This window comes from Melanotaenia boesemani, chromosome 9, assembly GCF_017639745.1.
Source record: "Melanotaenia boesemani isolate fMelBoe1 chromosome 9, fMelBoe1.pri, whole genome shotgun sequence".
Classification (NCBI taxonomy): Eukaryota; Metazoa; Chordata; class Actinopteri; order Atheriniformes; family Melanotaeniidae; genus Melanotaenia; species Melanotaenia boesemani.
This window is the reverse complement of record NC_055690.1, coordinates 9,416,945-9,561,123: the sequence shown is the minus strand read 5'-3', so window position 1 is coordinate 9,561,123 and position 144,179 is coordinate 9,416,945. Positions and strand designations below refer to the sequence as shown.

The 144,179-nt window shown below is 40.3% G+C and overlaps 3 protein-coding genes, 1 long non-coding RNA gene and 2 pseudogenes across 4 annotated transcripts; 1 reads left to right on the top strand and 5 right to left on the bottom strand.

Annotated features, from left to right (window-relative positions):
• Positions 1 to 630: 630 nt before the first annotated feature.
• Positions 631 to 22,906, bottom strand: hif1al (hypoxia inducible factor 1 subunit alpha, like). The gene is made up of 15 exons (XM_041994208.1): positions 22,775 to 22,906; positions 11,989 to 12,179; positions 11,562 to 11,728; positions 10,840 to 10,924; positions 10,435 to 10,550; positions 8,922 to 9,106; positions 8,721 to 8,827; positions 7,789 to 7,936; positions 7,417 to 7,688; positions 7,139 to 7,296; positions 6,959 to 7,051; positions 6,721 to 6,857; positions 6,220 to 6,331; positions 1,820 to 1,943; positions 631 to 1,496 (listed from the first exon to the last, which is right to left on the bottom strand). The coding sequence occupies exons 1-15, from the start codon at positions 22,807 to 22,809 to the stop codon at positions 1,429 to 1,431; spliced, it is 1,998 nt and encodes a 665-aa protein (XP_041850142.1). The 5' UTR covers positions 22,810 to 22,906; the 3' UTR covers positions 631 to 1,428.
• Positions 22,907 to 33,312: 10,406 nt separating this feature from the next.
• On the bottom strand, positions 33,313 to 42,666 carry zmp:0000000529 (WD repeat-containing protein 20). The gene is made up of 4 exons (XM_041994651.1): positions 41,838 to 42,666; positions 37,581 to 37,763; positions 35,634 to 37,043; positions 33,313 to 33,770 (listed from the first exon to the last, which is right to left on the bottom strand). The coding sequence occupies exons 1-4, from the start codon at positions 42,243 to 42,245 to the stop codon at positions 33,723 to 33,725; spliced, it is 2,049 nt and encodes a 682-aa protein (XP_041850585.1). The 5' UTR covers positions 42,246 to 42,666; the 3' UTR covers positions 33,313 to 33,722.
• Positions 42,667 to 42,752: 86 nt separating this feature from the next.
• Positions 42,753 to 89,909, bottom strand: LOC121645888 (mitogen-activated protein kinase kinase kinase kinase 5-like). The gene is made up of 32 exons (XM_041994650.1): positions 89,620 to 89,909; positions 75,276 to 75,333; positions 73,852 to 73,942; positions 73,714 to 73,778; positions 69,635 to 69,690; positions 69,506 to 69,553; positions 69,010 to 69,052; positions 68,658 to 68,730; positions 62,662 to 62,793; positions 61,036 to 61,098; positions 60,597 to 60,678; positions 60,001 to 60,117; positions 59,040 to 59,121; positions 56,010 to 56,062; positions 53,884 to 53,930; positions 53,750 to 53,794; positions 53,549 to 53,569; positions 53,420 to 53,465; positions 53,055 to 53,208; positions 52,716 to 52,813; positions 52,461 to 52,502; positions 52,309 to 52,387; positions 52,146 to 52,222; positions 51,840 to 51,900; positions 46,559 to 46,661; positions 46,391 to 46,449; positions 46,104 to 46,207; positions 44,689 to 44,866; positions 44,520 to 44,588; positions 44,255 to 44,347; positions 43,871 to 43,997; positions 42,753 to 43,504 (listed from the first exon to the last, which is right to left on the bottom strand). Exons 1-32 carry the CDS (start codon positions 89,725 to 89,727, stop codon positions 43,408 to 43,410), a joined length of 2,571 nt encoding a protein of 856 aa, XP_041850584.1. The 5' UTR covers positions 89,728 to 89,909; the 3' UTR covers positions 42,753 to 43,407.
• Positions 89,910 to 115,867: 25,958 nt separating this feature from the next.
• LOC121646394 lies at positions 115,868 to 117,503 on the top strand. The gene is made up of 3 exons (XR_006011626.1): positions 115,868 to 115,905; positions 116,798 to 116,800; positions 117,440 to 117,503. It is a non-coding gene; the product is annotated as an uncharacterized LOC121646394 (long non-coding RNA).
• A 2,617-nt stretch (positions 117,504 to 120,120) lies between these two features.
• LOC121646766 lies at positions 120,121 to 120,310 on the bottom strand (annotated as a pseudogene).
• A 5,613-nt stretch (positions 120,311 to 125,923) lies between these two features.
• Positions 125,924 to 126,030, bottom strand: LOC121646795 (annotated as a pseudogene).
• Positions 126,031 to 144,179: the final 18,149 nt, after the last annotated feature.

Sequence of the window (144,179 nt, the reverse complement as noted above, 5' to 3'; positions counted from 1 at the left end):
TAGTTCAGAGTACATAGAGAATAAACAGTGAAAATAAAATAACAGTATTCAACTTTTCTCCCTCTATAAAATCACCTGGAACATTCAGAATCTGTGTGAAGGTAACAGTCTAAACAAGACGGAGAAAAACCTCCCAGGAAGGTTTTCCACTGGATGAAGAGAAGGCACAGAGCTCTGACAGCGAGCACGTGTGACACAAACTGGCAATTTTGCTCAGAATTTTTATTTGTCTGCAAGTTTAAGAGTTGGTAGCTTTAGAGGGTTTCTATATAGAAAATAAAAACAATCATCCACATCGATATCACAATATTTCACACTGCAGCGGAAACACGAGTCTACTTTCAGTTCACTAATTTGAGGTATAATTCGTTACAAGTCATAAAATTCAAACTTAAAGAAAAAAGAAAAGCTAAAATACTAGTGTTTCATCACATTTCTAACAGGCATTTACATGCTCACACTATTTTGTTTAGCTAATAATGGCTTCAGGAAAACAAGTTAGTCAATTATATTTGTAATTATCCATCAAAAGATAAATCAATGGGCATCAAATCTGCATCTTTTGGTTTTTCATCCCACGGAGGAGATGTTTTAGTCGTGGTGATGTTTGAAAACCTTTTTTTTTTTTTCCTGAGTGATTGCTTCATATTAGCTTACAGGGAGAGTTGGGTAAACCCTGCTCACCTGGCACCTCAGAAAGATCGAAATGAAGATCTGCAGACAACTGGGGGATTTATAAAGAACAGCAATACGAGTGTTTTTTTTTTTTTTTTTTTGTTAATGAATTAAAAAAAAAAAAAGCACAAGTGTATAAAAAGTCATAAAAACATGCCACTGAAATCAACGATGCCACTGATATTCGCATTTATATATATATATATATATTTTCTTCGTTGTAGCTTTTGGTGTAATTTTGAAAGAGAAGACAAACGGCAGTGAGATTAATTCTGTAGAAGCAGGTAAAAACCGTAGAAAACTGTTCAGAAATTGCATAATTGTGGTTCCTTTGCAGGCTGACAAAAGATTTAAATGTGATACACTTTGAATTAGCTGCACTGAGAAAAGCGTTTCACATTCACCTCTGCTCAGAAGACTGATCTCTCCTGTTTGCATGGAGAAAATTAGCACCGCCTGCAGAGTTCACTGATGATTTCTCACATTGAATCACTAAGTGGAAATGAAGATAAACAGGTGAGCAGATTGCAGCGCCTCACCAGCTTGTTTCACAGTGATATTGATGCAACGGAGACGGGTCCAACCCTACAGCATGGCTGCACAGCGTGTGTGAGAAGGAAAATCTTTGTGCGTACATGTTTGTGGTTTAATGCAAGTGTGCACTAAAGTTGCTGTGATTGCAGACAGATCCGGCGTCAACCTCTGAGCTTTGGGGCGTGAAGGTCGCGCCAACCCTGGGCAGGGAGAGCTGCTTCAGGTCATAGGTGAGAGGGGTGGCGAGAGATCAGCTGGGCGAGGTAGGAATATGTCCCTCATCAGAGCTGTGCGAGACACAAAATTCACACAAAACAGGACAAAGGTTTAGAGCTGGAAATCTTTGCTGCTTACAGATGGGGTTTAAACATGAGACGTCTAAAAGAAACTGTTTGAGTCTGCTTGGGGGGGTGTAGGTGTCTGATGTAGCCACCAGAGGGCAGCACACCACCTGAGAGTGAGTGTTAAAGCTAGAAACTGTAGTCGAACTTAAACCTCTTGAGGTTTGACTACAGTTTCAAGCCTTTCATTTGTCATTCAGACTTTAAACCCAGTCTGATGTTAAAAAGCACGGAAGATGCACCCAGACTCATGCCTGTGGTAGTCTTACCTGCAGTATCACAGAGACCTTGAATGCCTCCAAGGACCGGGTCTTTGTCTGTGAGCAGCTGACTGTGCACCTCCAGTATCGGGTCCAGGATCAGATCAGATTGGTCCGTCTCCTCCAGGGAACCCTGAGCATGAAGTTAAGATAAAGGTCAGAGGAAGTGAAACTTCAACGTAAGGTCGGCACCCTGAACGTGTCTAAACATGTCAAATCTTAGTTTTAATATAATCTGAAAAATATCTAATCAGTCTTCCTTAACAGAGATAAATTCAGTTTTAAAAAGGAAAAATTGGATTAATGCACGAAGACTCATCTTTTCACTGATAAACTGATGTTTTGTGTTCCGTCTCCACACAGAGCTCAGTAAGCACACAGTAATCATCAGCCTGAAGTCGCTGAAGTGAAACTTTATAACTCATCTGTTTGACACAGAGATGTCGCTGACTCATAACAAGCAAACTGGTTCAGATTTCTACACTAAAGACTGTTTTCTCCTCCTCATAAAGCAGAAAGGTTTAACTTTTTTTGTTTTTCGTGTCTGTACGAATAGTTGTAGTGACACACAATTTAGTCATTATTGTGCAGACAACCAAAAATGTGATGTCTTCGTCCGAAATGCCAGATTTCAGGAATTAAATCAGCTCCCAGCAGATCTTCTTACTGATAGTTTGAGGATAAACACAGAATCAATAAATATAAAGTTCCTGATTCATTTTCTCTCTAGAAGGAGGGTGTGTGTCCACTTTTAAGGAACTCCCGGGGAGAGGTATTAGGTTTTCCAACCAAAGCGGTTCCAGACCTGGTTCAGTTCCAATTCCTAACCTGGAACAGGTTCTTTCTGGTCCAAAGTTCTAGTTTCAGCCCTGAAGAAACTGTGCTGGCTCAGAGCAAATAACTGCTTACATCTGGTAATGGAGACAACCTGACCAGCTAAAATATTGTGACCTCCATGTTTTTAAAAAACAAGAGCCAAGAAGCATCTAGTCTTAATTGAAGAAAAAAAAAAAAAAAAAAAAAAAAAACGATAAAGTGAGTGTATAAAATTACAGAAAACTTTTGCAGGATATCAAACGTGCGATGGAAGACACGTATTTAGAGACGTTTTCAGCTGGTTCTTTATTAAAACACAACAAACTAAGGACTTGGTCAAGCAGCACTGCAGCAGTTTGGGTTGAAAAGAGATGAGTTGGATTAGGAGCAAAAGAAGAACCCATTATATTTTGAAGTAGATTGTAAGAATAATTTGGCTTCTACTTCTACAACTACCTCCATGCCTTGTGGTCCTGCACACCTCTGCAGGTTCGTGCTTCAGGTATGTGTGGACATGTCAACATGGTTTAAATGTAATATTCCTACAATCCCCGCACTATGTCTACTAGGTGACTTGGGTGACATTAATATGGCAATTAACTCTGCACACATCATACGCACAGCATTATGCATTGCAAAGAAAACTATCCTTGTGAACTGGAAAAACAAAAATAATCTGTGTATTCAGCAGTTTAGGAATCTCTTAGTTGACCACATCAGTAGTGAGACAATGTCTGCCTCCTCAAAGAACTATTTGGCTGAATCTCATTCCTTCTGGTCCCCTGTGCTTAGTTCCATCACTTAGTGTAGGTGGAGGACTGTGACCTCGTTGCTATGGGGGTTTGAGAAATGGCCGAGAGTGACTGGTGGTTGCGGGTTCTTTGTGGTTCCCCGTGGTGCGGGACCGGGCTGCTCTGTGGTGGGGGTGGCTCTGGGTCTGGCCCCGTCGGGGGCTGTGGGGGCCAGCGGTTGGAGTCGCCTCGTGGCGGGGGGTGAGGCCACTGGTGGTGCCTGGGTTGGTGGGCGTCGGTCCTGGGCTGGGCGGCCGGGCTACTCCGGGCGGGGGTTCTGGGCTCTGGCGCCCGGGGGTGGTCCTCCTCCCTCCGGGGTGGTGGGCTCCGTATGTGCCTGGGGTCTGGGCCTGCCCAGATGTGCTGCCGTGGTGTAGGTTGGTGCCTGCCCTGGTGTCTGGTTGACACCCTGGGACCCAGTGTATGGCCCGGGGGCAGGGGGGGTGTAGGGGTTTGAAGGAGGGCTGAGTGGGATTCGGGGGATTATAGGGGGAGGTGCTGGGGTGTGAGACTGGGATGCTTGTATGTTGTGTGTGTGTGTGTGTGTCTATACTTTGGATGTTTGTGTGAATGGGGGGGTATGTTTGTGTGCGTGCGTATGCATGTGTTAGGATGAGTAGGGGTGTGTCTGGGGAGTGAGAGTGGGAGGGTTGGATGCTGTGTGAGTGTTTATATTTTTTGGGTGGGGCTGAGAGGGCATATATGAGTTAGGATGAGTGGGAGTGTGCAAGGAAATAGGTGTGTGCATGTGTTTCTGTGTGTGGTTGGGGCGGGGTTAAGTGCACTTGTGGGGGGGGGCCTGGGCGTGCCTGGGGGTGGTGGGCCATGGGTCTGCAGCTGTCCCCATCCTCTCATTCCCCGTTAGGGGTGTGGGAGGGTGGGTATTTTTTGGGGTGGGTGACGGCTCACTGGCTGCAGTCCCTGAATGGCCCGGTCGTGGGGGGCGGCCTCTCCTGGCCTGTCACGCCCTGGGGGGCCTCCTGGGGAGCAGGGGTGCCTAATGCCACTAAAGGCTCATCATCCAGAGGGAAGTTTGCTTCCCTCTGGACGTACATCCCCGGACCCCTCTTACTTCCCGCTCTCTCTGTCTCACACACACACACGTAGGGAGTTGGGAGGCGTGGAGCCATGCAGGGTGGAACGGAGGAGACCATTCAGTGGTCTCCTTGGATGCACCCCGTGGCTACTCGCATCTCAGTTTTAATTGCACCGAGACACCAAAACACAAGAAACACAACACACAAACAACACTTGGGGGGCATGGCACGCGGTGCATGGCGTGGCCCGGCTCCCGGCTCATTGCAGTCACTGCCCCTCAATTTTAATTGCACACAACACACACTACATAAACAGTCAGGAGCGGGTAGGGAGAGGGTATTGGGGACCTCTCACACCCCTGCTCCCCCTGTGTGTGGCTTGGGGCGGGCGGGGGGTGGTTGCCCTGGGGCCGGGTCCCGGGGTGGCTGCGCTGGTGGGCTGCTGGCTCTGTGGGGGTTGGGTCAAGGGGGGGTGCTTGGGGCTCGCTGTCCGCTGGTCCGCCTGGGGTGTCCCCCACGGGGCATGGTGGGTGGGTTGTGTATGGTGTGACTGTGAGGTGGTGAGTGATTGTGGGTGCGGCACGGGGGAGGGTGTGAGTGTGGGGTTATATGGGGTGCAGATTGAAGTAGGTGGGGAGTGGGGGGAGGGGGCCGATAGCACCCTGGTTCCCGGGGTGTGCGGATGGAACATCGGTGTGTGTGCTGGCCTACGCCGGGTGGCTGTCTGGGGGGGCCTGGTCCTCCTAGGCATGTTGCAGGCCCTCTGCCTTTGGGGGGTGGGGCGGCCGCCTCTGGGCTCCTGGGGCCCTGGGCCCTTCGCTTGGGCTGCCCTGGGTGGCCGGTCCCTGGCGGGGCTGCCGGCTGCTGATCTTGGCCCACTGGGGCCTGTGCCCCGGGACCATGGAGGGCACTTGCTGGGGCTCTCCTTTGCCGCCCTTCGGGTGGGGCTGGAGTCGTCTTTGTGGTGGGGTGGCTTGGGTTGGTGCTCCGGGTATGCTGCTGAGGGCCCGGCCCAGGCCCTGGTCTGCCTCTGGCCTCCGTGGAGGCGATGTTGCATTTGCATGATCTCACTCACCACTCTTCATCACTGATCACTCCTTGTTTTTCATGCTCTGCATGCTGACACAGTCACTGAGTTGTCTAGTGGGTTTTTAATACTAAGCGATAATTATTAAATTTTTTTTTTTTTTTTGTATTTTTCCTGTGAGTTAGTATCTGGTCGCTGTTATGTCTTTTTGATTTGGTTATTATTTAAAAACTCTTAATGACTGGCAGCCCTGTTTTTTTTTCTGTGTGTGTGTTTCTGCTTTTGTAAAAGTTGTAGGAAATTTTCTGGTGTGTTCATGTACAGGTGTAACAGTTTGTTGTCTGGTGATGGTGTGGATTGAAGGGTCGTTTCCTTCTGTCTGTGATCTTTTTGTCTCCTTTCTTCTTTCCCTTTTGCTCTTTTTGCTATTTTCCATCTTTTTCTGTCCCCGCCGGTCAGGTCCAGCAAGATTACATAGATTCCGTGATTCAAAGTAAATAAATAAATAAATGAATCAGATTATCAAGAGGAGCCTTACCCATAGGCCTCCCCTTGGCAGAGCAAATTTGTTCAGCACGATACAGCAACCAGATTATCATTTTGCTTGCTATGATGCTGGACAGGACAAGTTAAAAAAAAAAAAAAAAAAAAAAAAAGAATAATTTGGCTTCGGTGAAGCTTTCTGAGCATGTATTAATGTTTACCACTGACTTTATAAGTGCTGCTTTCTCCACTCACCAGCAGTTTGTGGCTCAGAAAAAAATCCTCTTCAATGGAGGAAGATTCTTGTTTCTGCCTCTTATCCTGAATAATCAGCTGAGGCAGCATCTCTTCGTCCGAATCATGAGTCCTAAACAAGAGAAACAATCTGTAAACCACTGTTTGTTCACACAGCATTTAATGAGGGAAACTGTAAAGTGTTTAACCACTGATGGAAGAAAACGCTTCTCTCTGGCGTCACATTCAGGACAAACATCAAACTTTGTTTCTACTTCAATCATCCAAAATGTTTACTAGAAAGTCTCAGCTACAGAAATGCTGTAGAAAAACCCTGAATTGTGGTATTAATATAGAAATGATGTCAAGTTTCTGTCACAGTTGCAGCTTTCACCTGTTAGTCCTGCTCACAAAACACAAAAATACTTGTTCTTCAAATGTTCGTATTTTAAGTCATGTGGGGCCAGTGTGAATCAGGGACTACCTCACACTGAGTGCTCAGAGGGAAGCGGACAGTCTCACCTTTTCCTGCTCGCGGAGCTTTCAGAGGACAGAGGGTTGTCAGCCTCCCTGGGCAGAGAGCTGAGGAAGGTCAGCTGGAAGTCATCGTCCATAGAGATGTAAGGCGCCAGCATGTCCAGGTCCATCCCCTCAATGTCCTGAATTTAAAAAAGAACAAAAAAAAACAAAACAAAATAATATAATGACTGGAGCACTTTTCATGAACAGGATGCAGTCAAACATGTTTTCTGCTTCTCACCTCCAGTGTTTGTTTTTTCATCTGAATTTCTGGACAAAATGCAAAGAACTTTTCCACCTCGCCAGTGTCCATCACCTCCTCATCGCAGGCAGTCTGAGACCAAACAAGAAACGGCCGTTAAATCAGACGTAAACGTAGCGATTCTTTCAGCTACTCTAAACATTTACGGTTTAAAGTTACCAGCAGAGGGGCTGGAGACGAGGCTGGAGATGAGGATGGGCTGAGGGTGTTAAAGATGGGGGAGAGGAGCTGTTTCAGCTGGGGGCTGCACAAATCCTGAGGATGCTCTGGCACCAAGTCTGGACTGGCAGGACTGGCAAAGGAGAGCTCAACAGGACCTGACAAAGACAGAACAAAAACCAGCTTATTTTAGTCAAAGACAGCACTTAAACTCAGTTTATGATAAACACCAGACATTTCACCCTGATCTGGGGAGGGAACAAACACCTCGTCCTTACCTTCAGTCTGCACCTTGATGGAGTCTCTGGCTTCAGGAGCCAATTGCAGAACCTCCTCCGGCTTCTCCTTCAGCTTCATGAAGAGCCGTGCAGACCTGCTACGATCCACAGCTTCGCTTTCACTAGAACCAATGACGCGCTCGCTGTCAGACTCACAGTTGTCAGAAATCCCAGAATCCTCAGTGATCCCTGGTGAGAGGGGCTCCATTTTGGGCAGGTGGAAACAGCGGGTCTGTTCAACAGAGAAAACCACATCCGGCTGCTCCACAGCACTGCAACAAGACAAAGCTGTTACTGGCAGCCGCTGCATCCTACTCAGCACAGCTCAGGCTCGTTTGAGATCTGAAGCAACCTTTCTGTTTCTTAAAGCACCTGAGAATGAAGTTGAGGCAGACGATGGCTTCGGGCTGCGATGTCTTGCTGCTGTAGAGGACAGTCGCTTGAGTCTCTGCCCAAACAAAGCCACCGCTGTTGGCCAGGAAGCGGTAGTGGCTGGTGTTCACCTGACCTTTGGACAGCACTGCACAGCATGGACAGACAGACAGGAAACACTTCAATTTGTTTTATATATGAGGCCAAAGACACGAAACATTTGTTTTAACACGTGTGGGTCACTAAAATATACTATCCTTTCCCAAAAAGCGTTACATTACAGTGATTTTTTTTTTTTTTACTTTTCTTGTTTAGATCTTTAGACCTAATCCCATGATGTCATTCAAACTATTTCAAGCCTTTAAATGCCAATTTGACAAGTCACTGTTTTTATTTAAAAAGGAAAAAAAAAAGAATAATGTAATAATGTTTTGGTGGCTGGGAATTTTATTTAAACATCAATCCTAAATGTAGTAAAAATTAGGAAACATTGATTTTGATCTTTAAAATAAATTAATTGTGTTTTTGTCATAAAAACAGTGACTTTGTGATCACATTGGCATTACTGAGTTAAAATAATTTAAAAAGGAATTGCAAATGTGGAAGTTTTGGTTGGGACGAGTTGGACAATCTGAGAAAAAAAAAAGAAGTTGGGGAAAAAAATGAATCTGTTTTTACAGCAGTTTTCTGAGACAACTTTAATATCCTTTAATGACCCAAAAAGTAGTAAATTTGTTTCTTGTGTTCTGTTAACATTTAAGAAAATGTTCTTTAAGAGAAACCCTCTTATAAAAAATCTTCCCATTTGGGCAAATTCAACCAAAATGGTGGCCAAAGATTGAGGGAAAAATTACCTAAAAGGAAAAAATGTCCCTAATACAAGAACATGAAGCAAAGCTGGAACATGTCTTTTTACGGCACAAACAACTTACACATGTTCATGCTCTTCTTGATGTGATCACAGTCGAGCGCGTGATAAAACTCATATGCTGAGCGTCCAATCAAATCCTCGGGTTTAAACCCAACCAGCTCTGTAACCCTGGAGACAGGAAGTACATCAGAATGATTAAAACTACAAAGACAGAATCAGATTTTTCTTCCTCTCTCCCAGGGAGGGAGCCTTCTGGTCTCACCTGCCCTCGCAGTGTGTGAAGCGCAGGTCCATGCTGTGGCGGGTGAGGAAGGTGCAGGTATCCAGAAGGAAGTCCACGCTGGATGGGTGAGGGATGGGCTCACACAGCAGCGTCATCACTCTGTCTGCAGCAGGCGACGCAGAGCCGCCGCCAAACGGACGGATGTGACCTGTGCAGTGAAGCACCTGCAGGAAGAGAGAGGAAAGCGACTGTAAATTCTCCATCATCCAGGTCATGATAATCCTAAGAGCTTACGCTGAAAGCAGGTGGTCTGCTGCCTTTTGATTCTTAGACAAGGCACCTCTCATCCAAGACACCTCAGTTTTAACTGGAGTTCAGGAAAAGAGCCGATGTTACTACCGAGTGTCTGAGAAACTTTACAATTTCCTTCAAACACAACACCCTGGTGAATGTTTCCCCGCATAATTAAAAACACCCAAAGACGACCTGAGTGGTGTTATATAAGCTGCTCTGAGTGACCTGGTTCTCAGACCGGCCTGAAGCAGCGAGAAGACTTGCTTTCTCACATGTCTCCAGACTATTGTATCTACTAGAGTGAAGACGGAGACACAGCAGTCTGAAGGAATTTTCTTAATCTTAAGAAATGTCTTCTGAGACAGAAATTGGAGGGTAATTTAGGTCAAAATGCAGCTTAAATAACTGCACAGCTCCTCGGGATGAGGAACACTTCAAATGTCAATATTCTGGATGGATGACAAATGGCTTGAGAGAAAAGTGAAAGAAACATTTATGTTTAACGGGAGCAAACGTATCTAAACAACCACAAATGCATGCCTCACATGTTCCCAAAGAGATTTCTACCTGTTTGCATTTTGATTTATGTGACCCGAACCTGACGGTCTGTTGATCAAACAATCCTCATGGGGCTTCAATAACCTAGTTTACGCACTAAGTGCAGCCCAGACATATTACAGATATTCCAGAGGGGTGGCATGTGAGAATGCGGAATTTGTTCTGGATTTCTTGATAAGAGTTTCCACCCGGTCTCCTTGTAAAAATCTCCAGAAACTCAAATGGAAACCGGAGAAAGTCCAAACAGAATAGCTGAGTATAGAAAATGTAGCTTAGTGTGAACGGCAGATCTGATGCTCTGCAGCTGGTGTGCATGTGGGTGTGTAAAGTGTGTAAAAGGACTGAGTGAAGTGTTTACATAGTGAAGTGTGAGGAGACGGTGGACTGAGATACTCTTACCTTCTCGTATCTCTTTCAGGCTGGACTTCAGTCACACGTGTGTGTGTGTGTGTGTGTGTGTGTGTGTGTGTGTGCAAGTCTATTTTTATGAGCACTAATTAAAGTTTTACTCCTTGAGACTTCTTGGCTGCTTGTCACTCACGAACAAATTTTCAGAAAGCTGTGTGATTTCAGACATGATTGCCATGAGGTGTTGCCACGGTAACAGTTGGAGAAAGGAGCTCTGAGACAGAAGAGCTGCACTGATTGATCCACCTGACTGTGGCATTAACATGAGTTTGTGTTGTGTGTATTAAGGCACCTTCCAGGTGGCAGACTTGATGTTGACGGTGCGCCCCCTGTTGGTCAGAGTGCTCTTCATTCGCAGGAAGAAGTTCCTCTCGCTCGGTGGCTCCACCTGAGATTTCTTACTCAGACCTGAAAATAAATTAAGTTTGTCAATTTCCGGTCTTTGCGTTTCATTTCTAAAAGCACAAAAACACTGGGTAGCACTGAGGCTGAGATTCCTGAGATGAAATATGATGCTTTGGTGTTTTTCTATTATTTGTTTTGCACTTTTCATCCTCTGTACATCAGAATCTGTAGAGCAGCTAATCTTGTTCCTTTGTAACTGTGGTAAAATATTTTCTCTGACTGTTTAGGCTCCAATGTGTTTGAAAGAAAGTCTAGAAGGCTGGATTTGTGTTGGGGTGTCTGCGAGTCTGACCTGGGCGTGGAGAAAGCAGGTCTCTGAGTTCCTCCTGATCACAGGGATGAACAAAGTCGTAAATACTCTGACCCAGCAGCTCCAGCTGTGGACAGAAAAACACTCCAGTCACAAATTACCACTTCAAAGGACACATTCCACCCACAAACATCATTTCTGTTACCAGTGTTTTGGTTTCCTCTGCAAATTTAGGTTATCAGATAATCTAAAACTAAATCCAGGTAGATCATTGTCAGAGGTGCTCTGACTGAAGAGTCTAATCACTGCTCGATTTAATCATTAAATCAGCCGTAAACACCACAGCAGGACAGCATGTAGCCTTCATGTGCTTACTGTAACCTCACTGTGTTTTCATGAGGAAATGGGAGTCAAACAGACCACAGAATAGATGTAAAGCACATATGTCAAACTGGTCCAGCAAAGGGCCGTGTGGCTGCAGGTTTTTGTTCCAACCAAGCAGCAGCACACCAGATTTGACTGATTCAATCAACTGATCTCAGTCTTCAGACAGCTGATTGGTCAAACTGTGTGCTCTTGGCTGGCTGGAACAAAAACCTGCAGCCACACGGCCCTTTGCTGGACCAGTTTGACATGCCTGGTGTAAAGGAAGGCTTCTCCGCCTCAATAAAGTTACAAAGACTTTGTCAGATCGTGGTGGCACAGAGGAAGAGGAGTTTCACCGAGAGCCAGCAGGAAGCTTAGGATGAAGAAATACGACGCACCTGCGTGATGCCGATGTGTTTGTTGACGTTTTCTGTCAGGTAGATCATGTCCCCCTCCTCAGTCATCACCATGATGAAGCCAGCCAGCGCCTGAGGATAGAAAGCGTCCATTGGATCTTCATCGTCCTCTTCGTCTTCCTCCTCTTTCTTCACTTCTTTTTCATCTCCTGTTGTGAATACATTAATAATTGAGAGATTATTACTGGCACAGAAGACGGGGTTTATACCTGTATTTTTCTTTCTAAAAGAGCCTGGATGAAAGGAATCCTTCCTTCTGTGAAAATACTATAATAAATAAAACCTCCAAAACATAAACTAAGAACAAAATTGCATAATTTTCACAAATTGGCAAAGCTCAATGTGCTAAGTTTTGGAAAAGCTACTTTTATCGGTGAGCTGCTGTCTCTGGTCACAACTTTCTTCTTACCAGGACGCAGGAGCTGCTGCATCCGCAGGAAGCTGAGGGTCACCCTCATGATGCCGGCTTTGTCCAGGTTGGTGCAGACTCTGCGTGGGAGCGGCAGAGTCCGAGCAAGCTCGTAGAATACCTCCGTCTCCTGACTGCGCCGGCATCTGGCCGCATCCCGAGAGCGCAGCTTTCTCTGCTCCGAACTGGTCCTGCAGGAGGAGGAAGAGGAGGAGGAAGATGGCATCAGCAACAGATGAAAACAAGACAGAGAGGAAGGGCATCATAAAGAAAGGATGGAGGAAGGTGAGAAGGAAACAAATTAAGCATTAAAGATAATTATGATATATAGACATGTTTTTCTTTCCTAACAACTGTATCTTAAATAGACTTAAATTTGCATCAAATGCAGCTTTTGAAATCAACCAATCAGACCAGGAAGTCACATCTACAACAACAAAATTAAACCAAACAAATGTCTCCGCCAGTATTTAATCTTTAGAGATCTGAATGGCACCAATAAACTGAGCAGTGTTGGCTTGAACAACACCAGCAGTGACCCAAGAGGACGTCTGGGAGTTTGTAAACTGTAATAAAACCAGGGAGCGCGTCCTTCAGTCTTCTAGGCTTTAAAAACACTTTATGAGGCGCAGGCATCAAGTCCTTAAAGGGAATGATAATGACCACAGACTTCAGCTCTGGAAACATTCCTGAACATTTTGCAAAGCTGAGGGCAAAAACAGGGAGAAATAACCCAAAGTGCAGAGAACAGAATGTTTCTTATTTCAGCTGCTGGGAAACTTCCAGATCATCCATCCCCTCCCCCAGTCCTTCCTCCTCTGTTCTGACCTGGATCAACACATGACAACTCAGCAGCAGGGGCTCGCATCTCTCATTCATAGACATTCAAAGTGTGAGTGGAAATGCAATCACATCAGATTAGACACACAGCTTGTGAAAGCTTCTGCTACCATCAGAACCAGTATACTCATAGACAGAGACCCAGCAATAACTTAAGTGTATCTGTGTCAGCAGACAGAACCTGAAGCCAGAAACCATTAAAGAATACACAAGAAAAATGTGAACAAAAGACAAGACAGCAGTTGGACAGAAGGCCAAATATAACCTTAAAGAGACTCAGCAGCTGACCGACAGTCCAACACAACACAGCAGTAAATATTTACTCACACAGGCATAAAGATGTTATGTAATGAAACATGAGAGTAACAATTCACGTGACCCCTGTGAAACATGAGCAAACTGGTACAGCAGCATGATGGGAATAATAATTCTGAATCACTGTTGATGCAACCAAATCAAACTTTTAAAATGCACGTTTGTGCACTACTCCAACCGAACACTATGAAACCCTACAGCATTTATTTACTCAACTACACTCTGGAAACCACATCAGAAATGGTCCCCGTGGAAAAGTGGGTGGCAAGAAGCCATTCTTAAGGAAGCGAAGCAGAGAGAAAAGGCTAAGGTATGCCTCATGACACAAGAACTGGACTGGACATCAGTGGGAACATGTCTGATGGAGGGATTGATCCTCCCCAGAGTTCGGACCTCCACGTTATTGAAGCAGTGTGGGATCATCTGGACAGAGAACGAAACAAAAGGAAGAAACTTTCTTTCTTGAAACATCCAAAGAAGACCTTTTGAAAGTCCTTGGAGAAGTCTGGAGAACTATTCCTGAAGACCACTTAAAGAAATGACAAGGAAACTTGTCTAAGGGGGATTAGACTGAGTTGACGAATAAAGTTTTTCAACTCAATCACTTCAAAGTTCCTTAAAATTGTTCAAACTATTTTTGTCTTGTATACTGTATCTCCACTTATATTCATACATTTTTTAACAAAATGCTGCAACTATTTGTTGTTTTCCTGGCAATACAGAAAGACATGAAGGATGGCGCAACACTTTCTATCTGTTGGTTTCCATTAAATCATTCAGTGTCGTTGCTTTATTGGAACCTTTAAGTCAACAATAAACTCACTTTACCTCCTCAAAGGACTTGGCAGTTATCGGACATTCATCTGCAGAATTTCAGCTGTTATAAATAACCAACGATGTGTTCTGCAGGAAACATTTGGAGCGCCGTTTTCCCTCCATCCTTGCAGCTTGTGTAAGCAGCGTTACCATGGAAACAGAGCAAAAGTTTGCCTGGGGGGTGGGTAGTTTAACAGAGTAAAATGCATTGCACTAATCTGACAGCCGCTTTTAGTCCGGTCTAACAAGATGAATCTGAAGAATAATATATATATATATATATATATATATATATATATATATATATATATATATATATATATATATATATATATATATATATATATATATATATATATATATATATATATATATATATATATACTACAAACACTAACAGCCAGGCCTGTAGGTGGTGCTCTAACACTGCCACAGAAAAAAAAAAAAAAAAAAGAAAATAAGAGCGTGTGCGCAGACTCTCATGCCATTTAAACAAACGTACAAAGAAAATGAATCAAGCTAAAAAGGAGACATTTGTGTGTATTTTTGCCAGATGTTAGTCTAAAAGCCAGATCGCGTTCAGTAGCTCCTGGAGCCTGAACGCAACCCTGTAACCCTCCATAGCTGCGGTGGTGTCATCTGATCAGTGAAAAACAAAAGGATGACATTTTCAGATTTATCCATTTTGGGATCCAGCTTCAAAAATGTACATTTTCAATGTCTCAAAACAGCGCTTTAATGTGGACCAAATGTCCAAATGATTAAAAAAAAAACAAAAAAACAAAAAAAAACTTTAGTGTATATATCTAAACCCGTCTCCATATGGACATGGCTCGGATATTTCAGGCTACATCCACATGGAGACAAAACCCAATTTTGATGCACAATTTAAAGAAATGCGTGCATCCACACAAAATCACTAAAAACGTTGCAGTAGTTGTAGTACATATGCCGGGCCTGTAAGTGGTATCACTGCAACAGAAATACAATAAAAACAGAGAAGAAGACATTGAGCATGTGCAGAAACTCATGTGGGCGACATTTGTGGGTGTGGGTTAAAGGAACGCGAGGCTATGGCGTCATCGGTTCAGGACAGATGCGAATGGATTGTAAACACGGAAACCAAACGGTGGCGTTTTCAGATTCATTTACTTTAAATTTGGTGTTATTTCACAGCCGTGAAGACAGATTAGAAAATAAACAGTAAGAACTGATTATAAAAACATCAAGCTGAGTTTATCTTTGATTAGTGGATCAAAAATATATTTTTCATTCAGATTCCTGCTTCTCTTTTTTTTTTATCCCCTTTCAGCTACATGAATTTCTTTTTTCTAAATGCTGGTGAAGGATTTGTGCAGCTTCAGTCCGCCCAAACATGCATCCCACACACCTACAAGTGCAGAAGAAAAACATCTTTTTGTTCAGGCAGTGGAAAAACACCAGTAGCTTTTCTAACTTGTGACATGGCGGAAAGCCTGCAGCCGGGCCACTCCTCCTCCTCCTCTTCCTCCTTCATACAGGCGCAAACACACAGATCTGTAACTGCATCACTGCTGAGCTTCCAAAGGGGGGGGAAGGGTCCTGCTGAACCTACTGAACTCCAGAGGCTCTTATAGCACACATGATGAGGAAAAACCACTCCCACCGCCATGAAAAAAATCCAAACAAACCCATGACCTGCTTTACATTGGATGTGTGGAACAAATCTGTCCATAAGACAATCATCTTAATACTGAAGAGGTTAAAGAAAAAAAGATTTTACACCAAATAACTAATTTATAAGCTGAGAAAATGGATGAATCTGGAAACCTTTCAGATCAGCATCACTTTGACCTTCATGACAACACCACTGACATGTTATCAATAATCTAATAATCCGGGATAAATTGTTGTTCTCAGGAGATTTTTTTCTGCATTTACATTTCTTAAAGTGGCAATTTAAATACATATTCTTTGTGATTTAGTCCTGGCAATGATTTCATGATAAAACCATCATCAGTGTCATCTTTACTCACGTGTGTGAAAAGAACTGGGCCGTGTGGTTTATTATCGACTGGCTGGTTCATCACTCATGATGGCATGGGGTTACAACTCATGTCCTCTGCGTGGACATGTCATATCTGCAGCATGCATGTTTATATGCATGTTCCAACATTTTATTATAATTAACATGCTTTTTAGCAGATTTGTACTATAATACCGTCTTAAAATAAGCTTAATTAACTAATTTCATAATGGTTTCAGTCTGGAATGAGACCGTAGTGGTGGTGGTATTTCCTGTTAGTGAGGAAACAAACCATCGTTCAGTAATCAGTCATCAATCCTAAAAGGAATCTCCATCACAGTGTTTTAGTTTCTGATGCTAAACTAAGTGACAGCAAGAAAGAAAGCAAGTTTGACTAATCCTGATCTCTGTTGTTTCTGCTGCTAACTGAGAAGGGGTCTCAAAATAGTGTGTAAAATCTACATTTAACCATGATAAAACAGATCTATATGGATTCATTAATGCACAACTAAAAGGCTTTACTACTTTATATAGTGATGCACCTTTTAAACCAGAGGATTATAACAGAAATATCCATTGTGTTAAACAGGAAAAAATCTACCACATCCACTCCTGACACCTGCTTTTACCTTTCCTTTCCCTTTGACAATAATTTCCCCACCCATTATGTATTTAATTGAACTCCAATAAACAATCTTTTGATCATTTGTTAGTTATTAACAATTATATTAGTTTCAAACTTTTTCCACCATAATTCAAATATTAAAACCCAATCAGGTGAAAATTTTAAAAACATTTACTATTTATTCTAGTTTAAAACAAACAAACAAACAAAAAAAAAAAACAAAACAAAAAACTATTCACTGTGAAAGAAAGTTCATGGAATCAGCTTTCCTGGGACGCCTCTGACACATGGCACGATGCGCCCGGTGTGAACCAAACCATCAACTAAAACAGCCACAAATAGCTCCAGGGGACGCGGCGCAGCCGAACGCGGCGCACATGCACCAGGTGGAAATTGGCCTTGAGGCAGTCGATGCCACATGAAGTTTAGAACCCCTACCGAGGGTCCCAAAAAAGTTAGGACATTTCAGGTCAGATATTCTGGTACCCTTCTTAGTTTTTACCTATAGAAATGCAAAAGAATGCACGGCGGCCTATACAGTACCAAGCCAGATCTGTTGGTGGAAACTAGGGATGTAATGATTACCGATGTTACGGTAAATCTCTGTGAATTTTTACAGGATAAGAATGACCGTTTATGTTTAAATTTATCTTATTATCGCAGTGGATTATTGGACTATACAAACAGCCTTGTCCGGGTTTGGCGATGCAGGCGCAGCAGGACTGCGTAGCTTGTAACGACGCTTTACTTGTAACGACACTTTAACACAGAATGAGAACATGGCGGAAAGTGGTAGCACACTGGACATTTTCCACCCAAGTAAAAAAATAAATCTGAAGTCTGGGCCTAATTTGGATATTTAAAAAGATGCAGAAGGACAGCTGCTCGAAGACAACTATCCGTTCATGCAAAAAGAAAGTTGCTGCAAAGGGCAGCAACACTACAAATCTCCTGAGCCATCTGCAGGACCACCATTCTCAGCTTTACAGCCAATGCAAGGTAAGCAAACGTCAGGTTTTCAGGTTTTACGAAGATTGTCATTCTATATGTAACTTTTCAATGACATATACCGTATATGTCCTCCTAAACACCAACTAGGTTTTGTTTTGAGTCTCCTAGTGGGAGCTAACATCACTGTCGGAGAAGCTGCTACCAAATAACGTTAGTCATGTTAGCAGCTATATTATTAAGTGTTTCACAACGAAACTTAACTGAGCGGAGCCGACGTAACATAATGTAAACATACAAGAACGCTGTGATTATGGTTATTTATAATGGCGAGATACAGTCGATACAGATGGCCAGTTATGTTTTCTGTAACATTAACTCAAGGAGGTTTCTTGAGGCTGTCACAATACAAAGTGCCATTACGGACTTTATTCTCCAAAACACAAATCCCCAAGTTATATAATGAGGGTCTAAGTGAAGGCACTGTTTTTGCTGCAACCTCTGGACCAGTGGAAGTGGAGCTGGTGTACCATACATCAGCTTCACTGTTCATTACGTTTAATATGTTTACATGTTTAGCAGATTGTAAAAATGCACCTGACAAATAAGCTTTATTCCTGTAATCTGTTTACACATTTGGTCAATTGAAAATTTATATTTCTGTTGCTGTGCCAAGCCCTTGCCCCATTTTAATGTGAAAGTTTCATTTTAATATAAGATTTTGTCTGTCAACATTTTAGTATAAGGAAGTTAGAAGATTTAGTGAAATTATTTCAATGTATTTCTATTTTTTTAGATTTTTCAGCACTTACAAAATATCAAGATAATATTGTTAACCGTGATAATTTGGTCACTATAATCGAGATATCAAATTTATCATATCGTTACATCCCTAGTGAAAACAGGACTTAATGTGAGTTTCACTAATTTATTAATGCCAAATAACGTGCTAATGTTTCATCCAGTTGGACTTTTATAAGAGCAAGAAGAAAAATGGAGGTTGTGTCTTTTATAGGAAGGAATGAGAAGGTGATTGGCTGACGGAAAACATCACTATCCAACCTGAATCTGAATATTTTCCCACCAAAAATGCTCCCATCATAACTCAACCCTGCAAGTGAGGACACCGCTCTCAGCTCGGCGCAGTCCGTAAGGGTGAGCTGGGATTTCCAGCTCCGAGTTAAATGGAGCGCACAATGAGGCGGTCACGGAGTTTGCATGTGGCCTTCACGTGCGCTGTTGTAGTCACATGAATCCGGGTGTGAGTTTTGTTTAAAGAGCATGAGGAGGAATGCAGCTGATAGTCGGAGCTGCAGGTCTCTGCTTTATTCGCTCGTCTTCATAAACTGTAACAACCTTCGCTGGTATGTGAACCTGACAACCTGCTGACCTACATGCATGTTTCAACATCACGTGAGCTCAGAGCCTGCTAGAGGTTAAATACCTGGGACTCCCTGCAGGCCCACTAGAGCCGAGGAAGTCTCAGAGGAAGGAAAATGTACCCCAGAGCCAAAATAAACCATCCGGTTTGCTGAAGACCAGCTATGATCTGGATGAGAGGAATGTACAAAGGCAGCACTCAGTAATTTGTATTCAAACATCAGCACATGCTGTTCCAGCCGAACACTTGGACACACCCACACCGAGAGCTCTCCAACAGGACAGCTTGTGTCCAGCTAATCCACCTGAAACCTCTTGGAATATCTCGGGTGGGATCAGTGAAGTTTGTGAAATGCACACAGTGGCACATAATCCCTCTGCAGCGTCTGAGCTCCCGTCTCTAGAAAGAAAAAGTTTTTGTGAGACTTTGTGCAAAAAGATTTGGGAATATCGAACATCACAAGTCACGTTTCTGTGCAAAAAAGAAACACTTTAAGCACAGAGGGATGTGTGATTTGGTCTCACTGCTTTTTAAATCAATTTCTTTTAAAGAAAACTAACATTTTAACTTAATCTGTTATACTCTTTTCATTACTGATAAAAGAAGAGATAAAAACGCAGTGGAAGTGCTTCAGCTCTGTGACATAGTTAAACTAAAGTACAGCATGTACTCAGACAGGAAATTCTGGCATGTATGCAGAAAAAAAAAAAAAAAAAAAAGGAAAAAAGTCTGTGTAAACAAACTCTGCAGCTTCTTACGCAACCTTAAAGTAATTACAGAGCATAACATCTGGCTAACAAACACAGGTATGGCCAACGTGCACACACACAGACCTGCATGATGACACACCCACACACAACTAAACTCAGACTTTAATTTGTCTCGTTTTGTGATGTCTAAAGATAAACTGACAGACGCTCTTTACATGACAGATTTGGAGGTCGATCAAACTTGCAGAGCAAACTCGAAACAACAGAAAAGCTCAGCTCAGTCAAACTCCTTCAGCGAGGGTGAGGAGTGTGTTTTTGCTCTCTGCCTTTCAAAGTGCAGGTCAGGGCCCCTCCCCAGAGGTCATGAGATGAATCCATGAGGTCAAGAGACGACTGAGAGGAAGAAACATGAGAAAAACATGTCAACAACATAGTTTCTTTCATTACACTCTGATGACTCCAGTGGATTTCTAGACATTTCTAGTCTTCTAAAAATAATCCAAAACAAGAATCTGAAAACAAACTTGTCGAAGTTTATCAGACTAACATGCAAAGACAGGGAAAAGAGTGCATGCAGACAGTTGATAGACTGGATTCCGTTTGTTAAAGGTTGTTGTTGTTCCACACAGAGCAAAAGGCTCCTGTGGTTGTTCCTGAAAGACCAGATCTCCTGCAGCACCATGTCAGGGATTACTTGAGTCAGGTGCTTTAGGACGACCTGCAGTAGAGTTTGCTGACCAAAGCACAAAGACTCAGACTGACCCCACGGCTGAGAGGACTTAGGCATCCACTAGCTTATGCAAATAATAAAATATTTACCCTGCAGACCTTTGCAGGAGTTGAAAGAATTAATCTGTTATCACTGACACTGCAACTACTTTTTATGCTAACAACTACTATTAAAATAAACCTGAAAGCAAATGCAGTTTTTTTTATTTGAATTTAGAAAATGTTAGCAGAGATGAAAGTACTTCCCGGAGACCAACTGTGGATGTCCACCGCAGCTGATGATTTCCACCTCTTTCCAGATAACACGACTTCTACTGAATTACAACCACAATCAATGCAGCCTCCACTGTTGCACTCTGATGTAATGACCCTGCAGTGTGTGTCTGATTCACATTCCCCCTTTTTTTTTTTTTTTTTTTTTTAAAAACAACTTTTTAAAAATATACTTCTCTAGTGAATCAAAATCTAGCTTGTGTAGATCTCTTTTGTGGGTTAAAGTGTCAAAATGGACTCCTTCCACTTCACCAGTGATCAAAATTTACTGGTCTTATTCTCTATACGTAGACATAAAACTTTCACCGAGGCCATGTGCGCCACGTTCCGGCTGCACCACGTTTCGTTCCGACCTTCGTGGTAGGAGCGTGTCAGATGTGGAGCGCCCGTGAGCCTAGCTGCATCTACGAGATCACAAAATCTTGTAATTCGCCCCTTCAGCATAAATGTCTCGGCCTCCATAAAAAAATAATAATAATAAAAAAATAACAGTGAGACACCCTGACTGATTAATGACATAATGTTTATCTTTACATGGTTCAGCGAGTGCAAATCTACACTGAGCTTTTATTTTGGTGGACAGTGACGGCTCCAGAAACACGCATGATAGATGTCACTGTGCGATCGAATAAGTCCGGAACACAAGTTTAAATGATGAGAAAGTTAAGTAATGCGTCTTTAATGCTCGAATCTGATTTCTTTGCAGAAATCCTATGTTTTGGTGCGGTTATTCTTATTATTTAAATGCATCCTCCATCACACTTCAGTTCGACTATCAGAATAGTCATTAGTTGCAGCCCTAGTTTTAATCACCTTAGAACAAGTAGTTTCAATCTAAAAACACTGCAGGCTGCTTCTGTTTTTTTCTAACCACAGTCATACATTCCTAGTTATTAAGTAACCCAGGAAGGACAAACCAAGCACCAGCTCTACAGTAGCCCCTTCGTTTTTCCCCACACATACACTGTAGTTTGTAACTTACACCACTAGAGGTCCCTCTATTCTGCACAGTGGACCTTTAATGAATGATTATCAAACCATGAGCAGCAACTTTATATTTACAGAACATGTTAAAAATCTGCAAAAGTGGTACAAAAAGCATTAAAAAGCTTAAAATCTGCATCAATGACCAAACTGCAAAAGTTTGTGAGAACAAACAGGAAGAGAAATTAAAGACTCAAACCAGAGTTCACTAACACTCACTCACTCACACACGCATTCTCTCTCACACACACGACAAGAAGTAGAAATCATCCAGCTGGGAGGAGTTTCAGAGAACACAATGTCCCCAGTCAAAGAACAAACTGTGGCCATTAAGGATATTACTCAATCAAACTGTTGATTTGTGTGTTCGTACTTTGCAAATAAATAAAATTGTGTGTGTGAGTGTGTGTGTGTCCACCGTGTGTCAACTGCAGGATAATACTCATGATGTAATCTGTGGAGTGGGTAAACTAAGAGGTGGAGGATTACCAAGGTCAGCTTCATAACTGAACACATAGCCTACAAACAAAAGTTCTCTCATTTAAGATACCAAAAGCAGGCAGGAAGTTATGTAATAGCCAATCATCCTGTGTAGCAACAAACCACCCCATCTTGAAGCTTTCACTACATCTCCTCAGAGCAAAGAGGAACTTATTGGCCCACTTCTGTGTCTCTTCTATAACTGTGTGTCATTTCTTGGAGAAAACACAAAAAGGCAGTGAACGCATCAGAAAGTCTGCATACATGCCTGCAGTATGAGATAAAATCACAATCTGAAATATGGGTCATCCTGGATTCATGCAGCAAACCCCCATTTAAGACTGAAAGATGGCGCCTCAGACAACAACACAGAGACTGATACCATATACCAGGAATTACACTTAATTACTGATAAAAACACGTCTTGTAGGATGTAAAATGCAATTAATATAAGGTTTTATGTAAAGGGCTGCTGCAGAAAAAAGGCAGGATAGGTAACAAAGCTCTGATAATGTGCTTTCAATTCAATCTTTACAATCTGTGTCAAACAGCCCAGCAGAGCCGCAGCAGCACGACGGTTCCTCGCGATCTGCTTCATGACTTCGCACCCACACTCGTGTCCTAAACGTTGTGCCATATTCGTCCTTTTTAAGTCACATATGTTTGGACAAGAATCTTACCGTTTGCCCCCCGCTGATTCATCGTCGTTCTCCATATTTAAACAGAACGCAAGCAGCGACGCTGACTTTTATTATTGTTGATCCTGACACAAAAATCCCGTTTAAATACACACCACGCCGCGGCACCAAGCTAGCAACTGTTAGCACAAACTACTTCCGGTAACTCTATCAAAAATAAAAATCAGACTGAGCCACAGTTTGTGCTGAACTGCATTTGGAGTTGTTAAACCAAAGCAGGTTCTGCATTCACTCTTCTTAAATTGGGGGGGATAGAATGTAAAATGCATGTTGTATTGTTGTATCCAAACAAAAACGGATCAAATCACATGTTCACAGTTGTGATTAGCAAAATCGTGATGATGCAAAACTTTATAAACACCCTGAAACCTCAAACTGGGTCCCCACAACCAGCAGCTATGGGTCAACATGGTCAGAAAAACAAAAGCCTTTTATTTATTTATTTTTGAGGGGTGGGGTGTTGGAGAAGTGAAACAATGTGAATTTCATGTTTGTTTTGTTTTTTTTGGTTAATTTTTAAGGTTTTTTTTTTTTTTACAGAAAATGATGAAAACAAAAAAGTATTTGGTCAAAATATTAAAGAATTTATTCTTCCATAACTCTGGAAATACTATTGTCTGCTGCAGTCATGCCTTCATTACAGAACCATCATAATTGTTTATTGTCAGTTTTACTTCTGTTTTATTTAATTTATCATCTTTATCTTACTATGGCTTCGTCTTTATTCTGCTTTATTGTAATTGTAGAGCACAAACAGATTTTTTTTCGCTTCTTCTGTATCAGTTTAAGGGGGTTTGTTTTAATGGTAACTTTACAACAAGTATTTATTTGTTGAATAGCCAGAAAATAAGCCCTCATTTGCATTATTAGTAACGATCTTCGTGGGAATGAACGACCCACGTGGTGAAGTGCCGTCAGATCGCAGAACACTTTTACTTTGAATGTTCTACCAGTTTCCGGTATTACTGTCTGTCTTCGACTTGATAATAACGTCCCATCCTAACTGACTCTGCGTAATGACGTCAAGGCCGCCATACATAGGTTTCCCTGTTTACGTCCTCAGCTGAATGCAGGTCAGTGGGTTCAGAGTGATGTATACGGTGCATCCCTGAATGCAAATGGACCAAATGGAAACCGAACCGGACTAAATTCGTGGAGGAAATTAAAGCTATTTCTGGAATAAAACAAAATACAACTAATCTGAGAAACATAAGGACCATACAGATGCATAAATATGATAAAACAACGCAATATTTTTATTATTTAAAAAACAAAAAGATTAAGACACGATTTATTTTTTATGGCTCTTTTCTTTATGTAATTTTATTTTAGACTTTATCTTATTTATGTTGGACAGATGTTGTTCTCCCTTGTCTTTGCTAATTATTTCTGTAGTAGCCTATGTAGAAGATTTTCGAGACGGAGAGGGGATAGTGATGATGAGGAGGGAAGGAGGGAGTGAGGGAGGAAGGGGCAACGAGTTCATGTCTTTCATCATGCAAGAGCATAATGCAGCTGACTGTGACCGACCGCAGTGCCCCTATACAGTAGCTACACAGATCTATAGACACACAAACCCAACACCATTTATCATTGCTTGGCATAAAAATAGCACAGGAAAGGCTTATCTTTAGCAGCTTAAACCGTATCAGCAAAAGGTGCAATGCCTCTACAAATCTTTGTTACGATTTACAATTTTCTTAAAAAACAAAAAAAGAGAGGGGACTTGCATTTGTCTTGTTTATTGCAGTGGTAGTTATGAAACGATAAGCATGCTACTTAAAAGAACAAATCCATGAATCAGGAAATCAAATTCCAAAACAACTGGGATGCTGTATAAAGCAAAAACAGAGAATGAAATAAAGACAGAAAGAAAATCTGTGTAAATTTCATAAACCAGCTGCGGAGGAATGCTGCACAAGTGGCTGAACAAAACATTCAGTTATCCTCTACACCAGTGGTCCCCAACCCTGGTCCTCAAGGCCCACTATCCTGCAGGTCTTCGATGTCTCCCTGTTGCAGCACACCTGATTCAAATGAATGGCTCATTAGCAGATTTGTGCAGAGCTTGTCACAGAACCATTTAATTTGAATCAGGTGTGTTGCAGCAGGGAGACATCTAAGATCTTCAGGATATTGGGCCTTGAGGACCAGGGTTGGGGACCTCTGCTCTACACAACACAGTGAAGAAACGAAGGGGTGTGTTCAATGAGAGGCTTTTCAGGTTTGCTATGACAAAAACAAGGCAGGAGGTCTTTCCTGGAATAGGAATATCCATAACATAAAGCTAAATCACCAAAATACCATTATTATTATTATTATTATTATTATTATTAATAATAATAATAATAATAATAATAATAATAATAATAATAATAATAATAAAATAAAAGATCTCCTTGAGATCATAAAATATTTTTAAATTTAATTTAATGCAATTTAATTTATTAGAAAGAGCAGAATCAGTTGTGGAAAATGAGATATTTTGCTACTGATCATAAAGCTAGATAGGACCAGCTATGAAGTTCAAGCTGCTCATTAGTCTTCTATGTTGTTTTCAAGTGTCTGAACTTAAAAGAGGCCAAAACCAGAACTCCTCTAATATGAAGAAGTGCTGTTGTAATAGATGCAGCATGTGGTTTAGCAATGTGTTGCTGAAATATGCAAAGGCTATCTACAAGAATAATTTGACTGAGAATAATTTTCCACTTTGCCTCAAACGATTTGAAATAAGCTTAGTCCCAAAGAAGACAGTGTTTCTGAATTATGTTTATACACGGGTTTTCCTTCGCATCATCAAGTTTTATCTGTATTTGTGGATGGCACAGTGAACTGTGTTTACACACAACGGTTTATAGAAGTGTTCCTCAGCAAATGCAATGATTTCTATGGCAGAATTATGCCTACGGATCAAGCATCACCAAAGATCTCCGACCTGTTCCTGGCACAAAGAGATTATTCCAGATTCTCTGAATATCTTTTATTATACAGATGATGAGATAGTAAAGTCTTTCCAATTTAGCATTTTATTCTGACTTTGTTTTCTAATCTGCATTTCTATTTTTTTTTTTTTTTTTTGCAGATTGCAGAACCTCTGCTCATCTTTACTTCTGAGACTCTGCCTCTCTAAGGTGCTCATGCTATACCCAATCATATTACTGACCTAATGTCAACTAACCCAAAGACTGCAACATGTTTCTTCTAGCTGCTCTTTTTTACCGCTTACTTTCCCAGTCTTTTGTTGCCCCCATTGTTTCTTAGATGCTTTATTTAATCATTTCTGCCTGATGGGCACTAAATCTTCTTTTGAAAATGACATATTTCCACTTATAATGTGGGATTAAAGAGTCATGCCTCCATCCGCTCATCCACAGGGAGAATCAAAACATTCTTAAAGTTTCCAGCTCACAGGCAAGACGCTAGAGAAGAAAAAACTAAAATCAGACAAATATGAAATGAAGCATCTGTTTAGTTTTTGCTTTTTCCTGTTGGATATGCTGCTTTTAAAAAATAGACATGCTGCCATGTTGTTTCTGGGTCAGTGGGGGTTAGCACTGTGTCCTGCCTAACACATCACCCAAGATGAGTTTTAAACTGGAATTTCTTCTTCCATAATATCTGGAAAATAACCGAGTTGGCCTTTGCTTTAGATAAAAGTTTTTCTTCTTGGCTGGTAACGGAAAGATTCCTTTACACTTTTTTAAACCTTTTAAACAAATTACTGTCTTGTCATCAAATAGAGGTTTTGGACATTGTGTTTTTATCAAGTATCTTAATTTGTTTTTTGTTTGTTTTTGATAAAAAGTGGAATCTGTGAAGATGTAAAAGGTTTTAATCTAATCTCTAGATTTTAATCCGGAGTCAGTAGAAACCAGTGAAATAGATTTCAGGTGTAGTTAAAAATAATAGATGCTCATTTCTGATATTAACTTATAATCTCAATAGAAAATGAAAAATTATTTGCACCTGTTACAGCTCCAGGCCTGAGCATGTTGTGTTTATACGGTGTGTAAATCAGGTGTGTGATTTAGCTGTGTGGTTCTCCGTTCAGGATTGGAGCTCCTTCCTCCAGCGTTGTGCAGGTTCGTGCTTCTCATGAACTGCACTACTGTTCAAAAGTTTGGGGTCACTTCCCTATTGAATCCCATGGCAAAGTGACCCCAAACTTTTGAACAGTAGTGTAGTTCAAAGGTCACTTCAGAAAATGTAAGCAGTTTCATACTTTTATGAAAACCTTGGCCTGTACGTGTTTTTCACTAATCATTTATTTGTGTTTAATTCACCATGGAGCCTTGGTTTCATTAAACCAAACGTGCAGGTCAAACCTTTCATTTCTAACAAGCTAAACTACCTACGAGCTTCACCTTGACTGATATCTGGCGTACGTTTCAGACAATGCTGGTAATCATGTTAAGCTTATCACAGTAAAACCTTCATTTCTTTGTCAATTTCAAGTTGAGATAATAGTTTAATGGCATTAAACAATAAGATTCACATTCAATACCCTCCCATTGACATCCATCGTTCCTGCTCAAGTTCAGATAAACAATCAGTTAAATTTCATGTTTTATTACAAACTGAATGCAGTGATCATTAATATACTGTCAGTTTGTGACACCGGAAGTCTGTGATTAAGCTGAATAAAAGCACTAATATGAAAAGTTTGTTATTAACTTCACCTCGTACTGTCCTGGTTAAACATGAAACTAGACGTCTTTTCTCTAAACTGAACCCATTAACTAAAAGCACCAAAACCATAGTTCAGAAAGAGGAACCACGTACTTTTCTACTGCCTGGAAAAGTTAAATCCACAAGTGTGTAAGAAGACGTCCTGAAGTTCTGGACTGTTTGTCACCAGAACTCGTCGTAAACATGCAGTCCAGGATAAAAATCTTCAAGCAGCCTTAATTTCTTTATCTTTACCTGCAAGCAGTCAGACTCTTTTAGCCTTTTAAAGTAGTCTTCAGCAATAGTTTCCAGACTTTCAGAAGTTTTTTTTTAAATATTTTATTTTTTAAGATTTTAACCATTTAAATACCTGCTTTTTTTTTTTTTTTTTTACTAATTTTAGTACAGTTCTTGTACCTGATCATATTTTATTGTTAAGCCACTTAACACTGACCATATAAGCATAAAAAGGCTCCTTGCTCACCAGATGAGCCCGTGTTGTCGATGTAACAGATGATTGTTAAACAACTGATTTTAAATGGGATCTTTGTTACCAGCTGCCTGTCAAACACATTAGTTCTTGTTTCTTTAGTTGCATATCTGAAAAATATCAAAGATAACCCAGTTTGACAGACAGAAAATAGGATTTCTGCAGCAATAAGATTAATCCCAAAGAGCTAGCAGCTAAAAACTTGGCATATCGCAGCATGTTGTGCTGTGCGTCCTGAAAAGGATTCAAGGAAACTGGACAAGTGGAGAAAAAAAGTAGGTCCACGGGAGACGAACAGGATCTGAAAGTTATGAAATAGGAACAAAGAACTGGCCTAAGAGATGCATCTGGACCCTCGGTTGATCCATCACTGTTGAGCGAAACCTCATCAGAAAAGATTTACATGCAGAGGTTGCTGCCAAGAAGCCTTTCTTAAAGGAAGGAAAACAGGGAGAAAAGGCCGATGTATGCCAAATGATCAAAGAAGTGGACTGAAAATCAGTGGCGACAGGTCTGATGGAGTGATGAGTTTACCTCAGGACCGCAACGTTACTGAAGTAGTTTGGGACCCTGCTTAAAGAAATGGCAATAAATCTTATTTAATAGGATTCAGATTGTGTAGAAGAATACAGCTGCTCATACTAAATATTTACTGCTCATTAGAGTCTCTGCACTTTCCTTATAGACTGTTTCAATTTACAGTTGCACCTTTCATTAAATCGCTCCTTTTAGTCCTTGTTTTGCTGGCAATATGTACAGAAATGATGGATGGCTCCAGACATGCACAGTACACCCCTGAATCCAGCTTAAAGTTAGACAGAATGAAGACTTTGAAGCATGACTGTGAGCTCCATCTCCATGCAACACATGACTGTAAAAGAGAGAGACTTCTGTTTATTACAAGTGTGCATTCAGTTGTGATCAGAGTGTGTGTTAAGATGCCCAAACCTTTGGATTAAACTGCACCGCCTGTCTGCAGGAGGAGGCTGAGATGGGTCATTATTACGTTTCTCCTCTGAGGAGAGAAGTTTCACCCTCACACTGTGTGACGAAGTGTTGATTTGGCCTTAAAACCCAAACTGGCTTCAGAGTCCATGAGCTCATTGGAGATGAGCTTAGTGTGCATGCTGTTGCTATGACAACAAAGATGAGCATACAAAGAACAATACATAGACAGCGGATCAGACACCTCCCGAGGTTCGACCGTGGCTCCTGTGGTCCTGGTAGCTGCTTTTCTATTTCTGGGATGTGTTGTCAGACAGGTAACACAACACCACGCAAACAAACTAAAAAAACTGAGGATAACAACACGCTGATGTGATAAAAGAAAGAAAAAAAGGCATCTGCAGCTGGTAGTTCAGATCTCTGAAGTTGATTATTGATCCTTTTTTTAAGTTTATTGATTCTTAATGACATCTGGACCTGATCTCACCTTAAATATGCATCATGTTTATGATCCGGCAGACAAGACTAGCAGCACAGAAGAAACCTGAATGTGTCAATTTCATAGCAAGCGTGAACCCAAGGTTGTAAAGGAGGCATCCGGCTGCTGATGGCATAACCCCAAATGACTCTTTCAGTCCCCACAGAACAATAAATAAATAATTAAAAAAAAAAAATAAAACACTGAAACTGAACAGCGACCATGGTTTAGACAGAAGTGAGATGATGTGAATATAAACATTCACTTTGACCTTCAGGACGGGATCTCTGTCTGACTTTCATAACATGAAGCTACATATAATCTGGCTCAACATAATCTGATAAATTGCACATTTGTTAGAAATTTGCAGCCTGGATGTGGTCTGGGAACCATGGAAAATCCACGGTTGTGCAGCTGCTCATTTATAATACTGGCAGCCTGAACACTTTAAAGCTATTTAGCTGCTTCCAGTACCAGCATGCTGGCAAACTGGCTCTGTTAGCCTGAAAAGTCAAGCAGAAAACAGAGAAAAATGTGCATTATTGCTAAACAAAAATAAATAAAATTACACTAGATACGTGTGAATAATATAATTAAAAACCAAATAAATGAAGAATATTTGTTTTAGCCTTTTAAAGTGGTGAAATAATGAAAATCAAATGTCTGGCAAGTCAGGAGGGGAGTTTAATTCGTCCATGTTTCAGTAAAACATTGCTGTACTCAGAAGGTGAAGATTTTAAAGACAGATGTAAAAGAAAATATAGCATTTTCCAGGTTGTAACATTTTAAGTTTTGGGGCATAACAAAACTTCATCTAGGACTTGGTTTTATAAATGAAGTAAATACAACCTTCAGTGGAGTCCCGTGTTTCCACAGGAAACAAGTTGCTGCTAATTAAATGGAAAAGAGTAAATGATCAGTGTTAAGGTGTGTGTGAACACAATGCCAAGGAGGAAAGACATCAGCAATGATTTTTAGACAATTAAATTTTACTGCCAATCAAACGCATAAGGAATTTTAAAACTATGTGGAGTCCATCATTCTCTAGTGAGAAAGATGATTAGCAAAAAGAAAACATTCCAGACAGCAGCCAATCATTCCAGGAGTGGACGTCCCAGCAAGTTCAGCCCAAGGTCAGATTGTACAAACCGCAAACAACTCAGAAGGCTACATCTCAGATTCTACGGGCCTCTGTTTGCATGATAATATTAAAGTTCATTAAAGTTAAACTGTGGCTTGTTTGGAAGGGCTGCAGGAAAAAGCCTCCTCTCTCTGAACAAACATGCAAAGCTGCATCTGATCAAACAATAAAACTACATGTTCTTTGGTCAGACAAGACTAAGGTGGAGATGTTTGCTCATAATGTACAGCAGCATGTTTGCAGAAAACTAAACACAGCATATTTAGTAACTGCCAAACATGGTGGAGGGCTGATGATCTGGGCGTGTTTTACAACCACAGGACCTGGACACAGTTTACAGTCCACTCAGTCACTCAGAGGACTATGAACTCCTCTGGATACCAAAGTATTCTAGAGTCAGATATGCAGCCATCTATTCGACGGCTAAAGCTTGGCTGAAGATGACTCATGCAACAGAACAGTGATCCCAAACACAGCAGCAGATCTACTACAGAATAACTGAAAAAGAAAAGAATCAAGATTTGACACGATCCAGTCAAAGTCCAGACCTCAACCTGACTGACATGCCTTCAGAGAGCCGTGCAGAAACAAATGCTGTAAACTGCAATGAAACTAAAGGTACAGTGTGTAAGATTACTGACATCTAGTGGTAAAGATGGGCATAGAAATGACTTCAAATACCAAGCACAGGTGTGAATGGATGGTTGCTATCAGTGGTCAAAATTCTTCCAGACTTAATCCTGTTTTCATCTGTGAGTGGATCCAGTTTCCTCAGGTGCAGCAATGACTGCACTCCAGGTAACTACTTCAACATCGGCTCAATCCCAAACCGCCCCTACAAACTGCCCCTAAAGTTAGACAACCATCTGTTTGCGTGTTCTCACAAAGGCGCTGCCATATTAAGTGTGTGGAGGAAGAGTGGACCATTCTGCCCTCAAATAGCAAGTCTTTGTGTTGTCATGGTGTGCTTTCCTGTTTCAGTGAAGAAGGCGTTCCATTCCTGCCATCTTATTTATGCCCTCCCTCTTCAATTAAAGTGCCCTCCACAGCTGCAAGTGTCACTTCATTGGGAGTGACACTTGGTAGTGAAGATGTTGTGTGTAGGGGTGATTTGGGATTGAATCATTGTGTACATGTGTATGGTCTTCTTCTTTAAGACCTTACATATCCCAAACGGTGCTCTAGCTCCTAGCAAACAAAGCCGGTACTACAGTTTTAAAGCTCGGCGGGTTCTTGCTTCACACACAGTTGTTTGTCCGTTCAGAGACACCGTAGTAAAACTGGTGGCACAAATATGGCAGCTGCTATGTATTTGGACCCAGAGCAAGTAGATATATGGGTAAATGGCTCATTCTAAAAGAATAAAAACGTAATTATTTTAGTAAAGGAATTATATACCAATAAAAACACAGTTTTTAGTTATATATTCAATTTTTCTGCCTTTGACCTTTGATTTTGTTACACGCTTTCAACAACGTACAGAAGATTAGACCAAAATTCCTCCAAGACCACCTTAGAGTCCGACAACGTCATACAGAAAATGATCACTTCCAGTTTTTGCTGCTAAAAGAGCTTCTGTTGAGTTGAATCTTGGGGCACGTTTTTACATGGGGCTTCAGGATTTTGGCCAGTTTTTGTTAAACTAGCAACAATAGTGTTGTTGTTCATCTCAGGTATTTGCCTGGTTTTAAAAACCTGGTAAGGAAGGATGATTTTCCACAAATTACCTCCTGAGGTGCCCAATTTTCAGCCCAAATGTATTGCTTCCTACAAATTTCTGGAGAAAAAGGTCAACAAATGGAATGATACCTGAACTTTAATCTGATTCTCAACATGAGCGTTTTCCACCATGTACCTCCGTTACATCCTCTGCAGGAGCAGTGCACCATGTAAAATGAGGGGGCTGTTTCTGAGGAGTTTGACTCAAACAACAAAACATCATCTGACTGTGGCAGCTAAGGTTGGACTGTGGATTTATTGTATGTGCAAATTCTTGCAAGAGGCAATTCAGGTGCAACAGGAATCCAAGACACAGAATATATGATGCTACACCATAATGGGATTGTGTTTGTGTGTGTGAGTGAGCCATTTCGCCTTCAGAATGTGTAAGAGTGTGTGTTCGTCCGTGTGCGTGTTCTTCATTAAGATGCTGTTTGTCCACGCAGGATGTTCAGGAGAGTCGCTCTAAAGGTTTCCGCCTCCTCTGACGGATTAAACCCTGACTGCTTTCAGGGACAAACTGGAGAAACTATCACACCAAATAAAACCACAGTGACATCTTCAAGTTCCCTAAAACAGCAGACATTCAATTAATAACTATCGTTGCTATGTACAATAGAAGTATCTTCATATATTAATATTCTTCATCTTTCCTGCTTTTTCTCTGCCTCACTGCAGCCGAGTCATTATCTCCTTGTATTTATAGAATATTTTCATCATTTACAGTATAAATTACTACACAGTGATAAAATAAATAACTTAAATACAATGGCCGTGGCTTTTGCAGTGTCTTTTTCATGAGGGAGGATTGGGAGGGTAGGGAGAGGTTTGCTCCTTCGTGGTTACCCACAGAGAGGAACCGGTGGGGCCGATGCAGTCTTTCTGCAGGGAGGGGCGAAGGATGAAGCACTGGGGGTTCATTTTGTTCCCATAGTAGCACGAGGTGGGAAACTGTTCCTGAAAACAAAAAACTGAAGCATTTCACGTTTCTGATTTGCAGACTGGAGGAAAAAAAGGCTGAAGGTTCAGCTAAAGGAAAAGATCAGTTTCTGGTGTTTGAGTTCATCTCTTCATGAACCTTCGTGGATCAAAATAGACTTTAAAAGAGGACGACTAACTACGAAACGGAATTAATTTTTAGAAAACAGACCTGGAAGATGTGTTGATGATTACCAATGGATGAACTAAGCAATTTGTGGCTTTTTCACCAATTTTACGAATCTCCTGAAGGAACTTCAGTGTTTTCAGGCTTCAGAAACAATTTCCCACCTTTCAGTCATGGCGAGCACAGATGTACTGGTGGTGGTAGTCGGAAGGGGGGGGGTTGTTTAATACTGAAGTGGCAGGCAGGGGATAGACTCTGGTTGTTGGCCCCAAACATAACATCTCCAAAAGTAGACGGCGGAGACGGCCTCGGACAGAGAAGGCGACGACGAATGAGAGAGGAGGTGAGAGAAGGGAAAGGATGAGTGCAAAGCTTCTCCTCCAGCTATACAACCGTGCCGCTCGGAGAGTTCCCGTTCTGAGCTGCCAAGTTCTGAAGAAGAGACAGAGAAAAGACAAACCGAATGTTACACATCAAGGACAACCACCGGCAGAAAATCTGCTTTTAAATGCAGGAAGATGAAACCATCTCCAGCTGTTGAGTCGTTTCTGGGGTGTGCTCAGAAATATCCACCAAACACAAACAGAAAAACACTGAATTTTAAAACTTCAACATTTCATTTGATTAATTGATGAAAGAAATTATAAGGTGCTAAATAAAAACACCCGTCTTCTCTTCATTTTGTTTGCTCTTTGAGAATGAACAGCACCTTTTTTTTCATTAATCAGCAGAACTTTGACTTTTGTTTTATTTTATTTAAAAGATTCAGTGAAAATGAAGTAGAAGAGCGTTAAAGCGGGAAGGGCTGACATGCAGCAAATGGACCGAGTCAGAATCAGACCCATGGTGGTTTTATACATTAATCTTAGCCCCTTCCCATCTTTTTCTGCTGTTCTTTAGCTTCATATTACAACCTCTACAGAACTTTTTTTGTCTGCTCAAAATAAAAAATAAAAAACACCTAAAATTTGGCTCTTGAATAAACAACTTTGTTTTTCAGGTGTAAAAAGAGCTTTAAAGGGAGAAAGCAGCATGTTCGCAGCTTCTAAAGTCTGAAGGATTTTGCTCTGAAGACATTTATTGGTTGATAAATCAGCTAACAGTTCATAAATCAACTAATAAATAAAATAAATAAACCAAAAGACTAATGCAATAAAAATAGAGGACATAGAGGTGCTTTGGGCATACTAAGGGGTGGTTGGAATCACATGTGTTGCTTTTTAATGACGCAGTTCTGTTTCACACAAATGGCCCCGTAGTCCAGTTTCATTCAGCTGAGGAAACTTGCAAAAATAAAACTGGTTTTACTTACAAGAGACGTCATAACAACAAGGCTGGACTATTGCAATGCACTGAATTTTTGGGTTAGCCAAGTCTTTCTGCTGCACCTGCAGATGTTCCAAAACACAGCTGCTCTGTCGCAAGTCATCTCACCTGTTCTGGCCTCTCTTCGTTGGCTTTATTTATATATTCTCTTTTAAAGTATAAATCCTTGAATAGATTAACACAACCCTATCTCTCTGATGCCAACCAGCAGCTTCTAGTTGTTCCAACAAATGAGGCTGGAGCTGGATGGGAATAAGACCTTTGCTGTGGCAACAGCAAAACTTTGGAATCAGCCTCTGCTTTTTTAAATCCCTTCCTAAGACTTGTTTTTCTTGGCTAGTAACACAATGGAGATTATGTTTTTATGTCTTTTAACCTCTAAACACATGACTTAAAAAAACCATAGATTCAAAATTAAATTATTTTTTCAAGTTTGGTCCTTTAACAAAATGTAAAAATAAATAAATAAAAAATGTTCGCATAAATTTTCCATTTATAACCGCAAGATGTCAGAATTGTAGTGTCCACCAATGTGTCCACCAGGAGGCAGAAGACAAGTATCAGATAGTACAACAAGGTTTAGAGCAAAGAGGTGTCCAGAGTCGGCCCTTGAGGGCCACGGTCCTGCAGGTTTTCAATGTCTCCCTGCTCCAACACACTTGATTCAAATAAAATAGATCCAACAGCCTATGAAGTTCTGCACAGTCACTCTAACTTTCATTTGAGTCAGGTGTGTTGGAGCAGGAAACATTGAAAACCTGCAGGTACTCGGGGACCGGAGCTGGATACCCCTGGTGTAGATCAAATTTTTGCTTGTGTTATACTGTATTTAACACCTTCTTACATTTTGTTATCATGCTTGATTTTGCTTTACAGAAATTTAAACACAACGTTGACCAAAGTGCTCTATAAATAAAATTGGATTTGGAATTCAGCAGAACAACAGTAAAGGGTGAGCTGAAGACCCACCGCTTTTCCCGGCCGTGCCCAGGTACAGATGAGACCTTCCTGACAGGCGGTGATGATGCAGTCGTCCATGAACACCAGGACTGTCAGCCTCTCGTGTGCAATCTTCTTGCAGACCAGCGGCTCCAGGAGCGGCACCTCATGCATGCGTGGGCACAGCGTGGTGCCCAGGACTTTGGCCCCGTCCAGCCGGTTGCACCTCGGCGCCACGTTGATTTTGTCGTTGCTTTTGCTGATGTTGCCCAGGCTGTGGTATCGCTTGTGCTCCTTCTCCACCCCTCCACTGCCGCCAGACTTGTCCGACTTGCGCTCCTGGAGGGACAGTGTGGCGAAACGGCCGATGCTGAATGGAGTGCTGTTTCCTCCACCACTGGTCCCTCCACCTCCTCCACCTCCCCCACCACCCTCAGAGGCACCCTGGCCCTTGGAGGTGTTTGCCACTGCAGGGTGGGGCAGAGAGTTGGAGCGGGATAGGGAGCGTGGGAGTGGTAAAGGGAGCGTGGGTGGGTTGGAGGTGCCGGTGTTGGTGTTAGGGGGATGGTGGTGTCCCTCTACCCCTCCGCTCCCTCCCCCACCTGAGGTACTGTTGACCCCCCCACTACTAGAGTTGGGCAGTGAAGGCCCAAAAGTGTTAGTAAAGGCGCGGGACAGCGGCAAGCGTGGGTACAACACATCATCCGTCAGGTCCCACAGACAAAACTGGGTGTCCTGCCCCACTGAGCCAAACCGGTAAGTGACTGATGGCGAGCCGCCACCCTTAGAGCTGTGGCGGGAAAGCCGCGACAGCGTGCTGCTTGTTCGAACCCGCCCAAAGTGCATAGAGTTATTTGGTGCCCCCTGGTGGAGGTCTTCCTCGCTGCCACTGAGCTCCATGGGCTCTTCATCTTCCAGAGAAGTTGTGAAGGGATCAAACGCCACCACGTTGACCCAAGACTTGTGGCCATGCCCCCTGGCTACCACACGGCTTTCAGAAAATGACCAGACAGTAACCAGATCATCCTCTCCTCCAGTGGCGAGATATTTCCCATCGGGACTCCACGACACACACAGCAGCCCACCGAAATAGCTCTTCATCACCCCCTGTAGCTCCATCGAGTCAAAGTGGAAGACGCGCAGGCAGCCGTCCTGGCCCACGCACGCCACATGCACGCCATCTGGGGAGAATGCAAATTCATTGAGGCCTCCCTCCCCTACAGCCCACCTCAGCAACGGGTTGCGTGGTGTCTTGGTTTTGCAGGCATAGACAGCAAAACCTTCGCCCTGCCGCAGCAGAGAGTACTGAGGGGCTGTGGTACCGCACGGGTGGTCCACGTTGTAGAGGTAAAGGTGGCCGCTGGCGTGGGAGGCCAGGAACAGGTTCTCTGACTTTGGAAGCCACTTTAGGCATGTCACCTTGGATTTGTCTATTAATCTCTAGAAAACAAGAAGGAAATGGACAAAAGACAGTTGGGAGGTAAAACAGATTATTTAATATTAAAATAACATGTTTTTAAAGAATTGCTCAGTAGAGTCGCCTCACTGCTGACAAAGTATGAGGCCAAAACATAGAAACAAAAGGCATTACGTACACGTAGAAATCAAGATAGAAACATTAGCTGCAGCACAGAGAGGGCTGAAGATAAGAACAGAAAAACAAAATCTTCACTATTTTATTTTACTTTTCGTTGTTGTTCAGCACCATGTTCAGCTGCGGCTGGTGTTAAAGCACTTTATCAATAAACTGATGATGATAATGCAGTCATCCACATACACCCTCAAACTTCTAAATTAACAGAAGTGAGTCCCGTTAAAGAGACAGAACTAGTTCAGGACACCGTAAAACAATGTGCAACCATTTTTAAAGCAGAATCACAGCAACATGAAGACAAATTCTACTGATTTTTAGCAGGTTGTGATCACAACATCACAAAGAGCTGCAGCCATTTTTACCCAAGCGAACAGGCATCATACCTCCTCATTGAAGAGCTTACTGGTTTCCTTCTTGATGGGGTCAAGATACTGGACCTGCCCAGCAGAGAAACCCACGATGAGCGCTACGCTCTCCGCAGTGGCTGAATACTGGTTGAAGTCGTGACATGTTGGCTGGGTCCCCTTATAGATCCTCTTGTCGATCGGCTTACTGAGGTCCACGGCCTGCAGAGAGAACCATCAGCACAAAGCCAGGTCTCAGACATCCAGAAGGAAAAAAACATGCCTCGGGGGAGAAAAGTGAAAGAATTCTGCCTGCAATGTATTTGGCATTTCTGGGCTCATTTGTTGAGCTGTTTCCAGCTAGAGTCAAATTCTATCAAACCATATGTCTCACAAAATAGCTTTGAAGAGCAAAGCAGCAGAAGGTTTCTTTGTAGAGCTGCTGCCTGCGTCGACATTCACGGATCACACAGGGAGAAATTCAACTAATTCACTCAGCTACAACTTGCAGTCTAAGCCTAGATGTCCCCGTATCTTACATTTTAAAAACTCCACTAAATCGCCGGTACTCCAGTTGCCATCGCTTATGTTGTCAACAATTACTTAGGAATGGTGGTATGAAACTCTGTGGGGTAAATTGTGATGGATAGGTTACCCTTTCAGTGATCTACAGAAATTTTCCAGAGATATATATACCATCCAGGAGGTTTACAATCCAGCCAAAAAATGTAGTGTTTAATCCACAATGATTCATGATAACACCATTATTTCTCACATTTTCATGATTAAAAAAAGGTTACCATTATTACCACGTTGCTAAGAAACCTCTATTTGACCTGGAATTTATGATGAAGCCATTTTGTGTGAAACTTTCTACAAATCAGAGAGCTTAAAGTCATCATGAGCAGCCAAAGATCAACAAGTGAGCAGAAACTTCTATGTGTGTCTGAAAAGAACAAAAAAAAAATATTGGTCCTTTATGGCTGAAATAAAGCTGTTTTGATGCACAGTGGCACCAAAAACAAGCTGAGTTGGAGTTGGTTTAATGAGGATAGAAGGTAAATAGTAGCATAAATAACTGTAATGAGGAAAAAGTTCATGTGTAAATAGTTTCTGTGTTTTTGTTTCAATGCCAATATTTTTCTCCTGAAAGCCAAGGCTTGAGAGAATGATATGCAGATGAGAACAGGCTTGTTCGCTGTTGATCTGTGTGTTATTTCTACAAAGTTCTGTTAGTAATAAATTCTGTTTTCTTCTTCTGGTCGGCCTTTATGGTGCTATATCTATCGATACATTCATTTTACATCATTTTAGCCTCATAATCTGACATCTGAGGCCGTCCTGGAAACATTGTGTCTGTATGTTAACTGTGCTACTGGGTCAAGCTTCTACATACATTTTTTCATTAAAAAATAGGCAGACTGAAAAAGCAAAAAGCAAAAAATGGACAAGAGTTTTAAGGGTTAAAAGTAACATTAGTTAGCATAATAACATTATATTAGCAAAACACTCAGAGTCAGAGAGATCTTTGTACTCATGGAGCAGGACTGAAAACCAGCACTGAATGGTGATGATGATCTTCAGGCCTTCAGGAAGGACTGCTTTAGAAAAACATGATTAAACATGATTTAACATTTTTGAGAACTATCATCAGTGAACTCAGTTCATATCTACATCCACAAATTAAGTTACTGCAGAAAAGAAGAAGAAGACCCAAACAGTATCTTCTCTGGATCTGAGCTCATTAAAGATTGACTGAGGTGAAGTCAAACAACTGTCCTGTCCCATCAGATCTTCCAGGTTAAAGATGGGAAAGAGACCTTCTGCGTGTATTACAACAGCCTAAATCCTTACAAATATTTCACTCTTATACCTTCGGCTGGTTGTCTTTGTTCTCAAAAACTGAGTTTTGTTTAAAAAAAAGATGATGCAACGCAGAGGAAAAGTACTCCAGGCCCAGTTCTTTTGTTTTCATGTTAATCCTGAAAGGAGTTGCAAATCATTGCATTTTGTTTTTTATTTACATTTTACACACCATTTTGTAAATGGGGTTATATTTAGATTCTTTGCTGTTCTGCTGGCTGTGAAAATCCTTGACTGGTCCAAAACCTCACAGGAGTCCAGTTACTGGCAGAGTTTAGAAAAATCCAGAGTCTTGACCAGCACTCACTTTGTTTTTATATCGACAGAAAAACAAGGACTAGCTGCAGTGAGTTACTGACACATGTAAATATGAATGCAAATGCAGTTTATGAGGCAAAAGTTTGAGTTTGGATAATTCTAGCGAGCTGGAAGTCAGAGCAGCTTTATTCTTCAACATGCCTGAACTTTCTTACACAACTTTCTTCAAGTAGTTTTCAGGAATAGTTCTCCAGACTTCTAGAAGGACTTTCCTAAGATCTTCTTTGGTTGTTTCTGCTATTTGTTCTGCTCTCTGTACAGATGATCCCACACTGCTTCAATAATGTGGATGTCCAGGCTCTGGGGAGGATTCATTCCTCCATCAGACCTGGTGCCACAGAGTTTTAGTCCAGTTTTTGTATCGTGTGGCATGCCTCAGCCTTTTTTCCTTCGTTTCCCTTTGTTAAGAATTGCTTCTTGACAGCCCCTCTTCCAAGTAGAACAATACTGATGAGGCTTTGGTCGACAGTAGATGGATCAACTGAAGGTGCAGATGCATCTCTCAGGTACTGATTCAAGTCTTATTTCTATTTCTTAAAGACATAATTTTCAGACCCTTTTCATCATCTGTAGATTTTTTTTTTTTTATCCTGACACATCTTCTTTCATCCTTCACGTGTCCAGTTTTCTTACATATTTTAAGGACACGCTGCACACCATGCTGAGATATGCCATGTTTTCAGCAAATATTTCTTGGGGAATCACCTTGTTGCTATAAAAAAAATCGTATTTTCTGTCCACCAAACTGTGTTATCTTTGCTGTTTTTAAGAGAAGCAATGAAAGAAATGAGAACAAATGATGTTTCTTTGTTACAGACTGCTGGTAACAAAGAGCCTAAAGATCTAATTTAAAACGGGATCGCTGCTAAGTTGTCTGCTGTGTGTCAACACAACACTGGTTCTTCTTTTGAGTTTGGATCCTGTTTAATGCTTGAGTGATTCATAGGTCAGTGAAAAGTGGCTTAACAACAACAACAAAATTGGTACCATATTGTACAAGTACTGGACTGAAAATAAATAAATAATTAGCCAAATGTCCAAAGAAAAACCTTTAGAAAGTCTGTAGAACTACTGATTGAGACATCGTTAAAAAAACACTCCTGACTGCAAAACATTAAGAAATGGGCTTAAGACTTTTGCACAGTATTGTGTAAATAGACACTTTGACTTTAGGAATTTTAGGCCAAATTTTATTATTAGATGATTCATTTAAATGATTTTATTAGATTTATAACTAAATCCTTATTTATAGCAGAAGGGACAATGAAAATTTATGGACATCTCGGCTCTGAGATTTGAAGATATGCATCAGGACCCTTCATGTTACCTTGCTAAAGTACTCAGATACAGACTCAATGTTGACTGCACAGTTTCAGTGATGTTTATCTCCAGTCTAATTCACATCTGACTAACATTTGAGTCAACTGGCTCTGCATCAGTTAAACATCAGAAGAGAGGTCTTTCACATCTGTCCTGAGTGTTAGTATTTAATGAGATAACAATATTCTCCACTAAGAAGTACAGATGTGCTTCCTTCCATCCTGAGAACATCTGGTAAAAACTGTTCTCAAAAACAATTGAAATTTTAAAACAAGACAGACTCAATTCATTTGCCCACTAAATGGAATAAAACACTTGCTCCATGACTTTATCTGTTCAAGCAACAATATATTGACTGTAAACCATATGCTGAAAAATGATTCCATTAACATCCATCTTTAGCTCCAAACAGAAACAATCTTAAAGCCAGCAGAGTCATATTAACATTCAGCTGCAGCCTGCAGGCTCCAGCTCAGTGAATGGGGGACTGTCAGAGCCTCTCTGCCTGTTTCCTGTCTGCCTTATGACTGTAGCCCCCTGTATACTAGCACCGTCTACATGATGCACCATTCACTGTCCACTCAGACTCATTGTCAGACCCTCCATTTTCCATGTGTAACAAGCTAAAGCCTGGTGTGCATCTCCAACCACTCTGTGCGGCAGCAGGAGCTGCGAGGTTTAGTGTTATATGAATGTTTTAAGCTAACAGCATCATGTTAGCGGGTTAGCATGCTAGGCTAAGTGTGATTGTCCAGTCTGTCATCCTGAGACAGCGCAAAAGAGGAGGAGGCTCACCTTCTTGATGTTGGTGTACGTGTAGAAATATAGCTCCCTGCCGATGTTGAAACACACCCGCTCCGACTCCTCGCTCGGGTCTTCGGGCTGCAGCTTCACCATGGATACCCGGACCGGCGGCAGGAAGCCCGCTGGAGAGGAGTTGGCTGCGGCATTGGAGGAGGAAGAGGCTGCGGCGGCAGCAGCCGCGGCGGCAGCCCCGGGCCCCTGCAGCAGCCCGACCCCTCCACCGGGTATCGGTCCGGGTCCTGCTCCGGGGCCCAGCGTGGCTCCGGCGGACGGACCCCGCGGGAGCCCACCCCGCTGCTGCGAGTCCGAGAGGGTAAGCAGTTTGTAGAAGCCCTCCCTGGTCCGGAACTGGGATTTAATCTCATTGATATCCTTCAGAGCGCCGCCATCTCCGGCCATTTTTAGTGCAAACAAGCCGCACAGGAAACTGAGATTTTGACCTGGAAATAATAACGCTGCGATTAAAAAAAATAATTTAAAAAAATACTAGAACAGAATTGGGAGAAAGGAATCGGAGCAGCAGCCGAGCTCAGCTTGGCCGACCATCACACCCGGTCCGCTCCGGATCATTTTACACCCGTAACGCTGCAGCCTGATGCCTAACCCCGCAGAAGCATCCCTTCTGAGCCGGCGTAAGCATCTCTTCCCAGCTGGTCTCTGCTCAGATCATCCAGTGTGCGTAAAGTACGTGTGATGGCGCGTGTACTGCTGCTGCTGGCCCGGCTTGGCGCTGCGCGCACCCACGGTGGTCGAGGGGTAAGGGGAGGCCATTCGGAATAAGTCAGCTTGATTTTTATCTCAGTTAACCAATCAGTGACACCCAGCAGGATTCATTTTATTTAAAATGAATATTAAGACTATCACTACCATTACCTATACATTATGGGTAGAGGACTCACTGCTTCCCAAACAGCTTAACACTAACAAAGATTACCTAATCAACTATGCTGTCAGCTTTCATTAACTGATTTACCCTACAAAATCAATACAGTTCACCTCATTTTGTGTTAATTAACTTTATTAGAGTGTAACAACAGTAACAGTTGATGCAACACTAACAAACAAACTCAGGTCACAAAACACAGTATGAGCACCAGCAGTGCTTCAGTCCACTAAGCTTCTATGTTGCATCTGGTGGAAGCCATATATGTAAGTTCCTGCAGGCTGCTGTTGTGATCAATAACACTGTGGGAGGAAGGAGACAGTCCTCTTCAGGGTTTGAGGAGGGTCTTTCTCCAATATTCTTTCCTCTGGATTGTCCAGATTGTTCTGGATCTCACAAACCATGGAGAAAATTACATAAATTAGAGAGGACTCCCTCAGACTGAGGAAAAAGAGTTATAATCTCCTTATGTCATCAATTTTTATGCTCCAGTTATAAAATAAAATCCTGTGGTAGAGGGGCATTAACACATGTCAAAGGTAGAGATGACAGACATAAATGTTGATGCCTTGTGTGTGAAGATATTTCCCGCTGAGTGCTGGGAATCCCAGTAGAGCCGTTTACACAGAGACCGAGCAGGGAGTGTCCAATGATGTCCTGTGTCAGTACACAGGAGAGTCAGGGGAGCAGGACGTATTTCATAGCTATTTCCAGGATATACAGGTTGGATTGACGTGTCTGGTCCTCAGTCTTACGTGTTTCCAAGACAACCATCCTTCAAAGAGAAGGGCACATGTAAGAAATAATCATACAAGCTCCTCTTATGAATGGAGTGTCACGTAATCTTTGTATATTGTGTAACTTTGAGGAAGCATTAGTGATTTTTATCTGAGTGTTTAACTATTTCAACATTTGGATGGATCACCATTTCTCTGGTTGAAAATGAAAAGTTGGCCAAACTAAAACCACCATCTCCTGTAACTTTTTATTAAGTGATAAGTAAAAATGAGATGGCTAACAGACTGTGAACACAACATAATCAGGGTACCATTCAGCATGATGAACCTCACAGAGCTGCTGGTGCACTGATTTATGTGTCCATTTCCAGAAAACAGAGTTTATCAGTGAAGACCAGCTGTACCTGTCTGATTTCACTATCCTGTAGATCTTCTTTAAGTCAGTCGTTTCCTCAAGAATCTCTGTGAAACCCTTTCCTCTCCTCTGCCAGCCGTGACGCCAAACTGCCAACACTGTGTCCTCAAAATGCACTGCACAGACAGAGAAAATCAATAATGAGCTCGTACAATGTTTTTTCAAAGGATTTTTGGCTCCAGTGGGCTTAATTACGTAATGAAGAGAGGCAGGATGGTGTGTAGATAAAAGGGGGAAGACATGCAGTGAAGGGCAACAGGCCGTTTTATGTATGCATGCTTAACAGGCTAACTTATCTCCAACTAGGAGCCAAAACATCAGTTTTCTCTGTCTACAGCTGTAATAATTGTATGTTTAGAAGTTGTTTCTTCACCTATAGATTCAACATCTTGAGAGAAAGTGGTCTCATATGGAAGATGCCAGTTGCTCTTCAGCTCTCCATCCAGACCAACTATAAGTACTGACTCTGTGGAGAGAGATTTAGTGTCACAATGCTATCAGCAACATCAGCAACAAACATGATGCTCTCACAAAAACAGGAAGAGAAAGAGACACTGTTGTACTGGTCTGCACTGTAATATACTGGTACATGTGTTTAAAATGAATGGCAGGTTTTAAAATACCCTTGTATTACTTACTCTCTATGAGCACGAGCAGGGAGCTTTTTTCCAGCGGGCATACTTGAATGACATCAGGGTACATTTTCTCTGAAAAACACACAAAATCTCTGTTAATGACCACAGAAACAGTTAGTGTGAAATACAGAACATTTCCTGGGTCTTCTTTAATAATACTATACCAGCATACCCAGACCAGAGTTGGTGAACCAGGATGTGTTGGAGTTGAGGTTGATGTATTCTACTATGACAGGCTTGTTGGGGTTGGAGCCCCGAGACACACCGATGCACACCAGTGGGTACTCCTGCTGGGGCACCTCCACCATCTCAAACACCCGCAGAGGGCTGGGCAGAGGGAAGTCAAAATGCTGCAAACATGACAGAGAAATGATTCACGTCAGACGTTTCACCTTTTAAAGTGTGGAAATCCAGTTTTTGTGAAGCAAAAGAAGCAATTAACACCATGACTGATTATATCCGTACTGGAACTAGGGATGTCACAATTTATTTATTTCACAATTAATACCGGTATTAAATGCCATGATTAATTAATGGTAAAGATCCCTTAATATCGTCACTTTCCATAAAAGATTATGTCTGGACCAAATTGTCTGATCTGTATTTATCTATTGTGTACAGAGCAGAGGGGACCTGCTATATTATTTCATTATGTTGGCATCAAAAGACAGAAATAAACTTTAATTTTTTTATTTTAAATAACTCCCAATTAAACATAGCTGACAAAGACCAGTCAATGACAAGCAAAATTCACTTTCAAAGTTTTAAAAAGTCTTTGTTTAGGAGGTGTTCTGCAACTGCAAGTATGTGCTGAGGGTCAATATTATTCATTTATTTATTTTTTTATGTTTACACAGTAGAGGGCAAAAGCAAAACCCAGTTTTGATTCCTCTGTGTATCTTGTATGTGCAGCAGAATTGAAAATGAAGCAGGCATGAAACTATTTCAAGTATATTCAACTTACTTGTATTATGTAGACACCTTACTCACTCTTATGTCATTGCCCAGTTTTCATGGCATCTTGTGGCACCCTGTTACTTAACGCTGCAGTTCTCAAACCTTTTGAGCCACAACCACCAAGATAACATACAAAATCAGCTTCTCTCCTAGATAATGCCCATTCCAGATTTTTAATATGGTATGATGTATTCTACTATGACCGGCTAAATGACTGTAGAATATGAGTAATAATTTTGTTGTTTATGCATTAATGTGTTAAAAAAATAATGTCCCATTTTCACAGATAATTCACATTATTTTGACAGCACTAATAAAATCCCAAATTTATTTTATAAACGTAGGCTACATTTTTTTTACAGTGATCTGGCAACCCCCTGAAATGACCTTGGGACCCCCATGGGGGTCAGAACCCCAAGTTTGAGAACCACTGACTTAATGCATGCTCAAGCAGTCCTGCATACTTTGTACTAGACTGAGTGTAATCAGATTAATGGAAAGCAGTGTACGGCTGAGAAGCAGTGACATTTATTTCAATCAAGTCTGAAGTTTTGTTTGGACTGTAAAGAATGTGGTGAAGTGTAGAGACACTTTTAAAATTGTATTTATTTATGCTTTAAATCCACAAACCTTGATGAGCATGAACTTGTGCATGGGCTCATACCACTGCAGCAAAACCACGCTGGTCTCCAGAGCACAGCACAGGAACACACAACCTCGTTGCAAGTTCTCTACTACAATAAGATACAAGACAGAAAGCTGCATTAGTTGCATATTTCACAGAAGCAATCAACACTAACCCTGAACAGGAATCTGCCTTTGTGTTTTCAGAGGAGAAGAAAAGATTCAGAAACTTTCAACAACTTCAAACTACATCTCAGTTTATTTGTGCTACGAATCGAGTTTTTTGGTCTCACCAACTGAGCAGGTCTTGCAGCCTTTGGTATCGGGTATTTTACTCGTCACTGCACATTTCCTGAACACAAAATGGATAATACAGTTTAACTTGCATTCGTGGAGTCCATCATCTTTTAAATGTTAATAAAGGCTCAACATGAAATCTAGAGAGGAGGAGCCAGCGTTACCTTGGTAACAGTCTGTGAGTTGGCAAGGGAACCATCCTCTGATCTTTCCGAGCTTGTTCATACAACTCCTTCAATAAATGTGAGTGAAGCTGTGAGGATTTACCTGTAAACACAATCAGATGCAGTTTAATGAAGAATCTCATTTAATAAAACAAGCATGTTTACCGAAGTCTGTAGTCATCACATTAAAAACTACACAGTTCAGCTTTTAGTGATTCAGTGTTTTTATTACAGCATATTTACTGTTAAAAAAGGTCTGTTGTATATATTGTTCTTTCTTCACTGTATTTCTGAGGTTTCTGTTTGATTTCAGTGTGTTATTTTTTTCCCTGCTTAATTGACCTCAGTTAAATTTCCTTTCATCTGTCAGAACTATCAGATTTTGCATTACCCACGGTATGGCATGTCCCATGGGACATATTTAAACATATTAATCACAGACACCCACAGCTTATTAATAATGAGTTTGTGTACATTAGGTAAATTTATTCTATTTGAAATAAGGGAGCATAAAATAAAAAATATAGATATATTATTCTAATAGGGTTAGGGTGCACTGTTTTAGACAAGAGAAATGAACAATTTCATTATACAAACAATATAAAAAGGTTATAAAATAATGAAAATGTACCCATTTGATTTGGAGCTGTCCAAGAATCCAGGATTTCTGGAATTCATTAATTTCGGTTACACAGCAAGATATTCCCTTTTTGCCAAGATAAATCATTTCAGGGGGTCCATCACTCCTAAAACATCTTTCATCCATTACTGCTAAATGAGTGCAGACTGCTCTGATGCTGGGGTATGAACTCATTATTTCCAAGTGGAGGGCCCCTCTTCACCGCCTCTTAGTTTTTGGTATAACCCACCAGGGAGACTGGCTGCACTAGAACGCTGTTCATACAAGATACTGAGTGTTTTCACTAGAAGGGGGATCCTTACCTTTCCAAAAATAAAGGCTCAACCTAAAAGAGTGGGATCCTAGGGGATGCTGACGTCATGAGTGAGGAATGCTTCAAGCCTTACATAGATAAACGTTGGCTTCTGTATGTGGGTTTTTCTTCCTTTTTGTATTTTATTTTTATTTATTTATTTATCTTTTGTCTGGCTCTGTTCTCCCCGCTGCTCTATTGCTCTGCTGATGCTATGTTTCCCTGATGTTATCTATGTTTACAATAAATCGGTCCTTTGGAAAAACAAAAAAAATTTTTTTAATCATTAAAAAAAAAAAAATATTATATGACGGGTGCTATGTTATAGTTAAAGGACTATTGTACAATATAAAAGTTGCATTGATTAACGTATATGCGCCCAATTTTGATGACCCACTGTTTTTTCAGCTTATTATTAAGTTGCTTCCTGATTTAAATTCATACTTGCTTATTATGGGGGGTGATTTCAACCTTTTTATGGATCCTGGCATGGATAAGTCATCCTCTACACCTGGTAGCATACCATCTAAATCAGCTTCCTGTGTGCAGTCTTTTCTGAGTATGGTATTACTGACATATGGTGTTTCCTGCATCCACTTGACACAGAATACTCTTTTTACTCCCACGTGCATCATACATATAGTAGGATAGATTATTTTTTCACTTACTGCACATACTCGCGCCTGTAAATACCAAACTATCCTAATTTCAGACCATGCCCCACTCTTCATGTCTTTAAACTTGCCTGGGGTAGAAAGTTCTAGGAGACATTTGCGGTTCAACCCTTTGTTACTTTCTGACGAGAACTTTGTAAAATTTATGTCTGATCAAATTTATTTTTTTCTAGAAGTTAATGTAACCTCAGATATTTTTATCTCTACAGTTTGGGAAGCTCTAAAGGCCTTTTGAAGGGAACAAATTATATCTTATGTAGCCGAGAAAAGGAGGAACTTGAAAGCATCGCAATTACAACTGGACAAGCAAATATCACAAATTGATCTTTAGATTTAGATAAAGAACGGTTTAAACTCAAAACTGAATATGATTTAATTACTACCCATTCCATAGAAAACTTGTTGCTTAAAAACAGAAGTGCAGTGTATGAGCATGGTGACAAATCTGGGGAGATTTTGGCCAGACAGCTGAGGGGCACGAGAGCTAAACAGCTAATTAATGGTGTACGTTCACAAACAGGAGAAGTTATCACTGATCAGCGAGGCATAAATGATACTTTTAAGGAATTTTATAGTGAACATTACACTGCTTGTAATCCAAGCCCTCACCTTATTCACACTTTCTTACAGAGTTTGGATATGCACATTTTATCTCCAGTACAAATCTCTACTTTAGATAAACCAATTTCGCAGGAAGAAGTATGTACGGCTATCAATTCACTGCAAAAGAAGAAATCTCCAGGTCCAGATGGTTTTCCCAATGAATTTTATTCAGTCTTTTGTAAACAATTAGCCCCACCTTAACAAAAATGTATGCCGATTCCATACAGTCAGGTTGTCTCCCAGCTACTCTCAGTGAAGCATTCCAAACACTTTTAGTAAAGAAAAATAAAGACCCACTGCACTGCGATTCTTATAGACCCATCTCCCTTTTAAATTGTGACTATAAAATATTGGCTAAAGTTCTCTCTCGTCGTCTGGAAGATGTTCTACCCAGTATAATCTCTTTAGATCAAACAGGCTTTGTGTAACAGAGGCCATTATTTTTAACATTCAATGTCTGCTCAATATAATATATTCCCCTTCTCAGTCTGCCTGTGAATGCCTTCTTTCAATGGACGTGGAGAAGGCATTCGACAGGGTGGAATGGGATTTTCTTTTTGAGACTCTAAAAAGATTTTGATTTGGTACAACTTTTGTTTCAGTGATTGAGCTGTTTTACTCGTTCCCCTCGTCTATGGTCTTGACCCAACAATCTTTATTCCAAACCCTTCAAATTACAGCGCAGTATATGGCAAGGATGTCCGCTTAGCCCTCTCCTCTTTGTTTTAGCAATTGAACCCCTGGCGATAGCGATAAGGAGTAAAAGTTCAATTGTAAGAATTAAGAGAGGTAATGTAGAGCACAAATTGTCCTTGTATGCTGACGATTTGCTTCTGTATGTGTCTAAAGCTGAGACTACTATTCCTAAAATAATTGACTTGCTACATCAATTTGGGAAGGTCTCTGGGTACAAGTTGAACTGCAGAAAAGTGAGCTGATGCCACCTAATATGTCCTCCTCCGTATTGAGTAGCATTAGTTTGCCTTTTAAAGTGGCCTCAGACTGCTTTACCTATCTTGGGTTTACTGTAACAAAGAAGTGTTCAGACTTGTTGGAGCACAATTTTAGAAAACCTTTAATACAAACCAAACGAGATTTTACTACTTGGTCCTCGCTTCTGTTTTCTCTTATTGGCAGGGTTAATGCAGTTGGTATGATGGTACTTCCAAAGTATCTATATCTTTTTCAGTGTCTCCCTGTGTTTATCCCTGGAAACTTCTTTAAAAAGCTTGATTCAGCTGTTTCATGGTATGTCTCGAATGGAAAACAACCCCGTCTACGTAAAGATTTTTTACAGAAACCAAAGCGCGATGGTGGCATGGCCCTTCCAAATTTTAAAATGGACTATTGGGCTGCTAACTTGTACTCTTTGACATTTTGGGTGCACCATCATTAGCATGGGGACTCTCCTGCGTGTGTCATCATGGAAGACCACTCCTGTGGTTCTGTCTCCTTGTCTGCCCTTTTAGCCACATCAAATTCCAAGCCTATGTCAGGTGTGCCTTGTGTGAATCCTGTAGTCACCCACTCACTCAAACTCTATGCAAAGTTTAGGAAACACTATACTTTGCAAACAAGTTGTCTTTTTGGACCAATTGCTGGCAATCATTTCCTTCAGCCCTCAATGCACAACCAAACATTTGCTATCTGGCATGGTAAAGGCATTAAATCTCTTGGTTGTCTTTTTTATACAAGGTAAGTTTGCCTCCTTTGAGCAGCTGTCCCAGAAATTCAAACTTCCAGCTACCCATTTTTTTAGGTAGCTTCAAGTAAGGCACTATGTGAAAGGTGTAATACCGACCTTTCCTAATAAGCCGCAAAGTAATGTTATTGATGATATTATGTCATGTGATCCAAAGAAAAAAGGTGCAATCTCCTCTATAATTCGAAAGATCTCCACGCTTGAGCTCCCCTGTAATTCTAGGATATGGCACGTGTGGGATCGGCACCTCCAGATGGAGATGACCTATTCTATCTGGGCTAATGTATCTGGGCTAAGTGTGTTCACTCCTCTTCTGCACGTCACAATCTTATTCAGTTTAAAGTTGTGCATCGTGCACATATGTCCAAATCAAAACTGGCTAAAATGTTCCCACAGACCGATCCCACATGGGACAGGTGCAAAACTACTGAAGCAACACTGTTACATATGTTCTGGTCCTGCTCCAGTCTGGAGGGATATTGGAGGGGGACCTTTGAAGCATTAACTGCTGTGTTAAAAATTAGGATTGACCCCTGTCCCCTTATATCACTTTTTGGGATTGCTTCAGATGGCTTACAGCTTCCTGTGGGTGGGCGTAGGGTTATTGCCTTTAGTACACTATTGGCATGCCATCTTATCCTTCTCAAGTGGAAAGAGTCTGCCTCACCCCCCGTAACTCAATGGATAAGGGAAGTGATGTTAAACTTTAGACTGGAAAAAATTAGGTACACCTTACGTGGGTCTGAACAGAAATTTCTGAAGGTATGGAAATAATTTCTAACCTTCTTTGACCACTCAGTTTCAGATTCAGAGCCCTTGATCAGATATAGGCCTATGGTTATGTGCGGATTATGAGTGACTGCAGATGCAATACTATACTATCTTACTAGTAATGTGCAATATGTCTTATATATTTTTACTGTGACTGTGGTGACAGCAAGGCTTTGGGTGGGTTTTGGGGTGTTGTTTTATTATGTTCTTATGTGCATTTTTCTTTGTATTCTGAAAATATCAATAAATATATACACTACCATTCAAAAGTTTGGGGTCACTAGAGAGGGGAACCCAAACTTTTGAACGGTAGTGTATATAAACAATAAAAAATATTTAAATGAATTTAAAGAAGAAAGTAAAAATAAATAAGGTAAACCAGGCTATGATAAGAGAATATTTTAAAAAGAATTCTCAAATTTATTTCCATCCCAGTTAAGATACATCACAAACATCTAAGAATTTGAGAGATAAATGACAATGAACAAATAAAACAGAAAAAAATAAATATTTGTGAAATCCAAGGGAAAATGATAAAATAAAGGGATATCAAATTATTTGAGCAGTCAAAAACAGCTATCTATGAACACTTTACTTACCGGATATGGACATAAGGACATTATTGATGGTGTAGACCCAGGTACACTTTCCAGGATACAGCTAGAAGACAAAGACACATCTAGTCACTTCTTCATAACTTGTGTCTTTCAGAAGCAATCAGATCCTTCCGGAAGCTTTGTCTGTCTACTCTTTAGGCTCTGAAAAAAACTTTTTCTGACTAAAAGTAAGTAAAACTCATTTAATTCTGGGTTATGCAATAAAGAGTAGTCTGGTTCTTCAGATCAGTTTTAAGGTTCATTGTCTCCAAACTACGAGTTCTGTAGAAAATCTGTTAAAGATCCTACCAGCTCCATTGTGGCCTCAGTGCCGTTGAGGTTCAGGGTGTATATCCCTTCCTCAGCCCCCAGGATCAGATGCTGCTCTGTGGGAGGTAAGCGGAAACACAGCATGGTCAGACCCAAGTTTAATAAGATGAAAAACAGCTGAGAATTTCCAGCATGATACAACCTTTGGAGGTGGGGTTTTCCCAGTTCGTGGAGCAGTTTACTTTGAGGGGGCAGCCATGGAAGACTTTTTTAAAGTAGATCTGGAGACATAGAGGGGGCATTAAATAATACTGCTACTGCAAAAGTTTAATCATAAAGGGAGGAGAAACTTACTGGAGGTTTCTTAATGACGGGACTGGCACACTCAGCACGTTCCTGAAAAGGAAAAAATGTAATGATGACAAAGAAGGAGAAGGTAACAGGAAAATGAAATGACCAGAAGTTCCAACTCTTTCCCACCTAACCTTCACAAAGAAAGACATCTGGTCTGATTCTGACATTTTTCTGTCTCTAGGTGATTTTTCTTCTGCGGACAGCCTGTCTAAAGCCAAAGAATAGAAGGAAACAATAAATATATGTCTTATTTACCTTTGATGGGGGATGCTGTCTGCGGAAGCTCTTAGGGGGGAGCTCAGGAGGAAGGCCTGCTGGGTTCTCATTCATCTGGACTGGTAAAGATGCAGGGTCTGGATCACAGACACACAGTAAGAGAAACACTGACATAATTTGCACTGAATGAGCTTGTGAAAAGCAAATTCACTGATATACTGTAGTTCTAAAATTTCCTTCAGCAGTCTTCAGATGAGAACAATATTCAGTTTGGTGCATCATATTTTATAAGAACAAAGACATTTGGTTTGCTTGACTTATGTTGCAAAGAGCTGAAAACAATACAGTTGTGTCCAGAATGGAAGTGGGATGGCTTACCTGAGTGTCGTGAGGTTCGAGGGCGGGGTGTGGGTCGGACATGCGTCCCGCTTGAGGTCCGAATGAGAGGGGTAGGGGCAAATAGAGAGTTGAGTTTTCTTGTTCGATCATCTTCCCCTGCCATACTCTCCTCTGAGCTGGTTCGAGCTTTGGGCTGCACACACAGAAACACAAAGACACCACAACTGTGCTTTTAGCTTTTGCAACTTGAACCTTTACAAGAATATGATTAAGTATAATATAAAACTCCTTCAGATAAAAACAGTTTTTAAAAGATTTTAGCTTGAAATATGCAGCCATGTCACTGTAACAAAATCAAGCTTCTCCTATATATGTTCATTATTTCCTTTTTGCTGGATAATCACCTTTGGTGGAAGAGGAGGGGGTGTTTCATCATCTGGCAATATGAAACTGTTGACAGAGAAAGAGTTCATTTATTCTGTTTCAACGTTGAAATACATATTACAGGTGTGAGCTGGTGTTGTTCAGCTTACTTGGAGTTTTGCAGAGTAGGGCTGAAGTGGACGACAAAGAAAAAGTGTCAATGCAACACATGGAAATGACTGAAAAAAATGAACTAAACATGGTAAAAACATGAGGAACGAAATACTGGAAAAAAAACAAAACAAAAAAAACAAAACAAAAAAAAACCTAAATTTTATAAAGCTATAATTCAGGTTGTGGCATGTCCTTACATGTCCACATCATCATAGTCATCATCTGAGTCTGTGTCCTGGTCCCTGAGAGAAAGAGGAAAGTAAGGTTTCATGTTATAATTAGTGTTTTTCAATGTGGCTCCATGTGTGAGATTTATCAGAGATCCAGTTACCTCGCTGGACTGTTGCTACTGCCTGTTGATCCTGTTGATGGTCTTAACTGTAAAACAATGAGGCAACAGTCAGTGTGTTTAAACTTGCTGAGGACATGAAGAGAGATCAGTCTCTGATGTATGTCCACACTCTGATGGCTGCATCAAACATTTACCACTGAAAACCAAAGAGGATTTCTGCACACAAAGTTCACCTCCAAAGAGTCACGCTTATTGACATTTACAGGGCACAACTGGACTGGGTTTATTTTTCCGTGCCTGTTGACATTTTATGGATTGTGATACCACTTAAGTGAAAACAGAAAACATTTACTTTGAGTTAAAATCAAACAGGCTGCATGCATCAATAACCCAACTAGACTGTCTGAAAACCCCTCCTCTGCAAAGCATCCTGAGATTTATTTATTCAGGATTTTGTAATGAACTCGTGTTCACAGTGCTATCAATAAACATCTACCAAATAGCTTTTTATGTGGAAGCCAGAAGGCAGCCAGTTCTTTCCATGCACACAGATGCTTAAACCACCATGTGCAACACCCTCTGGTACCAGTACAGGTCAAAGAAAAAGGTCAAATCATGTGAGCTTTTAAGTTCTAAGAGCACATACTTCCTAGTGTTTGCCAATTCAAAGATTAAAACAAAGTTAACATAGTATAGTTAAAAAAAAACAGTGTGTTCAGTCAGAGGCTTCTTCAGCTCTGCATCAACAATTAAGGTTGTAGGAGATCAATAACTGTACATAATAATTATCGAGAAATGAAAAATAATTCATCTAAAGCACTCCCCATTTTCCATCAAGTATTGATCTATTCTATCTAGTCTCTAACCTTCTGTTTGAATCCATGTTTCGTATTCCTAAACTCCCCCTGACTTGTTTGCACTCCTAAATGTTGTCACTATTAAGCTGTGCTTTTATGTAGAAAACTCAGATAATGTGGCAGTGCATATATGGTCTAACCGGCAACCCTCAGGCTATAAGATGACCACTCTACCTACTGAGCTATGCCACCCCATATCAACATATATTAACATGTGTTTTTAAAATTGTGGTTCTTCCTACGTGTACCAACATATGAAATCAGTGGGCTTGCCAACCTGCAGGGTCTTCTTTATCTGATGGCTTTGTTACCTGTGTAAAGGTGTCTTACTTGAGATAGTAATTTGGGTTCTATATTTCTATTTTGTGGAAGAAATTTTACTTATTATGCTCTATATATAATATTATAATCACACCTATAATTACTTCCTTTACTATATTCATTTACACTTTTTACATTGTACATTTTACTCATCATGCTTTTATTCACTTTTAAGGTTTATTCTCTTCATATACATGCTCTGTTAAAAGTTCACTACAAGAATAAGATGACCTTTATCTGGTCATGCCTCAGACCCTTAGTCAGACTGGTTCTGGTGGAGACACAACTATGTGAGGTTGTTTTGATGCCAGCTCTTGGAGTTGTGTGTCCACCCAAGATCTGCAGGAAGGAGGATTCTTTCTACAGAAATGTATATCTATTGTTTTTCCTCTTGCCTCCCCAGAATCTCTCTCGACTTCACGCGAGTCGGGCTGACTACTCTCATTACTTGCAAGTAATTCTGTATTCAATACTTCTCCTGTAATAATTTTTTTATACTTTTACTCATTCCAGACTCTTGGTATTTTTTTTCTACAACAGTTTTTAACCTTTTCAGTTTCAATTACATGCCAGTATTCTAGTAATGTGAGCACTGCAGCATGATTCAATTTAGAATAACGTAAAATTTTAGTAATGACTTGGATGTTGTCAGTTTTGTTACCTCATTTATGCACACATGCATTCCAATACATGTACGATACAGGTCTGTCTCAATACTGTACCAGTTTACAATTTTCACACATGTATGCACTTACTCTTCATACAGCAGGCGATAGTTTGGACAACCTGCTCCTCCAACATGAATTACTTTACGTATTCAGCATTTAGTGTAAATATTGTCAGAATAAATATAAGTTTCTGTTCCAGATATGAATTTATATGCATATTAAATGTATTAGATATGCATATAAAATAAATTAGTTCTGTATGAAAGTATTAGTATGTAGCATACTGTGCATGAAGAGCAGAAACACGTCTTAAACCTACCGTAACATTTGGGGATCCGGTCTTCATAGGCCTCTGAGTGTAGATCTGTTCAACTGAGCAGTCACAAACGAAAAGATTTCAACATGTCAGTTGTTTCCATAAAAACACAAAAAGGCTGTGGCAGGATTTGTTTTCTTTTACTTGCAACCAAGTTGCCTTGATAGCTAGGTGGTTGAAATGAGACATTGCATGGGATATTCAAACATCATCACTAGCAGTTTAAAATCAAAGTAAAGCAGAAAAAGATCTACGCTAAAACACTAACGTGTTGTTTACCACTTAGCTAAACATGATTGATTCAAAAGATCATCAAATAATAATTAAATAATTATTCATTCACAGCTGAAGTAGATCACATATATCCTGCAAAATCAAAATCACACTTTGTTAGCAAAGCCAGGTGCTAGTTGCATACCAGTGCACTATCCTTCATGGCCGGAGGCTGCGTTTATTGTAGCTGGGGATTTTAACAGCGCCAACCTGAGGAAAGTCCTGCTGAGATACCACCAACACATCAGTTGTTCTACATGTGGCAAGAACACACTCGATCATGTTTACACCCCTTACGCAAACACGTATAAGTTCTGCTTTTCACGTCTCAGTTCTGCTCCTGCCTTCCTATAGACAGAAATTGAAGTGTCACGGACCAGTAACATGGACCATTTGGCAGTGGTCCATCCAATCAGAGGATTACTGTGCGGACATTTCCAAATCAGAAGCCCTGGGTTAACGGTGAAGTCCGTGCTCTCAAACTGAAACTGAAACTGAAAGTTAAAGCACAGACAGACGTCTATAACTCAGGTGACTTGGAGGAGTACAGGAAGTCCAGGTACGCACTCCGGAGAGCTATATGTAGTGCAAAGAGACAGTACAGGGACAAAGTGGAGTCTTATTACAAGGGGTCCAACACTAGAAGCATGTGGGCCGGATTAAAAACTCTTACTGACTACAAAAAGAAGACCAGCAGTACTGAGGTGGATTTCTGCCTGAAGATCTGAACACCTTTAATGCCCCCAGCACCTCTTCAGATACAGAGGTACAAAAGGCTCAGGAGGTCCGGGGCAGACGTGCAGAACTTTAAAAAGGATCAACACACATAAGGCTACTGGACCTGATGGCTTCCCCGGAAGAGCTCTCATGGTGTGTGTAGACCAGCTGGCAGATGTCTTTTCAGACATTTTCAATATGTCACTGCTCCAGTCTGTAGTCCCCACATGCTTCAAGAAGACCATCATTGTCCCTGTCCCCAAGAGAACTAAAATCCTCCTCCTGAATGACTACCGCCCAGTAGCACTCACTTCCACCATCATGAAGTACTTTGAGCAGTTAGTCAAATCATTCATCACTTCCTCCATCCCGAAATTGTTAGACCCACTTCAGTTTGCCTACAGGCACGATAGGTCAACTGAAGATGCCATCGCCTTTACCCTCCACACTTCTGAACCAGAGGGACATATATGTGAGAATGCTGTTTATTGACTACAGCTCAGCATTTAACACCATTGTGCCCTCCAAACTCGTCACCAAGCCCAGAGACCTCGGGCTCAACAGCGCTCTCTGTGACTGGATCCTAAACTTCTTCAAAGACAGACCACAGGCTGTGCGGATGGGAGGCACCACATCCTCCACCCTGACTCTGAACACCGGCGCTCCCCAGGGCTGTGTGCTCAGTCCTCTGCTGTACACCTTGTTCACGCATGATTGCGTAGCCACCCACAGCTCCAATACCATCATTAAATTTGCTGATGATACGACCGTCTATGGACGTCTAATGACGAGACTGCCTAAAGAGAGGCGGTCAAAGGCCTGACATCTTGGTGCCAGGACAACAATCTCCAACTTAATGTCAACAAAACTACGGAACTGATTGTGGACTTCAGGAGGAGGCAGAGGGAGGAACACGCCCCCTTTTCCATCAACGGGGCTATGGTGGAAAGAGTCAACAGCTTCAGGTTCCTTGTGGTTCACATCAGTGAGGACCTCACCTGGACTCATCACACTGACTTTATTACAAAGTCAGCCAGACAGACGCTCTTTTTCCTCTGCAGGCTACGAAGGCTCAACATGGACCCAAGGATACTCTGCAACTTTTATAGATGCACCATAGAGAGTATCCTGATTGGCTGCATCATCGCCTGGTGCAGCAGCTGCACCGCCCTCCACTGCAAGGCTCTACAAAGGGTGGTGAAAACAGCTCAGCACATCACTGGGATGGTCCTGCCATCCATGGAGGACCTCTACACCCAGCAGTGTAGGAGGAAGGCCACCAAAATCATGAAGGACCCCAGCTACCCCAGTCACAAACTGTTTTGTCTGCTACCATCTGGCCAACGGTTTATTCCCATACCACCAGGCTCAGGGACAGCTTCATACAGCAGGCCATAAGACTTCTAAATGCTGTCAGCAGCAACGTCACCTTTAAATAACAACATCTTCTTATTGCTTATTATATATTTTACGTATAACTTATTTGTAGTGTTCTTGTTTTTTGCGTTTGACTATTTTTTATTGTGGTTTATATTTTTTAGCATTGTTAGGAGAGCCTGGGATCTAAGAATTTCAATGCCAGTGATTATTGATGTAATTGTTGTGAAATGACAAAACATTCATTCATTCATTCATTCATTCATTCATTCATTCATTCATTCATATAGTAGACGTATGCATTAGGTTTCAGTTCTGGGGTGGGGTTGTTTTTGCTTGCTTTATACACAATTCCATGTTAGACCTGCAGTCCTGAGCAGAAAACCAGCAGCAGTCCAACTCCACAATTCAGTAAAACAAGTCTTCTGCTTTTCAATACATTTTAAACAATTATTATTTCACATGTAAAACTTCTTTCCCTGAATCTGCTTTACTCTGACTTTAAACCAAGTGCTACCCCAGAATGAAGAAAAACTCCATTCTGGAATAAACATCATTCTCTCTCTATAGACATAAAATTACTACACAAAGTTGCTGTAATAAAAAAAAAATAAATAAAAAGTCAAAATTAGAATGATTATGTTGTAAGAGAATTGGTTTTCTTACAGCTTATGTCAGAGTTGGTCCTCTCTGCCCGGTTGTGTTTGTTAATTGATTGGATCCTCCTTAAAGATCCAGGAAGTGCAACCTAAATAAAAAACAGGTCTGCAGTCACCTGGAGGAAATCGTGTCATGACAAAAGTCCAGACAGCAGAATTTGGCTAATTCTTTGCATCTCTGGAAGAGGGATTAATAAGCAATTTCCTCTGTAAAATTAACGAGCCAATAAAAACATATGAAAGCAACATACAGATTTCCGATGGAAGAACTCAGGCTGAAACTAGATCAGTGTAAATCACTATATGCTGTTGAAATAAACAGAAAGGAAAGGAATTATGGATGTGGTATTAGACTGGATGAAAAGCTGTACTGAAACCCAGCAACAGAAGTCTGAATCAATCACGTAACCCAGGAGACGAGGGGTCATTAAGTAGCAGCTGGTATAATCTGAATTCTGAATAAAAAGGAATTAAACTGGTAACATAGTTAACTGTTAGGTCACTGTTAAAATTAGGTAGAAAAAGACGTTTCTTCACTTCTACCTCCTCATTTTTACTTTTTCACTTATCTCCTCCCTTTTTCTTTGGTATAGAAAGAAAGAAAGAAAGAAAGAAAGAAAGAAAGAAAGAAAGAAAGAAAGAAAGAAAGAAAGACTTATCTATGAACCAGAGCAAAGTAATCCTTTCTTTATCTCTTACTTTGTGTGTAACCCACTAATATCTGTTAATATCTGTTTTTTTCTTTGTGTCATAAATTTTTGTTTGTGGGAAACTGGACATCATTCTGATTCTTATTTGGAAGCAACACTGAAAAGTTTTATAACTTCTTCAAATCACTAAAATCTCCAACAGAAAACTTCTTGTTGTTCGGACTGTTCATTATTTCTTCTGTTAATGGCATCATTGCCATCGGTGTCGACTTGATCTAGCATTAAACTAGTTACTGAGACCAAAGTGAACAGTCTCACCTCCATCTCATCATCCTCTATTGCTGTGCTGCTTTTCAGTTTCTCAGGATTTCTAAACTTCTCCAGCAGGTCCAGGGTCAGCTCCTGTTTCAGGCAGTCCTGGGTCAGAAACATGTGCTGTGGGGGGGGAGGGAGACTTGGTGAGCAGTAGTAAGATCAAGAAAGTAAGCCGAAGACAGATGGGCATGACCAGCACAGTCACAGGTTTGGACAAACCCTGGCAAACAGACGCAGTAGCTTCAACACTGAGCTGTGTCTAGTTTAACAGTATCATTATAAACCATGTTTCTGGTGCTCTGATTGTCATTTTAGTCTCTAACAACACTCAAAGGAAACATCTGGCTCACCAGCTAACCAGCTACTCTCTTACTGTCATCAAAACAGGCTTTTCATAACTTTTTGTCTGAAAATAGTTTCCTGGTGCCATAAATGATGATGTGAAAACAGAGAGGTTGTCAGTGAGGATGTTTAAAACTGTGTTTAAATGACTATTTATATATATAAAAAATTGCCACTATTCATCACTGGATCTGACTGATACAGAAGTGAAACTATAGAAACCTGAGCTGAAGCTCATGTGAGTAAGCAGTACTCACCGAGAGCATCTTGGAGGCGCTGGGTCTCTTCTTCGGGTTCCTCACCAACATGGCCTTCACAAAATTGTAAAACATGGACGACCTGCAAACATGACATGTCGGCAGCATTTACCAACATCATAGATCAGGAAAGAACACATATAAGTGCACGTTTAACGTGCAGGAAAGCAACATTTAAACAAATTACTTGTTTAACATCTAATTTATCAGTTATAATTATTAAAAAGCCTCTAAAAATGAAGCTGTTATGTAATTAAATTAATGTTTATCAACTTGACAAGCACAGGATCCAATTTCATCATCCAGTTTTAAAGTCTTATCTGAAAACGTGCTGGTAAAATGGCTTTTCAAAACAGGAAATAGAGCATAAAGAAGTAGCTGCTTGTAATTAACTGATAAAAAAATACCTTGAACTGACCAGTTGCAGAGTTTTATTTACCATTTAGACTTGTCCTTCAGTTTGGGAGGCTGGTAGCCGCTCTTGGACATGAGAAACAGGACTCTACAGAAAGAAAGACAGTTGGTACGTCACACATGCTCAGTCATCCCCCCCCCCTTAACTGACATGTTTTATGGTGCGTATGGTGGACGTGTGTCTAACTGGGCAGATGTGTGCATAAACCACGTGGGTGGTGGAAACATTTCCTGTTTCTACAAATGTCAGTGTAAATTGGAGGGAGTGTGTGTTCATGCAGCGTGGTTGCATGTAGGCGTGTGTCCACATACACACTGATGTTTGTCATGTGCTGACATTTTCAAAAAGCTCTGCAGTGCATTTTATTGTGTGAGTGATGAGATTAGAGCACATTATACTAAATTCTTTATGGGTCTCATCGAGGGCTTTTATTTCTACTTAAAAATCACTTAACCCATAAGAGCCCGACGTGACATATATGTTACATACAGTTTCCGGGACATTTTGTTTCAATTTATGGTTTAAACTTTGCTCAAAATCCTGTTGAACACAATCTGATACTTGTGTTCTGTCCCTTATAGATACCCAGAAGCAGAAAAAAATATTTTAATATTTTTGATGTATCACATGGTAACAAATGGTAGATTTCCCTCCTAAATTTTTTATATTTTTTTATTAGATTTTGTTAAAGAGCCAAATAAAGACCCCATAATAAAAAATTTGACTTTTCTTACCATTTTTTTATGGGTTGGGCCTTAATGGGTTAAGTTCAGTCCTGCAAAGGTATCTGTAACGCTGTACTCCACATTAAAACTTTATTTTCTGGGCAATACATGAACTTGACCTGATGACCTGATTTGTTGGGAGAGGACTGTGACTTATCTCCAGCAACAATAACTTCCTTTAAACTCTCTTGAGTTTTTTTTTCAGCTTCCCTGCACTGCAAGCTGCTGCTGCAGAGATGCATTCATTCCCTTTCACCTGCCAGCACTCAAAGGAAATTAACATTTCAGTATTATGAGGCACTTTTTTAAGCTCAGCAAAAATTTTTAACAGATCTACCATTTAGTAAATTTATATTTAACATAAAAACTTCATGCAAGGCAACAGGTGGCATACGTTGTCATCTAGATAAAATAAAACCTTTATCGTAACTTATTTATAAGTTATTTATAAGTCCTACAACAATATACCCAAGTTTGATTATTTATTTACAGTAAAATTCAATAAGAATTAATTTATTCCACTTCTAAAGTATAAAATGAAAAAAGTAATTTGAGTAAAAATTATCACAAGAAGAACTGGTCATGGTTGCAGATAATCTAGAAACACCATCTTGTCCAGCTTGCATGGAGTCCTCACTTCAGGGGTTTATTTAGAAACAAAACTTCCTGTGTTTGATGTCTATGCTTATATGGACACACACACACACACACACACACATACATTAAACCCCTGCACACAATTTTAAAACAGCTACCTCATCAGTGACGTGAAACAGCAGCAAGATAAACATCAGAAAATGTTGGTCAATGAGACCGTGACGCTGACTTCAGTTTGTTTTTTGTTTCCTCTACATATTGGGTCTTTAGTGTGTGGAGGGGTTGCACATCTCCTCAGACATGTTAGGCCGTGTTTTCCAGTAATTACCGCAGTGGGTGGACATCAAACATGGGAGGCTGCAGCTCAGCGAGTTCTATGGCTGTGATGCCCACCGACCAGATGTCACAAAGTTCATTGTAGCCACCTTTGATCTCCACGGCCGCCACCTCTGGTGCCATCCTGAGAGGGAGAGGGAAACAGAACTTTACAATAAAGCTGACACCTTTTAACTTTAGTTTCAACACTAAGTTGGTTAAAATGATGTCCTGTAAACAGAAAATGTGAGAATCAGATCCACAGTGTCACTAACAACGGCAACAGTTTCAGGCCTGTAATTACCCACACACTTAACTACTGCACGTTTGCATCTCCTCTCATTTCTTTCTTTGTTTCTCAGGTTGCCAGTCTCCTATCTCACTTTTCTTGTGTCTCCAGTAATAGTCTTGGATTTTAATGGCTGTTAGCTTTAGCTGCTTTTTCTATATCTATTCCTGTTTTATATCAGTTCATTTTGGTATTAAATGTTTTACTGTACACACTGTTTGTCTCATTTTTACAAGTTTTTGTTTAGATTTTTCTTTTTTGGTCTCATACCCTAGTCATTGAAGATCCCTCCCACTCTACACTCCAAGAAAAGTCAGTAAAAATACGGGAGAATGTATCGTAAATATTTGACGGAATCTTCCGTAATTACGTTTTAACAGAGACTGTTCTGTATTCCTCCACACCGTATTCTTCTTGCGTGTTATTGGCGGACGACAAACAACATTATAGTAGTGTATTATTGCCAGTAACCGGTAAGGACTGTCGATCAGAACAGGTAGGTCACAAAAACTATTTGCAAAAGAAAACAAACAAACAAAATCTAGAAAAATGCTCTTGTGCAATAACAGCACGTGTGAATGCACTATACTGAATCATGTTGGATGAGTGAAATGAAATGAGCATATGCTTAAGATGGTAAAAGTGTCAAAAATGTTTAATTTTGTACTGCTGAAAACTACACCGAATAAATATAATTACATAAAGAATAGACGGAAAACATATGTACTCAGCAGACAGCATATAAAACAATATCCCTAACTGACATTGAACCTGTGATTACACACACCAGTGGCAACTTAGTTAACCATCATCCTACTAGGTAGACACTGTGAAGTCTTTGATGTTGAGAAGCTTATACATCTTGGTATTGTTACAATGGCACAAGTTGAGTTCAAAAGTGTGAAGGTGTTCTAAAGCAGTTTAAATGGTTTAATATACTTTGCTGAGATTATTATGAAGCTGGGGTCAATAGTAGTAATATGACGTTTTAATGTGCTAAAATGGTGGCATGTTCAATAAATTATTGTAAAAATAATGCTAGTAAATTCCAATATTTCAAGTTTTTTCGCATTCTAACAATTTGACATTTTTATTAAGCCTCAATACCCTTTGATTCTGCAGCAAGTTAACTTTGCCAATTGCAGCACACAGCTGAGAGCAATAAGTTAATTCAACTTGCAGCAGTTTAAATTATATCAACAGCAATAAGTTAAGTATCAGCAGGAGAAGGTATCTAAGTTGTTGGCTTAGAACCTAAATCATAAGGGTTTGTTTGTACCAAAGAGCATCTTCAAGTGCACACGTGCAGCCAGAAACGCTGGTAGCAGAATGCAGAATTACAGTAAAAGTTGACAGTAGCGAGAGGACTGTGTCTTGCTGGACACTGCTTAATGGTGCATCCTGCTGAAGAAGTTTTCAGCTCATTATGCATAGGACTGTCCAAATGCTGCATTGTCCAATCCGCATTTTACCTGAAGGACTTTTGTCCAATCAGAGAACCCACGCATTCAAGCTGCATCGAGAAGGTACAAATTCGCTGCGCATCTTGGGACCAAGAACACAGAAACTGCGGACGACAAACACAAACCCGGAAGAATTGCACTAGTTGTGACTACACTTGTCAGCTGTGAAAGTGCCTCCAAGCCCACCAATGCTTTGCGGTGTGACGTCAAATTCACGAGCTCCGTTTCATTTCGAGTCTTTGAGACCTCTGTGGTAAAATATCTATCTAATCTAAATACATTGAGCGTATTATTTGTTAACTTAAAGGGTTTCTAATATTAAGTTTGGGACAAGTGTTGGGACATATTACTGGCTTCAGTATCTGGTGTTGATTTACGCTAAGACTTCTATTCTTTCACAGTGTTGTTGAACATTTCATGTGCTGCCAATTAGCCACGTTTGCCAGATAACAAGATTGTGATTAGCCTGATATTGGCAACTCAAAGGAGCTAGAAACCAAGCAAGAGGAACTAAAACCGCCTTCAAATCTGGTTAACTGCAGGAGTCTAATATACAAAAGTTGATGGCTGACACATATTCCCTTCAGCGCGCAGATATAAACAATGAGAACTCTGTAAACAGGTTGTTGGAGGAATGGCACTTCCTCTTCACGGCATTCTTCCTTTTTAATCACACACGTACTCTTCTTGGCTTTCCAGTACAAATCAAACTGGCAGATGAATATTCCAGGAAAGAAAAGACAATTGGAGACTTCCTCAAATCAAAGGGGATGACGAATGAAGGTGCTGACCCTTTGGAGCTGATCTCTGGAATTGCAAAATACTCCTGATCAAATGTTCTACCATAACGAGGTATGTGTATGCATGTATACAAACATACACACACACACACACACACACACACACACACACACACACACACACACACACACACACACACACATATATATATATATATATATATATATATATATATATATATATATATATATAATTGCATGTATATAATATGCCTGAATATATGGTCAAAGAGGTCATAGCTAACGTTGAATATGTGTTGGCTGTGCTTATTGTTTTGCTGGGTTTTTAACCATTTTATTTATATGTTTTGTAAGTGGACTTGTTCTCTTGTTCTGATACTGGTGATTGTGTCCTGTGTCCGAAGGGGAACAACGTTTCAAAGTTGCCATGGATGGAGAGATTGTGAATGACCACATCAACTCCCCCATTGTGGTGCTGAGCTATGCCTTTTGTTTGTTTTATGTTTTCAACATTAAATATCCAAAGGAGATGTCTCTCACGCTGGAATTCATTCAAAGGTGAGAAGAGCTTTATTTATGCTGTGAAATATTTTGATCAGGTTTAAGTCTCTGGTTCCAATGTTGATGCCCCAGCAGTTGCTGCAAAGCAGATTGAGCTCTCCACCAAAGACTGATGGAAGATGTGAAACATCTCGGTGCAGACATTAAACGATTCAGCTTCCTTCAGAAGTAGAGTCTCCTGTCTTTCCTTCTAGATGCTTCTGTGTTACATTTCCAGTCTAGTCTGTTGTTCAGCTGAACTCTAAGGTACTTGTAATCCTCCACCATCTCTTCTACCAGGATGTAAACAGTATGTTCTTTATTCCAGTTTCTCCTGAAGTTAACAATTATCTCTTTTGTTTTGTTTGTCTTCAAAATGAGGTGAGTGTTCACAACATCTCACAAACTGACTGATCAGTTATCTGTACTCAGCATCTCTTCACTCAGCAGTCATCAGAGTATTTCTGCAGATGACAGTCTCAGAGTTGTATTGGAAGTCTGAGGTGTACAGTGTGGAGAGAAATGGTGAGAGTAAGGTCCCTTGTGGTGCTTCAGTGCTGCTGACCACCATCTCAGACACACAGCCTTTCAGTCTTACAAATACTGGTGTGCTTCACTGCTTAAGATTGTATTAGCATCAAGGGAGGATGAATTGCAGTGCTCACGGTCAAGGAGACGATCTGCACGAGGGAGATTTTTTTTACCTGTGTTATTCTGGTAGTGGTTTCAATCATACCTGGTACCTCTGCAGACACAATTTATGACATCATCAGCGCTATTATCAATATGCTACAAACACAACATCCTAACGAATTCACTGCAATACCTGGAGACATCAACAATGTCTCCCTCTCTCCAACATTACCTGCTTTCCAACAGTTTGTCAGCTGCTTCACCAGAGAAAATAAGTGGCTTGACATATTTTATCCAAATAATAACAAGTAATCTGGTTCTTCTCACCTCCACCTACAACCCCATTGTTCAGCAGCAACCAATCATCACAGAGATTATTAAACCTGGTCAAATGAAGGTGAAGATGCTCTGAGAGGATGTTTTGAAGCACTTTGACCAACACATTGTATGAAAAGTGCTATATAAATACTGAATGACTGATTGATTTAATAGATACTTTTTTCCTTTTAAAAGGTTTGTGGGTTGTCTTTAACAAATAATGTCAACTATTGTGTATATATAACAATGAACAGATTTCAGAATGATCTCACTTACTACGTTGCTGCTATCTGGAGCTTGCTATATTACTAGCATATTCTAGAATGGAAGTAGCAACATATATCAATGGTTTTTAGAAATATTGAAACCCTGTGATTGAAACCGAGCACATTCTGAAAGTATTTCCCATGGTACATCACTCACATTGTTTAAGTGGAAGTTCCTTTGGAGGAGGTGTACAAGTCTGTCAAAACAGGTGTAGTTTAGACAATGACTCAGGTATTTACCGCACTTTTAGTTAACTCTGTTAATCTATTTGTCAGTTGCTATATTGAAACATCTACAGCATTGTGAAATCACAACAGTCTCCAAATGTAATCTGACTCCAAAACTCTCATTACTTTTGGCTGTCGAGATCTCCAACTCTACATGTGTTTAAATGCCATCAAGATGAAACAAAATGTGATTTGGGTTAGCAGTTGTCATGAAGAGTCCTTGTTCTGTTACTAATATAGATAATGCATTCTTTTTCTTTATAGAATCTTTCTTGGGGATCAATCCTGAAAGAAGAACAAAAGCAGTGAAAAAGGGGAGAAAGAGGCAGCATGTTCCAGCAAGACTGTTGACGTTCCTCTCTGAATTGAATGACTTAGAAAATCAGTAGAAACTTTAAGGACATAAATTATGTTTGAATTATTTTTGTGATTAGTAGAATTAGTTGATATTTCTTTGTTTTTTCCTTTCCTTAACCTCTTAAGTCCTAGGGAAAACACTTTTGCTTTTGTAATGTTTTAAGTGTTGTAGTTGGAAACTCTGCATCATTTGTTTGTAAGAAACATTGTTTTCCCATGATTTCATGGCCTGTCCCTTGTAGTGGACTTTGGGGTTTCTGTTGTAAAAAATGTAATTATGGAATGTCATGATAATGTTTATTTTTATGTGGCTACAATATAATGCTTTTTATTTATCAATTTATTTTTTATGTTTTTGTTGTTGTTTTTTGTTTTGTTGTTTGTGAATTTTGCAATTAATTTAAAGGACGTATGACTTTTAGGTTTCAGACTCGTGTCCTGCACAGGAGACAGAAATGAATCGCAGGGTCATTGGACTCCAGAGAAAACATGAATAATAAGAATAAATAATTACCATATATATTATACTGATACATCTCTATGTCCCTCATTTGTTCTTAAAGTGAGACTTTTCTTACAACTAAAGGAATTCCGGAATAACGGCAGTGTCCGTATATGAACGGGAGCATATGCTGTGTAGCTACAGATTTCCCCGTTATTTGAATAACGGAAGTGTCCGTACAATAACAGTACAGTTTCCTGGTAATTTTCTGCCAGCAACTCCTCTGTTTTTCTACGGATCTTTTTTCTTAGAGTGTACATCTCCTTTTAGTTGCTACCTTTAGCCTGTTACAAAGTCCCACTGGTCCGAAATAACATCTCCAATAATTTTCATCCTGTCTGCCATAACTGCTCTGAACAATATCAAGTAGGCTTACCAACATCTGTTGCTTTTTCTTTCTTCTTCTCCTCTTTTTGTATGTTTTTATTGCTATTTTAGAACGGTTTGAATATTTATTTAAACATTTGAACCTTTTTATTTGTTTTAATTGTGAATCCCTGAGCCTTGCAAGAATAATTTGTTTAATTTAATTCATCTGTCTAGAAAATTTGCAGTTCTGCTGGCACTGTCACATTTACATTGCTGCAGATGTGCAAGGCCATAAACAAGCATTGTAAAATAAAATGGCATTATAAAGAGTTTTTGATCTTACCAATATGGCGTCCCAATGAAGGACATCCTCCGGGCCAGAGTGGCTGTGATCTGAGCCGAAATTCCAAAGTCAGCTGCAAAACAGAGGATAAAATATGAAAAATCATACAAAACACACCCATTAAGTAGTTGTGATGTGTGCTTTCCTGATTTGTTTCCATATGCTGTTTAAACATGTTTACAAGAGAGCAATCACACTGAACAGATGCACAGGATTCAGTTCTTCAGTACAAATCAGCTGCACTTTTGCTAGAAAGGTGGCATATTGTTGCTTGAGCTGCACCTTTGTGGTGAGTGACTCATTTTAACCACACTGGTACAGTGCAGTGCAGACACTACAAACATCCACCTACCCAACTTGACTTCACCCAGATCATTGAGGAGGATGTTGGCACCCTGGAAGGAAAGCAGATAAAACATCAGCACAGATGCAACACAGAAAATTTTACTGTACACAAGTCTCTTCTTTACCCACTTGGTGATCTTTAAGTGAGCCCACATACATTGGTAATAAAAAGCTTCTAACTCTAACAAAGTGAAAAATCGTCCCATGGATTTTGTTTATTGCTCATGACTGTGCACGTTTTCATAGTTTAAGCGAACCAGATAACAGAATATGTCAGACATCTACCTCTGTGAGAGTCCATCGACATGGTTTCAATTTATGTTCCTCAGGATTTTGTTGAAAACAAATAATCAGCACTTTGTTTATTTTGTTCTAATTTAAGTTTTAATCTGTTGCTGCAGGGACCCCATTTCTGCTTAAGTCTGACGTGCTCTACCACAAATAAATGCAACACATAAGTAAACAATGAATAAACATATCAAATCACTGTTTGACTTGCTGACCTTAATGTCTCTGTGGATTTTCTTCTGTGCATGCAGGTAGTCTAGGCCCTGGTTACACAAACACACACACATCACTGAATTAGGTGAAAAGATTGTTAATAATGAAATTAAAAACTAATATGTGATTACCTGCAGCATCTCTCTGCAGATGTAGGCTATCTGTGGTTCAGACAGAGGACCTGTCACTGTAAAACAAAGCTCAGTTAAATATTTAAATAAATAAAATAAATAAATAATTAAACAGAAAAGCAGCATTCAGAGCTTACAAGTAAAATCCAGAAAGAGTAACAGAGAAATATGATGCTTGAAATGATATTTTGAACGCTGATTTATGTGTCAGACATAAAAACTGGAACATTTGGGAACCGGCGAAACCCCAAATTTAAACTCTTGACTTGCCTGAACAATGATTTAAAAGCATTTTACAGACTAACTTCACTATAAAGCCTTCTTTCAGCAAGTCAACAGAACAATAAGCAACATGATGTTTGGTTTGATTCAATTATTAAAGTTATATCTGGATTTGACATAGATCTAAAAACCAGCACAACAGTCATTTTTGGCTCCAGTGTTGAAAATCCATTTTTAGGTTGATGGTAAAAGTCTTTAAAATAAACTTTTTTAAAGATAGTCGGAGGACGACCCGAAAGGATAGTAAACTTTTTTTTTGCTCTGATGTTTTAATCATCTTTAGTCCTAACCAAAAATACCAAATATTAAATAATTTAAATTATTTTTAACCCTTTAAATGACAGTTTTTCAATACAAAGTCATTGTTTTCACAAAACTAAAAGCAGAGAAATTTAGTTTTTTTTCCCCTCATATAATAGATTTGATGTGGTTGAGGATTTATTGTAAAGATCAGTCTTAGATACACTAAATTTTAATAATAAAATTGATTTAGCTGCAGTTTTAGTTTCTTTTGGCAGAGTCAGATTAATGATTTACTTTCTAATCGGACAACAAATTCCTATTGACACCCATTAATACCACACTTTTTAAACATCTCAACCATAACACAACATAATCATGCATTCTCTAATGTCATGGTTTTATTTAAAAGAAAAATAGTAAAATTAGTAATTTTGACTATTCATCATGGCGTGGTGCCATTTTCCCATCATAGGCCAATACTTGAAAGACATGTCCTTTCTCAATGGTAAAACCATTATAAAAACACTTAACAATTTTTAAACCTGCATCAAATTTCTCAAATAGAGCATTTATTTTGCACTTTGCAACACTTTGCAAAACTAAAATTGAAACTGGAATATAAAAGTTCTTCAAAAGAAACACCAAAAGCGACAAAAAAGTCCCTGATTACCCATAAGGGTTAAAAAAAACCACATACGTCAGGAGCCGGGGGAGCAAGTTAATGAGACCAACTAGATCAACTAACTTAGTAACTAATGCTGTGACCACCATGTTTAAAATCCAGAACCTGGTTAGGAGGCTGGTCTGTTGAATTCAAGAGAGAATGAAAAGAAGAGCTGCAACAGGGATGTAAATAGGAATCAGCAGGAGAAAAACATGATCTCAGTCTCATTTTTCAGCTGTTTATGTCTTTCTATACCTCGTCACCTCTGTGAATGCTACCTAATGTAGTGGCATTGATAAAAACTATGTGATGGTGAATTTTTTACCGCTTCTTGACAAGGTCTATTTTTCTGCAATCTGTCCAAAATGATATACACAAAATAAACTAAATATATCTTTACAACTACAAAGGCTGTGTGTGTAATAAATAGGTCTTTTTGACCACAAATCAGCTAAAGTAAGATATGATTTATGATCTTTGGCTGCTAGCTCACAGAGTTTCTATCCCACAGTGATGAGACAGACATCAGCAGAGTCTCTGCTTTCATATGACACCTTGTTTGTGTGGTTTGCTTTAAGTGGAGACATTAACTGAAGCTCTAACGTGGATAATTCTGTTCTCATGTTTTTGCTATTATAAAATTGCTTGGGGTTTGAACTGTGTTTCATTTTGATGTCAATGCTTGGTAGAGTCCTTAATCTGAGTTTGTCCCTGGGATTTTGCTATGCTACATGTTAGGACTGCTGCTTCCAGGATGTGCGAAGATCTTTTGTTCAGCACGTACCTCATGCTGTCCCCTGTACAGGTGGCTTTCATGAAGAAGAGGTTAATTAGTGTCATGATCATGGTTTATGTTCTTGGTTTTGTCATGTTTAGTTCTGTTTCCTGTTTTGTTTTGGTAGCTCCTTCCCTTGTGTGTTCTGTGTTACTTTCTGTTTCCTGCTCATTAGTTCACCTGGTCTAATTAACTCATTCACCTCACCTTGTTTATCCTTCAGTGTATTTAAGCCAAAGGTTTTCAGCTCCTCCTTTGTCTGTTCGTTGCTTTCTGTTTGGTTGCTTTCTCTTTGCTTCTGTAAGATTTAGTCCATGTTATGATACAGTTTTGCCACTGGAGGCTTTTTGTTTTGTAAGTTTTAGTTTTTGTTATTAAAACCTTTTACCTGCACCAGTCTGCCTCTTTAAGCCTGCAATTGGGTCCTCACGTCCACAGCTCCTGACAAATTAGTGTGGGTTTTTGTTTTTACTATATTTATTAACATAGTTTGGTGTTTTAACAAGAGTCGGTAGACATGTTTAAAAAGGCAGAATTAATAAAAATATTTTATTGATATTAATATTTTCTTTTATTCTAGTTTAATTTTATTAAGTGTAGGTTGTTTTCTAATTAGGTGGCTGCAACATTTCACAACACTTGTTTTCCTTCACACTTTTTATTAATAGACATTAATATCTGACAGTAAGCCAGCATGAGATCATCCTGCACCAGCTTTGAACGTTTTATTTTTCAGCCTGCTCATGAAACAGGTGATCATCTCCTGCTCTGAATGCAGCTACTGCTGCTGCCAGAAGCCTCTTCTGGTTGCTTTAGGACAGGGGAGGGGCCTGCGCAGCAGCACCCGCTCCTCATTGAGAAGAATAAACTACTTTCATATACGTCAGTCTACAAAAGTCTCCAATACTGAAAAAGCCACTAGATTTGTCGCTAGTCGCTTTAAAAAAACAAACAAACAAAAAAAAGGTCGCTAAGTTGGCAACACTCACACCGTGTTGGTGTGTGAATGTGCCCCCTTGAGGTGAGGCAGAGTACTGTTTGCCTCACCTGCTGACTTTTCTCTGCACTTTATTGTACGGTAAACGGGAATATTTCTCTCACAAATACATTAAATACATTACACAGACTGTAGAGAGTCATGATGTATAACAAATATTTCTGTGAAGTTGATATTGGCGATATGCTGAGGAACTGAAAACAGCATGTGTCATGCAACCCAGTTTGTATTAGATGGTACAGTCAGAGCTGTGCACAGCTCGCCCGTGCCTCCACTGGGGTTTCTGCACTGGATTTGATCGGGAAATACTCAAATTTGGCAATTTTTACTTAATAAACTGTCAAAAACAAGTTAAAGTCATACTAAAAAGAGCATTTTTAACACAGATCAGTGGAAAATATTAATATTTATTGTATGTTTTTTTCTTTATCATGACAGGTGAGGCAGTGCCTCACCTGCCTTCCCTGACCACACGTCACTCAACACTAGACAGGTGATATTAGGACATCTATGTGCTGGGAACACAAGACAAACTATGTTATTTGTTTGGGGAAGATAAACTGCATGCAAGGCAACAGCTGCCAGTCCATTGCAACAGAACCTAGGTATACACGAGGAGAACATGCAAACTCCACACAGAGGGGCCACTGTTCAAACACCCCCCCGCCGAGGCTCGAACCAGTGACCTCCTGCGAGGCCGTGATGCTAACCACCTCACCACCGTGCAGCCCTGATTTTAAAATTGCATGTTGTTTTTATTTTGCAACTTTCTAACCTTTCTCTCAAGGTGGAGGACAGGCATGCGTTGAAAATCCTTTCTGTGTTTGTGAACTGCCGTTTAGTACACTTGGTCTCTGTCAAAGATTTCATATGTAATATTGTTTTAATTGATTTTTTTGACTTATTTTTAAATTTGCAATTCAGGATCTTCTGCTGCAAATCTTTGGAAAGAATGTTTTACTTCAAGTGGTCTGAATTTAAAATAGAATATATTTGTACATACATGTAATAAATAAGTACAATGATAACAACAAAACCAAACTGACGTTTTGCATCAAATTAAGAAAATTATGGTTGAATTTTCCTAATGCCAGTTTCTGAGTGAAAGAGTCACTCACCATGGTAGATATCCTGAAGAGAGCCTCCTCCACAGAACTCCATACAGATCCACAGCTTATTCACTCTGCAGGAACAACCAAAGCTCTTTATAAAACTACTGTCTAGGATTAGTAAGAGAGATAGTGGACATATCTTACCGTATGTAGCTGCCATAATATGCTACTATGTTAGGATGTTTGCAGCTCTTCACAATGATGATTTCCTGCTGGATGATGGAGAAATCATCTTCTGTTGGGCCGAACACAGAAAGAAAAACTACTAGCATCATGTTACATATTGGTGGTGTGTATAGTTATAATGTTAGCATCTAGAATTTAGTTTGTGTATCTCTTCTATATACAGTGATGAGTCACTCTGATTAGAAGATTAAGGCCTTTGAACATTATTAAAGAACATGCTAAAGTCACACTTAGACCTGACTTTTAAGTGGAGAGCGAATAACATCAATATCTCTACAGCAGTGGCCAGTATTCCTTCCCACAATGTTGTGTTCCCACTGTTGGGAACACAACATTTAAGTACACAAGGGTCTGCAGGACTGGGCCGAGCTAACGTTTACTTTACTATAACATTTCAAATGGAGGCTTAGAAGTTGACAGTATCTGTCTGAATATTAACCTTTTCATGCATGAATTTTTAAAAACCAGTACAACATGTTTTTCCACATTTTCTACCACTTTTCCAGGGTCGGGTTGCAGAGGCAGCTGCCTAAGCAGGAAAGCCCAGACTTTCCTCTGTCAGGCCACAATTGCCTGCTCGTCCGGGGGGATCCTGAGAAGTTCCCATGCCAGTCAAGAAATGTAGTCCATCCAGCGTGTCCTGGGTCTTCCCCTGGGTCCCCTCCTGGTGGGGCATGCCTGGAACACCTCACCAGGGAGGCATCCAGGAGACATCCTGACCAGATGCCTGAGCCACCTCATCTGCCCCTCTCAATGCGAAGGATGTGAGATATATATATGTAATTTTGAAAATAAATAAATAAATAAATAGAAACTGTGTTTCTAAAAATTATTAGAAACTGTGTGCACTCCTTTAGTTGTTGCAGCTTGCAGGCTTGTCCCCAGTGAGTTAGTGGAAGTTACTGGATGTATATCCCAATCTGAGTCATTGTAGTCCTCAGAGCACTGAGGGCCTAAACACCACTACTGCTGGTTATGGGAAAAGATTTAATCAGCTGTTTAAAAAGCTGTTTAACTACTTGTGGTAAAATCAGCATTAAGATGACTCCTTTAGTCTGCTTAGGTTTACTAGCAGAAAACTTTTCTCATTTCATGGCATGAGAACCAGTAATTGCATAGCATTAATGCAAGTTCAAGGTCTTTCATCAGACTAAATTGCAATAGTACGGAAAGCACATTTAATCAAAGGGACTGGCCCTTCAACTAAACAGCCAAAGAAATGAGAGCACCGTCTTCCTCGTGACATATTATTGTCTAAAGCCTTAAGATGCGATGAAATCCAGTAGATTAAAGGCAAAAAAAAGTAAAAGTTAATACAAATCTAAAGATCAGTCCTTGCTGATAAAATCAGAGGAAAGTATAAACATCCAGAAAAATTTCACCTGGTTCCATCTTGATGACTTTGATAGCTGCCAACTCTCCATTCTGTTTGTTACGTGCCTGAAAAGAGAGAGAAAAAAGGATGTTTTTTCCACACTGTACACATGAGTTCCCTTACAGCAGTAGTTTGCACATGTAGCACACTTTTGTGTGTCTGTGGAAGTTCATTTGCATGTCAGTTGTCCGGATCAGAGGATCGCTCTGTGGCATTTGCACAAAGCATGCTCACAGACACAAGCATTTATATTAAGTACTGGTAACGTGCACGCAGGCAGGCATACATGCACTTTGTGACCTTTACAAGTGTGATAGTGAGGGTGGTGTTACTTCTGCTAACACTGCTCATAGTGTTATTAACAGAAACCGAGTGTACGTTCTATTAGACAATTTTCTAGTTCAACTTTTAACCTTTTATTTTTTTAATGCAGGAGGAGGTTGACCAAGATGAGGGCAGAAAACACAATCCAAAATGTCCTACAAAGTAGTGTAGTATTAAATTTTGACTAATATCATAGTACTATGAAAACAAAAATCAGATTGTGTTGAGCAGTCTTTTATCAAAGGATGACAAAATTAGATGCAAACTTAACACACCTGTAAAATTCAACTAAAACTTTTTAACATATGATCCAGATATGATGTATTTTGGCTTAAATTAAAGTTCTATTCCAATAATAATATTAATGTTATTGCTAATAAAGCTATCATTATTCCATGTTGCCTTTACTGGGTAAAGTACAACTGTGTTTGCATAGTTTGCAGCTTTGCAGGTAACCAAGGCTATGTTCAAACTGTCTACTCACTCACCATGTAGTCAGCTATGTTTTCTTTTACAAACGTCATGTTGCACACCACACAGAAGCCGTGCAGAAGATTGATCAACATGGACTATGTGTTGCAGCCTGGAGTGGAGCCAACAGAGGCCAGTTCCTACTATGAGCTGCTACCCTTCACCAATGCTCCACAGCTCATAATTGTAATTTTCATATTTACTATTAATGCCTGGTGAGCAAATAATACTCTTCTTATGTCTAAACAGTTAAGTAGCTAGCCTCTCTTTTTCTGCTCAAGATGCAGGATATGTTCAATTTTTTCTAAAACAATATATAGAAGAACCATACTGAAAGTTTACCCGTTAAGTTTATAATTAGTTTAGTCTATTAATATCTGCATTTAAGCTACATTCAACACAAGTATAAAAACAGTTTACAGACAGTTTTTATGTACTTGTGTGCCTTTCACATATTACATAAAAAAGATCCTTATATAGTTATGACTGCAGTCAGTGCTTACGTATGTGGTTACAGGGCAATTCACATTTAGTATTGTGGAAAGCAGGCAAACATAAAAATCACGTGAGGTTTTTCTAAACGGCATCACAAAAAATCTAACAAATAAAAAAAATATCCACAATTCTATTACCCAATGCTGCATCGCCATTAAACTTTAGCTAAATGTAGGCTCAGACATGAAGCCACCGAGGAAGTGTCCCTAAGGGAAAAACCAGAGACAACTGGCTCCAAACCATCTCTCAGGATAAAGCTTCTTTAATCCCGTAGATCAGGAAATTCAGGTGTTACAGCAGCAATCAGCAGTAGAAATAGAATAAAATACTACAAAACAGCTGACAGTAGACATTTGCAATACAACATTTTAAATAATAGAATGAGACAATAAACACATCCCATTGAGACAATTAATAAAACTAATGGACTTGCACTAATTAACGTTTCACCTTCCCACATGTTTCACCTCTCAAGTTTTCCTGCTGTCATAACCTGGATTAACTCCTTTGTAGTCATGAGTCATCTGATTTATGTTCATGTTAAACAAAGTTCTTAAATTCTTTCACTTTCCTTTACTTTAAAAACATTTATAAATTAACCACCGGTTTTACTGGTTATTATTTGTCATACACACATTCATACTGTCATTTTTAAAAGAATGAAAAAGAAATAGATTCACAATGAGAAAACAGTCGTAACTTTATAAACTCAAACGTGATATAATGTGACAAAAATGAAAACAGAAGTAGTCTGATAAATGCTTAACCACAAAGAGATTTAAAAATGGGAAAAACGCTAACCACGTAAACAAACTTAAGAATAAATTATTCTAAATTGGGTATTTACGTAGACGAAGACTTCCTCACACATATAGGATGTCGAAGTTGACACATGACAGAACTACAAGCCCTCCCACCACACATACAGGAAAAACCCATCCACACTGAATGCCTTAAATAGAAAATATACACAGTCAATCAAGAAAGCACAGATGGGTAATGGAAACTTCACCATCTCAGATAGGAGTTTCAAAACCATTACAAATGGTATTTAAGACATCTTTGTCCTTATTCCAAAGCAATGAACACCATAATAGGAGATGGGCTGAACACCAACTCCTTCCTCAACACAGGAGTTACAGTCAAATGATTAACTCTTCAAGAGTCTCAACTGCCCCCTTCACACTCATTTTACCATTGATGTCTGATGATTTCATCAATGAGCAAAACTGCATCAGCATTATATGAATCGGGTCTCATACAGCAGCATCTTTATGAGAAAGCAAGTTATTCAGGGATTTGAAGACGGGCAGTGGCCACCTCCGCTTGAAAAGCATTACATTCGATTTATTGGAACATTCGAAGCTTTAAAGTCATGGAAGGCAACACTAGCTGGAGGCAATGTGATGTTGGCGTTAGTCTATAACCTGCTTTAAGTCTGACATTAAAATGGAAAGACAGGGTGTTGCGGTTGCAGTAGGGGGCTGATGCAGCTGTCTTGAATGTTTTCCACTTGAGAAAGATATTTTTTGTACATGATGGACTCTGGGTAGTTTGGAAATAGCCTTATAACTCTTTCCTGCAGCAACAATCACTTCTTTAAGATAATATGATGTCTTTAATCCTTAGCATTGCAATCTTTTCATTTCTTTTAGTCATTTAGTCTTTAAAATAGTTCTAGCCGTTTAATTTCCTTCAGTGTATTCTACGCCTCATTCCTTAATTGTATTTTAATCTGTTAAATTCTTTTAGAGCAGTTTAATCTTTTAATTGTATTTAGTGTATTTTAGTATTTAAATTTCTTCCGGTGCCTTTCAGTTTTACTTATTTATTTATTTTTTACATATATTTTAGATATATTAGTGTATATTGTTTCTTAAGTCTTTTAATGGCATGTAGACAACCATGTGTTTCTATGATGTGCTATATAATAAAGGGGTTTGTATTATTTTAACACACATAAATGCTGCAGTGCAGCACACTGACATAACATCCGCTTATAAAGAAACACTCACACTGACGATCACTGAAATGTGCTTGATAAGCAGCACCTGACCCTGTTAACTATGGAATCAGCATCAAACACTGCAGGTCTGCTGAATTTCGCAGCAGTTTTCAACCAACCTTAAAAACCTATTTGCTGCTGCTTTTTGTTAAAACAATTATCATTTTTTGCATTTTATCTTTTTATCTAGCCTTTTCTGTGTTTATTAAATTCTTTTTAAAATTTTTCAAGTACTTTTTAATGCTTCTTCTGCACCCTGCTGTAACGCTGTTTTATGAAAAGCACTTTGAACTGTCTTGTACATGAAATGTGCTACAATAAAAAAACTCCCTTGTATTTTAGGTTAGATTTCATTAAGTTAATATTTTTTAGGAGTTACTAAAAATGTATGTTTATCTTGTCTGGTTCAACATGCCAAATCTTTTGATGGTGTCATGTTAAGTTTCACGTGTTGACAGCAGTTTGACCTGAAGACTAATGCATGATAGAGCATGTATGCCCAAAACACAATACTTGAGTTCACTAATCAGCACCACAACTATTTCCTTCCAACAAAAACAGTCTTTCTGTGTATGTGTTGAGTGACTACAAGTTACACAGAACTTCAGTCTCAGTCTGATGATGATCTGAACTGTTTCTGGGAAAAATTTAGTCATGTTCATCATTAAAGAGCACATTTTATGTACCTGTATAGTGCTTTGCTTTACATCTTTGAATCTCTTGCACAATATTTCTGGTTGGGAAGTCTTGTGAAATTTAGCCACACAAGACTTTCAAAGCCGGTAAATGTGTTCTGGGAAGATGTGAAGAAAACCTGTCAGTCATACTGTCCATACCTGACGATTACAAAGCACCAGTAAGACAATGGAAGCAAAAACAACTATGGAAACTCCACTGTACAAACAAAGTGTGTCAGTGTGTGACAAAGGCCACTGAATGGAAAGACACCCTGCAAGCAGTCAGTCAACAAGTAAACAGTCAAACACATGAGGGTTAACGTGGACCTTCCACAAAAACATTTCCACCCCACAGTGTGTGTCTACCTGCTTCGTTTGAGCATCTGTGTACAGGGGTATTTCTTTTCATTGATCTCTGTAATGACACATTCAGGTTTTTATTGAAGATATTCAAGCAGGCATGACCAAATTTACAATCTGCCTAAACATGAAAAAAGATGAAAGAAAATTAGGAAATGGGCTCATCTTTCTTTTCTTAAGAAATTACTCAGATTTGACCCAGTCATATGAAAAGTTTTGAACTTTTAAACCACTGATCTTTAATTTTTTTGGTGGGCGAGGGTAGATCCTATTAGTTTATTAACAATTACACTGATGTTAGTAGAATTCAACAACTACAACACATTTACCATTTATTAAAATCAAAACAAAAACATAAACCCAACCACAACATTTATCTGATGCCACCAAAAGCTGTTCGCTTCAGTTTTTGTGTTTAACCTTAACAATGTCCTGAAATGGCAACATAACTTGGCTCTAATAAACATGTGGATCCCTGCAGGATATTCTAGACTTTTGCTGTTGGTTAAGGACCTACTTTTGAAAAATTCCATGTCTCTCTAACAGACAGATGAGAGAGAGAGAGAAAAAAAACGATAAAATGCTTAGCATAGTGTGACATGTAATCTTTTTCTGCTCTTGTATCTCTTTGGGTCCAGTATGGCTCCTGATTTAAGTTAAATGACCCAGAAGTATCCAAGTAGTTGCCATGATATGAGCTGGTCAAGTTTTCTGAAGAAAGGAGAGTCAATGCTGCTGTTATCTCCTTGAACCTAAAGGCCTCAATCTCTGGCTGAATGTTTTTGGAAGTTTTATAACTGGTTCAGTATAATATTTGAGCAAAAACAAGGGTTGGATTAGAACCTGATGACACCAGGCTGGGAATTAGCATATCTTGTACTCAGCCACCACAAGACAAATAGCATCCACTTGGACCACAACCACTGATAGAGTACATGCAGAGTGCACCAGGTTTGTTCAATCAGCATCAGTTTATGACATTTACTTAGCTTTCTGTAGTTTCCTGCAATTGGGCCTGTGATAGACTGGTGAAAGGATATAAAAGATGAATGATTGATGGTGGGATGAGCGGATGGTTCCCTTGGATTGCAGTTCAGTTTCTACCAGTAAGGTTTCTCTTCTCTCTGCATTGCCTCCACCATTCTGAATAACCTTTTAGCCCCAATTGTAGGTGTGTTGTGCAGGAGTCCATGACTAAATTTTTTGTCTTGTCTGAGATTTGAGGAGAAGCAGTAATACTTTGAACTTCAGCCTTTACCCAGACATGCAGTGGGAGGAGTTCATTTTTAGTATGTGACTCCCTTCAGTCTGGACTCCTTTATTTGTAATGCGCTCCTACTTCATGACAACTAACTAACAGAACAGGCGGACGGTTGCTAAAGCAGTTCCTCTTTTTATAACTGCTTTTTGAGATATTTTGAGATATTGATTTGCAGTGATTGCAAAATAATTTTTATTTTTGAGTTCTGTGTTTCATCTTGAGCACAAAGAACAATCCAGTTATTAGTTTATTTCAGATTTGGAAGCCCAGAGAGTCATTTCTTGATTTTTAAAATAAATTCAGTCTAAAAATAACAGGTAATATTTTGATAACTGACACTTTCAGTCTCACTGTAGGTGATTAAGTAATTGAGCAAAGTAGATTATTAAGGATATCTCACTTCGTAGTAAAGGACGTACACACACACACACACACATGCACACACACACACACACACACACACACACACACACACACACACACACACACACACACACACACACACACACAGATGCACACACAGACTAATGCCAGTTATGAGATGTTATTTGACTACAATTTGTTTGAAGTTCTCAGCATCCAAAACATATCTCTCTTCCTCTTTTTGGGTTAAAGATAAATCCACATCAACCAAAATTCACATACATTTCATTCTATAGCATACAGGGTACATGTGCACACACACACACACACACACACACACAAAACCACACTGTTTCAGCAGAAACCTGACACAGTTAACAAGCTTTGCAGGCAGATTTTTTGTGTCTACTCTTCTGCTCACTTCTTCATTCTGCATCCGAGATATCACACGCACCAGGTGCAGCCCACAGCTTCTGTGGGGCTACGAGCCTGACACAAGATTTGCACCATGTTGTAGAGCTTCGTAGCACAACCCACATCAGATAAGGAGAGTCAAGCTTTTACTGTAAGATCCTGTCATGGTTAGAATCAGAGATCCACTTAGTCAAATCTGAGTCAGTTTCCAGGCCAGAGCAAGGCTTCGACTCAAAGAATTTACACATTCTTTACAAGTTTTTCACTACATGAGAAAATATCAGTGAAAAAACTCCCTTTAAGATAAGTTTGAACTCTTAACAAGAGAAGTAGGTTTTCTTTTTTTTCCTATTTAACTTGTTCTGTCCAGCATGGTGGCAGCAGAATGATGGTCTGGCTGCTGTGTTGTGCTGAACAAATTTACTTTGCCAAGAGGAGCTTTATGTGTATAAGGCTCCTCTTGATAATCAGACTTATTTATTTTTAGCTTATTTATTTAGAATTATGGAAATTATGTAATCTTGCTGGACTTGAACAGAGGGGACAGAAAAAAAGCTAACAATCATCAGTAGTTCCTAAAAAAAAACTGAACCAGCAACAACGATATATATCACAACAACAACCAAAGTACCTTAGCTCTAAGCTCTTAGTGTATAAATTTCCTTGTGGGCCATATATGGTGGTCATGTGGCTGAGTTCTGGCAGCCACATTTCCATTGATGCAATGCTGTAAGTCAAGGCCAAATCTGGGCTAAACCTTCTTTGCTCTCTGGAATGTACTTTGCGAATGAATTCTTCTGGAGGTAAACTTTGACTATAGCAAAAGTATCTGGAAAGCAACATCTAACGTTTAGGATGAACACTACAGCAAGCCAAGGCACCACGGCTCAAATGCTGGTACATATGGTTGTGGTGCTCATTCACCAACCCTCGCTGTACTACGAGACGCTACCGGCTAATTGTATAATTACAATAGTATTTCTAATTAGTAATTCTAATAGTATTCTTACAACCTAAAACAACATGATACAATAGAGCCAAATATTACGGCTTCATGTTTACAAACTAAGATGATAGGAAGAAGAGATCAATACTGGCTCAATGATAAACTAGTACATACTGGTTCTCAGTCAGTTGAGGCTGAAAGACAGTTTTCTGAGATTTCAGTGTGGAAGCTTAGTTGAACACTAAGAAGTTAAAGAATGCCAAGAGGGCCATTGATGTTTTTGAAACAGAACTAAAATACCTGTCCTGTAATGTGGCTAATGGAGTTAATATTAGCATAGGGTGTGAATTAGTTTGCTTCCAAAGAGCTGGTGCTAATTTTGGTCTAAAGCATGCACATACATGTTGAATGCTTGTGTGTCAAAAGAGAGAAAAAAGAGAGAGAGAGAGTGAGCGAGAGAGAGAGCGACAGAGAGAGAGAGAGAGAGCGAGAGAGAGAATGATCTACTGTTTTTCATATGTGAAAAATATTATGTAAAGCACATTGTGCTGGCTTTATGTATAGAAGGTAATTTATAAATACTATTTGATATTATATTTAGTTTCATCATAATTGCTGATGAAATGTATGGTTACATTTGTAAAGCTTCACATACTTAACTCTATAACATGCCTGAAGTCTGTTACTGACAACATGCTGTGTTAACTGTGCGACTGGTCCATGTAGTTCCTGGCAATAAACAGCATCAGGGACTGATACTCCTCTCCAGCCACTGTTCCCAACTCCCCAGTAAGAAAAGTAGCTATTGGCTGTCCTAAAAGTCCCTAGACGTCGCTAATTAGCATAATCAGCCTAGTACATATAGTTGTAATGGATGCTGCCATAAAGAGGGATGAGGTGAGAAAGGCAAAAATTGATAAAAAAGAAAACCTAAAAATGTTTAGAACAGCAAAATAATTAAATAAATAAATAAAAATTCTGTCAATATTTTCTTTATTTTTAGTTCAGTTTTTTTTAGTGTATTTTGTTTTTTAATTAGGAGTCTGGAACATCACCACACTTTTAACTTTTTAAATATTTTTGTCCAAACTCTTCATTAATAGACATTACTCTGACGGTAAGCCAGCGCAGGATTCTCCAACAGCAGCTTTGTTTCATTTTCAGCCTGGTCATGAAACAGAGGTGAACGTCGTCTGCTCTGTGTGCTGCTCCGAGAAGACCATGCCTTGTATGACTGCTTTTGGAGGGGAGGAGTCTGCGCAGCACCCGCTCCTCATTGGGAAGAGTAAACTATGTTCATTTACATCAGTCTCCAAAAGTCTCCAATAATACCAGAAAAAGTCGCTAGATTTGCCGTTAGTCGCTTTAAAAAAAAAAAATCGTTAGAGGAGTCTGAAAACTCACTAAATATAGCAACAAAGTCGCTAAGTTGGCAATACTGAGGAATAATAAATTCCCACAAGACCCGCCTCTTTTCACAAATAAGCCAATCACAGTGCTCGTTCGTCTCCGCTCACATGCACGTTGGTGTTCGTGTCCTTTTCTCGTATTGAAGTTAGTTTGAGTCGGCCAACCAGCAGCTAATTTGGACATTACTGTAAACTACTGGGCTGAAGAGGGGAGCAGAAGTAAATTAAATTATAAATTAAATTATAACTACTACAAGAAAAAGACAGTCGCCATTGCACAAGTAGATGAAAAATTCACTCTCACTGTCTCACATTTTAGTCACAAAATGCCACCATTTGGTCGTAGTCTGGAGCCCTGACTGGAATTTATACATAGAATAAAAACATGCTATGGCATGTGGTTCAGCTAGATTAAAGGATGACTCCCCTGACTCTGCCATTGTTTCTCCTCTGAACATTCTGCTTCTGTCCCTCTTTCTAAATCTGAAACCTCATCTTCATCCCTCATGCCTTCACTTCTTTGTGTGTTGCTTTTTCAGTGGCCTCTTTCAGCTTTGACCTTCATGGTCTTTCCACCATTCTTTCATCTTCATTTCTCTCCTTTTCTGCTCCTCCTCATACATGCACAGAGGTCACTCAAGCTTAAACCACAGAAACACCGACCTGCAAACGTCTTCCATATCTAAATGTTTTATAAACTGTTCTTGTGTTTAATGTAATCAAAACCAACTAACTAGTGAAATACGCTCCAATAAATCACACAAGAGTGAGTCACTATCGGCTAGTGATTAATGGACGTATTGATCTGTAATTGTCCGTTGCCTTCAGACATTTCCTTTGTTACAGACTTCATTTGACTTTAACTTTGTGTGATAAAACATGACCTGTGAACTTCACTTGTAGAAAGTCGAGCAGCTCAGTTGCTCCACTCTGTTTGCTTGTAGACAGACCATGGACCCTTCATGTATCTGAGACACACCAGCTCATGCAGCAGTGGAGCAGGAGGCTGACATGTTTGATGCAGAGCTGTCGCTAAATTTATGAGGGGCTTAAGATTATATTATTATTTTTGTGAATATAATGTAGGGACATTGTAATGTCATAATGTAAGAACAAGAAAATTGGGAGGAGGTTTTAATGTGGGGGGGGGAGGGTAGTTGCACCTCCCTGTCTCCATGTAAATCCACCCATGTAGATAGATATGAACGTTATCAACTGTGTGTCCTGCTTATTCACATGTTTAATAGTCTGATTCTGACTTTTAAAATATAGTTAGCACCTTTAATCTTGAATTTTGGTACCCTCAATTTTATATCAAATTAAATCATCATGTAAAACATTTCAAATGGAGCGACCGTTTTAAAAAGCCAGAATCACAGCAAAAAAAAAAAAAACAAACAAAACAAAACAAAAAAAAAAAACAAAAAAAAAAAAAACAGCAGCAGTAATAATCTCATGCTTTGTAAAAGAGCCGTCACGCTTACAACTAAAGTGTACATGAACAATTAATGCTGCAGAACAGGTTTAACAAGCTACTATTTGCATCACAAAGGTGGGCGGATGCAGAAAGGAAGCTAGTAGTAGAAAAGGGTGTTTCATCCGGGAGAAATGTTGACTAGGCGCGTGCAACCAAATCTGCTTATCTCCCTAGTAGAAAAAGTGCAGCTTTACATTAAATCCAGTCTCTTACAGTTTTGTTCTGATCACCTACAAAAAAGTTTTTTCTTTCTATGTATTATTCTTTAAAAACCATGTCAGCCTACATAACTGCTCTCCCCCCCCCCCCCCCCCCATCTCTGTTAAACACAATTCCCCTCTGAAAAAGACTTTATCATCATCATTTTCTTCTAATTGATTATTGTTTAATTAAAAAAAGAAACCCTACAACACTGCAATTTCCCTCTGAGATTAATAAAGTATTTTTCATTTCATTAGATTGCCAATCAGCCTCTAGCACGCATATAATTCATTTTACACCTTATTTTTATATAATGAACATGCAGAAACGTGTGGACATTAAAACCAAAGGAGAGTAAAAAATTATCTATCTGAACTTTCTCAAGAGAAGTCGACATATTTTTGATTTCATGCCATGTATTCACGCTTTTAATGAGCCTCTCAAGTGGTAAAGCTAAAAAATTATAACTGTTATGTTACCAGAATATTCATCAAGTGCCAACATGCACACGCTCACACACACCATGTAAGTACTGCTGCTGATAATGCAAAAGTGTTGCATTTGCAGTATGACTTTCATGAAACAGCACGTAGTGAGTAACGTGCTTCAGTGCATGTGCGTATGGGTCATATTACATATGTGAGGAAGACTGTGGCTGCCATGAATGACTGCCTTGCAATCAGAAAATCTGTGGATCAGCCCCTCTATGTCAAAGTATTCTTTATGTGTAAGAAAAAATGTTGTTTTAAACACGCACCAGGGAAAAAACTAAAAAAAACTGCTCAGGAAGGAGTCAAAGGATACGATAAATGGCATCTGAAGGGTACAAAGGGTCTATATCTAATGTCCTGGTACTGAACACTCCAGAAAATGCTGAAATGTTCTCTGTCCATGCCCTGATTGGTCAGAGATCTTTTGGCAGCATGGGGCGGACCTGCTCAAGATCAAATCAGTGTTTGAGTATCTGTCTGAATGAATGAGAAACAAACCGAATCGTTTTGTTGAACCGGATAAGGTTAAAAAGAGGCTACAGCCGTGATCCTGAAATCCAACAATGTCAATCATTCAAAATCCGGATTTATGCTTTTAGACTTTTACAACTTTATATTTTAAATTTAAAAAACGAGTTCCCAAAAACTAAAAAAAGGAAACAAATACAGAATTTGGCTTTATGTTCAAATAGCAAAAAGTTCATGACAAAAGTTCCCTTTTCACATGATAGTGCTTTAAAGGCCTCTTCCACAAACACCCTCATTACACTGCTGCTGTGCCTTTAAGCCGTTTTACACTGACCAAGCAAAGGTAGTGTCGTGATATTCCAGAGTGTACCGTTCAGCAAACTGAAGTCACACAATCAAAAGGCTGGGAAAGCGTCTGCTGTTCTGTTCACGGACAGCTCAGAGGCACATCAGCCTTGAACAATCTGTGTTAATGCGGCTCAAATTCAGCCCGCCACCACCTGTTTATGGAGAAATTTCTTTTAAACTAAACATTGCTCTAATACCAGACGACAATTAAATCATTTACATGAACATAAAGCAATCAGATCAGTGTTTTCACACGGATCAAAAGGCTTTGTTTTTTTTTTTTTATATGAGAAACATTCTGCTATCATCTTAAATCAAACAGAAATAACAAACATGTCAAATTATATTTTTTAATAGTGTAAAAGTTCCACGAAGCCTAAATCCCTTTACTGACTTCCGTTATGTTGTTTAGTCGCATATGGAGCAAAAAGTGGCTTGCAACCAATAACATGCTTAAAACAGTCATTTCAGAAGACACAAACACCCTACGCGAATGACGTGAGGTTGATGTGGGCTCTGACCAAAGCTGCCTGCATAATTTCTTTAGTAAAAGATTGTTTCAGGTATAACTAGTTTTAAGAAAAAAGTACCAGAAAATCCTTTACAATACTACACATGCAGACAAGGCTGCCATAAACCCAAAGTCAGTCAAATTTCTAATTGTATTTTTTATTTTTTATAATCCGCACATCCACTTTTACTACTAATGCCTTAGATCTGATTTGTGAACGCACCATGGTTTGCTAAAAAAAAGAAAGAAAAAAAGAAAATATTTAATATTTGCCAGTTTAAATACTCTTTAAATATACAGCACAAAAGTACTGCATAATCTTAGTAACAACCAGACTATTACAGGCCTGTTACAGCCACTGTGTTAACGACAAATCTCACCGTAAAATACAAGCTGCTGCATTTTTCTGCGGTACAGTTCAAGTATCAAACTTTTTTCTTTTTTCCATTTTCTTAAGAAATAATTCAAATGCTATATGAATTTTAAAACATAGAAATTTTTCTGGTTAGACTGAGTGAATTAAGAGTTTTTAAACATTTTTCTAGACCTTGAAAAGTGTGTTTTCTTCTTTGCTGTTATACACATATTCAAAGTATCTGGGGGATTAGATGCCATTAATACGTGTTAATGCATTAGTAAGTGAAGTAATATGGACATTTAAAAAGCTGTTGGGTCCATTTGATTTAAAGAGCTGTGCTGGAGCTGGAAAGCATATAAAGCAGCAGTACAGTGATCCTTGAGGACCGGAGTTGGAGATCCTTGGTTTAAACGGTTGACGGGTTAAGTGGGTAACGTTAATAATTTGATAACAATACAACGCTCAGCTGGGAAACATTAAGTCATTAAACATCATGTTACTTCGACAAATAAACCGTCCTAAACATAGCACCACACCGAGCAGACCTCAAACTGCTGGCTCTCAGATCACAAAGCAACCAGCATCAGAAGGGTCATCCAGAATGAGCCAAATTTGGGCCCAGTTTCTCTCTCTGCAACTCTCTGAAGAAATCTCACAGCTGATGAGCTATTGCCAGGTGACACAGAACACCTCCTGCGTGGTCTGATGTCCATGCAAACACAATGCAAAACACAAGATGACCTATGCAAGATCTGGTCATTTTCTTTTGGTGACTAATTACTGCTTTAGTACGAGTCCAATTCCATGACTTATCCACCACAAGTGAATGACATCTGCACTTTTAAAAACAGATATCATGGATGATGTTTGTAATGGGAACCAACCAATTCTCCAGCAACAAATTCCTCATCGAGTGGCATAGCTGTTGAATGCTGAATCAAAGTATTACTCAGAATATTGGCAATGGAGAGCTGCAGACACAGAACAAAGGCTTAATTTCACCAAAACATCAGCACTCTGTAACTAAAGCATCCGTGAGCGATTGTATATTTACTGAGAATATATTCCATAAATCCAAACTCATTCATTTATAGATGATGCAGCTTCATGTCTGACTTATTACTTTTGCCACAATCTATTTTTCAAAATATTTATGTACATAAAAATTAGGAATCTACACAAATACCAATGAAACACGAAAATGGTGAAGAAGAAGTACATTAGGGTCAACAGTGAGGTTCACAGCAGCAGATGGTTTGCTATCTGACTCCATATTATCACTGAATCTTAACACAAAATGATGAGAAAGGTTTGTTTATATATGTTTCCACACTATGTGAATGATTTACTTCACATTTTGATGCACATTTCAGATGAACTTCTCCTTCAGTTTGTTGTAAATCTATATTAAAAAAAGTTAGTGACAAAAATACTTTCACTTCTTGTAAAACCACTTCCTCTTGCAAGGTAAACTGCTCTAAAGTAGTAATTGCAGTGAACCCAAGACAGCGAAATAAATCACACTTATTTCATTGTAAACCACAGTAAAACTTATCAGGTATGCTAGACAATGAAAAAATCTTTAGCGTGTTATTCTCAAACCAACAGCTAATGTCCATGGAAAAATGAGCAGCTAAAACAGGATGCAGAAGTAAGACATGCTTGACTTGAGTTTGTAACAGCAGGTGCAGTCAACATTTCCCTCATACACCCATATATATAATTTCTAATGCAACTAGCAGCAATAAGAAGCAGAAAACAAGGAGTCTGACCTTGTAAACTTCTCCATAAGTTCCTCCTCCAACTCTCAACAGGATCTCAAAATCATCCTGAGGGTTCTTGGTGGAGATATCCAGAGCTGCTCTCTGTTGGAAATCCATTTTGTTGTTCAGTGACACTAATAATCCTCCTCAGACATGTCACATAGCTCCGTACACACTCACAATTATGACCACCGATATCTAAAACTGGGAAATACTCAGAAGTAGTGAGCTGCTGAGAAAAGCCACTTGAGTCGTCTTTGTGTCTGACTTGTACTTCGTTCAAGTGCTTTCAAACACAAACCTTCCTGTTTCTCAGCCTGCCACAGATCCTCCCTACCTCTGTCCCTCCTATCTCACACCTTCCTCTACTCTTCTCTTAGATTTTTTTTCGAAGCTAATTTACATAAACATATTTTACTTCCTGTTAAGTGTGTGTGTGAGATAAAAGAGAGAAGTGCACGTTTGTGTGCAGATATGAGCATATTCTATGGTACAATCTGTGTCTGCATGTGTGTAGTTTGCAGCCGCACAGAAGAGTTAAATGTAGCTTTCAGTATCAGCTTCACGCCTACTAGTATTTCTATACGTGTGTGTGTGTGTGGGCACATACTTTGGGAACATCTGAGTATTTGCCTGTGTGTGTCTGGTAGTGATCACCTGCAGTTGTGCTGTTTGGGGTTTTTCAGTGCGAGTTTCAGTCTAAGCTTTACGCCTACTGGTGTGTGTGTTGCAGCTCTGCAAGAAGAGTCACTCATGCTTGGAACTCCCTTTTAGCTTCCTGTTCATATTTTGTTCAACAAAGGGGCACACGTTATATCCTGTTAACATCACAGAATAACTCAAAATTATTATCTTTTCGGGAAATTATTTTAATTAAAAAACATTTTATTAAAAATTGTAAATGACCTGATTGTTGTTGCTAAACATGTTTTAGATTTTGGGCCTTTGCTACTCCAGGATGTTTGCAGTTTCATCATATCTTCTGATCTTTTGCAGAAATTCGCTCAGATGTCACTAAAAATCTGATCTAAAAAGATCCTCTTTCCTGACAAATATAAATAAATGTATGAAAAAAGTAAGATCTGTCTGATCTTAATATCGTCGTTACCATCTGACATTTATCTTCCCTGTGCAGACAACCCAGCTGCCAACCTACAGTCTCATTTCAGCCAGTTTATAAAACACCCACATGTGACAGACTTTAAACAGACCAGTTAACCACAAATAACTGCCTCAACCTCAACTGAACCCTGGATTGTTATTTACAATGTTGGATGGCAATTTGTTTTTGGTGTTTTGCCTGGTAAACTAAAAGGATAAATAAAATGTTAATGATGAAGAGGTAACTAATAAAAATAGGAGCAAACTCCTTAAACATAAGAATGAAACTTCAAAAATAACTTCACAGAGAAAAAAAATAAAGTGAGATCTCAACTGTAAAACATTTACATAAAAAAAACAAAAAACAAACCAGGGCATTTCTGTATCATATTAAGACAGTACACAAACATTTCTCCTTAAAGCAAAAATGTTAAAATACTTTGCTGACTTTGAGGAAGGTGTTCTTAGATTTGTGGGATTTTTAACCATTTTTTTCATATAGCCACCATTAGGACCAGTGTTTAAAAAAAACAACAAAAAAAACAAAAAACAAAACAAAACAAAACAAACAAACAAAAAAAAAACAAAAAAAAACAACCAAAACAATTTAAATGTACTTTTACTATATTAAAAAAAGTACAGTGATGATGACAAATCATGGACCCAGGTTTCCTTGCCCGGACATGGGTCACTGGGGGCCCCCTCTGGAGCAAGGCCTGGAGGTGGGGCACGGAGGTGAGTGCTTGGTAGCTGGGCCTTTGCCCATGGGGCTCGGTCGGGCTCAGCCCAAAAGGGTGACATGGGCCCCCACACTGTGGGCTCACCACCTGCAGGAGGGGCCATAGGGGTCTGGTGCAGTGTGAGATGGGCGGCTGCCAGACCCTGGCAGGCAGATCCTTGGCTGCAGAAGCTAACTCTAAGGACGTGGAATGTCACTTCTCTGGCAGGGAAGGAGCCTGAGCTGGTGCGCAAGGTTGAGCGGTTCCGGCTAGATATAGTTGGATTCACCTCGACACACGTCTTGGTCTCTGGAACCACTGTTCTCGAGAGGGACTGGACCCTCTTCCATTTTGGAGTTGCTCCCGGTGAGAGGCGCCGAGCAGGTGTGGGCATGCTCATTGCCCCCCGACTCGGTGCCCATGCATTGGGGTTTATCCCGGTGGACGAAAGGGTAGCCTCCCCTCGCCTTCAGTTTGGGGGGACGGGTCCTGACTGTGTCATGGCCTATGCTCATCCTCATTCCATGCTTCCTGATGACCATATTTGGACCACTGATTGTCACCGCTATTAGGATGGCGCAGCTGAAGGACATCAAGCCATCATCTCATCCCCATGTAAACTCCACACGGACCTCCAGTCATTGCTGGTGCTGGATTATACTGCTCATTGTGAACCTTACCTGGACCTCGTCCGCGTCACGAAGAATCCTATCTGCCCACTCCAGCCCATCCTCCCAGCGAACCCTGCATATTCCTCTGCACAATTCCAATAAAGTGTTCTTTGATCATTCTCTGTGCTCTCCTCTCTTTGGATCCATACACCAAGCCCTTGACAGAATAATCCAGCCAAAACATGGATCCCAAGGAGCAAGCCGCATCAGCTGCCAGGAAAACCGAATCCGGAAGCGATCTACATCACGCCATGTCTGCACAAGGACATCTCCTTGGTCAACACTCACAGGTACTCCGGTCTCTAGGAGAAGGACAACTCGCCTTACAAAAACAATTAGACGACATCTCAAGATCTTTGTCTGCCTTGTTTAATCAGCCGTCTCAGCTCTCAATTCCTACAGCCCCTCAGCCTGTCCCTGTGCCGACTCCGCCCACTCCAGTGAGTGATGTACACATTCCGGATCCCAGACCGTTCTCCGGCGAGTTGGGGAAGTGCAGGCGATTCCTCCTCCAGTGTGCTCTAATCTTGGACCAAAAACCACTCACTTACTCCTCCGACCGCTCAAATGTGTCGTATATCATTGGACTGCTTACTTCCAGAGCACTTACATGGGCGTAAGCATATCTGGAGACCACACCCTTCCACACTCTATCCCATCAGGCTTTCACGTCCGAGCTATTAAAAGGTTTTGATGGTTCAGTTCGGGGCCGCGAGGCAGCCAAATGCCTGAAGTCTCTACGGCAAGGGAACCAGAGCGTGGCAGAATTTTCGGTGGAGTTCAGGACTCTGGCTGCCGACTCTGGATGGAATTCTGCTGCATTAATGGACCACTTTTTGCATTGTCTAACAGATACCCTGAAGGATGAACTGGCGACTCTGGACCTGCCGGCGACTCTGGACACCCTGATAGACCTGGCCACCCGTCTGGATAATCGCCTCCGGGAAAGGTCCCGTGAACGCCGGAGTCCTCGCCCAGGCCTGTCTTCTATGAGGGTTCCGTCCTCTTCACCTGAACCATCTCCGGACTTCCTCTCTACTTCAGCCGTCGAACCTATGCAGGTGGGTCGCACACACCTGACCCCGACGGAAAGGCAGAGATGGCTACAGGCAGGAGCATGCCTGTATTGTGGAGAAGAAGGGCATTTCTGAGCCGCCTGTCCCGTTCGGCCAAAAGACCAGGCCCGTCAGTTCAGGTCGGGATTCTAACGGGCCAGACCCAGACCAAGACCCAAATCCTGGCAACATTAACCTTTTCGGATCAGTCCCTCACAGTGCAGGCCTTAATCGACTCAGGAGCGGAAGACAGTTTTCTGGACATCCGTCTGGCTGAGGAAGCCCAGATTCCTCAGATACCGCTGTCGCAGACCATTACGGCCAAAGCCTTGGATGGTCGCACCCTCGCCCAGGTAACACACACCACTGTTCCCATAAAATTAAAGCTCTCTGAAAACCACTCAGAATTAATCGAGTTCAAGTTAATTTCAGCCCCTGAATCCCCGCTGGTCCTCGGTCATCCCTGGCTATCTCTCCACAACCTGCACATCAACTGGACTTCCAGAACCATCGCGGGTTGGAGTGAGGAATGTCACCGGTCCTGCCTTCGATCAGCTGTACCCCCAGTCGACACAGACTCCAGCAAAACAGAAGCCCCGGATCTGACTTCAGTCCCGACCGATTACCACGACCTGGCCGAAGTGTTTAGTAAGCTCAAAGCATCCTCTCTGCCTCCCCACAGACCCTATGACTGCGCCATAGAGCTCCTGCCCGGTTCCCCTCTTCCGAACAGTAGGCTGTATAACATCTCCAGGCCAGAGAGGGAAACCATGGAGAAATACATCCAGGAGTCCCTCGATGCCGGAATAATTCGACATTCCTCCTCCCCGTTAGCCGCTGGGTTCTTCTTCGTCACCAAGAAGGATAAATCCCTGCGTCCCTGCATTGATTACCGGGCTCTGAACAAAATCACCGTTCGCAATAAATACCCTTGAGGCTTTACTGGATTCTACGGTCTTCACCAAACTCGACCTCCGAAATGCCTATTATCTGGTCCGCATGAAGGAGGGCGATGAGTGGAAGACCGCCTTCAAGACCCCCCTGGGCCATTTTGAGTATCTCGTCATGCCCTTTGGCCTAACTAACGCCCCTGCGGTGTTCCAAGCCCTCGTCAAAGACGTGCTCCGGGACTTCCTCAACCGGTTTGTTTTCGTCTATCTTGACGACATCCTTATATACTCCAAGACCCTGTCTGAACACAAGAAGCACGTCTGTTTGGTTCTCCAGAGATTACTTGAAAATAAGCTGTATGTGAAGGCTGAAAAGTGCCATTTCCACTCTGACACCGTCAGCTTCTTGGGCTACGTCTTCACGAGCGGGCAGATGAAGACGACCAGGCGAAGGTTCAGGTGGTTCTGGACCTCGTCCGCGTCACGAAGAATCCTATCTGCCAGCTCCAGCCCATCCTCCCAGCAAACCCTACATATTCCTCTGCACAATTCCAATAAAGTGTTCTTTGATCATTCTCCATGCTCTCCTCTCCTTGGATCCATACACCAAGCCCTTGACAGACTGTTGTTTGTGCTTATGCACTAAACAGGAGTTCAGAGTACCCACCCTTTTTGGAGTCCTTGGAGGGGGTGGAAGCATTCCTTCCAGGGACTCCCTCATTCTGCTGGGATACTTCAATGCCCACGTGGGCAATGACAGCAAGACCTGGAGGGGCGTGATTGGGAGAAATGGCCCCCCTGATCTGAATCTGAGTGGTGTTTTGTTGTTGGACTTCTGTGCTCGTCATGGATTATCCATAATGAACACCTTGTTCAGGCATAAGAGTGTCCACATGTGCACTTGGCACCATGACACTCTAGGCCGCAGTTTAATGATCGTCTTTGTAGTTGTGAGGGTCTACTGGGAATGTCTGGTGGAGTCCACTGTCAGAAAGAGTTTCAACTCCCATCTCCGGCAGAGCTTCAACCATGTCCTAGGTGAGGCGGGGGACATTGAGTCTGAGTGGGCTGTGTTCCGTGCCTCTATTGTTAAGGCGGCCAGCCGCAACTGTGGCCGCAAGGTCGTCAGTGCCTGACACCAGCAGTGAGTGATGCCATCAAGCTGAAGGAGGAGTCCTATTGGGCCTTTTTGGTCTGTGGGACTTCCGGATGCAGCTGATGGGTATCGGCGGGCTAAGCGGAATGCAGCTTTGGTGGTTGCTTAGGCAAAAACTCAGGCATGGGAGGAGTTTGGAGAGGCCATGGAGAATGACTTCCAGACGGCTTCGAGGAGATTCTGGTCCACCATCCGGAGGCTAAGGAGGTGGAAAGCATAGCTTCATCAACACTGTGTACAGTGGGGATGGGGGGCTGCTGACCTCGACTCAGGACATTGTGAGGCGGTGGAGGGAATACTTCGAAGACTTTCTCAATCCCACCAACACGTCTTCCGATGAGGAAGCAGAGCCTGGGGTAGCTGGTGTTGGCTCTTGCATCTCTGGGGCTGAGGTTGCTGAGGTGGTTAAAAAGCTCCTTGGTGGCAGGGTCCCGGGGGTGGACGAGGTCCGCCCAGAGTTCCTTAAGGCTCTGGATGCTGTAGGGTTGTCTTGGCTGACACGCCTCTGCAGCATCGCGTGGACATCATGGACAGTTCCCCTGGACTGCCAGACTGGGGTGGTGGTCCCCCTCTTCTATAAGGGGGACCGGAGGGTGTGCTCCAACTACAGGGGAATCACACTCCTCAGCCTCCCTGCTAAGGTCTATTCAGGGTTGCTGGAGAGGAGGGTCTGTTGGATAGTAGAACCTCTGATTGAGGAGTAGCAGTGGGGTTTTCGTCCCGGTCATTGAACAGTGGACCTGCTCTACACCCTATTCGGGGTCTTGGAGGGGGCATGGGAGTTTGCTAAAGCAGTCTACATGTGCTTTGTGGACTTGGAGAAGGCGTTCGACCGTATCCCACCATGGACTCTTGTGGGGGGTACTCCGCAAGTATGGAGTGCCGGACCCCCTTGTACGAGCTGTCCGGTCCCTGTACGACTGGTGTCAGAGCTTGGTCCGCATCACCGGCAGTAAATCAGAGTCGTTACCAGTGAGGGCTGGACTCCGCCAAGGCTGCCCTTTGTCACCGATTCTGTTCATAACTTTTAGGGACAGAATTTCTAGGTGCAGCGGAGGTGTTGAGTGGATCCAGTTTGGTGGCCTCTGGATTGGGTCTCTGCTCTTTGCGGATGATGTGGTTCTGTTGGCTTCATCGGCCCGTGATCTTCAGCTCTCACTGGAGTGATTCGCAGCCGAATATGAAGCGGTTGGGATGACAATCAGCACCTCCAAATCCGAGACCATGGTCCTCAGCCGGAAAAGAGGGGAGTGCCTTCTCCGGGTCGGCAATGAGGTCCTGCCACAAGTGGAGGAGTTCACGTATCTCGGGGTCTTGTTCACAAGTGACGGGAAGGATGGAGCAGAAGATCGTCAGGCGGATTGGTGCGGCGTCTGCAGTGATGCAGAGTCTGCATCTGTCTGTCGTGGTGAAGAGGGAGCTGAACCAAAGGGCAAGGCTCTTGATTTACTGGTCGATCTACGTTCCTACCCTCACCTATGGTCATGAGCTGTGGGTAGTGACCGAAAGAACAAGATCGCGAATTTCAAGAAACCGAAATGAGTTTTCTCCGCAGGGTGGCCGGGCTCTTCTTTAGACATGATCCGGGAGTGCTCAGAGTAGAGTCGCTGCTCCTCCGCATCGAAAGGAGCCAGGAGCCAGATAAGGTGGCTCCTGGATGCCTCCCTGGTGAGGTGTTCTGGGCACGTCCCACTGGAAAGACGCCCCGGGGAAGACCCAGGACACGCTGGACGGACTACATCTCGCGGCTGGCCAGGCAACACCTCGGGATCCCTCTGGATGAGCTGGTGAATGTGGCCAGGGAGAGGGAAGTCTGGGTTTCCCTGATTAGGCAGCTGCCCCCGCGACCCAGCTCCAGATAAGTGGCAGAAAATGGATGGATGGATAAAAGTACAGCAATACACAACATATTAGCTTTCTACCTCACGTTAAACCATGCCAATAGTAACTGTTTCTCTCCCATTTCTACTTTCATAAACTCTATTTTAATTAACTGAAATCCTAATAAAGACGCTTCTTTAACAGCAGTAAATCATGACTGGCATCATCTACATGAGAATAGGCCTTAAACCTGGGGTCGAGAGCTGTACATTTATAAAGGTAATGTTAACATGCAGGGTTAGCCCTGTGTGGAGGTACCGGTCCAACCTCTGGCATTCTGTCAGAATGAGGGATGGACAGGGATGCAATCGTGAGACATTATTTTTGACAGGTTTTCCGATTATGCAGTGATGACTGACAGGAAGATTGATTTTAAGTGTGTTTGTTATAGAATTTGTTTGGGGGGTTATTTCCATGGGGACAAGATGATGTTATGTTTTATTCTTGCTTTACTATGCTGAAAGGCTTAATAGGTAGCCTATGCCTATTTTAACCACTTTATCACTGTAACAGTCAGTCAAGTGCAAAATACAAATATAAGCACACTGACTAAAAGGTTCTGGTTGTTATTGGATAACAACCAGGATTGGATTACGTAATCCAAGCCGATTTTAAAATCCGGATTTCCCTTTTGAACAACCCATTTTCAAGATTTGATCCTATCCGATAACCGAAATCTGACCGGATTACGTTTGAACAACCGGGCCATAGAAGTCTATACAAGACCCCTGGTTAATATCTCTCTCTCTCTCTCTCAGCAGAATTTGGTAAAAACTTTTATTATTTTACCAGGGATGAAATCAATAACTGTTGAATTTGAAGACAAGATCAAAAAAGGAATAAAGAAGGTTTTCCTAAATGGTAGTGCTGGATGGAGAGAGAAAGATTAACTAAGGGCATTTACAGACTCAACCAACAAATCCCAAGAGCTTTTTGTTCAGCTAATTGTGAATTTTTATGGCTTTGACTAAATATGAAAGCAGCTGTTTAATTGCTGCTGGAAACTGTGTTTGCATTGCAATTCTTCTTGCTGCACTGAAATCTATATTTACATGGTACCATTTAAAGTGAGTTTGAGGTACTGTGAAAAGCACTGAACAATGCCAGCACACTGCTTTAGTCTTGTTTGCAGAGTGGAGGCATGTGCCTATAGTGTGAGGCAGTTTTACTTCAGTGTGTGAACTCGGTACGTCTCTGTACCGTACCAAAAAACTGAATACATGCAGGCTACCATTACACCCCTATACAGAATTCAAACAACTGATATACAACAAATTAAAGTTAGAGCCCAAACATACTTCAAATAACATTACAATAAAAAATACCTAAGCCACTAAAAATCTGCCAAACAGATTAAAAGCAAACAAAAACCAGATAAATCAAGTATGTAACAGATGTAACAGGGACAAGAGGATGTCTGCAGTCCAAATCCCAGCCCTGGTTTTAGCAGCTTAAAAGATTCTGCTCTCTGATAACCTGCTAGAGTAGTCATCCCCAACCCTGGTCCTCAAGGCCCACTATTCTGCAGGTATTACATGTTTCCCTGCTGCAACACACCTGAATCAAATGACTGTAAATGGACCTCTGCACAAGCAGGGAAACATGGAAAGTCTATAGGACTGTGGGACTGAAGTTGGGGATCCCTATGACAGAGGACAAGCTGTCAAGAAGAGGAGCACAACAAGCAGCCTCAGCAGTTAACCGGCTGGGGACACACGGAGTCAACACCATGTGTGTAGCACTGAAAGGAGACAACCTGGTAATGCTGCTCTGGTACAAAAGATAAAGATGGGAAAACTATGCATGTATGTTGGTAAGCACCAGCTCAACAAGACATCAGTGCTGAGCACCAGGCTAATGTGCAAGCTGGTGAAACTGTTGTGGCTGCACTCACCTCAAGGGTCATGTACTAGTCCTAGAAAGGCCACCATCTTTAAGATATGAGAGGATCCATTACTGGATTTCAGTGGAGGACCCTGTCCTGTGCAAAGCTAGGATTCCTCTCCCTAAAATGAAACACAAAGACAAAAGACATTTTGCTCTGTAAAAATTATGTCTCCAACAAAGAGGCTGGGCGACAGAGTTTATAACAGCCACAAGCACTTTAACTCTGACTAGATGCTTTGGAAAGTCTTATGTGTTTCTTTCTTTTTTTGAAGATGTCACATCCTGCACAACATCTGCCAACTGTGATCCACCATCATGGGCAGGTGACGACATTGAATGTTCAGCTACAAGCTTGCCTGTGGAAGGTTAAGATACAAAGATAAACATCAACAAGTCATTTAAAAAAGATAATTAAACTCCTCACTACAACTAAAGGTCTAAAAGTATTGGACCCTGAAAGGAACAGTACTATAATAAAAGGAAGTTAAAAGTCTTTTCTGTTTCAAGCTATTGATTTCCAAAAATGGTCAAAGCTTTAGTAACAGTGAGTTGAATACAACAATGGAGTAGGAACACAAAAAATGTAAAATAGGAACACAATGTCCTATAAAACATCACCAGATCAGTGAGCAAAGTCACAAGGGTGCTTCTAAACAAAGAAGTAATAAATGTAAACGTGGCATTTTAGAGAAGATACATTTTACCACAAGCATACTTCTGACTACATAAAAAAATCAACCACAACACAAAAACCACTAACTGGTGGAGCAAATAACACTGCAATGTCTCTGTTTAGTCAGTCTAAATGAGATCGCTGGATGTACACTATATTTCAGTGTCTTAACTATTGGTAATAAGTGGCTGGATAGCTCACTTGGCAGCACATCTATCTTGCATGCAGGAGACTAGAGATTGATTCCCCCAGAGGACGAATAATAAGACCTTTAACACTACTGCCTAATCTCTGTAAGCCACTTTGGATAAAAGTGTCTGCTAAATGACTGTAATGTTATGAAAGTGTCCCAGGGATTACTTTGAGCTCATTTACACTTCTGTGGCTGGTTAGCTCAGATGACTGGATGTTCATCTCCCACGTGGGAGACCACAGTTCAATTCCTGTTGGGGACAAATATTAACACCTTCCAGTTGGGTCCTTAAGCAAGACCTTTAACGCTACTGCCTAACCACTGTAAGTTACTTTGGACAAAAGTGTCTGCTAAAATAACTGTAAATGCCAGTTAACTTCGTTATGGCATTAGATGTTGTTTTAATATATTGTATTCATTTTGTGATTTTATTCTGAAGCGCACACTTCCTTTTCTATTACTTCCGGCTATTGGTATAGCTTCCGGGTTTCTTTTTTTTTTTTTTTAACTTGTCCTGCCCAGCATCATAGCAAGCAAAATGATAATCTGGTTGCTATATCGTGCTGAACAAATTTGCTCTGCCAAGGGGAGGCCTATGGGTAAGGCTCCTCTTGATAATGTGATTAATTTGTTTATTTATTTACTTTGAATCACGGAATCTATGTAATCTTGCTGGACCTGACCGGAGGGGACAGAAAAAGATGGAAAATAGCAAAAAGAGCGAAAGAAGAAAGGAGACAAAAAGATCATAGACAGAAGGCAACAACCCTTCAATCCACACCATCACCAGACAACAAACTGTTACACCTGTACATGAACACACCAGAAAATTTCCTACAACTTCTACAAAAGCAAAAACACACACACAGAAAAAACTAGTCATTAAGAGTTTTTAAATAATAACCAAATCAAAAAGACATAACAGGGACCAGATACTAACTCACAGGAAAAATAAAAAAAAAAGAATTATTGCTTAGTATTAAAACCCACTGGACAACTCGGTGACTGTGTCAACATGCAGAGCATGAGAAACAAGGAGTGATCAGTGATGAAGAGTGGTGAGTGAGATCATGCAAACGCGACCACGCCTCCACGGAGGCCAGAGGCAGACCAGGGCCGGAGGCCCAGGCCCTCAGCAGCAGACCCGGAGCACCAACCCAAGCCACCCCACCACAAAGATGACTCCAGCCCCACCCGAAGGGCGGCAGAGGAGAGCCCCAGCAAGAGCCCCCCACGGTCCCGGGGCACAGGTCCCAGTGGGCCAAGATCAGCAGCCGGCGGCCCCGCCAGGGACCGGCCACCCAGGGCAGCCCAAGCGAAGGGCCCAGGGCCCCAGGAGCCCAGAGGCGGCCACCCCACCCCCCAAAGGCAGAGGGCCCGCAACATGCCTAGGAGGCCAGGCCCCCCCAGACAGCCACCCGGCGTAGGCCAGCACACACCCCGATGTTCCAGCCGCACACCCGGGAACCAGGGTGCTATCGGCCCCCTCCCTCCACTCCCCACCTACTCCAATCTGCACCCTATGTAACCCCACACTCACACCCTCCCCCGCGCCGTACCCACAATCACTCACCACCACACAGTCACGCCATACACAACCCACCCACCATGCCCCGTGGGGGACACCCCAGGCGGACCAGAGGACAGCAAGCCCCAAGCACCCCCTTGACCCAACACCCACAGAGCCAGCAGCCCACCACCCCCCGGCCCACCCAGCCCCCCCCACAAGTGCACTTAACCCCGCCCCAACCACACACAGAAACACATGCACACACCTATTTCCTTTTTTTTTTTTTTTTTTTTTAACCTTTATTTAACCAGGTAAAAAAATGTTTGAGAACCAGTTCTCATTTACAAACATGACCTGGTCCTTGCACACTCCCGCTCATCCTAACTCATATATGCCCTCATATAAACACTCACACAGCATCCAACCCTCCCACTCTCACTCCCCAGACACACCGCCACTCATCCTAACACATGCATACACACGCACACAAACATACCCCCACATCCACACAAACATCATCCAAAGTACAGACACACACACAACATACAAGCATCCCTATCTCACACCCCAGCACCTCCCCCTATAATCCCCCGAATCCCACTCAGCCCTCCTTCAAACTCCTACACCCCCCCTGCCCCCGGGCCATACCCTGGGTCCCAGGGTGTCAACCAGACACCAGGGCATGCACCAACCCACACCACGGCAGCACATCTGGGCAGGCCCAGACCTCCAGCACATACGGACCCCACCACCCCGGAGGGAGGAGGACCACCCCCGGGCACCAGAGCCCAGAACCCCCACCCAGCCCGCCCTGGAATAGCCCGGCCGCCTGGCCCAGGACCGACGCCCACCAACCCAGGCACCACCAGTGGCCTCACCCCCCGCCACGAGGCAACTCCAACCGCTGGCCCCCACAGCCCCGACGAGGCCAGACCCAGAGCCACCCCCATCGCAGAGCCCGGTCCCCCACCACGGGCAACCACAAAGAACCCGCAACCACCAGTCACTCCCGGCCATTTCCCAAATCCCCATAGCAACGAGGTCACAGTCCTCCACCTACACTTAGTGATGGAACTAAGCACAGGGGACCAGAGGGAATGAGATTCAGCTAAATAGTTCTTTGAGGAGGCAGACATTGTCTCACTACTGATGTGGTCAACTAAGAGATTCCTAAACTGCTGAATACACAGATTATTTTTGTTTTTCCAGTTCACAAGGATAGTTTTCTTTGCAATGCATAATGCTGTGCGTATCATGTGTGCAGAGTTAATTGCCATATTAATGTCACCCAAGTCACCTAGTAGACATAGTGCAGGGATTGTAGGAACATTACATTTAAACCATGTCGACATGTCCACACATACCTAAAGCCAGAACCTGCGGACAGGTGTGCAGGACCACAAGGCATGGAGATAGTTGTCAGGTGTGTTTTCATTGCAGTGTGTGCAGATGTTTGATTGTGACAGACCCATCCTGAACATCCTTTGTCCTGTATAATGAGTTCTATGCAGAATTTTGAATTGTATTAATTGCACATTTGAATTCTTAGTCATTTTAAAGGTGTTTAAACATATTTGTGACCATTTATCTTTATTAAAGTTACTGGATAAGTCACCCTCCCATTCTGAAGTTGGAAGACAGATTGAGTCTTCTAGTTTGGATAATAGTCTATATGTTTTTGATAATAGCTTTGGGGCATTGAGATTCATGAATTCTGCCACCCTAATAGGTAGCTGTAAGTTTAATTGAATAATGGTATATCTTTTACATATAATAGATTTAAGCTGGTGATATTCTAAAAATGTTTTGTTACTGATTCCATATTGTGAAGTGAGAATATTAAATGACAAGAAGTTTCCATTTTCTATTATATGTTCTGTTTTATTCCTTTATTTTTCCATTGAGTAAAATTGATAAGCTTTTTGTTTTGCAGGATGTCAGGGTTGTTCCAGAGGGGTGTAAACTTGTAAACTTACATGGAAAGAGTGAGGATTTGGTTATTTTTAGAAAATCCCACCAAGCCACTAAAGAGGAACTGATATTGATGCTTTTAAAACACTTATGTGTTTTGATGGTTGAGCTGATGAATGGCAGGTCAGAGATAAACAGATCTTCACACAATGCTTGCTCTACATCTAACCATGATTCATCCAGACTGCTAGGTTTAAGCCATTTGGAGATATACTGCAGCTTGTTAGCTAAGAAAACATGATTAAAGTTGGGTAGCTCCAATCCGCCTCTATCTTTAGTCTGTTGTAAAGTATCCCTGCACCAACACACCTGAGTCAAATTAATGAGTCGTTGTGTAGAACCTGATTGGCTGTTAGAACCACCTAATTTGACTCAGGTGTGTTGGTGCAGGGATACATGGAAAACCTGCTGGATTGCGGCCCCTTGTAGGACCGAATTGAGTAGCCCTGGTTTAGTGGGTATCATTGAAAACCGGTAGTTTACTTTAGATAGAACCATCATTTTAACTGTGGCAACCCTCCCCATGAGTGATATGGGTAAGTGCCTCCACCGTGAGAGATCATCCTCTGTTGCTTTAAGTAGCTGGACATAATTTAGCTTTGTTAGTTCTGATAATCTGGGGGAAATGTTTATGCCTAGATATCTAATGTTTCCAGACTGTATTGTAGTATTGGGTGTGTTTTGTAGGTCACAGTTGATGGGCATAATAATAGTCTTAGACCAGTTAATAGAGTAGTCAGATATTGATGAGAATGTGTTAATAAGTGTGATTGTCTGGGGGAGAGATATCGGTGAGTTCTGGAGGAAAAGTAATACGTCATCAGCATAAAGACTTATCTTGTGTTCTATATTTTTGGCATGGATTCCTTTAATCTCTTTATTTTGTCTTATGGCAGCAGCTAGGGGTTCAATAAAAATAGCAAAGAGTGATGGAGAAAGCGGGCAGCCCTGTCTGGTGCCTCTCTGCAAACAGAAGCTTGGAGAGGTTTGATCATTGGTCTTCACACATGCATTTGGGTTGTTATATAATATCTTTATCCAATCTATGAAAGATGACCCAAACCCAAATTTGTTTAACGTTGCAAATAAAAATTTCCAGTTTACTCGGTCAAATGCTTTTTCTGCGTCTAAAGAAATGACTGTGGAGTCCAGATTATGTAGAGTAGACTAATCTATGATGTTAATTAATCTACACATGTTAGTAGAGGAATGTCTACCTTTAATAAAGCCTGTTTGGTCAGGATGTATTATAAGAGGGGCTATTTTTTCTATTCTTCTGGCCAAAGCTTTGCTAATTATTTTGAGATCTACATTTATTAATGAAACTGGACGGTAACTGAATGGAAGTGTCGGGTCTTTACCTGGTTTTAATAGTAGAGTAATATTGGCTAGGTTCATATTTGAAGGCATTTTTTGTTTTTCCCTTTTTTCTAATATCATATTGTAGAAAGTGGGTGCCAGCATTGTCCAGAATTCTTTGTAGAATTCTGCTGGGTAACCATCTGGACCTGGAGCTTTATTGTTGGGCATATGCTGGAGAGCTTCTCGGAGTTTGCCGACTGAAGGGGGGGAATCCAAGACCATTTTATTTTCATGTTTTAATTTTGGAAGATTGATGTTACTAAGAAATTTATCAATATTGTCATCTGTTGTAGTTAGTTGTGATGTATATAATGTTTTATAGAATTCTTTAAAAGTGTTATTTATCTTGTCAGGGTCGTGGCTGATGTTTCCTTCTGGATCTCTGACAGAGGAGATGGTTGTTTTCTCCTTGTTTGTTTTTAACTGATTAGCCAGGAACCTTCCAGATTTGTTGCCATGCTCAAAATTCTCCAAGCGAAGTCTTTGCACCAAGAATTGCGTCTTTTTATCTATTATTTCATTAAGTTCAAGTTTAGCTTTCCTTATAGCATTTAGTGTGTGTTCTTCTGGGGAGACATGGTAAGGATTTAATTCTGAGTTCTAACTCTGAAATTCTCAAAGTTTCCTTCTTTTTCTTATGAGAAGAAAAGGAAATTATTTTCCCTCTCATTACTGCTTTTCCTGCTTCCCAAAGAACACACGTTGAAGTTTCTGGCAAGTCGTTATTTTCTAGATATAAGGACCATTCTCTTTTGAAGTAGCTGATAAACTCAGGATCTTTAAGTAATGACGTATTAAATCTCCAGTTTCTAGTTGCTGGTTTATTGCTCTTACTTCTCAGAGTGAATGATACTGGTACGCGATCACTAATGCTAATAGGATGGATTTTGATTTCTGACATGTCATTCATCAGCGAGCTGCTAGTTAAGAAATAATCTAATCTAGAATAGGAATGGTGAACTGAAGAGAAGAAGGTGTATTCTCTTAGTGTGGAATGGTGAGAGCGCCAAGCATCACAGAGACCAAAATCCTTCATGTACTGTTTCACAGTTTCTGAGGATTTCCAGACTCGATGAGCTCCTGTGGTACTTTGTTTGTCCAGTATAATGTTAAAATCACCTCCTATAATTAATGTGTTATCTGAGTGACCATAGAGTGAGGCGAAGAGGGAGTGAAAGAAGGACGGATCATCAACATTTGGACCATATATATTTGCGATACATAACTTAACATTTTTAATAGATAATGTAACTATTATAAATCTGCCTTCTGGATCTATGATTGTATTATCTATGTCAAAATTTAACCTTCTATTAATGAGAGTTGCTACTCCTCTCTGCCTAGAATTATAACAAGCCGAATACACGTGTGGAAACTGGGTTGTTGAGAGAAGATCTATTGTTGAGTTTGATAAATGAGTCTCTTGGAGTAATATTATATCTGCTTTCATTTCTTGCAAACGGTTAAAAATGTTTAACCTCTTTTCCCTTGTGCCAGCTCCACGCACATTCCAAGTGACAAATGTGAGTTCGTTCATGAACCAACCACAGAAATGAGGGCTATATACATATTACTAAAGCGTGTGTGCGTGCATCCCACTGCTTCTCCGCTGATGTGTATATAATATAATGACAAGTGTTACCGTTAACAGTTAAAGGGTCGGAGAGAAGAAGTGTAAAGAGTGAAAAGAGCGACAGTGCCAAAGGAAAAAAGTAATTTAAAAAACGCATCTGTGCTGAGAACAGTGTAGTGGAGACGGGCAGTGGATTTAATGTTAACTAAATTATCTTTTATGGCAGTTTTATGGATATAACATGATCTACTGAGAAAACAGGAAAATTAAAGCACATACCAAGTCAGTAGAGCCACGGAGTGATGTCCGGGTCGCGGTACAGCTGTCCATTAATAAATTATTTATCCACCGCGATGACAGCTCGAGCGCCTTCAGCAATAAATTTCCTCCTGATGGGAAACAGGACTCTTCGTCGGTCCAGAATCTCTCTCGGATATTGGTCGTTTACTCCAAATTTCGTTCCCTTCAGGTCGCGGTCCCTGGTTCTTCACCTGCTCCTTCTGTTTGAAGCTGACGAACTTCGCTTCAATAGGTCTTGGTCTGGTGGACCCAGGTTTCCTCCCGCCGAGCCGATGGACTTTGTGAAAGGAGATGTTTTTCATCGTTTCCTCCGGGAGCTTCAGGTGGGTTTTGATGAAGTTTTTCACCATGGTCTCGGGGTCCTCCTCCGTCTGCTCTGGAATCCCTGCAAATACCAGGTTCTCTCTCATGCTCCGCGCCTGCAGATCGATCACCGTTTCCTTAATCTTCTTATTTTCCTCCGAGAGACGGGTCAAGCCCTCGGTGAGGGATTTTACCGACTCTCTGAGACCAGCATTTTCTACAGCCAGAGTTTCCACCTGCTTCTGGCTGAATTCTAGTGATTCACGTAGCGCCTGGAACTCCTTGTGGAGAATTTCTACCAGGCTCAAACGCGCATCAAAACTACTAAGTTTCTTATCTATAGAGATCAGAACATCTGTTGAGTCGTTCCCCGGTGGTGAAATAGCTCCAGGTGAATCCTCATTTCGTTGTCTCTTGGACTTGGATGAGGTGGAGGGGGTGGACATGTTGTTTGGTTTTCCCATGGCGATTCTGTCGTAACAACGATCTATAAAGTCTGTCAGGCTGGCCAAATCCTCCCCGCTGTGCTCCAGAGTGTAACTTTTAAAGACACTATTTTCCTACTTTAAAGAATATTTTGATTAGGCTGGCCCAAAATACAACTGAATGAAAGTATAAATGTTTGGGCACGCCTAGTTTGAATCTGCCGTCTCCCCGGAACTACGTCACCTACAGCATTAGCGTCACTTACCTGCTACCTGCAGCACCTCCTTACCTTGCCAGCTTCCGGGTTTCTGCTAACGTAAGACACACGCTTCTTGCCAAGCTACGGCTCTCGTTACTTCGAAGTCGGTAAATATACAAACAATTGTTCATTTGTCATATTTTGTGTAAAGCTTGTGAAAGGTTACGTAATGATGGTTCGTTTCTGAATTTTGTATTGTTTGTATGTCACATGCAAAGACTACTACCGAAAGATATGAGCAAGGGAGAAAAGAGGCCTAGCGTGTAAGGCTCAAATTTAGCGCCCTTGGAAGCAGAAGGAGGTATGAGAATGTGTGTTAGTTTGATATATTGATTGTAAAGGAATTTTTTTTTTTTCAAATATCAGAAAATTGTTATTTCGTTTGTTATAAGCAACAATTTATAATAGTTTAGTACTTTGAATGTATTTAAGATTTTATTATTTAAATCACTGAGTGATTTACTTTAAGTAAATGTAAACGTGATTTATGTATATTGTCTATAAGAAATGTGGCACTATATTCTGTATTTGTTCATTTGTAGTTTTCACGGTGCCACATGGTGAGGTGTGATATAAAGAGAAGAGAACCAAATGAGCACCAGTCGAAGCTCTGTGTGTGTGTTAATCCAAGCAGCAGCTACAGTGAAAACTCCTTAGCTGCAACCGACCTGCCATTACTGCAGAGAAGCCAATGCCATGTCGTCTGAGATCCAGCTATCAACCTGTTGCCAGCCAGCTGACCCCATCCACGTTCACAATTAAGTTAAAAGAGACAACACGCCTAAAGTACAACTACAAACCCCCAAAAGAGACTTTGGATGCCAAGGACCAATAAGAGACTAATCACATCTCCAAGTCCACGGTATATCAGAAGTGGGATAACTGCTATTCACTACTGATCTCGTATTGTAAGGCCAAACAAATATTGAGCCTGTTTCCAGCTCTGCCCGAAGAAAATTTTGGACTTTATATTTAAAAGCATCAATCTGGTGCACTTTGGCTATTTAGCCAGTGGACAAAGTCTACCCATTCACAAGTGCAGCCCTCCCATTCAGCCTATTAATTTTAATTTAACCCATATGTGGGAACTGATTTTTTGCATTGAGAAATTTTATATCTCAAGATATTTGCAAGTTGTGTGCCTGTGTTTGTATATTTAATCTACGTGTGCGTGTAATCACCAAATCCTGTGATTACTTAAAGGACATAATTTGTTTTTTACGTTATTGCGACATTCGGCGCGCAGCATTAACTAGCTCCAACGAAGTTGGAGCATACTGATACTTTTGGACAATGGACATAAGAAAGCCATCCAATGAAAACGTGAAGAAAGGAACATGTCGCAAGTGTCACACAGCAAGAATTAGCCACTTCCAGCAGATTGAATAATTCCAGTAATGTGAGGAGTCCTAGCAAGATGGTTGCCAAAGCAACCACAGGTCCATGTGTCCCGTCTTCTTCTCTTCCTGTGAAGGGATTGTCTGCAGCTGGATTAACTCAGTCCGACTCGTCCTTTCTAAGTGTAGTAGGCAGTGTCTGAAATTAACTTTTTGACTCACCGGCCAAGTTGGCCAGTAGATGAAAAAAATCCACCGGCCAAACATATTTTTTACTTGCCAAATTATTAAATTATTTTACACACACATACCTCTACGCACATATTATTTTCTATAATGCTATGTTGTGTTGTATCCAAACTTAAAGTGAATGACACAGCAACATTAAACAAAGGAAACAAGAAAATGGTTTTATTTGATTAAGTGTTAATGTCTGAATTCATTAACTAAAACCTGATCAGACTCCTCCCTCTCTACTCTTCGTGCTTTCACACAGTCTGTGAAGTCTGGCTTCCTGCTTCTAACAGTCCTTGTGCCACAGCATTACAGCCTTGGGGGGATCATACTCCCTGATTTTTGCTTTTTATTTTATTGTTTAAAAAATTAACTTAACAAAAACTGATAATAAATTTAAAGCTTATTGATCTGATTCATGACAAATGAGTAATATTGAATATAAATAGCTTATCAATAATCATAAAATCATAATAATGAACTTAATAACTGATCAATACAATAATAATAATAAGTATAATTATTTTTATATTGATAAGTTAATCGGTTGACAGCTGTTCGTAGTCTCGCGGAGTCACGTCACGCCCGTTATGCAGCTGTCCTCACCCTTCAGGTTGTAAACAGCTAAGCTAACAGGCTACCATCGCGTCCAACAGAGTGCTGCTTGACTGACAGCGCGGCACGCGCAGGCGTGTTACCGCCTACAGTCGGCGCGTGAGAAGCTAGCGGTTTTATTTACTTTGTGCAGCTTTGCTCAAACGTTGCTTCAGTAGCCAAAGGGGCCATAATTTGCCACTTAAAAAGTGCCGTTTTGTTGTACTGTAACGAGCGTTTAAAACGGCATTTTGTGCAACTAAAAGGTGCCATTTTGTTGTATTATAATTATCCCAGCCCCTTTTTTGTACATTCAGTAAAATTGAACCATGATCATCCAATCAGTAAAGAATACGAGCAGACCACTCCAGTTCATCGCTGATCTCTGCTGAAGGATTGTCTGCATTGTTCCAGTAACCCTATGGTCTGCTTGTGTGCTTACATCTTCAACTATATTCAAATGCACTGCCAGGATATAGATTCAGATATTGATCAAATTTGTTTTATCTTTTCTAAAGAAAAAGAAAGATATACACATATCTACCCATTCACATACATATACTGTATGTTCATATGTGTGAACAATCGTTGTGAAATGTAAATAGTTTGTGTTTACACGAATATGTTATATATACTATACGTATAGTATAAATGACTAAATTAACTATAGCACATAGTGCCTAAAGAACAGCATAACTAGATATAGCACATGTAACATGCTGTTGACTTGAAGGTAGTTTTTGATTTCAATCTTCACCATGCTTATGTCTCTGGAGTAAAAACTGTATAGAAATTCAGTGGTGCCTCTTCTTAATGGATCTGTATCATTTAGCAACTGGATTTAGTAAGATTTATCTTTCATTCTTCATGCTATTTTCCCCCAGCATGTTGGGATTGACAGAACACGAGACGTCCTCTGTGATGTGGCTGCTCAGGATTTTAAAGCTTACTACCGTCTCCAGATTCTCACTGTTGATATACAGTGTTGTGTTATTCTTTTTATTTAAGGCAATAATGACTTATTTGTTTCTATTTTGTTTTATTTTTTTACACAGTGTGTCAGGTTATTTTCTTTGCATGACACTATCTGCCCTCGTCCTTCCTCCCTGTAGTCAGACTCATTGTTCTAACAGATCAGCCCCATTGTTGTCACATCATTTGCGGATGGAACTGGTGTAACGTGATGGAGTACAGTCATGTGTGTACAGCCAGAAAAGGCAGTAGCTCAGCACACAACCCTGTGGGGTTCCTGTGGTCAGGATCAGGTTGGAGCAATGAAAGGGTCCCATCTGCCTCTGGCTACAAAGACTATCCCTCTTCCTCTGCGCTGCACGTCTGCCTCCTCTTCCCCCTCCCAGAGCCATCGATATACTCAGAGTTGCGACATCCGTTGACTTCATTGTAAGAGCGGTCACGTGGGTTATGGAGCCTCCAATAGTTCCAAACAAACTGCTAGACTCTACTACGAAACAGACAGCAACGATCCGATTGCTGAGGGTGAAAACAAAAAAAACTTATTATTGCTGCACATATACTTTTGTCAGTGAATACATCAGGCCTCATCCTGTGATTTACCTTGTGCCTTGTTCTCAGGATTACTTATCTTGTCATCTCTATTCCTCAGCCTAAGACCTTGATCCCTCGGATAACCACAGAACCCAGGATAAGGACTATTCCTCTTACCAAGCTGACTGCCTGCCTGCTCGTCCTGCCTGCAACCAAACTCATTTCGCCACCACCAGAAACCATCTCCTGGCTTACTCCTCCACCGTCAGTCTTCCTCTGGAATACAGTAAGCCGCTGCCATAGCAGACATAACCCAGCACCCTCTCAGACCCACATTAATCCTCTGTCCTCTCATAGGAAGAGCTTCCCGGACCTGGACCAAGCCACTAACATTTATTATAAATAAACATTGTTTACATCTCCCTCCTTGTCTCACTGAGTGTTCTGCATTTGGGTCCGTTTCCTTGTACCGTGGTCTCCAACCGTGTCACTTTTGTAAGGTTAAATGATTAGCTTGTTAGGGCTTACTTTCATCTATTAAAGCCAGCCGTGTGGTAGCATGTAATGTCAGTAGTCAACAATGAATACATGTGTCTCAGATGTATTTCAATGGTTTGTATGTAAATCCAAATCTGCGCTGTCTTAAGCTGAATAAAAAACAAAAAAACAAAACAAACTTGATTGTGCTTACTTTATGTTCTTCCCTTTTTGTCTTTTTATTTTAAATTATGCTTCATATATTCTTATGTTGTTACTGTCTTTGTAAAGCCCTATGAATCCCCATGTTGTTGAATTGGGCTGTACAAATAAACTTGCTTTGCTTTGAATGTAAAAGGAAACATCTCACTGAGTAACTACTCGGTTTAACAAAAATCTCACTTGACTTACTGGTGGGACTGGCACTGACAGGACAAGAAAACAAGGGAAACCTTAAAAAAAAAAAAACTTTTTATTGACATAAGACAACAGGGCCAAGCAATAACGTAAATAAATCAGTTTCAGTGTGCATAATGAAATGATAAAAATAAAACCTGGGGAAGGAAAAGTGACAAACTGATGGATGTCAGTGTTCCTGCCTGCTGCTCCTGAATAAAGATTTTTTTTTTATTTTTAAATGGCAGTAATGACTAATCGACTACAGAACATGAATGTAGAATAGCTGTAAGGGTAGAACATGAGCTAATATCAATGAGTGTTACCACATAAGTGAACAAGTATGTGTGGAAAAAATAATGCAAGAGTAAAGAGGGAAGATAAAAGAGTGATAGTGATTGAATAGAGATGCACAGGGAATTGGTGAAATATAAGTTAATTAGGAATCAAATATAGGTGATTACTACTCAGTTATTGGTGCATGGGACATTACAACATATTACAACAGTTTAAATAAAATTTAATGGAGAAAAGTCAGTAGGCTCTGGATAATTACCTAATAGGTCATCTGCTCTGTGATTTTCTATTATATGTAATAGAGAATTCATGAAAAACATTACAAGCTCCCGAGCTTTCCCTGCTACTACGCATTAAAATCCTCAGTACATGAAAAAACTGTTCACCTTAAAATACAACACAGGACCCCGAAATATCATCTCTGGGCACCGGGCTAAACATAACCAGCAATATGAGAACACAGTGATAATACCACTAACCGAAGTCATATTGAACATCAAATTCTACGAATCTATGAATAACAATGCACTTGATCAGTACACTGAAATAAATAATATAAGACCGTGACCACACTTTTTTTTTTAACTAAAACAAAAGTTACAACTGAATTTAATTTTTCGCTAACAAACTTCTGCTCCCCTCTTTAGCCCAGTAGTTTACAGTAATGAGCAAATTAGCTGCTGGTTTGCCGACTCAAACTAACTTCAATACGAGAAAAGGAGACGAACACCAACGAAGAAGACGACAGCCAATGTGTGTGTGAGCGGGGACGAAGACCACTGTGACTGACTGGCTTATATGTGGAAAGAAGCGGGTCTTGTGGGAATTTATTACCAACTTAGCGACTTTGTGGCTATATTTAGCGAGTTTTCAGACCTCTCTAGCGATTTTTTTTTAAAAAGCGACAAATCTAGCGACTTTTTCTAGTATCATTGGAGTCTTTTGGAGATTGACATGAATGAAGGTAGTTTACCTTTGACAATGAAGAGCGGGGGCTGTGCAGACCCTTCTCACATGAGGCTTCTTGCAGCGGCGGCAGCTGCATTCAGAGCAGACCATGTTCAGCTCTGTTTCATGACCAGGCTAAAAATGAAATGTACAAAGCTGCTGCTGGATGACTCCTCCGCTGGCTTGCCATCAGGGTAATGTCTATTAATGAAGAGTGTGGACAAAAATATTTAAAAAGTTAAAAGTGTTGTGACATGCTCCAGACTCCTAATAAAATAAATAAAAAATAAAAAAGACACTTAAAAACTGAATTAAAAAATAAAGAAAATATTGACAGAATTATTTTATTGTATTTATTTATTGTGCTGGTCTAGAAATTTTTAGGTTGTCTCTTTTTAATCATTTTTTGCCTTTCTCACTACATCCCTCTATGGCAGCATTACAACTAAATGTACTAGGCTGATTATGCTAATTAGTGACTTCTAGTGACTTTTAGGACAGCCAATAGCTACTTTTCTTATTGAGGAGTTGGCTGGAGAGGAGTATCAGTCCCTGAAGCTGTTGTTTGCCAGGAACTACATGGACAAGTCATACCATCATGGGGATGATGGTGACATTCTGCTTCAACTAGGAAGTGAATATCAAATCATCAAATCTGACTTGACTTGATTTGATAAGTTCTATGTCTACTTGTTTTGTGTTAGTGTGGCCAGTGAGATGTTTTTTTTGTTATGTCAACTGTTGCACAAATAAATGTGAAGTGTAAACATTATTGTTCAAGTATTTATCACTAATACAGTGAAAATGAGAGGAAATGTGAATATTTGCTATGCAAGGTGATTTCAGTGTGCGCCCCTACATTTTCTGTTTGCGCTCCTAAAAATATAAGTTAGGGGCCACTGTGCTCGTAAAAAAAGTTAGTCTGGAGCCCTGACATCGATGTCCCTCTGAAAATGAATGCAGTGCATTGGAGATGAACGCAGTCTGATGTGATGTTTGGAACTATTGAACGTCTCCAGTAACCCGGAAGTGTGCCGCCATTTTTTGTACACGGGAGTCAATGAGAGTGTCGCGACTCTGAGTATACTGACAGCTCTCCTCCCTCCCTCTCTTGTTGCTGTTTGAATCACGACGTGACTGTTGGTGATCAGCTGATCGGTATCGTCTCTCTTGCTTGTTTATCATTCAGCTCGTGTTGAGGAGGAGGAAACTAGCAGGCTATTGATGCGAAACGGTAGCCTGTTTTAATTGGATAGCCCATGGTTTTATATTATTTTAATTATTAGCTGAAGTCTGCCGGAGCCACAGCTGTGAAATCTGTTGGTTATAACACAGTCAGATGGATCAGGTTCAGATATCAACAGCAAGATCAAACAAGAGGATGTCTTCTCTAAACCAGTGATTTACTTTTAGGAGCCACGAATGTGGTGAAGGGAAATTATGAACAGGTTCTGAAATACAAATCAGAGCAGGTGGTTGACAGGTGACAGAAAGGATATAGGGTCGAGTCTAGAAAAGCTTTCATGAGGGGGCCATGCTGAGACTTCTTTTCAAGTCACAGTGTTGCCCATCTTCAAGCGCACATACAGTCCTGAGTTTCTGCTCAGTGTCGACAGGAGCCCTTCTTACAAGTTAAACTTAACGCAAGTAAAAGAGCTACAAGACCGCGATCTGCTCCATCACGATTCCCGGTCCTGCACCTCGCCCACAGTGGAGGTGACACAAGGGGCGTGAGGGGAAGCAGAAGTGGGGAAAGAGCGGAGTTATTTGAGCTAGGCTAGTGGCTAGCCCACACAAACTGGTTATTCCCATCATCGTGATGGCCAATTACATTCTTTGGACAATAATCTGGACTATTTTCGTCTTCTATGGTCAACTCAGAAGGCTGTGAGAGAGTGCTGTGTTTATGTGTTCACGGAAACTTGGCTCAATATCAACGTCATGGACCACGCCATTCAGCTTTAGCGGCTTACCTGCTTTCTGGTAGTGATGGGAACTTCGACTCTTTTCACTAACCCAGGTCTTTTACTCTCGAACAGTAAAGTGAACGAATCTTGAACGAGTCATGTGGTTCATTTTTACAGCAGGTGGCGTTGTAAAAAAGTCCCCGATTCTCAAGCAGTAAATACTGAAGGCAACAAACTACTGGTAATGCCACAAGCAATTCAAACTATGTGAAAACGTAGGGAAGCAAATACACACCACAATAAAGTGATTTGTGTCCTACATCCTCCCTGCCATTGTTTAACAGCGCAACAGTGACTCGGTAGCTATCACGTGACAAATGAACAAGAGACCGAGCCGAGAGCGAACGTACTGCTGAGCTTGATACAGCTTGAGCTGTGAACGAACGAAGGAAGACCCGTTCAGAGACCGAGTTGCCTGTCACGTGACAGAGAGAAGAACTAGAGAGACCAATCCGAGAGCGAACGTACTGCTCGCCAAACAGCCTGAATGATGAACGAGAACGAGACCGAGAACGAGACCGTGCAGCCCGAGCTGTCTGTCACAAATGAACGATAGGATGAATGAGAACGACAAAGACCAGTTCAGAGTCAGATTGAGTTGCCTGTCACGTGACAGCTGATAGAGGACAAGTGACTGGAAAACTCATTTTGACAATTAGTGAGACAATTAAAACACAAAGTAACAATTAATTATTATTATTATTGTTGTTATTATTATTATTATTATTATTATTATTTTAAGGCAGAGTCTAACACAGTCAATATGTTGATATAATTTTCATATTTATTTATAAACACACTTTAAAGTATATACACAACACTATACACATCTAAGGGACATAAATAAAGTTAAATAATAATAAAGTTAAATAAAACCAAACGAACAACAACAATATTGCACAATTAAAAGTAACAAGTATATTAAGGGCCTGTTCTAAGGCAAGTTGGCATTCAGAAACACAAGCTCGCGGACCTTGGAAGGGCTGAGTCTGTTCCATCTGTCTGTGATGATCTGCCCGGTCTTTGAAAAAATTCTCTCAGAGGGCACTGATGTGGCTACAATGCACAGTCGTGTCTTCATCACCTCACACAGAGTTTTAAATACGGGTGAGCACATCCTCCACCATGCCAGAGGATCTGATGTACGGAGTAGGAGTGGCTCTGCCAGGTAGGCCCGCATCTCCATCATTGCAGCAGTGGAGGTGCTTGATGTGGCAGAAGCAGATGAAATGGACGCTCTGGTGTTTGCTACCCTCTCATCAAAGTCTTCCCAAAACATGGCCCCTGCACTGGCAGCCGCAGCAGGATCTTGACCCTCCTCCTCCTCTCTGTGACTGGGGTGACAGTGTGCTGCAGCAGCTGTGATCCTCTTAACAGCATCATCTGCTGCCTTGTTGTTCACAAAGGCTTGCTTTTTGAACCTTGGATCCAAACATGTAGCATCAGCAAGCTTTTCAATTTGCTCCACCTTGCCGAACCTCTTCTGCATCTCAGCCAACAGGCTGTCCACCAGTTTTTGAACAGGTTAGTGGGTCGACGGGCTTCTTTGATGTCGGGTAACAATCCTCTGAAGACCCCTTGCCATCAGGATCACTTTGGAGGCAGTCACAAACCTACAGATAGAGTTAAATTATTCTAATGTTCTCAAAAGCAGTTATAACAGTGTACTATTACAAGTAAATGTCATGCTTCTTTGTTAACAGTTAAAAATCCATCACTAAATAGATTTTTTATTTAAAATATTAAGTTTGTGCTTATTATGTGCATGTACATTTAGAGCAAAGTTAGAAGTTAGGAGTCTAATTCATTTTATGCATACACTGATTTGTCTAATAAAAGTGATTCTAATTTAAAATAAACATTATTAACACTTTAATCACATACCTCTCAGCGCTCACTTCAGCGGTGACCTCCTCAAAAGGTTTGATAATGTCCACTGTTTCTTGGACAATTCCCCATTCGTCCGTGGACAGTGAAGATAGAGGTACATTGATGAGTGCCAGGGTGGAGATGACCGGATCCTTAATTTCAATGAACCTTTTCAACATATAGTATGTTGAATTCCACCTTGTAGCCACATCCTGCTTCAAACGCAGTTGCTCCTGGCCCATCTGTTGCCGTACAGCCTTCAGCTTATCTGAAGCAACTGTGCTTCTGTGGAAGTATTCCACTACAGCTTTTATTTTTTGGACTGTGCCCTGAACCTCCCAAAGCCCAGCTCTAACAATGAGATTTAAAACATGAGCAAAGCAAGGTATGTGGTCCCAGTGCAGGTGGTCTTTCAGGGCTGCCACAATGTTGCTGGCATTGTCTGTAACACAAGCCACAACTTTGTCACTGACACCCCATTCATTCGCAACTCTCTTCAGCTCACTTGCCAGATAAGCAGAAGTGTGTCTGTCTGTCAGGACAAAACAGTCCAGGAGATGGGAAGTCATTACAAAATCCTGTAGATAGTGGCAGGTTATAGACATGTAGCTTGTGGTTGTCACAGATGTCCAGCAGTCTGTTGTTAGCCATACAGCAGGAGCACTCTTCATTTTTTTTAAATAACTCAGCCCTTAACTTACCATACATCTTAGGCAGAAGAGCTTGAGAAAGCGTTTTCCTGCTAGGCATAGTGTATGAAGGGTCCAGAGTCTTTGTAAATTGTTTAAAGCCTTTGTCCTCGACAATAGAGAATGGCTGATAGTCAGAAGCAATCATTTTAACCAGTGCTTCATCCAGTTTGCTCTGCCTGAGTGGATCAATTGGCCTTGTAACATAACTGCCCATTAGTGTTTGTTGTGGTCTTCGTGGCCTAACTTCTGTATGGGTAGTGCAGGTGGTGCTGCTGGTGGTGGTGGTGGGTGCTGCTGGTGTACTGGATGTTGCAAAAGTAAAAGAAGCCAGGGTTGCAGCAGCACTGATTTGGGGTCCAGATGAAGTGCTGCTGGTGGAGATATTTGAAGCTGCTGCAGTGGCTCCATTGTCACTCTCCACCCTCACTTGTGCTAACTGCACAGTTGGATGTGCTGCTTTAAGGTGTCTTCTCAACTTTGATGTACTTCCTCCTTGGGTTGATATAACTCTTTTGCAAATATTGCATTTTCCTCTAGTGGCTGAAACTTCACTAAAGTGGTTCCAGATGTCCCTCCTTTTCCTTCCACTCATTTTCTGACCTGCTCAGACCTCTGTTTTTTGTGTTCTGATGTAACTTGGCCCTTAATGAAGGGGGGATGGGTGACCCCATGGAGCCTCAGAATGACAGTAGCACTCAATTTGTAGCACTGCAGAGCAGGCTAATGCACAGATTAGTAAGGGGCAGGAAGACTTTAAAAAAGAATTCTCATTAAATGATTATTTAATCAAAGAGAAAGAGAAAAAAGTAAGTTTTTACAGCGGTTATCCACGGAGATATCCGCGGTTATGTAACACTTATTAAATTTGAACGGTTAATAGAGCCAAAGAATTAATCATGATTTTATGAATAGATAATGTATGTCGGATGTCATTTGACAAATGAATGAGCGTCAGTTATCAGATATCATTCATTTCCTTGTTCGTTTCTCAGTCCACACACAGCCCCGCTGAGTTAGAGCTGTCACGTGACAAATGAACTGAAGAACGATCCGTAATGATCAGTTTGAACGATCCGTATGAACGATCCATTTGAGCGAACTGCAGTGCTTGCTGCTCGCCACACAGCCTGAGCAGCCTGGCTGTCATGTGACAAAAGAACGAGGACCTGAGGACGGACCTGAGCGAGTCCTGAACGAATCATTTCTGTTTCCTGTCCTGACCTACTGACTGAGTTTATGCAGTTGCCTGCCATGTGGCGAGAGGAGGTACCGCATGAAAACGAACGAATCGCTCACTGAGAGGACCCGTTACTCCCGAGTCACATAAAGGATTAGTTCATACTGAACGAATCGTTCGTGACCAACACATCACTACTTTCTGGCAGACAAAGCTCTCGGGGTGGAATGGAAGACACGTGGCGGGGGACTCTGTGTTTACATCAACGATGCCTGGTGTCATGACGCTGCTGTGGTCTGCAAACACTGCTCACTTTCAGTGGAGCTTATGGTCATTATGGGGGCGGCGTGGCTCAGCAAGGTAGAGCGGTCGTTTTGTAACCCAAGGGTTGCCGGTTCGATCCTTGGCCAAGTTGAGTTCATGTCGAGGTTTCCTTGGGCAAGACACCGAACCCCTAATTGCTCCTGATGGGTCGTGGTTGAGCGCCTTGCATGGCAGCTTCCGCCATCAGTGTGTGAATGTGTGTGTGAATGGGTGAATGTAATGTATGATGTAAAGCGCTTTGGGTATCATCCCAGGTACAGTAAAGCGCTATATAAATACGAACCATTTACCATTTACCATTAAATGCCAACAATTCTACGTTCCAAGAGGATTTACTGCTCATTGCTGTTTACTTTCCTCCGAGCGCTAGTGGAAACAACAGCACTGAGACATTAAATGAACTGTATTACAAAATAATTAGCAGATTATTACATTACATTTGATGTTAAATTTGTAATGTGATGTAGATGTAGATGTAGAGTAACATAATGAAGTGCATTACATGCTGCATTCACTGACACTTGGGACATGTGAAGTTTGCCTAAGTGAAGGTTAATTTACACTTAAATAGCAATTCATTACCCCCATCATGCCTTTCCAAGCTGATAAACAGCTCTCTGATAATAAAATTACATATTTTATTTTACATACCTTAGTAAAGTATGATCAACTATAACATCATATACCGGTGCATATTTAGTTCACTAATATCCACTGACATTAAAAAAGCAGTTCTATATTATTTCCATTCAGCAGTATAATCTGGGGAAAGCGCGAACGCAGTCCCTCACTATCAGAATTTATGCAGTTGAGATTCCCACATTTGGGGAATTCATAGAGGTCAACACAACCAGAGTGCAATGACTGAATCTCACCCTAGGTGAACCAATTTCAATTTCAATTTTCATATGGAAAATGGGCATTTTTGTAAACTTTGAAGCCATGTATTCATAAGACGCCATACTCCCCTAGCAAAAGGACATGTCCAGAAAAGGTGGTCAATTGTTTCATCATCGCCACATGACGGCCTAGGACATTTAGGGCTCCGTGTTAGATTTCTTTTGTACCACGCTAGATCCTTATGCAAGTTGGATAAACTGTTACAATTTATATTTCTCCAAGTTCTTACATATTGTTCTTCGGTCAGTTTTCCTATTGGTGTTAGTCTTTTTAAGTCATATAATAACTCCTCTATCTTTTTCCTAGTTAATATTTCAGCAGGGATCTGAGCAAAATCAGGATGTACTTTTTTTTAGAAACAATTCATAGATCTTTGGACGGTCCTCTGAATAAGGAGTGTCCAGTTTTACCCTTACACCCCATTTCCTCATTTTTCCTCTCCCTACCCAAAATTTTGCAAAGTGAGCCCACACTAGCTCCGTTTTTTCCATCAAGCAAGCTTTAAGTATAGGCGTCAAGAACATCGCATTTAATTTGGATTGTATTTCAGGTACCGCTCTTCCTCCTTTCTCAAGCGGTTTGTACATAATATCTCTTTTTATTTTCTCTTGTTTTGTTCCCCAAATAAAACAGAAAATCATTTTCCTAAGGGAAGCTATTACCTTATGTGGTGGTGGCAAAGTTGTTGCAAGTTGTGCTATTGTGGAAATGACTTCTGTTTTAATTACTAAGACTTTCCCGAATAATGATAGTTCTCTGTCTTTCCACTGATACAGTTTGCCTTGTAGCCTTGATATTTTATCCGACCAATTTTTGATCTCCATATTTTTGCCTATTTGAATTCCTAATATTTTAATAAAATCTTCTTTTTCAGTGAGTCCCTGTGAGTTTTTTGTCTCTCTCCAATTGAGGTATAAGACCTCGCTCTTATGTTTATTTAATTTGGTACCTGATGCCAGGGAAAAACATTCGCTCAGCCTTAGCGTCTCCTGAATAGAGTCATTGTTTGTTAAAAGAAGGGTTACATCGTCCATGTATAGACTTAACTTGGCTACATCTCCCCTGCTACCTGGGGGAGATAGGCCTTTTATGCTTGCAGCTTCTCTTAGAGCACATGCCAGTGGTTCCATGGCTAAAACAAACAGAGTGGGGGAAAGAGGGCACCCCTGCCGCACTCCTGATTTTATTTCTAACGTATTTGTAAGAGAACCATTTATTAATATTCTACTTACAGCATTGTCTTTAAGAAGATTTAACCATTTCCTAAAAGTCCCATTAAAACCAAAAGTGTCCAGGGTTCTTTCTATGTAGTGATGGCTTATGCTATCAAAAGCTTTTTCTAGATCTAAGCTCAATATACACAGGGGTAGATGTCTTTCGTCACAATATAGAAATGCGTCTCTAACTAAAGCTAAGTTATCTGTTATTTTTCGGCCTGGGACCGCACAAGTTTGCTCCTTTCCTATTAACTGACTGACAATTTTTTGCAATCTGAAAAAGAGTGCTTTTGATAAAATCTTTGTGTCCACCCCCAAAAGGGACAGTGGTCGCCAGTTTTGGAGATCACTTTTGTTTCCTTTTTTAAAAAGTAAAGAAATCACCCCAGTGCGCATGGATAGAGGTAGTGTACCATTTTGGAAGGATTCTTTATACATGTTTAACATGGGTTCTTGCAATTGGTCCCAAAAGGTAACAAAAAATTCTTTAGGTAGTCCATCTAGTCCAGGTGTTTTATTGTTTTCCATGCTAAATAAGGCTTTTGTCAACTCTGTTATTGTTAAGTCTGCTTCCAAGGATTCTTTCTCTATTTTTCCTAATTTTGTTTTTACCTTAGAAAGGAAAAAGTTAATTTCCTGTTTGTCTACATGTTTTTCCCCATATAATTGGGAGTAAAAAGCATGAGTCACCCTTAATATTTCCCTAGGTTCCAAAAGAATGTTACCAGTCTCGTCTATTACCGACTGAATAGAATTTTTGGGGTGGAGTACTTTCCTGAAAAAATAGCTCGTACACTTTTCATTTTCTTCTATATGTTTTTCTCTGCTTCTTATCAGAAAACTTTTACTTTGTTCATTTAGAGCTGCCATTATTTCAGTTTTTTGTCTAGCAATCTCTTCTGCTATCGGGTAACCTTGTCGCAAAAGTTCATAGTTTCTCTGTAGTTTTGCCTGTTGTCTATTTATCCATTCCTTCTTTTTCTTTACAATTCTTACTCCTTCTTTTTTAGAAAATGTTTTAGTTCTATATTTTAAGTCTTCCCACCATTCACCCACCGAATCATATAGAAAAAGTAGGGAGAGCCATTGCTGCAATTTTCCTTTATATTTTTTCACTATGGAGTTATTCTTGAGGAGACTGGTATTTAACTTCCAAGGACCTCTTTTTGCTTCAAAGGTTCCTGGTAAGGCAAAAGTGGCTGTTAGTTTATTATGATCCGAAAAAGGAGCTACCTCATTTTTTGCCTCGAGTGGTAATATTCCTTTGGTTGTGAATATGTAGTCTATGCGTGAAAAGACCGTCCCGTTTGACCAGGTGTAATTCGAGTTGTCAGGATACATGTCTTTTAAGACATCTTTTAAATTACAATTGGATATTAAGTTTTTTAAAGTATACGAGCTCGCGTCCAGTCTGGTTGTTATGGATGTACCAATTGTTCTGTCCTTCTTCTCCATTATGCAATTAAAATCAACCGCTATAATGACTTCCTTCCCGCAGCCAATATAAGGCTGAAGCATTTGAAGCAAGGATATCCGTTTCTGCAAATCGTTAGGCCCGTACACATTAATAATTCTAAATGGAAAACCATTTTTTTCCAAGTCTAACAGTAACATTCTACCATCTATTATTATTTGAAATTTTTTAAGAGACAGAAGGGTATTGTTCATAAGAATGGCTACTCCTGAGGTTTTATTTTTATTATCACCTGACCAAAAAGATTGGCCATGAGGCCATCTATTTTGGAAATTAATATAGCTATTTTTGAAGGTTAAATGACATTCTTGTAACAAAAAAATGTCTCCTCCTCCTGCGTGCAGGGTTGAGAGAATTGATTGGCATTAAGTAGGATCATTGATGCCTCTTATATTAATTGATACTACTTTAAACGTATTCTGGTTACTAAAAAGGGGTTGTATATTTATTCTTTTTTGTTTTTGACGGGCTAGGTGATAATATATTCAAATAAGAAAAACACTCATCATACAATATTAGGGATATTTGATTTTTTTCTTTTTCTTTTTTTGTGTTTTCCAAAAATCCACACTGTCCATTTTTGAGTCGCTGGTTGTGGCATCACTGCTTTTCATCATTGTCATTTCTGAAAAAACCACTATGTTTTGTGGGTCTAAATATGGGGTCGACTCAGATGGGGGAAGCCAATTACCTTGAATGTCCGAGTCCTCACCGGGGGAACCAGATGATGCGGAGGGTGAGCAATCGACAAGGAAGATTTTGGTTTTTCCTCATCTTTCTTTCTATTCGGGTCAATAGGGAGGGTGTTGGGGGTTGGCAGGTCTGTAGAGCTCTGGTCATCAAGGGCAGAGTCCGCTATCATTAAGTCTAAGAAGTCTCTACATTCCTTTGTGGTTGTTATGGGGGGTAAATTCTCTCTAATTTGATGGTCTTGTACTTCTGTTGCCGTTATTTCTGATGTTATCTGGTCCTGAGGGTGAAGTTCAGGGGAAGGGGAGGGAGGTCCGGCAGAGGGGGGCGACGATCCTTCTCCCGCTTAGTTGGAAGCTCATCAGTGGAAGTCAGCTGCAGGTTGTTCTCGTCTCCATTAATATCATGCAGCTGCAGGTTTAGTTCTTCACTCGCCTCTTGTCCCTCGTCAGTTTGTTTCTTTGCTTTATTGGCGTATGATTTTGGACAGTTTCGAAAAGAATGCGTGTCAGAATTACATAAGTTGCATTTTTTTGGTAGGGAACAGTCTTTGGTGACGTGTTCCGTACTGCCACAGTTCCTGCAATAAGTGGAGGTGCACTCTGATGCCAGGTGAGATATGGAGCCACACCTTCTACAGGTCTTTGGTTGGCCTTGGTAGAAAACGTAACCTCTGATTGCTCCTAGTTGTATGGTTTGGGGCAGATGGTTAACGTTCCCAGTTGTTTCATCTACTTGCAGTTGTACGAGGAAGCTTCTTGCTCCAGTTTTAATTCCATCTTGGTCTCGAAGTTCCATGCCCTTTAACACTTGACACCTTAATGACAGCCAGGTGTGAATGTCCTCCATTCGCACTTGTTCAGAGTACATAATCACCGTGACAGATTTTGGTTCCCTTTCCGAGAGTGGGGTCATTGTAATGTTTTTTAAGTATGGTTTTGAGTCTTTCTGAGCATGGAAAGCCTGAATGCATTTTTCAAAGAAAACACGTGTTGAAAAGATTACCTCAAAGGATTTCTTTCCAGGAAAGGCAAAAATAAAGTCCAATTGTATTGGCGTGAATCCCAGTCCCTTTTGGATAACGTTTCTGCTGAACTGTAAGCGATCCATTTCAGTTTCCCCTTGCAAATCGAAGCGCACTACTTTCCGCCTGGAACCAGTAAAGTTGAAGGACATCATGTTACAGCCCGTGTATACTCTCTAGGCAGAAATAAACCCAAAACAACCACTCACATGATCATGGTGTGTCCCCTGCCAGGTAAGTATGCCTTGAATATGTCACAGCCAGGGGTCCCATTCATACACATACTAAGTCAAGTCATGGTATTACCCGTCTATAAACTAACTAAACCAGAGGATACAGGGGCCGTTATTACACACAATTTATATATATATAAGTGTAGGTTTATGTAAACACTGAAAGATTGTTATTTTTTTTAAATAAAACAAAAGACTGATGTTTCCTATAATGCAATGCTGTTCAGGAAACTCAAAATGCTAACTGAAACATCACCCAATTATATAAATTTGCTGCCCTGCAAGTGACTAACAGCCTAAAAGATGGTTCAGCTGGATCAACGATAAATCAAACTTTAACCACAAACTGCTTACTTAACATCTGACTTAAAAAAAAAAGAATAAAAACACAAGTCACGAGTCACATGTTCTGTTCTGCTAACAGGGCTACCACTTCCTGTTTCCTTGTTAGCTAGTACTGGGAAACTGACAACCATGCTGCTGCTGCCTCCTGTTGTTCTGGAGTTTAAACAATGTTAGTTTATGATGGGATTTTAACACAACATACATAGATATCACAACCAGCTGTTTTTATTCTCACATATGTCATCTAATTACTTTATATATATATATATATATATATATATATATATATATATCAACCATCAAGAAAAGAGTCATTTAAATGTTCATCAGGCTGTAAAACTACAACAATGAATACACTCTGCTTCCATCTAGTGGTGAACAGACGTAACTGCAGATTTTAACCATGCAGTGAATCTAAGCCCAGCTTGTGTACACACCATAGTACCGTGTCTTCTACGCTACTAGTAACATTTTAAGCAATCAACTCGCTGTTTATTAGGTGTATCTGAGAAACGGCGTTTCACTGACTGCATTAGTATATTATACAATATAATATACAGACAGGACTCGCAAATTTAGAGATCAAATCAGAGCAATGAAACCTTACAGCATGTTCAGCTATTCCGTACTTTTTAAATACGGGAAGACCAAACTAAACGGCATCTGATCTGACAAATAAGCAATAGGGAGCGTATCATATTCATGGTCCCCAGGTAGGGGACATATCAGATATTAAACTGATAAGAATAGAAACTACACTCGACCATAACCCAAAGGTCAAGAAGCAATACCAAAGTGTTCTCAGAGGCGGCATAGTCATTCTCCGCCACACCATTTTAACTCAATGTTGTGGAAAAAATAAAAAAAAATCACACACAGTAGAGATGACGTTCATGAACGAATCAATTCTTTTGAACGACTCTTTTAAATGAGCGATGGGAACCGATTCACAGCTGTGAGCTGTTAATTTGTGAGCCATTCTTTTTATATACAAATTTTTAACACTGCCTTCATCAAATCAAATCAAATCAAACTTTATTTGTAAAGCACTTTTCATGCCATAGGCAACACAAAGTTCTTTACATGATTAAAAACATAAGAATAAAAACACTCAATGAAATCTTTCACACAGTCACATGCACACACAGTTGAGTAAAATGAAAATAAAATAAATAACATTTGTGACATCATAGAAGTCTGATGTCCAACACACTCCATTCATGTGAAGCATCTATGGGCAGAGAGTATTGTTTGGAAACAAATACTGTGAGTTTGATCCAAAACATTTACTATTTTTCCTATAATTTTTAAAATCTTGTATAGTAGATTTCATATAGGTACATATTTTGATTGTTTGTCATTCTTATATATTGTGAAAATTTGTAAGATATTGTGAGAAGGAGCCAGTCTTTTGTATGGCTCTTTGAAAGGAACGGGTCCTCAAGATCCGGCTCCCTTCAAAAAGCCATAAATCCCATCTCTAAAACACAGCCCAAACAATCTCAGAATTTTCTTTTACTAATGACCGACAATATAAACCGTAAAAACTGATGTTGTTATGCATTGGTAAGTTAAATGAACTGATATCCACAAAGGCAGCTTCGTTTCACTTCCTGGACACGTAGTACAGTTTAGTCCAATAGCAAGCAAAGCAACATAAAACAACTAAAAACACTTTTTATCTTCAAATATGTTTACATATATGCATCACATTAATATGTATGTATAAGTGGTTTTGATGCTGAACTCTGTTCAGTTAATTGACGTTTTGTGGTAGCGAAAAAAATGTGTTTTACAATACATGTTCATTACAACAAAGGCAGCTGCAGCGGTCTCTAATGGCGAACAGCTCTAACCACATTTTTTCCCAATACACACATGGCACATGGTTAAAATATTTTAAATAATTATTTAAAATAAATATAATTATTTATTATTTTTTAAAACATTAACTCACTGCGTCTCGGTCTTCATCTTTGTGAGTCCACCATTCAGTCCTCTCGTAAGGCCCAGTAAACTTAGAATGTGCATTTAATCATTTTATCCTGTGCATGCGTAGACCTCACTGCTAGCTGGACAAACGAATAAAAAAATAAAAAAATAAATACAAAAGAGAGAGAGAGAGAAAATTGATACCAATTGAAATATTTATATGGCCTTTCGGAGTATTAGGTACAACGGAGTATTAGGGCCACATGAAGAAAAATGTTTTTTCACAGACTTCGAGAAAAAAAAGTTGTAATTCTACTAAAATAAAGTCATAATATTATGAGAATAAAGTCATAAATTTACGAAAATAAAGTCATAAATTTACAAGAATAAAGTCTTAAATTTACAAGAATAATGTACCAGTAAGTGGATAATCAGGCACGCCAGAGTGCAACACATATAAAGTTAATGTCATGAGAAAACTGAGTTTTTAGGTAGCCTACGGATTAAAGAGGAACTATGCAGGATTTTAGCTTAACTTCCTGTTTTGCTGCCGTGCGGACGCTTCCTGCTTTGCTCTCCTTTCTGCTTGCATTTTCTTCTTTTTTCTTATCTTTACCGGCAAGAAATTTAGGAACAAGGACTCCTGGTCACTTATAAATCACTGGAATGAATATATTTTTTGATAAATTTAGTTGATTGCCATCGGAGAACTAGTGGACCATTCTGTCTTCACATCCAGATGGTATGAAGATTATTGTCCACACAGGGTCTTTTGATATTCTGAGGAGGAAAACTGGCTCCGAGATCCTGAAGAAAGACTTTTCTCTGCTGTTGGAGAGACTGTGTCAGTTTGGAGCACATCATGTTTACATTTCAGGACCCATTCCTACAGCGGGTAAAGGAATTAAACTTTTCAGTAGACTTCTTGGCCTGAACACATGGTTATAAAACACATGTATCACCAATGGGATAAAGTTCATTGGTAACTTCAATATCTTTTGGAACTGTAAGGAGCAATTCAGACCTGATGGTGTGCATCCAAATGTAACTGGATGCAGATTACTTGGTGCACACTTGCGTCATGCTGTTGGGACGGCAAACCCAAACATGAGCGTACAGATAAGAGTGAAGGACACAGCAGAGAAGCGGTCAACTCCCAACTCTCCCCCCTCACCAGACCCTCTTCTCCACATCACCCAAGATCTTTAAAGGATGTCTCTATCCTGGTCTGAACCCCAGCGACCACCATCTACCAAGAAATACAGGGCTCTCCCTCCTCCCCCTCCTCATCCTCCTCTTAGATCATCTGTCCTGGCAGAGCAGGGCACGGGAGGATGTGGAGGAGGTTTCCAGAGCAGCAGCAGAATTCACAACAAAGATAACATGCCATGATGCGTTTAAGGTCCTTGCTGTAGTTTTGCTACTACTGACAGCTGTTCTGAGATCAAGCCTGGACCCAGTAGGATTCCTGTGTTAGTTAGTAAAATAAGGAATCGAACACGGTCAGTTTGTGGGGTGAATCGATCTAATCCGTCAACTGTACCTTGTATAAGTCAGAATACAACAGAGACCAGTGTAAACTTCATAAAGCTGCTGTACTTAATGTTAGATATCTGTCCAACAAGTCACTGTTAGTTAATGACATCATCATTTCTCACAGTTTAGATTTTCTTTTTCTAACAGAAACATGGTTAACAGAAGACACAAGTGCTACAGTTCTTAATGAAACAGCACCCCCTCATTTTAGTTTTATGAATAAATGTCGAAACGGGAGGAAAGGGGGAGGAGAAGCTACCTTATTTAAAGATTCATTTCAATGTAAAGATATTTCATTTGGTGATTTTACTTCTTTTGAATATCTTAGTTTTATTTTAAGGGGCATTCCTAAAATCCTATTTCTAATCATCTACAGACGTCCAGGACATTGTGTAAATTTTATTGATGAATTTTCTGAATTATTGTCGGTTTTCTCTACTGATTTTAACCATTTCATCTTAACTGGGGATTTTGACATTCACATAGATAACATGACGGATGGTAATGTCAAGGAATTTTGTTGCATATTGGACATGTTTGGTTTGTCGCAGCATGTAAAAGAACCGACCCACATTCGAGGTCACATTCTGGACCTGGTTATTTCAAAAGGGTGTTGATATTTTTTCTTTTGTGGTCACTGACTTGGCCTTGTCTGACCATTTTTGTATTTTGTTTGATTTACTGCCAGTGGAGATTTAAATTTCGCCAAATGTAGACATTTTTAAATCCAGGTTAAAACCATTTCTTTTCTCATGTGCCTATGCATGAAATCTGCACGGAAACTTTTTAAGTTATCTTGCTTTTAATCATTTTAATGTAATTTATTATTTTATTGTGATTATGTGTTGATGACTTTTACTATTCTAAATATCTGTAATGCCTTTGTTTTATGTAAAGCACTTTGAATTGTCCTGTACATGAAATGTGCTATACAAATAAACTGCCTTGCCTTGCCTTAAGTATGCTACATTTATGTTTACTTTCATTCATCAGCTTCGGCATAATTGTGACGGTTTAATAAATGGCATGTGACGTTACGAGGAAGAATGGAGACTGTGCAGTCAACGTAGCGTCTCTTTGCTTAAAAAAACTGCATGCAAACCTAGTGTAACCAGACGTCGTCGATTTTCGGGGAAAGTACCCAATCAGACCGGCCTGTCCCCACTCAAAAATGTCTCTGATTTGAATGGTGGAGAAAAAAGTTGCACGTAGACGCAAACTCCAGTCATTGTGGTAGCCAGTGAAAGTGCTGATTTTTAAGCTGTGTGGCAAAGTAACAAGAGAAGCCACTTTGGGACAGTTTGAATAAATGTTACATTACAATATGGATAAATTGTTAAAACAGCTAAGAATCCACCATTAGTGTGAAAGTGTTTAATTGTGGCAGAAGCCAGGGAGATGTCCTGGTTGTTTATGTTTTTTTATTGTTGATTTGATTGTTTTGGCTTGTTTTTTTTATTACAGCTGTCATGTTAAATCATAGAAACATAGAAGAAATCTATGTACCTTGATTGGTTATCCTCTTCTTGTACATTGCTTTTTTTTAAAGTGTCTGCTAAAAGCATAACATAATGGATAAACAGCTCATGCAGCCTCAATAGAAGAGTTTTTCTTTAATTATAATATGGTATCATTTGTTATTGTTATTTAGTCTTAATGATGCTGTCGCATGGGTAGCTATGTGACTGTATTTTAGATTGCAACTGGCATTAAACCCATGTAAACAAATAATAAAATACAGATAATGCAAGCTGTAATGAATAGTGAACGCATTACTTTCTGGTCTGCCAAAGTAGATGGTGCCTCACACTGTTATCATGTCACATATACCGGGCAAGTGGGTCATTTTTGCAAATAATTTTCTATTTAAATTATATTTTTATGCTACAGATCCATGATGGCAGAGAAACTGACAGATGTTGCATCAGTCAATTCGATTCAAGAGCAAAAGGGTACTGTTCTGAATGTACTGTAAGATGAACCTGTCATCCACCCAACCATTTTTGCCACTTAAGGGGGGCAAAAAAATTAAGTTTGTCTTTTAGTCATTATTCATGACCTGGGACCATATTTACAAACATGAAAGTCTTTCCAGAGAGCTAATTAACTTAGCCTGAATTTTACTAGCAAGAAGATCCAATTAAAAAAGGATGTAGGAAACTTCTTAGTGACCATTTTGTGCACTTGATGCACACTGGTATCATGATAGCTGCACTTTAGTGTCAGATGGCTGAGGGAACGTAATCTCCAGTGACATGGCTGTTTGATGACTGTAATTAAGGAACTTGCCAAAAGCATTTAAAATTCAGTATACAATTAAGATGAATACATATTTTCTTGGTTGCCCCATTTCAGGTGGATAAAATAAGACTTGATAATACCTCATGCAGCCATATGTCAAATAAGCTGAACCATAACTTTAGTAAATTTTTAATCACATTTGATGAATGTCTTGCATTTTGCTTTTCACTTTGCATAGGTTTATTGTTGTTTTGCATCTGAAGTTGATGGCCTTGTCTCTGTCCTATCTCCAGATTGACAAAGAGGTCATTCTGCTAATGGAAGATGTTTAACTGGCCCAATATCTTCCATCATATGGAGACAGAGTTGCTCCGTTCAATTTTTACAAGCTTAACACAAACCCATCAAAAAGATAGATGAAAACAAGGTCTTTTTGAGAAACTAAGAGAAAAACTGAAACTTAGAAAGGAAACCCACAGACAGGAAGAAGAGCCAAAAACATCTCACAAAGCAAAACATAGAGCAAAACAGTCCACAAGAAATGTTGAAATAGGATGGATTCACACTGACAATGAAGTGACCAAGCAGGTCAGAGCAAAACAAGGTGGAGGGACAAGAAAGGTAACAATGAATATTCAGACTGGTTATGATGAGATTCTGAAACAATGAAAGGTTCTGTTCTTTCCAGAGGGCACATCTAGCAAAGGTAATGAATCTGACTTTGGATTCGATGTTTGGGACTTCAAGCAAAATCCTCTTCTCAAAGATGTTTTAATTGAAAGCATTTACAGCACTGTAAAACTCCTAATTTTGCGTTTCTACTTATCAACTAAACCAAAAGTATTGGTGAGTGAGGAGTCTGATGATGAGCTTAGCTTTGCCATTACTGCTGTTCATGTGTCTGAGCCTTACACCACACAAACAGCTTCAATGAAATGATAGAGGCATTTTCTGACCCTGAGATAATGAACAAAACCTTGACAGTAAAACGTATACTTTCTGACAACTCAGTGGAAAAGGGCAGCGGTTCTGGCATTGTCAGAGACAACTTCAGTATCTTCTGGGAAGAGTTTTATGAACGGTGCACCCTTGGAAAATTTTGAAAGTACTTTTTCTGAGGCATGATTTCAGTGCTGCTACATGGAGAGCAATTGGAAGAATTCTCTTGAAAGGATTCCAAGATTACCAATACTTTTCCATCAAGCTAGCCCCACCTTTTGTAGAGGAATTGCTTTTTGGGGCAGTTCACAGTGATTTGAAGACAAGTTTTCTCCAGTTTGTGCGCTGCCAAGAGCAGGATGTCCTAAGACAGGTTCTAAATGGTTTTTCATCTATCGATGTTGACGACCTTCTTGAAGTGCTGAACACCTATGAGGGTAGAAAAAAGCTCTCTGCTGCTACGCTGACAGTTATCTTGGATGAGCTCTCTCACAAGGAACTTGTGCAGAAACCCATGTTTGTGATTGACTGCTAGAGGGAGATCACAAAGCCACATTTGCATCTGAACTCTGAAGAACTGACCAAAATGTACAGTGACCTCAAACCATCACCAAGGAAAGTGGTAGGAATACTGAGCTTTCCTGAAGGGATGACACAGAAGGAAACAGAGGTGTCCCAGCACCTAAAAAGATACATCAGGGAATTTAATGAGGAAAAGCTGGGAAGATTTTTAAGGTTTAGTACTGGCTCTGATTTGTTGATTTCTGGTCAAATCAAGGTGGAGTTTGATGTTCAGAGCAGTTTCACAAGACCACCCGTTGCCCATACATGTGGAATGGTCTTGAAACTGTCATTTTCCTGACTTCCGCAGTGAATTCAATTCCAGAGAGCAAGATATGGATTATGGACATATTCTAGGCTGGATCTGTGGCGTCAAATATTACTGCTGACTTTTTCACTCTAAAACATTGTTAGAGTTCACTACCTCCATACTCAAGGTTCAAACAAACACATGCAGTCATCAGCACAGATGTTTATTACAGACATATTATAATGCACACACATTCTTATTTCAGAAAAGGTATTTCTAACAGAATGTTCAAATATATCTCAGTTACAGAAAAAAAATGTGTTAATCGGTTGTGAAAAACAGGTTATCAAATTGTTTACAAGTATGTATTGATCTGTTGGTATCAAACAGAGGTTGTGTATTTTTTACAAAGAATTTTATTTATGTGTTTGCATCAGTTTTTCATGTTTACAGAACATATATATTGATCATTTGTGATCAGGCAATTGTTGAAGCGTTTTTATTCATTGTTATAGATTACAAAAGTAAGCCATTGAATAAGACACTGGATTTCTTGAGGTAATTTTTTATAAAGACGCATTATTCTAAATGTTTAGTTACTTGTGAAGTTATTAAAAAATATGTTTGATACAAATGTGTTTGAGTCATTTTGATGAAAACTGGCATCTGCTGAACATTTCAAAAGTTCACTCATCATAGAACAGAGTACTTAATCTTGGTTGCTGAAATGATAATACAATATACATGTACATGAGTATTTCTTTTTCACTACTATTCAGGTTTTATTCTACAATTCAGATAATATTTACATTATTATAAATCTTACTGAAAAAAACTTCAAAGCCATTTTGCTGATGACAGTGTCTCACTTATACCAGCTTTGGGTTACTTAGCATATGCCGGGAATGATTCCTTTATATCTACAGGGGGAGGAGCAGGTCCCCTTTTATGAATGTGGCCATATTTGTACAGTTGCATGATGTGCATAAAAATGCTTTAAAATAGGACCTCTATATCAGTAAAACTAGCTGGGCAGTTGCTCCGATTGGGCAACAACAACAGGGTAATTAATTAATTGCAGTTTGCAACATCACTAGATGGTCCTAAGGTTAAACAATGCAGCGTTACATAGCAGAAGCTTACTGTATGAGAATTAATGTATTTTGTGTTTACTGTGAAATCAAAAGGTAATGAGAGTAACCTAACTTGCATACATTAAACAGAACATTTGCATAAATTATGTTCCTTTTTAGTGGTTAACAGAAAAAAGTTTGATTTGCTTGGCAGCACTGACTTTCATAAAAAAAATCACCTTTTATTTTAATGTTCTGTTTTATCAGATTAAATTTACTAATACCTGAGCATAATCTAAACTAATTTCCTTAGAATAAATGCTTATTTTATGCTAATCTTTAGTAAGAGTGGCATTTTAGATAGAATATGACAGGGTAATGTGTTCAAAGAAAGTGTCCATATCTGCATACAATTTGGACCTTATTTGGAAAGATACTCTGGGCCTGTAGCATCATACTGAGGCAGCCTCTTGCTAGGTCATGTCAAACTGTCCAAACATGGCAACACAAAAACAAAGTGAACATTGTGAACCATTTATAGATTTTCAAGTATTTCATTTCTTAACAGTGAATACAGTTCCATGGCATGGTATGCGGACTCAAAAACAGTTTCAAACAGGGGTACTGTCCTTTTGGGGTGCACTCCTCCTTGCAAACAGCAACCTCATCAGGTAGTACACGCTGGAGTCTGTCCTCTGCGGCACAGAGCTGTGGCATCGAGTACATGAGAATGGGCCGTCCTCTCTGCACACCATGGGTCCGTCTTGATCTTATCCGGTGTGTATTCCATGTTCTGACAACCTCGTTAAGTTCACCCTGTAAATAAATAACCATTTAACATTAACTATAGTCACTGCAAGCATTGACTGTCACGATGAAAGTGCAGTTAAATGCAGCTCTGTTCAACATTGTACCTGGATGAGGCTGAGGAAGCAGAACTGAACCAATGATTTATCCAGACAGTCCCCATAGAAGAGCTTATCATCTTTGAGTGTTTGAAGTATGTCCATCCAAAACTGCACACTCTGTTTACGCAGGATCCCCCACCAGGATTCTGTTGATTCGCAGTGCTGCATTCGTAAATGAAGCTTTCTTCTCCTGCATGATGGTCCGTGTGATTTCTCCAGAGGAACATCTGCATGTCCCTGACGTGTCCATTTTCCGTACCAGGGTTAGCTCTCAGCTGCTGCAGACAGCCTCCAATGCGCATCACAGTATTGATGAAGTAATCAGCTATTACCTTTGGATTGCTGTTAGTTGTATGTGCTTCCATCCACATTATGTGGTGACTAAACGCATCCGTTAATGCCAATACCGTAGGGCTTTAGTTTATCATATGAATCCATATGCCATAACGCATTGGGGCCTCTGCAGGTATACTGCCAGTGTCATGCCAGGGCAGTTATTCCCGCCAGAGATTGTATCCCCTGACACAGGAGCGTGCACTCGTTGTGTCTAGCATTAGTTTCTTCATTGTGCTGGATTTCACCATGTAAACTTAAAATGAACAGCATGCTTGTTGCTCAAGTTGTTTGAGGGTTGTTGTTCTGCCAGCGAGGGTCTGCTGAGTTTTTCTGTTGTGGAAGGCCTTAAATCTAGCAGACTTTATTCGTTGTCTGAGAGAGGGGTTTGTGTCCTCTTATTTTGTTCATTTCACATGACAGTGTTCAATCTTATAACAAATCTTCAATCTACATACTGTATCTTCAAACATCTTCAAACTATATACACACATGTAAACATCTTTGGAAACAAATGTGCAAAAAAAAAAAAAAAAAAAAACTTTAGAGACATGTAACGTAACATGCAATGCTTGCTAAGCACTCATTGGGAAATGCAAGCAGGGCAAACAAAGGTCTTCTGTGGTGGTGGGCTTCCAACACACATCTGGTGAAACCACCTCAGACAAATATCACGCTGAATCTGGAAAAGATATTATTGTTTTCAAATTACACACTGTGACAACCTTCAAAATCTTTTATCTCAGATTTTGTTGATTTTTCATGCAATGTTAAAATAATATTCAAACAGGCACTTTTTCATCCATGTAAAATAGTGAAAACCAACATGACTAATTATAAAACTATAAGAAAATCATATTTCATTTCTCATTTAATCATCTGTTAAAAAAAAATAAAAAACAAAGAAAGAAACCATGAATGCTTATTCTATAACAGTGTGGTAGGCTGAAGTGAGCTGTGGTGGAGCAGGAGCTCCTGTGGACTCTGGTTGACCTGCTGGCTCTGGAGAGGCTGAAGCGAGCTATGGACTCTGGTTGACCTGCTGGCTCTGGATGGCTTGCAACCACTTTACTCAAGGCTCTGAAGTTAATACATTAGTAAATTATGTTTATATTAGAATTACTTTGTGATATTGTATATAGAGATTTTCATATGACAGTTCCATGAAAAGATGACTTTTAAGAAAAATAAATACAGTCTACCCAGTCATACATGCACATAACATAAACACATCAGATATGTATTACAACATCTGCTTGCTCCTGCAATCTAAAAAAAAAAAAAAAGTTATTATAAAACAACCAGATTGTATGACTGGATCCTGAAGGCAACTGCTCCGGTAGCAGCCATCATCAGTAGTATGATAAGATGAATTAAACAGCACAAGCACATGTGTACACGACTATAATTTTCTCCACCTGTAAAATTTTTCCCCAAAATGTCACAAGGGTCAATATAATGTTTGATTTTGAAATGCACATACACATATTCAAAAGAGATTTAGTATAGACATCTTTTCCTGTAGACAGATCCACGTCATAAGTCCTGCTTATCTGGAAAATAAAGGTGTTTATGGTTAATGGCATCAGAATTAGCAGAACTATGAAACACAGCAACCATCCCTGTGTGGAAGCAGAGTAGCGTCTTGGAGAAGAACCTGCTGGAAGGAAAAGGTCAAGTAAACGTCAGTCTGTTTGTTCAGGTCAGTCAGTCAGAACTCTGTCAGTTACGTCACTCGTTCTGCGCAGAAAAGTATATATATATATATATATATATATATATATATATATATATATATATATATATATATATGTATACAGTGTGTGCAGAATTATTAGGCAAATGAGTATTTTGATCACATCATCCTCTTTATGCATGTTGTTCTACTCCAACCGGTACAGGCTTGAAAGCCTACTACCAATTAAGCATATCAGGTGATGTGCATCTCTGTAATGAGAAGGGGTGTGGTCTAATGACATCAACACCCTATATCAGGTGTGCATAATTATTAGGCAACTTCCATTCCTTTGGCAAAATGGGTCAGAAGAGAGATCTGACGGACTCTGAATAGTCAAAAATGGTGAGATGTCTTGCAGAGGGATGCAGCACTCTTAAAATTGCCAAGCTTTTGAGGCGTGATCATCGAACAATCAAGCGTTTCATTCAAAAGGAAGACACCTTCTTCAAGCAGTGGTACAGGAAGAAGTCAGCATCATTCAAGAAAAACATGATTTTCATGCAGGACAATGCTCCATCACACGCATCCAAGTACTCCACTGCGTGGCTGGCCAGAAAAGGTCTAAAAGAAGAAAAAATAATGACATGGCCTCCTTGTTCACCTGATCTTAACCCCATAGAGAACCTGTGGTCCCTCATCAAATGTGAGATCTACAGGGAGGGAAAACAGTACACCTCTCTGAACAGAGTCTGGGAGGCTGTGGTTGCTGCTGCACGCAATGTTGATCATGAACAGATCAAGACACGGACAGAATCTATGGATGGCAGGCTTTTGAGTGTCCTCGCAAAGAAAGGTGGTTATATTGGTCACTGATTTGTTTTTGTTTTGTTTTTGAATGCCAGAAATGTATATTTGTCAATTTTGAGTTGTTATATTGGTTTCCCTGTTCCTAGTTGCCTAATAATTATGCACAGTAATAGTCACCTGCACACACAGAAATATCCTCCTAAGATACTAAAACTAAAAAAGCCCCACTCCAATTTCCAAAAATATTCAGCTTTGATATTTATGAGTCTTTTGTGTTCATTAAGAACATAGTTGTTGTTCTATAATAAAATTAATCCTCAAAAATACAACTTGCCTAATAATTCTGCACAGCCTGTGTATGTATATATATATATATATATATATATATATATATATATATATATATATGTATATGTATATGTATGTATGTATATATATATATGTGTATATATATACATACATACATACATACATACATACATATATACGTATGTATATATATACATACATACATACATACATATATACATGTATTTTTTTAATTCCTGCGTTGCTGCCCTGCGGATGCTTCCTGCTTTGCTCTCCTTTCTGCTTGCATTTTTCTTCTTTTTTTCTTCTTTTTTCTTATCTTTACCGGCAAGAAATTTAGGAACAAGGATTCCTGGTCACTTATAAATCACTGGAACGAATATATTTTTTGATAAATTTAGTTGATTGCCATCGGAGAACTAGTGGAATGATGTCTCCTAACTCTTCAGTATCAGTGAGCTGCACTGAGTGTGAGCAACTTTCTTTGAGGATAACACAGCTGGAGAAGAGGATTGAAACACTGCAAGACATTCATGTGCATGAAGAATTTATTGACTCTGTAGTAGCTTTTGTACAAGCTACTGAGCTGTCAAATGGATTGAGTCAAATCTTCATACGCGAAGGCATGTCGAATGTGGAGCCTCCCGCTACAGACCTGGCTGATACACTTCCCTGGATGTGTTCAAATGACATTGGAATAGCTGAGGAAAATCCCAAACCGGACCATCAGACTGATCTTTCCTTCTGGAACACTGTTGGTGCCAGACCAAAGTCATCAACCCCAGCAAGAACCTGGTCTGATGTTGTTCGTCGCAGAGGTAAATCCAGCAGGAAATTTAAAGCTCCAGCACTCACTCCACCACCTGAAGTCTCACTCCATAATAAATATAATGTGTTGAGTCATATTAAAATGAATGATGATGAATGTAATGCAAGGATATATCAAAATTCTAGAAATAGCCCTAAAACTCAGCCCAGGGCTAACCAGACCAGGAGGCGAGGCCAAAATTCCACAAACAGGAGGACTAGAGAAGCTATCAGCGCCTCCACACACAAACAAATAGACACAATTCTGATGGGGACTTTATAACACAGCATGTGAGGATGGCAAAGACTGAAAATTTAACACTTTTTGATACATCAGTCAGGGAACTGACAGAGATGTTGCCGACCATTCTGTCTTCACATCCAGATGGTATGAAGATTATTGTCCACACGGGGTCTTTTGATATTCTGAGGAGGAAAACTGGCTCCGAGATCCTGAAAAAAGACTTTTCTCTGCTGTTGGACAGACTGTGTCAATTTGGAGCACACCATGTTTACATTTCAGGATCCATTCCTACAGCAGGTAAAGGAATTGAACTTTTCAGTAGACTTCTGAGCCTGAACACATGGTTATCAAACGCATGTATCACCCATGGGATAAAGTTCATTGATAACTTCAATATCTTTTGGAACTGTAAGGAGCGATTCAGACCTGATGGTGTGCATCCAAATGTAACTGGATGCAGATTACTTGGTGCACACTTGCGTCATGCTGTTGGGACGGCAAACCCAAACATGAGCGTACAGATAAGAGTGAAGGACACAGCAGAGAAGCGATCAACTCCCAGCTCTCCCCCCTCACCAGACCCTCTTCTCCACATCACCCAAGATCTTTAAAGGATGTCTCTATCCTGGTCTGAACCCCAGCGACCACCATCTACCAAGAAATACAGGGCTCCCCCTCCTCCCCCCCTCATCCTCCTATTAGATCATCTGTCCTGACAGAGCAGGGCATGGGAGGATGTGCAGGAGGTTCCCAGAGCAGCAGCAGAATTCACAACAAAGATAACATGCCATGATGGTTTAAGGTCCTTGCTGTAGTTTTGCTACTACTGACAGCTGTTCTGAGATCAAGCCTGGACCCAGTAGGAATCCTGTGTTAGTTAGTAAAATAAGGAATCGAACACAGTCAGTTTCTGGGATGAATCGATCTAATCTATTAACTGTACCTTGTACAGGGTGTGCAGAATTATTAGGCAAGTTGTATTTTTGAGGATTAATTTTATTATTGAACAACAACTATGTTCGCATTGAACACAAAAGACTCATAAATATCAAAGCTGAATATTTTTGGAAGTTGGAGTGGGGCTGTTTTTAGTTTTAGTATCTTAGGAGGATATTTCTGTGTGTGCAGGTGACTTTTACTGTGCATAATTATTAGGCAACTTAACAAAAACCAAATATATACCCATTTCACTTATTTATTTTCACCAGGGAAACCAATATAACAACTCAAAATTGACAAATATACATTTCTGGCATTCAAAAACAAAACAGTGACCAATATAACCACCTTTCTTTGCGAGGACACTCAAAAGCCTGCCATCCATAGATTCTGTCAGTGTCTTGATCTGCTCACGATCAACATTGCGTGCAGCAGCAACCACAGACTCCCAGACACTGTTCAGAGAGGTGTACTGTTTTCCCTCCCTGTAGATCTCACATTTGATGAGGGACCACAGGTTCTCTATGGGGTTAAGATCAGAGCATTGTCCTGCATGAAAATCATGTTTTTCTTGAACGATGCTGACTTCTTCCTGTACCACTGCTTGAAGAAGGTGTCTTCCAGAAACTGGCAGTAGGACTGGGAGTTGAGCTTGACTCCATCCTCAACCCGAAAAGGTCCCACAAGCTCATCTTTGATGATACCAGCCCATAGCAGTATCCCACCTCCACCTTGCTGGCGTCTGAGTGGAGCTCTCTGCCCTGTACTGATCCAGCCACGTGCACATCCATCTGGCCCATCAAGACTCACTCTCATTTCATCAGTCCATAAAACCTTAGAAAAATCAGTCTTATGATATTTCTTGGCCCAGTCTTGACATTTTATCTTGTGTGTCTTGTTCAGTGGTGGTCGTTTTTCAGCCTTCCTTACCTTGGCCATGTCCCTAAGTATTGCACACCTTGTGCTTCTTGGCACTCCAGTGATGTTGCAGTTCTGAAATAGGTTATATATATATATTTATATATATATATATATATATATATATATATATATATATATATATATATATATATATATATATATATATATATATATATATATATATATATATACATATACACACACACACACATAATATATATATACACACACACATATATACACACTACCGTTCAAACGTTTGGGGTCACTTCCCTGTTTAATCCCATAGCGAAGTGACCCCAAACTTTTGAACAGTAGTGTGTATATATACACACACACATATATATATAAAGAGGGTTTATTAAAATAAAGAGATGTTTTCTGTCTGGAACAGGAAGAAGAAAAAAGAACAGACGTTTCTCTTTGTCAAAATGCATGCAGATGGACAGAACATCGTAATTTTTGCACAGGGAACTTTTTTATAATTTTTTCTTTTAATAAATGCGGTTTTAATTTATGCAAGACAGCAAAGGTAAGACATGCCTTCTCACTTTTACAAACGTGAAGCATCAATCGGGTCTTCTTCTACCTCTGGTTTGGTGGATCTTGGTCATAGCGAGATGAACCTTCCAGCTGTGGAATCTGTGAGATGTGGGCTTTCAGTAGAGGAGCAGTTTGTTCATGTTCATGCCGTGGGGTGGACACGGGGAGACATAATTTGTGTTTACATATTTTTCGGACTTTGTGTAGCTGCTCTTTAAATAATTTGTCGTCTTAACTATGTTTGTTGGTGATAGAAATGGTTTTTCTGAGCTGGTAGCTGAGATTCTGGACTTTCTGTGCATACCACGCATGTTTATAGTTTAATCTACAGACCTGACGTTACACCTGGAACGAGATGTTAACCCCTTAACTCCCGGTAGCGGAGGCTGAAAATTAAAGTTTAGAGAAATTATAGGCCAGAAACCTGGATAATGAAACACTGAAGGTGCATGGATGGAAGTTATTGTGCGTATTGTGAATATTTCTCTCTCCTCACCATTTAGACGCTGTGAGATTCTCATCCTGCTTTCTGTCTGTTCACCTGATGCTGATATTCATCACATATTGTTCCTTCTGTGTTTAGAAGGAAGCAGCTTCATAGCTTTAAATTCATCCTGCTGACTTTTTACCTTTTAGTTAGTAAATCCTAAACATTTCATCCATCTTTCTGAGAAATATGAGATTTTATAAATATATACGAAGAAATATTTTATCTGAAAATTGCTGCTAAACCTGTTTATGTGTTTAGTGCAGGGGTCTGCAACCTTTCCAATACAAAGAGCCATTTTCCCTCAGCCAGCTAAATAAAACTACTTTAGAGCTGCAAATGTTACCAGACTTTTCAAAGAGGCAAGTTAATATATATTTTTAATTAAGAGCCACCTTAGGATGTTTGTTATTTTTGAAGAACCACATTTTTATTTCTGTTTTTAGGTTTTAAAATATATAAAAACATAAAACCTGTATAAAAAAAAAAGAGGATAGACAGACTTTCTGCTAAGGAATGTAGATATTTGTGGAAAATGATGTAAAAGAAAGAAAAAAAAGTCCCTGGTTTCCAACCTAATGACAAGGAAGATAGATTTAAAAAAAATATTTTAGCCACGTATTTAGAGGCATAGTGGAAGATCCAGAGAGACACTTGCAGCTCCAGAGTTGCAGGTTGGAGACCCCTGATGTCGTGTTTGTAAACCAAAACTTACTGCATTTTCTTTTTATAGCTGTAGGCCTTTTTTTAAAGGAAAGAGATATTTTGCGCGTAACGATGCGATTAATTGCGATTAAAAATTTTAATCGTTGCCCAGCACTAAGATAGATAGATAGATAGATAGATAGATAGATAGATAGATACACATACTTTTTTCCTTTCTTTTACATCATTTTCCACAAATATCTACATTCCTTAGCAGAAAGTCTGTCAATCCTCTTTTTTTAATAAAGGTTTTATGTTTTTCTTTATTTTAAAACCTTAAAAATGGAAATAAAAATGTGGTTCTTCAAAAATAAACATCCTATGATGCTCTTCATTAAAAATATATATTAACTTGCCTTTTTGAAAAGTCTGGTAACATTTGCATCTCTAAAGTAGTTTCATTTAGTTGGCGGAGGGAAAAATGGCTCTTTGGATTGGAAAGGTTGCAGACCCCTGCACTAAACACATAAACAGGTTTAGCAGCAATTTTCAGATAAAATATTTCAACAGATAGAAAGCAGGATGAGATTCTCACAGCTTCTAAATGGTGAGGAGAGAGAAATATTCACAATATGCACAATAACTTCCATCCATGCACCTTCAGTGTTTCATTATCCAGGTTTCTGGCCTATAATTTCTCTAAACTTTAATTTTCAGCCTCCGCTACCGGGAGTTAAGGCGTTAACATCTCATTCCGGGTGTAGTGTCAGGTCTGTAGATGTAACTCTAAACATGCGTGGTATCCACAGAAAGTCCAGAATCTCAGCTACCAGCTCAGTAAAACCATTTCTGTCACCAACAAACATAGTTAAGACAACAAATTATTTAAAGAGCAGCTACACAAAGTCCGAAAAATATGTAAACACAAATTATGTCTCCCCGTGTCCACCCCACGGCATGAACATGAACAAATGACTCGTCTACTGAAAGCCCACATCTCACAGATTCCACAGCTGGAAGTTTCATCTCGCTATGACCAAGATTCACCAAACCAGAGGTAGAAGAAGACCCGATTGATGCTTCACGTTTGTAAAAGTGAGAAGGCATGTCTTACCTTTGCTGTCTTGCATAAATTAAAACCGCATTTATTAAAATAAAAATAATAAAAAAGTTTCCCGTGCAAAAATTAATATGTTCTGTCCATCTGCATGTATTTTGACAAAGAGAAACGTCGGTTCTTTTTTTTCTTCTTCCTGTTCCAGACAGAAAACATCTCTTTATTTTAATAAACCCGCTCTCTCCTGATCACGTCAGATGCACCGCTGCAGCAGGGAAGGCAGACATGGACGCCATGTTTCTGTCATCAAAGCCAGCGGCCAGCAAGAAAAAAAAAAAAAAAATTAACGGCGTTAATTAAGCATTGCGTTAACGCGTCCAGCACTAAAATATATATATATATATATATATATATATATATATATATATATATATATATATATATATATATATACATACATACATACATACATACATACATACATACATACATACATACATATACATATACACACACGAACTGCTGGAAACCTGTATACGGAAAAATGTGTTCATACGGAAACAGCAAATGAGACACTGAGCTATATTCAAAAAACAGTGACAAACAGTACGACTTTAGCACAGGATTTTACAGCTTCTGAGCTTAACAAATGCCTAGAAAGCTTTAAGAAAGGGAAGGCCACTGGTCTAGATCTTTTGGGACATTTTAGCACCAGACTTGCTCACTGT

What these genes read in the sequence shown, in the direction of transcription:
- LOC121645888 (XM_041994650.1), bottom strand. Translation starts at nt 89,727, where the DNA reads ATGGATTTCCAACAGAGAGCAGCTCTGGATATCTCCACCAAGAACCCT. An exon ending in CCCCTCCTCTTCCACCAAAG is followed by an intron (nt 53,209 to 53,419) that starts GTGATTATCCAG and finishes CTGTGTGTGCAG; the next exon opens with CCCAAAGCTCGAACCAGCTC. An exon ending in CTGCAAGACCTGCTCAGTTG is followed by an intron (nt 46,208 to 46,390) that starts GTGAGACCAAAA and finishes ATCTTATTGTAG; the next exon opens with TAGAGAACTTGCAACGAGGT.
- zmp:0000000529 (XM_041994651.1), bottom strand. Translation starts at nt 42,245, where the DNA reads ATGGCCGGAGATGGCGGCGCTCTGAAGGATATCAATGAGATTAAATCC. An exon ending in CGTACACCAACATCAAGAAG is followed by an intron (nt 37,764 to 41,837) that starts GTGAGCCTCCTC and finishes TTCTCTCTGCAG; the next exon opens with GCCGTGGACCTCAGTAAGCC. An exon ending in GGGCACGGCCGGGAAAAGCG is followed by an intron (nt 33,771 to 35,633) that starts GTGGGTCTTCAG and finishes TCTCTTCTTCAG; the next exon opens with AACTTGGCAGCTCAGAACGG.
- hif1al (XM_041994208.1), bottom strand. Translation starts at nt 22,809, where the DNA reads ATGGAGAACGACGATGAATCAGCGGGGGGCAAACG. An exon ending in CCTGCTTTCTCCACGCCCAG is followed by an intron (nt 10,551 to 10,839) that starts GTCAGACTCGCA and finishes ATTTATTTTCAG; the next exon opens with GTCTGAGTAAGAAATCTCAG. An exon ending in TGCCTCAACTTCATTCTCAG is followed by an intron (nt 7,689 to 7,788) that starts GTGCTTTAAGAA and finishes GTCTTGTTGCAG; the next exon opens with TGCTGTGGAGCAGCCGGATG.